Source organism: Aphelocoma coerulescens (genome assembly GCF_041296385.1).
Source record: "Aphelocoma coerulescens isolate FSJ_1873_10779 chromosome Z unlocalized genomic scaffold, UR_Acoe_1.0 ChrZ, whole genome shotgun sequence".
In the NCBI taxonomy this organism is placed as follows: Eukaryota; Metazoa; Chordata; class Aves; order Passeriformes; family Corvidae; genus Aphelocoma; species Aphelocoma coerulescens.
Genome location: NW_027184085.1, coordinates 54023529 through 54129750, shown reverse-complemented (window position 1 = coordinate 54129750; position 106222 = coordinate 54023529). Strand labels below are relative to the sequence as shown.

Sequence of the window (106222 nt, the reverse complement as noted above, 5' to 3'; positions counted from 1 at the left end):
GAACTTCTTTGCACTGAGGATGGCAGAGCATTGGAACAGGCTTCTTGGGGAAGTCATGGAGTCACCCTGTCTGGAGGCATTCAAAACCCACCTGGACCCATTCCTGTGTTACCTGCTCTGGGTCACCCTGCCTTGGCAGGGGGTTGGAGTAGATGATCTCCAGAGGTTCCTTCCAACCCTAATGAATCTGTGATTCTTCCAGGGAAGAAACCTTTGAAGTACTTCCTGAGCCTGTACCTGGTTTAGGCTTGCTCCTGGCAGAGTTCAGGGTCTGGCCACTTGTCATGTGGGGTCCAACGCCATTTAACTGGGAGTCCCACACTGGGAACTGCCCTGTGCACCCATGGCATGGAATTGTGGGGAACACTCCTCCTGCTGCTGCCCAAAGGCACAACTGATAGGTGACCTCATCAATGTCTAGAGGTATCCTACGGGAGGGTGACAAGGTTCCACCTGAACATGAAGAAGAATTTCTTTATTGTGCAGGTGACTGCACACTGGAACAGATTGCCAAAGATGTTGTGGAGTCTCCCTCACCTGACAGATTCAAGAACTGTCTGGGTGCAATCCTGTGCCATGTCCTCTGGGACGGCCCTGCTTGAGCAGGGAGGTTAGACCAGATATCCTTCCAACCTGGCCCATTCGTTGATTCTGTGTGATTCTGTGTGCACAGCTCCCTGAAATGGTGGCTTTGATAGCAGGTCTGCCACCTGTGATGTCCTCTACCCAAAGACTTCTGGTAAGGACGATTACATCTCTTCTCTGGTGTAACCAGCAGGAACATCACCTCAGTGTTTGACCTTTCCTAGAAAAGCCAGATATGAGCTTGATGCTGTAAATATTCACCACAAAAATGCTCAGCTCATGAGAGAGCATGTGCTGTTCTTAAAGCTAGAAATGAGTGTGCCTTCCATGTGGCTGGTCTTCTCTGCCTGTCTCCTTTCTGCATTAATAAATGCTTATCATTTCCTTCAGATGTGGATGGGTCCCAAATCTGCTTCCTCAAAAAAAAAAAAAAAGAACCACCTCTTTGCAGCTCATTAGAGCCCAGTCTCTCAGCATTGGAGACTGGGAGTCAACTCCTCAGATCCTGACCTTAAAAAATTGTGGTGGGTTGGGTGGCCAAGCTGCCCTATCACTTCCCCATCTCAGCTGGACAGGAGAGAGAAAATAAGATGGAAAATTACTTGTTCATTGCGATCAGGCAGTTTACTAAAGCAAGAGCAAAAATTTATGCATGCACAAGCAAAGAGGAAGAAAATAATTTTATTCTTCCCATCAGCAAGTCATGTCTGGTCACTTCCTGGGCAGTGGGATGTGTAGAGGTTGCTCTGGAATGCAAGCATTGTAAAAAACGAATGCCTCCTGTTCCTCTTCCCTCTGTCAGCTTTTATATCTGAGCTGACATCATATGCCATGGAATATTTGGTCAGTTTGGGTCAGCTGGCTTGGTTGTGACCCTTCCCTGGACCTTGCCCACTCCCAGCCCCTTGACGGAGGGAGGAATGTTGGAGAGACAGCGCTGATGCTGTGCTGGTGCTGCTGAGCAATAGCCAAAACACTGGTGTGCTATCAACTCCTTTCCAGCTATCACTGCAAAGTGCAGCAAGGTGAGGGCTGCTGTGGGGGAAATGAACTCCAGCTCAGCCAGACACATTACACAAATGAAGCAAAAATGGTGCACAGAAGCTTTTGTCACCTTTTTTTTCCTGACTCGAGAAACAAGCTAGTCCTCTGACACCTGTCACTTGGACTCACGTCTTCCCTGGGACTGGCCCTGGAGCTTTAGGGAGACGTCACCAGCTGCCCCCGTGCCACCTGCAAGAAGCAGTAAGGAAGCTGGGAACGGGCGCCAAGCTGTCTGCTTCCAGAGGTGCCCCAGGGACGCCTCGGCTGGGGCATGTTGCCAAGATGCTCCTTACAGAGATCACATGTGGCATCGCAGAGTTTGGGAGAGAGACGCAGTGTGGTGGTCTCTCTGAGCAACCCCAGAACGGCAGGCGAGGAATTCTACGGAGCAGCTTTGTCCCTTCGGGAGTTGGCTTTGGAGCAGAGGCTCGGCAGCGTCGGGGGGGGTGGGCGGGGCCGTGCCGGCGGTGGGCGGGGCCGTGCCGGCGGTGGGCGGGGCCGTGCCGGCGGTGGGCGGGGCCGTGCCGGCGGTGGGCGGGGCCGTGCCGGCGGTGGGCGGGGCCGTGCCGGCGGTGGGCGGGGCCGTGCCGGCGGTGGGCGGGGCCGTGCCGGCGGTGGGCGGGGCTCGCCGCCCTCCCCCTGCTGTCGCACCCACGGCCGCGCGGGGGCGCCCCACGCCGCTCCGTCCCTGCGCCGCCGTGCCGAGCGCGGAGCCGGCGCGGCCGCCATGGAGGTCAGCGCGGACTCCGGTCAGTGCTGCCCCCGTAAACCTCCTCCACGGGGCCCGCCGGGCGGGGCGGCGGCGGCAGCGGGGCCGGGCCGTGTACGCGACGGGGGCGGGCGGTGGGGACGGCGGCTCTCTCTAAATATAAACCGGCGGTGACTGGCGAGCGGTCGCTGCCGCTGTCGAGGGAAGCCGCAGGGAGCAGCAGGAGGAGGAGGTGGAAGAGGAGGAGAGGGAGGAGGGGGAGGAGGAGAGAGGCGGCCGCCGGCCCGGTGCCGGTGCCGGAGAGAGGTGGGAGGCGCGGAGCGTCTCTCGCCGCCTCCCCTCCCTCCCCAGCCGGCAACATGGCCGCGGCCGCCCAGGACGAGCTCAGTAAGTGCTCGCGGCTCATGGACTCGCAGCGGGGGCTGGCGGGCGGGCGAGCGGGCAGGCGAGCCGGGGTTTCCCCGCAGTGGGTCCCCTCTGCGGTGGGGCTCGGCCCCCGGCCTGGCCGGGCGGTGACGGCAGCGGGGCCGGTTCGGCCCTGGGCGGCCATCTCGGGAAGCGGAAACCAGGAGCAGCGGCGCCTCCCGCATCCCCGGCCCCTCCGCGGGCAGCGGGGCTGCGCAGTCCCCCGCCGGCTGGGTGACCTTGCGTCCTGGCCGGGACGGAGCCTGGGGTCGGCGGGACCCCCGGCGCAGGGGGAGCGGCCTCCGCCCACCGCTCCTGAGCGGGCACAAGCGGCAGCGCCTTTGCCCGTCGGTGCTCTCGCCCTGCATTGTGCGACCGCCGTGTTTGAACCACAGCAGCGGTGTGAATGCAAGGCGGGCTGGCACGTCCAGGACGGGTTCCCCGAGCCCCCTGAGGTGCTGTGCGGGCGGTGGGGACGAGAGCGCATCGCGGCCGCCCCTGCGGCGCTCGGCACATGACCGGAGGTGCCGCTGCCGCCGAGCATTCGAGACGGCGGGAGCTCGGCCCTGTCTTCTTGTCACCTCCAAAATCCTTTCTCAGAGACTCTGGGAAAGCAGACGATCAGCTGGTCTTTGGAGAAGCCTATGGAACTTCAAAAAAAGCGGGTTTCTTCCCTTGCTTTTCCTGTCCTGGAATAGAGCTGGTTCTTATCTGCGAAGAATTAATAGCAAGATAACATATGACTCAGCCAAATGAGAGGGCCTTTGGTTACCCTGAAATAGTACTTGGCAGTCGTCAGAGAAGAAGGGCAGAAGAAATACTTTGAGCATATTTGAGCACTGTTGGCTAAGGCATTTTTTGTGTAATGTTTCTTCGGTTTTTTTTGGGGTTTTTTTTGTTGATTTGTTTGGTTGTTTGTTGTTTTGTTTTTTTTGTTGTTGTTGTTGTGAGCTTCTGTATGGACAGCATCCTAATTCTGCTCTTTGTTAGATGTTACTGGAACTAGGCTGAGTGGAATAAGGTGTATTATAATGGTGGGGATGTCCCTTATGTAGCCAAGATCCCATGGTGGAGTAAAGGAGGATCTTGATCCTGTACTGATCCTAGAACTGGAGGACCCAAATTGCCAAGCTATTTTTTCCATTGACAACTGGGATAAATTGCTGTAAGGACAGTGAAAGCTCTCACTGCTGCTGTCATCTAAGAGATTCTATTGTTAGTTTTACAATGAGAACGTGATTCCCCTTGGTGAAGCCAGTCAGTGTGAGATCTCTTCCGTGTAACTCCTTGGCTTTTATCTGTGTGTAATCTAGCTTTCCAGGCTCCAAATCTGATCCTGCAAAAAATTGGTCCTCAGCCATGTGCCTGTTGCTACACAGCCCTTTCTGTTAAGCTGTGCTAAAAAGACAAATGTCCCTAGACTGAGATTCACATTAATAATTACATAATGTCATTCAAGTTATTTGACCACTGCATCCTTCAAAAATGAGGGAGTTTTATTGGTTGGGTTAGAAATCTTTTTTCTTTGGGTGGGGGGAGGAATATATTTTTGGAAATTCTTTTAATTCTTTTTTGTTTAGTTTGGTTTTTTTTCCTGGTACCTCTGTCACTGAATAGAAGGTACTGTAATCTTAAATGAAAAATAATGAAAGGTAATGGAAAAAAGATTAACCTCATGTAGAGAGGGAAACTAAGCCTCTATGTGGGCTTACTGTCTTTTGATATATTCAAATAGTTAAATTTCAGCATATTTGGAAATAAATCCTTTCTTTTATAGGATGATTGCTAGTCCTAAAATAACGAGAATAATTACGAGGTTTCCTTGCTTTATATTTACATGGCTGTAGGAAGCTTTCATCTATAGCCCCAGTCAAACACAGAAACTCTGTGTAAATGCTGTGTAAGGAATGCTGATCATTTTAGAGGACAAGTTGTTTGACGGCAGCATAAGATATGGCAGTTTAAAAATTAATGCAAAATCAGTAAATTGGCCCTAATGCCGTAAGAGTTCAGATGCAAGAGAGACAAGTTAATCTTGAGTGATAGTAGTCATCCATTCAAATGGAGAACCTGTGCCTGGCATATTCCAAATTATTTGGGTTCTGGTGTACTATTCAAGCTTTCACATAAGCTTTTCTATAAAATGAAAGGATTGGATGGGAAAAAACCATAATATATCCCTCCTCCAACAGGCCTTCCTTACCTTTTCTAGTCAGATCTTGTAAAACAGCCTGGTGAATGGCCTGTTTGTACAAATGCTCCCTTAAGATTTTTGGCTGTAGGCACACAATGGGTTACTGGTAGAGACAGGAATAGCACCAGCAAATCCTGACTCACTGTTTGCTGCTATAATCATACTAGATATATTTTCTCCCAGAGTCTAATACCATTTGAACAGGAATTTGACTCCTATTTTAGTAGTTGCACAGCAGATGAGAACTTTATTTTTTCTTCTGCATGTGGAATAATGCAGAAGCAATTGCTTAGTTCTAGAGAGACAAAAGGGTGTGTTAGAGCTTTTGCTTTAGCAGGAACCTGCCCTTAAAACTAGCCCTGCCATCCAGGAGGTGAAGTTGAAATGCTTTTGTGCCCAGGACTCTTTATTTAATGTAGAGCCCTTTGGAGAAAATGTGGGGGGATGCTTGTGCATGTAATGGTGCTACAGAGTTCAGGTAATAGAGGAGGGTTTCTGGGATTTTTGTCTGATTTACTGAAACAGTTGTAGAAATTATTTATATTGTAGTAGTTCCACCAATCTGTCAAACATATACTTCTCAGGAAAGTGAAGATTCATGCACAGAATTTTGCTGTCCCATACTCTGCTCTGTTTTGCAGGGGACTCATGCACTCTTTTTAGTTCCTCAGATGTTTTGTGGCTGTCAGTCAAACTATGAAGTACAGCTAGTTTGACATGTCTTAGTCCCAGCAGTTTCTTGACTCAGTTTTCATTAAAGGAAGGGTGTGTGTTTTACTTGATGCTCTGCTACACAAATATGCATTGCTGAGGGGTCTATGTGGAATACCTGGTGTTGCTGTGCATAACGTCTATAAATGCCAGAGGGAGCTGATTCAAAATGTAACTGTGCTTGGCTGAACTGAGAGATTTCTGTCATAAAAATACAGATGAACAGTGGCATTTTCCTTTTTTTAAAAATTAAAATAATGAGGGTAAACTCTTTGAATTCTTGGCTTTATTGTGGTAGCTGTTTCACTGTTTATCCATATTTTTATCCTTTTTGTGTCTTTTTCTCAGTTCTCTTAGATGAACTCCATGTTACTACTTACCAAATGGAAGGAAAGGGTACGTTGTGTCTGTGAGCAGGCTGTGGGGTTTTACTGTTACCCTGGGTGATTGCAAGGTCAGTTCTGAAGTAACAAAACCTAAAATAACTCTGACCCTTTTATGGATGGTGTTGCAGGATTTGAAAGTTAGTGTCTCATTGTCAGTGTGGCATTTTTGTAGAATTTGTATCCATTTTCTGTGTTTTGAAAGCGATTTCTTTCTTTTTTGTCTTTGCAAGGTTGTCACGTGCTGAAACCTGTATACCTCTTGTAGTCTTAAATGGAGATTGGAAAGAACCAGAAGTGAAACATGCATTTTCTCACAGATAGGTAGCTGCATTGCCATGGTAACTTGGGAATTGCAGGTTCCAAATACACCATGTCAGTTCGCACAGATTAGACACTGCTATTGGAAATAGGGATACAAAGATATATCTTGTTTTTCTGCCCCTTTGTTTCTTTTACAAAAGGAGATGTCGTCTTCATATGCAATGCCTGTTGTTCAGTTCTCCGTATTTATCTTTGTCTTCTTGTAAACACCTTTTTTTCCTCAACAAAGTGCCACAAAATTGGCGTTTTATGTGGAAGTACTACACAGCAGCATGAAAAGAAGTGATTGTGCCAAAATACATTAATAACTGTTTCAAATTCTGCATGGACTTAGCTGTATGTATTTTAAAAGTAAAACTAGTTACTGCTTTTTTTTTTTTTACTCATGCACCTTATTCTTTGTTGTGTGATGTTTTTCAATCCATAGTAAAATGCTAACTGTCATAGCTGTGGCATACATATGATGTTTCAAAGACTAGTTTTTGGTTGCTAAGGCTTTTTCCAAACAGTTTTTGTCCTTTCCACCCCCCTCCTACCCTCCTTGGTATGTAGTAAAGCAAGTTAGACATCTTGCTTTACTTATTTTTACTATCAGATAAGCTCCTAAAATCGCAACTGTGCAGTTTCTTAGTTGGCAGTAGGGGCTGTAAAATCAGAGAGAAGATTTTAGCTTTGTACTTAAAAACTTTGGAAATGCACGATGTGGATAAGTGGGACCAGTTGCAAGCAAACTGTCTTGTTTGATGTCTGGTGCATAGTGGTCTGCTTGCTGGCTGAGGCTGAGTGGAGGCTGTGAAGAGACAGAAAGAAGGGAAAGAAAGACACTTTCCCCATGTCAGCCAGGAGGTCTGCAGCACACAGAGACAGGACACAGCATCTGAGACCCAGATACTTCATCCACAGTTACTTTCCTGGGCCGTTGTGTGTGGTGCTTTAAATCTCCAGTGTTTATGCTTTCCTGTAATGAGTGTTGTCAGCTTGAAAAATGGTCTTAATTGTTAGTAGAATAAAAACCGTGGAGGAAATGTTTGATGTACAATACTTGGGAGGTTTTATAGCTCTTTGTTTTCCTGTCCCACTGCTATGGATACAGTCTGCATCAGCAACATGGGAGAGTGCTCTGACAAACTCCTGACCAGTTTCTTAGCTTCATTCAGATGGCCAGTATCCTTGAATTTGCTGAAGAGTCTTGTCATGATTATGGTTAAGGGAAGAATATATGATGACAGTATTAGGGCTTAACTGACTTTGCAGTGGAGGTATGAGAAAAATAACAAATTTATCTCACAGGCAACGTAAAGAAGTAGGTAGCTTTTTGTCCTCCTTATCTCTTACTGTTATTGTTGGTACTATTATTGTGTCCGCCATTCTGGTTGCTGCTGCTTGAAACAAGAGAATAATGGAGGAAGCTGGAAATGGGGCAGGCGCTTGTAATTCAGTGCATTGCTGCATTTCCTGAGTGCAGATGCAAGAGGGTTTCTCTGCCTTTCAGAAAGTGTGTGTGTAGTCTGGTGACTACCAACAAATGGCTTTAGAATTAACTTCAGTTGTGTTTCCTTACACTTGTGTCTGATCTGTTGCTGTGGGAAAGAACATGTTGAGAAGGTTCTTCAGTTGATTTCCTTGAGGATGATGGATCCGCAGTTTTCTTCTGGAGTTCTAGGTCCAAGGGGAAAGATTTGATCGGTTTTATTCACTGAGTTATTTCAACTGCTTGATGTAACTTCAGTAGTCCCTTACTGCCTGTCAAGACACCAAGGAAGTCCTGGAATGGGGGATCATTGGGATGGGAGAGGCGGGGGAAGGATGACAAGAAAAGGAAGGTGAAAAGAAATCAAATGTCATGATTTTTTTTAAAACTTGGAATATGAGGTAAGTGTCATGAAGCCATTGACTAGCTGACAACCTGAGTGGTCTGTGAAATCTGTCTGAAATGAGATTGAATTGTATCTCAGTTTACATTATAGATGCTGTAGAGTTTTGGCTTAAAGTTTCCTTGACAGTAAAATTTTGTAGTCCTCTGTCCATTCAGCTCATATTTGCTCAGCAGAAAATGAAATCTTGGAAGTATGTTTAACATATGTTTATGTTAAATCTGCTTCTGACAGAGGAGGAATGATGCTATGAATGCAGGAATAGCGCAGGTTTTTAAAATAGGACAGTAAAGGCTTCTGAAGCTAAATCATCATAGGTTTGCTGGTTAGAACTGCATTTGCATTTCAACATCCCTTTTGTTCGCTTTGGTTCTAACCATATCCATTCACCTCAGTCTTTACTGCTGCCCTATACCAGGGCCTTTTTTCTTTCTTTTTGTCCCCGACTGTGGTCCTTTACAGCCAGCTTGATGATCCTTCTCTGCTGAAGGAGGCCTCTCCTTGGTCTCCCTCTAATCTCAGCTTGCTATAGATCACTTTAGATTAGCCTTTGGAGAAATTATTTCCTCCTTGTAGGATGTCTTAAGACCTTTAGCCCTTCAAAAGCGTCAGGTCATTGCTTCCTTGCTGCATGTGGGTCTGGCCTTCATTGCTGCAGGATGAAAAACAGATGCTCCTGATCCTGTGCACAAAGTCTCTTCTCACTCCAGCCATTGGGAATGCTGCTGTTGCTGGGGAGGCTTTGCTTTGCTTCTGGTGTAGCTGTTGGGGCAGCTGCATTCTGGCACTTAAAATAAGGACTTTTAACCTTTTTTTAATTAAAAAAAATGGTCCCCAACCATCAGCTTCTGTTGACAGAATATTGTTGTGTAATTTGTTTTCTTGAAACGATTTTTTGTTTGTTCCTTTCTGGGTTTGGGGAGTAGATCAGCTGGCCAGAGGAAGGTGAATTAAAACACTCCAGCCACTTCGTAGAACAATAATAGCATCACAACAGCATGTCCTGCATTTCACGCTTGTGCTCTTACTCCTATTGATGATAGTGCCATCTTTTTGAAAACAGATCAGCTAATTATAACAAATAAGTAACTGGTTCAGCCAACATTAGTTCAGATTTTCTGGGAGACCTAAGTGCCCCAATGGACAGGTGCTGGACCGGTTAGCCTGTGTCAAGATGTTGTATGAATACTCCTGTAACCCAAACCTGTGAGTGTCAAATTTACCCTGCAACAGTAGTCTTGAGCTTCAGAAGAATTGATTTTTCACTCTAGCTTGTTTCTTGTGCTTTCGGGTGTGTGAACTGTACCTGCAAAGGCAGCCTTAATTGCTTCTGTCTTTGCTAGGAGTGGTCTCCATGTACTTGTGAAGGCTAGTACTGGAAGCCATCAGGCTGGTTTCTACCATAACCGGTTTTGTCAGAGTTAAAAATCTGTGATGAGTGCTGTTGAGATATGAGTACTCTAATAACATTGTGCAGCATTTCTTGTAAGTCCATTAGGGGATGTTCAGAAAAAGCTTTCTTGCTACAGGAATTTTGAGTTTCGGTTTCTCTTTTTCTTTTTTTTTTTTTTTTTTAATTAATTGCAGATCAACTGGAGCGTGTGTTCTTGCGTCTTGGCCATGCAGAAACAGATGAGCAGTTACAGAACATTATTTCCAAATTCCTACCCCCTGTTCTCCTCAAGCTGTCCAGCACACAGGAAGGAGTTCGCAAAAAGGTAAGGGTTCAGTTTACCATAAAGATACATTGTCCTGATCAGGGAGAAGGAGACGCCCATGATGTATCATGATTTGCTATGCTTGGATGTTCTCTGTGGAGAAAACTACTCTTTGAGGAAAAATTATTCTGACCCTAATAGAGAATTGGGTCATTACACCCATTAGAGCTTAAACAAAACAGTCAGTGCTTGTGTCAGCACAGGCTTTGCAGATGTGTGGAGGCTGCAATTGTTTCCACTTGAGGCCAGCTAGCTCTGACAGAGTTAGCCTTGGGACCAAGGCTTGCTGCCATAGGGACAGTTGCCCTTGGCTCCCAGGGCTGTTGTCCTTCCACCTGACTTAGGGCATATGTGAAGCAAGCTTGCTTCTATGCACAGAATAGCATGAAGCCTTACTGATGTCATTCACTTGGTTGATAACTGGAATGAGAGCAAGAACCAACTAATTCTGGAGTGTGATACCTATCTGAAAAAATTCAGTTCCCTGGTACAGAAGACAGCTTTATCACATCATTTATTCAGGTACCTTAATGTGTACCTGAGTGACTAAAACTCTTTGGTTTTTGCCTGTAACCAGGCATAGGAGCAAGGACCAAGCAGTTTTAGAGGTGGAATTTAATATGTAACTGGGGAATTCAGTTCCCTGCATTAGGTTTTAGGTCTGGTAATAGGAGTAAACTGGAACATTTTGGAGCAGAGTGCAGACGAAGTGTTGGGGGTTAGTGGTGGAAAAGAAACTTTTCATAAATCCATGTGTCTTGTAGAAATAGGGAAATGATCATAATGTCACTGCATTTATAAGTAGATTTCAGAGCCTGCAAGTAACCGTAACATAGATCTTTTTTTAACAAAATTCTGCCCAAAACATGGTCCTAAGAGTGATTACATTAAAGTGGATCCATAGATGTCAGGCCATTCCACTATGCTGAAGGACAGATAGATACTCCAACTCAGATGGGGTGTTCTTCTGAATACCTGCTTACCGTATGTGCTTGAAGTTGTGAAGAAAGGCATTTAATCAGCTGGTGAAATTTCTGAAGGTATTTTTGTAGGATTTTTTTTCTCTAAGCTAGAATGTGTTGCCAGTTATTTTGGAGTGTTGGAAGATTCAGGAAAGGGGGAGGACTAGTCTTTTGAAAATTAAATTTAAGAGGCCTCTTGAAATCACAGAGCATACTTAGGGTGTATTGTTGTAGTAGTAGTACGGTTAGTAGTTCTTGCATTAAAGTGAATAATGAAATAAAATGCATTTCTTCTTCCTTTCAGGTGTTTAAACTATTGATTTTCATCCACACCAGATGATAATAATATAAGGAATTATAGCACTTTCATGTACTTCTTGATATTTGTCAAACTCATTGCAGCCGTGTAGATTACCCTGAATTCTGCCCTTGCCATGTCAGTGAAGGGCATTTGACTTTTTCAGTATTCTGTTTGTTTTCGTAATAAATTCAAAATGTATCAAGAAGGCCCTGTATATGTTAAATTTTTTAAATTTGATATTTTTCACGTAGCAAAATAATTTATCAGTGAGACAGAGAGACTGTCAATTTTTTATTCTAACAGGTATCAGTGAACATTTACTGTGTAGTGTATAACCTGCAAGTAAATCTCTTCAGTGTGCCTGTTGCCCTTTTCCATTACTTACATTGGAACTGAGCTTGTCAATCTTCTTGCTCTTATACTTTGTTAATGTGGTGGGAAAACATGCTAAGAATTCTGCTGCCTTTTCAAATATCTAACTTCCCATTGCTAATTTTTGCCTAGTGGATAACTAAAAATTTGCCTGTTGTTCAACACCAGCTTAAATCACATTAAGGCAACGTAAGCAAAGTGAAAACATGTATTTTTTAACATGAGCACTCAGGTAATTGGAAAGCTGATCTAATAAAGCTAATAAATGAAATAGAATGGAAGGAGAAGGGCAAACTCTTTATTAACCCAGTGACTGTCTACAGGCAGTGAGAAAACTGACACCCCATGTCATGTCCCTCTCCTGCAGTGATTGTTGTGGTTAAAAACCCATAAACCCACCACCAACAGCAATAAAAAAAGCGTGCCAATATAATTAACCATGGTTTAAAAATTTTAATTGAATTGACAGTGTAGCTTTTGATAGTATAGACATGAGCAAACAACATTTGTTGTCAGTATACTGCTAAGTGTAGAGCATTACAGTTGTTAAAGGACTTCTTTCACCCAACTTTGGAAGCATAGTTTGGTTCACAAGTACACCAGAAGGATTGACAATGTTCTAATTTTACTTTGACTCCCCAGACTAACTTTGTCCTCAAGCTTGTACTGCTAGAATGAAAAGGGGAAATTAAATTTAATTTTTCTTCCTGTTGCCTTAATGTATTCCTTTGTTGGTTTTATTGCTGCCCTTCAATTTGTGATTATTAGGTCACTATTGCTGCAACGTTCAGTAATTTGAGCTCATTGCCCTCATACATTTTCAGATCTAGGATGTAGTCTAACTTTGGGGGTAAACTTGTAATGCCTATGCCTTCTTAATCCATTTATGCTGAAGAAGTAATCCCTTTTCAGGCCACAGTTTGACAGATGGGTTAAATTTTACTCTAGGATGTCTTCTACAAAAACAGTTATCTTAGTGGTGTCACACAAAGAACTAATCCAGGGTAAATTCAGCTCTGCTTCTTCAGATGAGCTCCAAGAAGTATTTTTACAATGGCAGCCTTTGTGCCAGACTGGATACCATTGTCACTTTAAATGCAGCCCATGTGAGGCCAGCAAAAACAAAAGAAGTCGAAAGTGCAGACGTTTGCTTGAGTCAGGTCTGAAGAGTGCTACTGATGAGATCCTTAGTGCAGATGTTTGACAGTAATGATTAGAGAAGCAGGATATGAGCTAAACCCTAACACATACCCAAATCCAGCCATGTCTTTTTTTACCAGCCAGTATTGGTAATTTGAACATGTTTCTCAAGTTCTGTCTTAGTATCTCCTGCCCTTTCTCAACAAGATCTCTGCAGACAGGGTTTTTTCCTGTCTAAAATATTATGAATTTGTAATGGTTGCAATAAATTTACAGCAGCAAAATTTGATAGCTGTCAGTGTTACTTAGTTTGTCAGTTTATCTCTGATTTCAATCACATTCTTGCAGTCAGCTATGCAGTTTCTCTGAGTTATAGCTCGACATTTTTTGTTTGATACCTCTTCAGGGAGTAGATGTAAAGATGGTGTCCAAGAGGCTGCTCATATGCAGCTCAGCATACATATGGTTCTGCAGTTTCCATTACAAACTTCAGTGACAGCAGTTTTAGCTGCTTTTTCAGCATACTCTGACCAAGGCAGTGATCCTTCAAAAACACAGGACACCCTTTCTTTTTGACTTGAATTGCTTGAAGTCAACCTGAATCTAGGACAAGCTCTGACTGGTTTTACTGGAACCGAACTGACTTCATCTAATGTCACTTCCATTGTTTTGCACCACCTTCTTTGAGAATCTGATAAAGTTTGCTAGCAAGATGCAGATGTTCAGTGTGATTTCTCAGAATGGATAGTTGTTCCAGAGTAGAGATTGTAGTTTTTCAATTTCCTCCGTTCAGTTATGATACCTCCTTCAGGGGATTTACAAATGACACTTTGCTGATGCTAAGAAACTGCTTAATGTGATTGTAGAATCATGGGATAATTCAGTTTGGAGGGGACTTTAGGAGGTCTCCAGACCAATCTCCTGTTTAAAACAGTCGGTTACAAGCTCAGTTCAGGATGAAGGTTAAGGTTTTATTGAAATGGGTCTTGAAAAACGTCGGAAGATAAAGACTGTACAAACCCTCTGGGCCCCAACTTCACTACTTGATAGTCTTCATCATGAGGGAATACCGTGGTGCACCACTCTTGCTTCAACGCACTCTGGCCCCAGTTTCACCTACTGTCTATCAGAGCCCAGGGCCATCCCGCTCGAGCAGCTGCCTGTTCCCATTGGCATTGCTGCTGGGGCTCTGCCTGCCCAGGCAGGGCTGCACATCACTTCTGCCTGACATTCACAGCACTCCTGTTGGCTTCTCCTCTTGTTTGAAGGATTTCAGTTCTGTAATGTTCTGCTCCAAATAGTTCCATGTGCTAATTTGGTAATTTTATTATGGGTGGGGATTTTTCCCTTTTTTTTTTTTTGTTCTGTTTTGTAAATTGGAGTTATTCTGCAGCTCAATACAGAGCAGCAATGCAGATTTCCACGCCAGAGTCAGTTTTGACAGGTAGTAAGCAAACTGTGGAAAGAACTGGTCATCTTCAGTAATCCTTTCTTTCTGATATTTCTGTTGATGGATGTTATTGATTGTGGGTGGTTTGGGACTTGTGTGTTTGTCTTAACAGTGACTTGAGACCTATTGGAGTGGTTTCAAGATAATACTATAAGTGATGGCTGCTGTTTTCTTATGGATTAAATAATCAGATCAGGCCTGATTTGCTTATACTAAGCCTGCCTAATGGACTGAGCTTGATGATTGGAGCCCAAAGTAGTAACGTTAATGGTGGTCCTTTCAAGTGTTTTTTCTTTTTTCTTCCTGTCAGGTCATGGAGCTGCTGGTTCATCTGAATAAGCGCATCAAAAGTCGACCAAAAATACAGCTTCCAGTAGAGACATTGCTAGTTCAGTATCAAGATCCTTCTGCAGTGTCCTTTGTCACTGTAAGTGTCTGTTCTTCTGAAACTGTTTGCTGCTTTACTTTAGCAAGCAGAATATTCTTTAAAGTCCTGTATTTAGCTCTGTCAGTTTTCCTAGCAAGTTTGTAATTGTTATGAGGTTGATGTTTTAAGAGCTTTTTTTGTACTCAATTTTATAGTCTAGCGTGGGTGAAGCTTAGTTTCATAAAGCATTTTGCTGTTCAAAGTACTGACAGTTTCTCTTGATATATCATGATTGCATGCATTGTCACTGCTTGTATTGTAAAGGGTCTGTTCACTGGTGAAAGCTGCATTTTGCAAGCAGCTATCAATCCTCGTCTTGATATCTGCAGGGTAAGAGTTTTACTTAAAACACCTTTCTCTCTTTAAACACATGAGGACCTGTATTTTCATGTGGTTTTAGGGTCAGGATCTTATCTGAGCAAGAAAAGGTGAAAAAATGTTATTTTATAGACGGTGAAACTTTCATAGATTATTTCATTTCATCTAATTTAAAAAGTGAAAGTTCTTAAGTGTATTTCTGAAACTATGGAACAGTTTATATTTCAGTTTTGGTAGATCTGTTGAAAATCATCATTATGAAACAAAAGTGATTAAATCATAGGGAAACTTTGTACTTTTTTGTTTTACTCTTTAGTCTTGTTTGTAGCTTAAATTGAAAATATAACATCTTAGAAATGTATGGAGAAACATTTAGACTTTAAACAGTGACATACATAAAAGTAATCTTAGATTGTCCTAAGCAAGTGGCATTATCTGGAATTCACTTTTTAGAAATGACCAAGACTTCTGGAGTGCCTGTGTTTTGTAGAGCAAAACAAACCATCTTGTTTAAAGACATACTTGACAAACTCTGCATTTGGCTGGACTTGGCAAAAACATATTTTCATTAGCATACCTCAGCGATGCACATTGCTTTGTGTCGTAAGGCTTCATAGCATTTTAACTAAAGTGCCGTCTACAAAGTAGTGCAGTGCACTACATCACTCCTCTTCAGCACTTCTTTCAGCCAGATTGTGGAACACAACTCTTATCTCTGCAGTTCTTGTCTGGATTTAGATGAACAGGATAACAGTTAAATAGTCCAGTGTTCAGTATTGCTGTGCTGTGCTCTCCTGTCACTGGACTCTTAACTGCATGTGCAGCTTTTAAATATGGTGATTTAGAAATATATTTTCAAGAGAAATTTTGTCTATGCTGCTATCTTGGTATCTGTTCAACATTGTTTTCTATTTTATTTCAGAAATGGGTAAGAGAGATCATTACATTTGCTTTCTTTTAAGCTGTTGCTTAGTTGCAACTGCTTTTGGTGAAATTGGCAATGACAAAGGAAAACCAGAGGTTTTTTTTCATTGGGTTTTTTTTTCCACATTTTAAAGTCTAGGCCCAGCAAGACCTACTCTGAGTAGTCCTTGCTGAGTCTCCGCTTTAATGGTTGTCAGTCTGATAAATCTTAGACTTAAGAAATTGGTCTTACAAAAGAAATTCGTCTTCTTGTATGTTGTGTTACATAATTGGGTATTGGAAACGAGATACAAGAAGAGGTTAAGGAACACATGCTTATTTTGCATTGCTGCAATACTGTGTGCTTTTTCTACTCCTTTAGAATTTTACCATAATTTATGTTAAGATGGGATACCCCCGTCTGCCTGTGGAAAAACAATGTGAATTGGCTCCAACCCTTCTCACTGCAATGGAAGGGAAACCTCAACCACAACAAGACAGGTATAACTACTTATTCTTGGAGTGAATTTTATTGGTACTGTTTTAGTAAAATAATTTGTATCAGTTGTTAAAATATTTCTTTTCCTTGGTGCTGTCTTCATACTCAGTATGTTCTTGGCATGTACACTTTGGATCAGTAATTCGGTTGTTTGGGTGGTACAAAAAATTCTTATCGTCTAATGCTGTAATAATATAGAGGATCTGCAGCAGCAGACTTCCTATATGATAAGAGGTCTGTGTTTCGAGTAAGTAGAAATTTTAGCTAAGTTGTAATAAGTAAAAAGAAGACAAATTTGGGAGCTGCTGTATACTAAGAACCTCTAGAAAACTGTTATTGATGGGCCTGGTTCTTATCTACATGGAGATGAGTTTCCACTGTGCTGGTATTGGAAAATGTCATTAAAATGATGTCTTCGTTCACTCTACATACTGTGATGGTATACAAGTATTTAAAAAATGACCCTACTGAAAGGCCTTGCAGTAAAATCTTGCTTCCATTCATGAGATTAGTGTGAAAATACTTGTAGCCCCTGGGAGCATGAGTTTTCTGTGTCAAAAAAGCAAGTACATGAGTGAAGAGAGCTTTGGAAAATTTGGCTGTACTGGTATACAACCACTGTGTTTGCCAGTGTTTCTTAAGGATGAGACAGTCCCAGATTGTATTTTGTGGCAGAATTATGACACTGTCAAAAATCTGGACCAATGCAGAGACTGTCTCTCCAAATATCTGCATGCATGCAGACAAATATGTTCCATTTTAAGGAAAAATCCTAATTTATCTTCTGGTTTCCATTTTTAAGTACATCAGATAGTAAAATAGAGGCTATTGGATTGTGAATATATTATACTTTTGTTAATATTTTCTTTTTTTGCTATTAAGGACCAGGTTTGTTGTAAAAGGTTTCTGTCTTGTATGTTATAAATAAACAAGTGTGTTTTTTTAAAATGGTTGCAGTAAATATAATTGTTTTTCAGCCTATTGCATCTTCTAATACCAACCCTTTTTCACATGAAATACCCTGCTGAACCACTGAAAGCAGCAGCTTCTCCGTTTAATCTTGCTGAAAAACCAAAGACTGTACAGTTGCTTTTGGACTTTATGTTGGATGTTCTTCTTATGCCTTATGGGTGAGTTGATACCAGTCTTCTCTAGCACTGTTGTGTTCTTTATGTGTGAAACAGTATAAACTACACCCTTGAAAACTCATTTAAAGCATGCTGTTACTTCCTGGCTCAAGTGAAGCCAGTGGAAAGGTAGAAAGGAAGTTGATAATTTTAAGAACCAGATTACCATCTTCCTTATTTTACAAAACATCTCTTTTCTACTTAATTAGGTGTTACACTATTCTGTCCTTACCTCTTTTGAGATCAAAGTGAAACAATGAGACACGTGAGCTATCTGTTAAATAGCCAGGCCTTTCAAATAGAAGCCTGACAAAGATGTGTGCTCATCTTTCTGCAGTTGAGTTTTAAGACTTATTCCTCCAAGGTCATAAGCAAGAATAATTTCTAAAAATTTATGTTTTCCAGAGCTGAACCTTTGAATAAGATTTGTCTTTTGTCTGTTTTCTGGTGAAAAATGTTCAAACTGCAGTGATGTTGTCTTAGTGTGAGCACTGTTTTTGAAAGCAAGAAGAATATATGGAGCAACTTGAATTTACTGATTACTGCTTGTTAGGAACCTCTGGTGTCTAAAATCAGTACTTTCTCAAAGTGTTTTTTCCGCTGGTTTTTGTGTCTTTGTATTGCTAAGGGAGCTTTTGCTTGGAAAGAAAATAGAAATAATTTTGATGGTAGAACACATTTCTATTTTTTCTGGCAGTAAAAGTGGATTGGTGCCAGTATGATTTTTTTGAGCTCATAATTCTTGCTCATGTGAGTGGATTAACCTAAAGGAATGAATTTGAAATAGTGAGCACATGAGCTTTCACCGTGTAGCTTTGTTCGAGGCCGTGCTCCCCATCAGATATTTTGGGGACCGCTTCCATTTTGTTTGAATATACAGAATCTTGTAGCTTTTAGTTTAGAATGCCTGTTCTGTTCATGGTTCACTCTTTTCAGCTGACCCAGGTTAATTGCTCTTAGCTTCATCTGTGGCTGTACTGTCAACAGTTGAAGTCCTTGGGCTTTTCAGTGAGTCTTCACTCCCTTCCACGCTTTAATACTCTGGCGAAGCATGAGTTTTTAAATCACAGAATCATTTAGTTTGGAAGAGACCTCTGAGAAAATACTCAGAGATGCTGCAAGTAGGAGGTGAAAGTTTTAATTTTCTTTCCAGAAGGTGCTCAGAGAATGTCTTGACCTAGCCTGTGGCTCTGGGTGTCTGTTTTTTGAAGTCTTGCTCCCCGGGGTGAGCCTTTTTGCAGTGGTTTACAGCTAATTTGTGCTCGTTAGAACTTGCTCTGTCATTGCCCGATTATGAATTAGCCTTGCCAGTTTGCTGCAGTGAAGCAACCAGAAAGCTTAACTGTAGGGCTTAAAGCTCATAATGAAGTGTTCAAAGTTTTAACTAATGAGACTCGGAATGAAATCTTGTTATTGAGATTGTTTTCCTCTTTTGGTTGCCTGTGTGCTGAATGCAGAAAGGGGGGCTGGCTGGAGCAAAAGAATTCTTTTTGGTCTCTGTGCTCCAATTTTGAGGCCATATTGTGTTGACCAGCTTCCAAGGATACATGGAGAGGTGGGGTGGCTTTTATGAAGGCATGGAGATGAGCACAGGGCATCTAGACTAGCCAGTCTTACAAAAGACCAGGCTCTGTAAACTTCATCTTTTTATTTTTGCTTTCTTTCCCTGCCCAGTACTAAAACTGCCACTTTCCAAGACAGTATCTCATCTATTATCTTTTTATATCAGGGTTTGTTTCCTGCTACTTGTGTTGCATATGCTTCATTATTTTCATTGCTGGGTTTGTGGTTTTTGTAGGAATCATACAAATGTTGTTGGAGCTTTTAGCATGAAATGTAGTACTAAATGAGTATTTATTTCTAATACAAAACAGATAATTTTTTCTAGTTTTTAACCCAATAATTCTTTCTGGAAATGCTAGTGGACCTTTCCCTTTCAAAACTGAAGTTTGTTTTCCTGTACAATGACATTGTTATGGCTCTTGCAGAATATGTTGGGATAATTGGTAGCCAAGCCTCAAATTCTGTCTTATGTTAGAGTTATGGGATTAATTAAAGAAAAATACATCAAGCTGGACATGTTATATGTCTTTCTCCATTCCAGAATCTAATTCAGCTGGTAATGTCGATTGGTAAAGGCTCTAATGAATGTCTTTCCCTGCCTGCTTAGGTTTGTATTGAATGAATCTCAAAGTCGACAAAATGTGCCCTCGGCCCAGGGATCTTCATCAAGTAGTGTCCAAGGTCCTGGAATCCCTCAACCACCTCCAGGGATGAGCTTTTACGCAGCCAAAAGGGTAATTGGAGATAGTCCATGGACACCAGAGTTGCTAGAACAGGTATTTAGAGCTGTGGGGCTGGTCCTTGGTGAACTGTGGGTGGTAACAGGGATGGTTGCAGATGGTGGAATGGAAAGCCGGGGGGAAAATATGTAACTGTTTCTGACCAGGCCTTTAGTTACCCTGAGGGAATTTATTGGGGAGTTTTGCATGATGCCTTGAGGAATTTTGCTGTGGTGGGGTGGGGAGGAAGGTGGCTCGGAATCAGTCATGACTGCAGCCTACTCGAGTTTTACTCTCAAAGGTTGCAACAGTGTCTTCTGTTTCTGAAGCATCCCTTTTTAGCAGTGGTGTAACAGAGTATCATGGTAATGCCGATACTTTGCTGCAGATGACTGCTGTGGCAGGAGGCAAGCTAGGAGAGATGGAGAGCATGTGAATTTCTCCTTGAGCGAGCAGAAGCCATGATTTCAGACAGCTGAGCTGCTACAGTTACTGTAACATCCGCTTTCTTGTCAGTAACACTGTCTTTCCGTGGTATTGAACAGTGTAAGCTGGGGATAGTGAAGTTCATTGAAGCTGAGCAAGTGCCCGAACTTGAAGCTGTTATACACCTCGTTGTAGCCTCCAGTGATACAAGACACAGTGTTGCCACTGCAGCAGACCTTGAACTAAAGAGCAAGCAAAGGTAAGGTCTGGATGGTTGAAAAAGATGGTGTTAGTATTCCTGACACAGCTAGCTGCAATGTATGTAGTGCTCCAGAGAGGCTGTGCTTGAGAGGAAGAAGGCTAAAGTCCTCTGTATACCTGTGAAGCTGCCATGTATTCCCTCTGGGCTGGGTATGGTGAGGCTTGTTGTCTTGCAACAGGAAATGTCACTTGGCTCCAGAGCTGACAGCTTTAGCTGTGCGGCTTTGATCATTTTTGGTATTGCTTTTGAGCCATTTTCATACCAAATCATGAAGAATATCAGGGGTTTCCACACTGCCCTCTGTGGATTATCAATTGTCAATAAGGCTTTAGTAAATGATTCCCAGAAAAGTATGCTTTCATTTAATTTATTAGGAGAATGAAGAGATTAATTGTGAAATGGATCATAGTCTAGAAAGTTTGGCAAACACTGTTGTTATTATTGAAACTTTTGCTCACCTGCAGTTCACCTTTCATCATCTAAAGACAATGCTTGTCTTTAACTCATCAGGAAGCCAGAGTAATGGCTGTTTGTACTCTTTACTGAGACACTGACAGTGGGAGATTTGCTGGCTCATGTAGGAGGTTGGAGCAAGACAGGCCTGTCTTTGAAATGTGTAGGTGGCTTCTGTAGGACTATTTAACTTGGAGTCAAATTTGTAATGTGAAATCTTCTGCATCTGAAGTCTGTTCATGTATCTCAGTCATGACAGTGGAGATGATGCTATTAAATGATGAAGGCTGATTAAGGAAGCTGGTCTCTCCTTTGCTGCTTGTCTTATCTTTCCTTCTGTGTTGGTATTCTTTGCCCAGAGAGAAAAATAACTGTGTGGACAAAATACATGTTAATATGTAATGCTGAATGTCTTTTATGAGAAATATATGCTAGTTCACAGATTACCATTCGGTATTCAATTGGGAGATGACTGTGGTCTGTATGTCTTGTTTCAGTGGGAGAGATGGAGCATGTAGGTTTCTCACAAATTATTTGATATGTTGTCAGAAATTGTGAAAGTGTGATCACTTCACATTCTCTATGACTATGTATTACATGTATGTGGGAAAAGTGGTTAGAAGTCAAACTGAGGACTTCTTTTCAAACTTTGGGAAGAATATTAATATGATGCAAAATGCTGTATTTTAAGAAACAGTCAAAGGTTGGAATCATAACATGTTGGTTTTCAATGTGTTTTTTTTTCTTCAGTTTAATTGACTGGAACAATCCTGCTATCATCAGCAAAATGTATAAAGTGTATCTTGGGGATATACCACTGAAAACCAAGGAGGTAAAATTTGCCTTCACAATTGTCTATCCTCTTAGCTGCTAAAGAAGTAATTTTAGTTGTCTTACTTTTTTGAAAACATATATATGTATTTCTTAAATCTATCACTTCCTTTGGTCTCTGCTTTTACTGAACATTTATGCTATTTGAATATTTTTTTCTCTGTGCCAGTGTGTTCTGATTAGCAGCAGAAAGTAATTTAGCTAACTTAAATATACTGGTGTCCAAAGATACACTATTTCATCTCTGTTTCTGCAGGGATCTGTTCTGAAACCAGAAATGAAACGAGAGTCAGTCAGCACCCGTGTTAAATTAAAGATAGTTCCTCATCTTCTGCGATCCCGGCAGGCTGCAGAAATGTTCCCAGCTAACATTCAGGTGATGCTTATTTTCCAAATCTACTCTTCCTAATCAGTTTGATGATACAGTTTCTCCAGTACTTAGCAGTGGGAAGCATTGTTATTGATGACAGTGTTTAAAGAAGAGGGGGAATGAAAATCTTGGAAAGTGGAGCCAGACACTCTCTAATCTGCTCCTTCTTCCTTTTGGTCAGGTGGTATATGATGGACTCTTCGGTGCAAACACAAATGCAAAACTGAGAAGTCTGTCACTGCAGTTTGTGCATCATATTTGTATCATGTAAGTAGTTCAGAAAGAACAATGTTTTTTAGCTATTTGCCTAGAAGCCACTCTGTTTAATAAAGATACAACTGAACTAATGAGTACTAAAACTTGGAGAATGTAGGGGATTTTTTTTACTTAATCCTGAAAGCTCAGTGTGTCTGTGCTTGCACACAATAAGTTGTAATTTCTCACCTTAACACAGTCGAAAAAAGTGATACTAGAGAAGATGCTTTTCAGGGATCCAAAAGATAATATTTTGTTGGTTTCTCTAATTGCAGTTGTCCAGAGAGTAAAATAAAGCCATTAGGTCCAATGCTTTTAAATGGACTTACAAAGCTGATCAATGAATACAAAGAGGTAAGATTAAAAATTCTTTACTATAATTCTTCGTGTGAATACAAGCAAAAGATAAATACCTTTATGATGGAAACTGATGAATTTTTTTGTGTGTTCGCTTGAGAGGCTGCCAGAGGATACATTTTAAGAATTTTTTTTTGGAAGAGAAGCAAATATTTTAAAATGCTATATAGGAAAACTGTTTTATTTATTTAGCACCTATATATATGTGCTTGGGCACCAATTGCAAAATCTCAGGAAACAATAGTTTTAGTAATATAAAGAGGGAAGGCAAAGTAGTATCTAGCTGCTCTTACTCTGGAAAACACAGGGACTTCAACTCTGGATGTTAATCCCATTGTGTTAAGCAGCTGTATAGGCCAGCTTGTAATACATTCCATCCTGTATGTCCAGGGATGGTATTACTATGGGAAGGGTGTTACCAAACAGAACTGCAATGCCAATCTTTATTTATTTCCAGTGCTGTTTCAAAAGTCAAATTCTCCATTATGCTCCTACATGTACCTTAGAAAGGGCTGATGTTGCAGATCATCTCTTCTGCAGATTTGAGCTTCTTGCTGCTTTGTTTGAGCTTTGGATGTGACCTTCTGGCCTGAGTTGGCATTTGAATGCATGGGACTCCCTGCCATTGGGAAGGGAATGAAAAAGGAAGTAAGCCCATGTGTATAAATATGCTATATTGGTCATCCAAAGGATCCATTGTGCAAACAGCTTCCTTTGTTTATGGTTGCTGTTCAGATCTAGTGGAAGGTTTCTGTCCCTCTGCTACTGTTTCATATACTCACCAAATCGCCCTATCTGTTTTTCTTGAAATAAAATGTAGTTAGCTGAGACCAGAAGAGAGATTCATGTTTTCTCTGTTTCTTGGACAAAAGATCCCTCTGTTTCTATCTAATGTTTTTATTCTCGGATAGAAATATTTTATGTTTTAGGATTCTTTTTCCATGAAGGCTGAGCACTTTCAGGACAGGCTTTAAAGTAAATGTTTATTTATAAAAGATATACCTGTATGTATTTCTGGTTTTGCTGAATTTTATTTATTGTTTTATCATTCAAGGATTCAAAACTGCTATCAATGGCATATTCAGCGGTTGGAAAGCTCTCCAGGTAAATGAAGCATCATTTGAACAATGGGACATTGGATAATTTTTCCAGAGTAATCAGTTAATTTATCAGCAGCGAGCTTTATGCCACCTGCCAATTTTGCAGTTGAGTGCATGGTGCAGAGAAAAGCACTTTTTGTGACAACTCTAGAAATGTAAAAGAAATATGTTTTTTGCTGATAGCTTCTCTAGCAGTGATTAATGGAAGCTCATGAATTTTGCACAGTATTTAAGAAATGGTTCCACATTCTGGATTGCTAGAAATATAAATTTAAGGAATGTGCAGCAAAGACCAGAGGGCGTGAAGCTAGGCACGTGGTATGTTAAGTCATGTGCTGGTGATTTAAGTGGTTGTCCATAAAATGTCTCGCTTTCCAAATTGTGTTAAGGGAGGGAGAATTTGCTGCTTTATGGTGGATATGGCTAAGATAGAGCAAACTTTCTGTGCTGGCTGTGATTGTTTGACAGTTAAAATTTGGAATGAGGGGAAGACCAATGAAATGTGAAGCATTTCAATTTAAAAAACAAAAGCTTCATGGATTAAAATATCTTGTTTCAGCCGAATGCCTCAGCTCTTTACCAAGGATATAGCACTGGTACAGCAGTTTTTCGAAGCCTTGTGCAAGGTGGGTGCTGATGGGGCTTTGGGAAATCATTAGTGTTTTCTTCTGATTTTGCTCAGTTTTTGACACTATGCACTGTAAAGTGAAACCTCTTGGTTTTGTACTGCAGGAGGATGCTGATACTAGGCTTGCCATTCAAGAGGCATTGTCCATGATGGTTGGAGCATATAGTAACCTGGAAGGAGCCCAGCGTACCCTGATGGAAGCTCTTGTAGCTTCTTACTTAATAAAGGTATTTTCAGTGGAGTAAAAATCACATGCCTTAAAAAAAGAGCTATTAATTGTCTTCCTGTTTCCTGACAGTTCCTGTTAGATACTTCCTGGAGCATGTCTTCCTTTTCTTACTGAATGTATTGGCCTGTCTAGGAGAAGGCAGGCTGTGTATGCTCAGATAAAATATTTTTAGCATGGGCTGATGACTGCAAGGCAGGTAACACTGCAGTTCTTTATTTGTGTTCTGTTTAGCAAAGAAACAAATCCATTGCAATTGCGTTGTATGTTTCTCGTAGTCTTCTCCTTAGAAAACTTCAAGAAGTAGGTGCTTCAAGGACAGTGTCTTCTGAAATGCTTTGGGACATTGAGAGTTTGGTAGAAAGGATCATTCGCTGCTAAGTGGGGTTTCACTGTGCTATGTGGTATCTGACATAAGGCACCTGTGAACTTCTCCAGGAGCTTAGTCTTGACTAAACCAGACTTGACTGATCCATACTTTGAATAGCTTGTTTGTGTTCAGAATACATCAGAAGTCTGGATTTTCCGAAAGAGTGAGTGTTTTGTATATTCTGTGTTTGCATGGGTACTCAGACTGACTGTGTAGGTGTATGTATTTCTTAAGTTTAAGAGATAATTTTCATGCTGATAACTCTTTTGCTTAAGGGATCTAAATCTCCAGGCTGTACCTTTTTGAGACTATCTGTACCTTACAGACAGAATGAGCACCCTAAGCTGATGTTTCTTTCCCACCTCTGGCTATGCTGATCCAACGTGTAACTCTGTTTTCTGTGGCTAGATGATATATGTCAGTTTCATTTCAAAACTGCCTGGATGAAGCAGTTCAGTTTTTCAAGAATTAGCATGATTCCCCAAAGTGTGCACGTGTTTAATTAAACATTTAATTGCCCACTTGTGTATATATGAGAAGTTAGATTTTCTTTGCCCTGTCTCCTGCCATATGAAGAGTAAGCATGAATAGTGTCTCAAAATGTCTAAACTTTTTGAATCATGTTGGTACCAGAGGACAAAACAAATGACTGATGATGTACAAGTGATGAGTGAAAGTCATTACTGCTGTCATTTAAAACTCAACCATACTTTTGTGTCTTTTCCCTTTAAGCCTGAAGTTCAAGTACGTCAAGTGGCTGTAAAATTTGCTAGCACAGTGTTCCCTCCAGATCATATCCCTTCCAGATACTTACTCCTGTTAGCTGCGGGAGACCCGTAAGTTGTTTTCCTTTATGAATTATTTTCTCCTATATATATATATATATATGTATGTATGTATGTATGTGTATATGTGTGTGGGTATATATATAAATATGTGTATATATATATATATGCATATTCATACACACTGTATATGCATTCAACATATATTTGGATTAAATACAAATGCATGTACATATATGTGTGTGTAAGTTTGCACATAAATAACTCAAAGAAAATAAAATATGGTATTTGGAAATTAAACTTCACATTCTTGACACTTCTGTGGAGACCTGTTACTATACTCAGTGACAGTCTTTAGATTGTTTCAGATGAACTGCTGTCACTAAAGCACTTCATATTAATGATCAGTTGCAATTGCAAAAGTAAAAATACATTAAGTGAAATCACTTTTGCAGTGTCTAGAAATTATTTTTTCCTGGCAAATTCTGTCAGTCTATTTTTAGCTTGTATTTGCAGGGAGTTAACATGCAGTTTTGAGAGTTGCCACTCTCTCCTGAGGAGTAGCTGACTTGTTAAATTACAGTAATCATTTAATTTGCAGTTTTCTGTTATGGCAGTGTAAGTGGTGGGGGTTTTTTTTCCAATTTAATTACTAAATTTTTGATGTGAGTAGCTACTGTGTAACTAAAGAAAGCTAAACAGATCAGTTGCAACAACCCGCTCTGTCATTGCAGTGTCAGCACTGTTTCAAGAGTAGTTATCTGCTATTAAGTAGACAATGATGAACCTGGTAGGTGGCAGCTGAAGCTTGACTGTAGGAAGTGATAGGGAGAAGTAGCATGTAGGAAAAAAGGATGTGGGAAGCAGGAACTGTTGGTGAGCATTAGAAGGATGTAAGAGGAACAGAACTGAGCTCATCCAGACAGTTTTGGAAGGAGAACTCAGTACTATCCCTTTTTCTTTCCCGTCTCTAAAATAAACAAATCATTAGAAGTTGTAATTAAAGATTTTTTTCTCCCTTCCTTTCAAAAAACCCTCCCAACATCTCATTTAAAAACCGGTCTCTCTCCCCCAGCTTCCTAACACTTCTTACTGCTCATTAAAGGCTGTTTGTTCTGTGTATATAATGTCTGTTTCTCATCTTTTCTTCTGAAAGGCGGGAGGAGGTACATGGAGAAGCCCAGCGGGTACTGAGAACATTTTCTGGAAAAAACGAAAAGGAGAGTTCTGGGAAGCAGATGCCGTCCTTCCCTGAAATGGTCCATTACATTCAAGACAAGGTATACAGTGCTTCTGTTACAGTAGATGACAAATAGATGCATGATGTTCAGGCATGTGGTAAGTGTGGTCTTGCCTTCCCTATGTCTGTTTCCCACAGCTGTCCCAAGGAATAAAGTCAGGGTGAGGACCACACATAGTATTTTATTGCCAAGATTACCACTTGTCATCACTTTCTGCTGTCAGTAATTGCAACAGATCCAAGTGTTAAGTAGCGAGGCAGAGCTTTTAACAAAAGGAATGTTTTACTTTCTTGCAATTTGTGCAGATGATATGTGGAACCAAGGAATTGAGTTTTCAAGGCTTATAATCCAGCATGTTTCACAAACACAGTCCCTGGAGGTTCAAGAAGACTACTTTTTATTTGGTCCAGTTAACAATAATATACATTAAAAAAAAATCCTAGGCTAGGAAAGAAGATACTAGAACAAGTGAAGAAGTCTGATTTGTTGACTTAAAGGCTTAATTTTTCATCTTCATTGCAATTCTTGGAATAATAGCCATGTAAACAGCCCTTCATGAGTTTAGTGGAAGGACATGCCAAAAACTCTGCCACTCAGTTTAGTCACATCTGTTTGCCCTGAGAGCTCATCTGGAGAAGTGTTAAAATACAGTCTGTGTATAGTAGCTATACTAGGCTTATAAGCAGTGAAGGAGATGTGGAGAGTCACTAACAGTATTTTTTCCTGTGATAGCCTGCTTTTTAAAAGATTGTCAGAAGTATGTAATGTCAAAGCACATCTGATTTTGCAAGAGATCTGTGATAACAGAGCTCTTACACCTGAGATATTTCTTGTGAAATGTGTGCTCTGATGGTGTTGTACTCTACTAATACGCTGAAGTATTTGAAGTTCTATAAGAAAACTTGCTTTTTATCAAGAATCCTGGCTATTTAAATAGATACTGAAAAATTAAGAAGCCAGGATTGAGTTTTAGATAACACTCTTAAATGCTGTCCTCTTGCAGTTAATTTTAAAATTTTCCTTAACATTTGTAATGTCACTAAATAATTATAGATCAGTGTAGTTTAGTCACTGCTGAGAAAAGTAAGAGTCCCTCAATCACGGGGGAATTAAAATTTTTTTTTCAAGCAGTTTTCAAGTCTTCTTTACATGTCCTGACGGTGTATTTAAAAATCCTGGAGGTATATTTATTTGTTTAGTTATCTCAAAGTGTGATTTTTCACATACTGTCAATAATCTGTGACTTTGGGACATGTTTGAGAAGTCTGTATGCATTGCTTGGCACAGCTGGCTGAGATGAAAAATGACTTCATGATTTAGCATGATCCTTCTCTCCTTCTGAAAGAAAAATACATGTGAAAGAGTAGGACCAATCTGCTGGGTATGGGAGGGAAACCATTCCTCAAGGGAGTCACTCTCTGTTCACTAAATCAGATTTTCTTTAATAATTCTGGATATCATTGAAATTAGTGTTGCAAAAGATCATGGTGTGTTGAGGGGAGTGAGGATCTGTTGTCTTCTGCAACTGCCTTGTGTGTTCACTCAAGTACAAGGCTGCCTGACTGAATCAAGCCCTACCACTGATGTGCATGTTGCCTGTTTGATATATACATATTACTTTTCTGCAACATTTGCAGTGGGTGTCACTTAAAACCTCCTGTTTGGATGTTTTTCTGCTGGCATATTCCTGCTTGTCAGAACTAACATTTACATGGAAAGGAGTTGCTCACTTGCTGCTGCAGCCTTCCATGTAGCAGGTAGAGATTCCCTCTGTCTCAGTCTGAGAGACTCCCCAGGCTTGGCTGACATAGCACAGGGCTCCCACCTCCCAGGACTGGGGAAGTCTGGCTGTTCTGCAACCTCTCCAGGCAGACCTGCTATTTTAAAGCTTTCTGGCTGCCTGTCGGGGGGAGCCTCAGAGTTTGGAAGTTCATGAAGTACTTTACTTTTAAATTCTAAAGTGCTTCTTTCTTCCCTGAAAGGAAGACAGAATGTTGTGCTCCTTCAGCCTCCCCTGATATTCCCTCTCATGCATTTGGAGTTCCCAATTTCTGAATTGATATGGATGTAAAATAGATCAACCTGACTGTTACCAAGTGCACTGTGCCCTTTTTGTTACAGAGCTGTTACACATTTTCAGTTGCTAAGAGGAGGATTAACACAGTCATATCAGCAAAATTTCACTGACCTTCCCAACATCTCTGCTGTTATGGGTCTGTTATGGGAATGTTCCACTCTTAATATACTCTGTTGTTTAGGCCTCTCACCGAATGAAAACCCCAGCTAAATATATGACTGGAACTGCAGCATTGCCTTTTAATCCTGCCACATTTGGGGAGGTAAGTGTCTGGTTTTCCTTCCTCAGATATGTATACCATTATTTATCTAGAGGACAGCATAAGAAGCTAACAGCTATCATAAGTCACCCTACATTCTAAAATTCTTTGAAATAGATGTTGGGATTAACTCTCCATCCTTTGTCCTTAAATGGTATTCTGAGCAGGATTTTCATCGGGGGGTTGGGAGGAATGTTCATTAGAGGGTTGCTCCACTGCTTTCTGCAGCATATCTAATGGAATAGCATTAGATATTAATAACATTAGATACTAGTCTTGTGCAGAGGTCCCATTATGTTCCCTGGGGCTCTTTTTCTAACAGAATCCCAGGCTTCAGTGATCTCTAAAGACAAACCGAGATGGGAAGTGAGATCTGTGTTAGCAATGTGTTGAGTTGCGTTTGTACACATGCCAAATTGGTATAGGGTACAGGCTGAACTGCCTGCAAGGAATTGCATCAGCTGATGATAAACCAAAAGTCTGCATATGATTTAATCTTTAGAGAGTGATGTAGGGTTGTCTACTTACACAGGCATATTGCAGAAAGTGGTCCTAAGATTTGTTATACTGTATTTGTTCCTGTCTCGATACTAACTCTTCTGTCTATATTTGATAAAAGAAAAAACTATCCAGTTTTGATTACATTGGATACAGCACATTGTCTGCTCTTTTGTCTCCTGCATGGTTTTTGACTCAGGATCATGTGTTTTTATCTTCTCTACTTAGATAGTTCTCTATCTGCGGATGTGTCTTGCTCACAGTGCTGGTGTGGTGCCAACCTCACAGAGCTTGGCAGACATGCAAGATCATGCTCCAGCCATTGGACGTTACATAAGAAACCTCATGTCTGGCAACCACATATCTTTCTCTTCCTCCTCCTCCTCCTCTTCAAAAAGTGCAGAAACCAACCCTGTACATATATATATCGGCCTTCTTCAGCAGCTCTTAGCTGGTGTTGGAGGTAAGAAGCTGTGTGCAGCAGTATCCTGAAGAATTAAGTGTCTTCTCTAACTAGAAATGAGTTGTCCTGTGCTTTGAACTTGGCTTCAGCAATTACAGAGTTGAAACATGGACTGAATACTATTTAGTTTAAACTTGCTTTCTTCTGTGCTATTTTGTAGGTGGGAGAAAGCAAGGCTTTAAAATTGCAGCATCAGTTGACATAATAGTGTAAAATTGTGAAGCCATTGTATGTAACAACTTCCTCACCAGTGATTGCTGTCTTCTCTGATAGATAGCCTATCTACCACAGGTGTAGTCTAAAACATTTGAATGCATTTAGAGCAAATTGCAGAGTGTTTCCTTTTATTAGTTTCCCTAATATGTCTGAGAAATATTATACCCTATTATTCTGTATTTGTTACTGTTAGTGAATTACAAATAAATGCCTGGAAAGCCTGATGCTTCTTTACCTCTTTTTAGCACTGAATGTTACATTGTTGTAAATGCTGGAGTTGTTTAACACCCTGGTTCTTGAATTATTGTTTAGGTTTGCCAGTCATGTATTGTCTTCTAGAAGTTGTTTCAGTGTATCCAGAAAAACTAGCCACCAGATTTGTAGACAAAATGGATTGGATTAAGGTATTTTGAAAACCCTTTAAAACCCTTTTTTTAATGTTTTTAGGGGGATGGATGGGATTTGGCATTAGCAAAGTCTGGCACATTTCCCATGGTGAAGCAGAGTATTATTTCCAAGCATGCACTTGATTTGAAATTGGTATCTCTACTCACAGTCAACACCTCATGTTCTATATATATGTACCAGGATGTTATATGTACCAGGATGGGGAAAATTATTTTTTGGTTCTTTTGTATTACTGATTTTGTTCATTGACTTACATGTTCTAGGTAGTCTGTCATCTATCCTGCTGGGTAGTCATCCTTTTTTTTTTTTTTTGCAAAAGAAAACTGAAGACAAAATTCTGCACGTGTTAAAAGAAATTCTTGAACAGCGTGAATGTTTCAGTGAGAAGATGTGAATGACTTTTTAGAAGATGAGATTAATTACGTCCCTAGTGGTTTTAGAGACCTTTCTGTGGAGATGTTTTTTTTCTATTTATTAGCCCCAGACAAAAAAACCCCATACCATTCTTGGGAATAAGCCAAAGAGAATTCTGTTTCCCTAGATTCTTTTCTCAGACAGCTCCCTGCTTTTTCATGATTTGCCTCAAACATCTATGATTTTTGTAGGTCTTGCAGGTTGCCATTGCTTTCACTGGGGCAATCTGGCAGAAACAAATACTTAGTCAAGGTTAAAAAACACTAGAATGTGTTCTAATAGTTTCTCCTGATGATATCTGTGCTACATTACCCTGTGTGCAGGTTATCACTTCTCATTGTGGTTTGTATGCAGGTATGAACCACACCAGGAGAGTACTTCAAAACATTCCTTTTTTCAGTATTCCTCATCATTTGTAGAAAACCTTTCTTTGTCTTTGGCCTAGTTCCATTTGCAGAATTAAGCTTCTAGAGGTGGTTATTGATAGTACTGAGTTTCAGAAATACTGTTGTAAATCACATTTCATGTGTTTTTGCCTTGCCAAGTGGAACTAACACGTTGAGGGGTTTGTTAGAAGTCAGATATGTGATCTGATGCAGGCTGGAGTTGAAGTTAACATTACATTTCATGAGCCTGACAGATCATTTCTTGTTTGTTTGCTTGGCTCATTTTGGTGTCTTTGTGGTGGCCCAAGGCATTAAAAGATTAGGGTGTGAATTTTTCACAGGAGTGTGTTGCATTATACATCAAATTACTGATGAAGGTAAGATTATATTGTAACAAATTACCCAAGGCTTCCAAAATTCAACTGTTTAATTATTTATTTAGACAATACAAGATCTCAAATGCAAAGTAGATAATTTTGCTTCGAGAACTGTAATTTCCTGGACATGTTTTTTTTTGTCACAGTTGGATTTAAACGGTTAACCCTCTTGAGGGTTTTTTTTCCCTTTGATTAATAAGAAGGGTATGGAAGCCTCCAGCAGCTCAGAAAAAACAGTGGTTCAGGGTGTGGGGTTTTTTAGCATAGTATGAGTGCAAAACCTGGAAGCTCTTAGCTGAAGATAAAATTTGCCCAGGACTTTGATCTGCGTGTTTTGACATAGAACTGGTGGGTGGCCCTCTTGTGGCTAGTGGTTTTCATCCTACAAAATGCAAAGTGAATGCTTTGTTGAATTGAGGGCTTTGTTTCTTACTAAGTGATAATGCTGTTTAAAGAGTGGTTTCTGAGTTAAGAATTATTTATGTATCTCCATGAGAATTGTCTTTGTATATTGAAGCTCTCTATGAACAGACTGGGTAAGAAGCTGCTTCCATATTTCATGGTTTGTTTTTTTTTAAACTCCCACAGAACCTGATGAACACTAACAAAGAGGAAATGCGTGAGCTTGCAGCCCTGTTTTATTCTGTAGTGCTGTCTACCATGTCTGGAGATGAGCTTAGGGTGTCCTTGGAGCAGCTGATCAAGATGACAAAAGACAGCCATGTAACTACCTTTCTGTGTCTGCTTCTTGTTTTTTCTCATGTCATGTATCTGATAGGATATATGAATCTCACCACGTGTCCAGGATGTATTAACCTTAATCTGGGCATAAAATTAACTGACTTCCAGTTGGATGGTGAGAAGGGATTTTTTGTTGTAGGTGAGTGCCACTGATCTTTAAATAAATAAATCGCTGAAGCTGTTGTTAAGGTCAGTAGGAGGATTTCCTGGCGGTACGTCCCAAGCAAAACACCATCATGTATTTAACCAGTTTAAACCAGCTAAATAGCCACATCCTGTTGAATGGTAAGGGATCACACTACCTACCTCACACTGTTTACCAGTCCCTTATTCTTGAGCATACATAGATACCCACAGAACTGAGAATATTTTTAACTTGTTAAGTGTTCAGCTCATCCCCTCCTGAGCCACAGTCACTTCCTGGGTCCTCAACGGCTCAAGGTCTTGTGCTGTGTGAGGGCTGTCCCTTCTTCCCTCTCACCCCACATGGGCTGCTCAGCAGACCTCCACAGCTGTCTTTACATGCTGGATTTGCCTGCCTCAACTTATCCTTATTTCTCTCTTTTGCCCCTGCTAACATGGAAAAGGAGTCCTGAAAACAAATTTGTCAGGTTTCTGTGCTGGTGTGTCTTGAATCCTGCAAGGGAGGGAAAGGAGTAGCATTTCTAGGTTCTGTTTCCCCAAAATGGTTTTGTATCACTCTCTCTGAAGGACTTAAAAGGTCACCATTTTACATTTCAGGTAACAGGCTGACAAGAGGCGCTGTTTGCCTTATGTTGTAGTTGACAAACATGATTTATTTCCAATCTGTGAAGGCTCTGCCTGTGAGCCAAAGCCATGTCATTGCTCAGTTTTGTGTAGGGCACACCTCCTGCAGACATGAAGCCAGTACAGATGAGTCCCAATCCATCACTGCTGCTTTCAGCCCCACACACCCATGTGAACTGTGAAAGGAAAAAGAGCAGGGTGTTCCCATGCCTTTGTGAGTCTGAGTCAGGAAGAGCTCTGACTTTCTGCTACTGTACAAAACAACTTGAATCTGTACAGCTAGGGGTGGTGGTGATCCTAGTGTCTCAGTAAGGACTGCAATGTGAATGGATAGCTAAAGTGGAGATAGGGGAAGGGCCCATCTTCTGCGGGCTTTGCTGCAGTGAGACCACATCAAGGAATGGTCCCTGGTGGCCAAGCTAGGTTGAGGATCCCATTCTGGCAGCACAATTGCACTGGTGCAACTTTTTTTTGTAGTGTTAAAAATCAAGAGATATGAACTAACCCAAGTTTAAGCCCCTGCACCCTTCCCTTTGTTTTGTTTTTCAGTTAGGTAGCATTTCAGTCTCACAGCCTTGTTTCTAAACAAAATCCTTTTCCTAGAATTCAGTTGTAGAAATAGCCATGGTCATTAAATAGTTCCAGCACCAAATCAGCATTGGAGAAATTGGTGGTTTTGACATTTAATTGTATTAATTAGGTTTCACCATTTGTGGCCTGCCAAGCTGTAGAGGCATTGCCTTCATTATAGGTCAGGTGTGTTCTCATTCTTAGCAATGCAAATCTAGGGCAATTCCCCTCTAGTGCTTTTTACCAAAGGGTGTGTTTTGTCCCCTTAGGAGTATGTCTGGTTATTAGAGTGTGTTTGTTTTGTTTTTTTTAAGTCTAGCTACCAAATTGTAGCTTTAGGCATGTGAGTGCTGGTGATAAATCATAATCCGTGCTCCTAAATCTCTTTTTAAGTTTTGTTAATTAATCTTAAAAGAACTCCGTTCATCAGAGAGTACTAACAATATCAAACTCTCTGTTGTTTTATTATGTGTTAGAGCTCTGCATTCTTCTGGGTGCCTTCTGATCTGGCTTGTCCATCTGTATGTGTTTTTAAATCAGTGCTTTGTGCAAAGTGTTACTTACTTCGAAAATGAGATTTTTTGCACTGTTGGTGTTGTCTGTAGAGCCCGGAGGTCCAACATGGATCCTTGTTGGCTTTGGGATTTACAGTAGGAAGGTACTTGGCCAAAGGGAAAATCAGAACAATGGAGCTACATGACATAGATCAACCAAATACTGCAGTCATGCCGGAACAAGAACAACTTATAAAGTCGACAACAGAGACAATAGGTAACTTTCTGCCTAAGACTTTGCTGCATGTAACAGTTGGTTTTTTTAAACCTACCCCAAACTAAGGATTTTTCTGAGATACTCAGCCCATAGATAGTGTAATCTTGAGTTCAATTTTTGTGATAGAATTTACAGCCTGTAAGAATGTAATCTGATTAGATGTTTGTACATTTCAACAAAACCTAGGTGGACTTTGTAACATGCAGACCAACACAATCAGGAGGAGTGTTGCCTAGATTCCTCTCAGTGTCTCCTTTCATTTTGATTTTTTTTCTAGCATAATGCTTCCTACCAGCTGTAGAGGAGATAAATGCTTTGCTACTTGCATGGGTAAAATACAAGTGCCTGCCCACTGCTAAATAATAATAATAGTAATAATACAAAACTTGAGTCATCCTGGCTTGCTTTTTCCTGTAGGTTCTTTTCTGGACAGCACCTCTCCCTTCCTTGTGGTGGGTGCTTGTACAGCTCTTGGGGAGATTGGCAGGAATGGCCCCTTGCCAATTCCCAACGAAGGAACAGGATTTACAAAGCTGCAACTTGTTGAAAACTTATTGGCCAGAATCCCTTCCAGCAAGGAAACAAATAAGGCAAGATTTTTGTAGTGTTGTTATGATTCCTGTTAATTTCTTGAATGCTCATTAGGTATATATATTATCTGCTGAACTCAGCCCTGTTTTTCAAAGGAATTAGGCTTTTTGTTGGCTTTAGTGAGTTGGTTAGGGTCAGGGTCTTTCTAATATTGCACTGATCACTTATGCTTTCTATAGTCATAAGTAGGGGCTTAAGGGATGAAAATATGAATGGTCTTAATTTTAATTCAAGAAAAATGGGAGTATCTTCTTTTACCTGCAAATAATTCTCAAAGCTAACAGGACATTTGTTCTGATCTGCTTTGGAAAAGGGGTGCACTGATTGATCTAAGCTGCTTGTATGTACTTCTGATACCTTGAGTAAAACTTCAGTAAGGATGAGAAATAGTGAATTTAAAGTGCATCTTCTGGATTTACAGAAAGGTTATAAGATGGTGTTATTTTTCATTTATATTTAAGATGAAGGAACGAGCAATACAAACACTAGGTTACTTCCCAGTGGGAGATGAAGATTTTCCCCACCAGAAGCTGCTGCTTCAGGGTTTAATGGATTCTGTGGAGGTGAGACACTATCAATGTATTATTCTTTATATTACAGTGAGTATTTCTCTTTGGATACTTTTTATGTAGTCTAGAGCCAGGTTTACAAAGGGAGTCGTCTTTTTGTAATAGTGCCTCTGGGTTTTTTAAAACTGCCTTTAAATAGAGAGCAGAAGTAGACTTTGGGCTGGTAAAATGTTTTATGCCACAGTTTAAAAACTTGCTAGTCCAGGTGTCTGCCTCAGTCTGAGACAAATACTCATTCTCCTTCAGGAGGCTTATGGATTTTTTTTTTGCACACTCTATATATAAATTCTCCAGAGCTTACATTAATGATGCCTTAGGCCTGTACTTTGGCCTTCAGAGGTACCCTGACAGTAGGTAATATAAATACACATTTATCTGAACTACATCAGCTGATATGACTCACTTGAATTAGAAGCTTGTAGGAATATATGTATCTCTTATCCATCTGTATGTATCATTGTAGTGTACTACATTCTTTCACAGTACCTCAGAGCTTCTATACATACTCCAGTATGCCAGATAACAAAATTACATAAAAGGAGCTTTTTTAGTGTTCTGCATTTACAGCTTGTTTTACCTTTCTTCCTTGCTGATACTGACATAGGATTCTGCATTGTAGAAGTGGCTGTTGAATATCAGGCATGCTTTGCTGAGTCCTCCAATCTGATGTGATCAAACAAGCAAGAACCATGGAATTATAGGATGGTTTGATTTGAAAGATCTTAAAGATGTTCTAGTTCCAACCCCTCTGCTGTGGGCAGGGACACTTCACACTAGACCAAGTCGCTCAAAGCCCCATCCAACCTGACCTTGAACACTGCCAGGGTTGGTGCATCTATGGGTGACCTCTTCCAGTGCCTCACCACCTTACAGTAAAGAATTTCTTCGTAATAGCTCATTGAAACCTACTCTCAGTTTGAAGCCATTAACCACTTGTCCTATCACTATACTTAGAATACTAAGAATACTGAGGATACTGTGTACCCAAACTTCAAAAGATGTTTCTGAGTGCAGTGTTTTTCTCCAGTAACTTCATGGGGACATTACAACCTTCTTTATAAAAGGTGTACTTGGAAAAAAAAAAATCTATCTTAGATTGCAGGATGCTAAGGGCTTAATTCACCAAGTGCCTGAGCATTTTGTGCTTCTAGAGCATAAGGAAAGCAATCTAGAAGGTACTCAGCAGTTCTTACATCATAAAATTAATCATAAATAATGGCAAAAAAGTGGTATATATCCTGTTCCTGAAGGCTCAGAGAATAGTGTAAGGAGGACAGTGAAGCAAAGCAAGTACTGTCTGAATTCTTTTAATGTGAAAAACAGATTTCTGCATCTTTTAAGAGATCAGCTTCTGGATGGAATTGCAGGAAATTCTTTCAATGCTACCTATATATTAAAGCCATAGTAATTTTCACTAATCACTATCAGCATCATTTTAACTTGGTTTTATTTTCATTCTGTTGAATTCTTTCTTTTCACCAAGTTGAACTTCTGCAGAGACTAGTAAATACTTTGTCAAAGATATCCTTTAAAAAAAGTGCAGAAGTTGTAGCTTTCATCATTCAATTCAGACAGTTTGGAATCGCCTCCTTTTCCATCAGCTTCAGTCTGAGGTGCTGCATAGTCTCAGAAGCTCACCAGAAGAGTGATCTTGGTGTAAATTGGTGCTGAACATTGGGACAGGGAAATGGACTGTGGTTTTGTGGATTACATGCCAGAAGTTTAGGTGTGTGTTTAGTTAGTACTGTCAGTGATGCTCTGATGTGTTTTTCAGGCCAAACAGATAGAACTGCAGTTCACTGTTGGTGAAGCTATTACCAGTGCTGCTGTTGGAACCAGCTCGGTGGCTGCACGGGATGCATGGACGGTCACAGAGGAGGAATATATCCCTCCTTCAGGTACACCTTCCTAATGTAGGGGCTGGGTTGGGAAATGTCTGGACTAACGCTGGGCTCCATAGCTTCATTTCTGTGGTGTTTGATTTATAACAGTACATGCAAGAGGTTTTGTGTTCGTGGTTATATACAGGTTGTTTTACCTTGTCGCATCCATCTGCTCAGAAGGCAGAAGTCTTTATTTCATGGCCTGTTTAAATAGCTTCTTATGTGATTCATTTCCACTTGACTCCGTATTTGGGTTTTTCTTTTTTGTTTGCTGTGTTGAGTTAGTTTTGAGTTTTAATACACAAATCTTTTAAAATACCATTTTGAAGCCTGAACAGGAAAATAGGGTTATAAAATCAAATTGCAAGTGTTTCCCAACAACTTCAGGTGATACAATTAAGTGAAATTTACATGCAATAAATGCAGAAATTTTATTTAAGTACTAAGATTCTGTACCCATTGAAATACAAGTGTGACAAAGTCCTAACTTCAAATCAGGCAACTGTAAATATCAGCCTCAGAACTGCAAACACATTTTAATTTTGTGAGAGTGGTCTTAGATGTCTAGTGTACACAAAGCTGAGCATGTGGTAAAAATTAAAGCTTGCCATTGCTCTAGAGATTTTGAGTCTAAACAGAAAAAGAAAAGTAGTGCCCTGAGTCTTAGGCAATGTGAATGGTACCTCTTTTTGGCCACAGGCTCTCAAACATGTTCATGAAGGTTTAGGATTCTGTACTTCTATTATTTGTTCTACTATTATTCCTTTCCCAGTGACTCCAGTGACTTCCTAGATAAGCAGAGATAAAGGTGTCACCTGAGTACTTTTGGGTTTATTAGGTTTTTCATTATTTTGACATTTAAATGGGTGTGGATGATTCTCAAAGCTCCTCCCCTGCACCTTTATTTTTTTTCATATAGATTTGAAAGTGAATGACGTGGTTCCCTGGGTCCTAGACCTTATTTTGAATAAGCACATCATCAGTCCCAACCCACACGTTAGGCAGGCAGCTTGCATCTGGCTTCTGTCATTGGTGAAGAAGCTGAGCGCCCACAAAGCAATTAAGGTAAGAAATATACCTTTTCCTAGCACTGGCTCCTTGCCCCTATTTTTTGCTTCTTACCTTGTTTCTGTTCCTTCCTTCCCCTTCACTTCTACTGCCTCTTTTCTGCCCATGCTGGTGCAGTCCTTACTTAGGTCTTTTTGAGACATGCCCTGTCTTTTGTTTCTAGAGGAACAGATTATCTGGCAGATGAGCAAGGGTGTTTGTCACCTTTGTAAACATCTGACTTGCATCCAAGTCAGAGTAAGCTCAGTGTAAATAGCTTTTATAAGATGCAGTATCAGTACATCTTCCCTTGGGAAGAAGAGATTGCTATCTGTATGGTGTTTAGGATTTATATTTGGAAAATATTTAAGAGAGGTCTAGGAGGGGAAGAAGGAGAACAATTGAACTCATTTGTTTCATGGTGTTTATCACAACTTTGGTACCTAGGAGCAGCTAGGTGCTTCAGGTACTGTGGTTTTTTGGTATGCTTCAGGAACCTTAAATTTCAAGTGCTTGTCTGTAATGAGGGAATGTGAAAAGTCCTATACAAGGACTAAATAAAACATTCTCAACCAAAATGACCTCTATCTGCACAGAGGTACTATGCACTGTGATGGCACCAAGTAACCATTTTATGCTCTCCCAGTATTGATAAAGAGCTTTGGGACAAGCTGCTTTGCGAATGTAAGCTGTTACATATAAAACATTGCCACGTACTGCACTCATCTAAACAGTGCGCCTTGTAGGAAGGTGGTAAAACTCACCAGGTCAGGGATGAAGAAAGCCCCATCTGGCTGCAAGTCAGATTTATGATGCATTGCTGCTTTGTATTAAACAAGGAAAATAAAATACGTGGTTTACTAATGGCATGGAATACGTATATGGTGGGCTGGACAATTAATTGTTCTGTGAGTGGCAGTCAGGCTTCTACTTGTGTGTCTGGAAAGAAGGGCAGTTCTTGTCATAGGTGTAGCTCAAATAGGCAACTCCATTGATACAGTAGCCTCTGTTTACCTGTTAGAAACTTGCCTGGAGACTAAACAAAGTATCCAAAATAATGTCCTTTTTTCTCATCTTACAGTCTCATCTCAAGGATATTCAGAGTGCGTTTGTTTCAATTCTGTCAGATAGTGATGGTAAGTACTATTGTATCTTAAGAATTGTGTATTTTGGTGTGTATCCATCAGACTGGAGGGAATCTTGGAACAGGAGAAAGTCAACTACACTCAGTCAGCGTTAAAAGATGACTGCAGAAACTTCCCATTTCTTACATTAATAGGAGTGATTTCTAGGCATCACGTAAGAAGCACAGCTTTTTTGTGTGTTTTGCTAAAAAGCATACTGCAGTTGCCCCTTCAGACTGTAGTAACAGAAGTGGTGTTACTTCTGCTCTGTTATGGGCAGCAGGATGAACATGAACAGAAACTGCATGTTGAGGAACTCTGAGGCCTCTTCAAGCTAGCACATTTTGGCTTACAGCACTACCCATGGCAGCTAGTGGAAAGAGTGGCGTCCAGCAGCCTATGCAAAGCTCACTGAAGCTGAAGAGAGTATTATCATGAATGATTTCAGGTGTCACCAGCGTGTCAGAATACCTGTGGCTCTTGGAACTCTTCTTGCTGTTCCAAAACTTGCAGTAACAATACTTACGTGAAGATGTAACCTAATTTGAATTGGTTTGTGCCTTCAGAACAAATGGATGCTTCAGAACACAAACTTTGTTGTCTTGACAGACTAGATCTGCACTGAAATGGAGAGCAGTGAAGTGCAGCACAGAGCTGTGTTTGCTATGTCCTGATTTTGTTTGAACCTTGCTTTTGAAATTTGTGTACTGCTAATTTATGTGCTTATCTTGAATTTTACTTGGTAAAATCTCTTGCAGAGCTTAGTCAAGATGTTGCTTCAAAAGGTCTTGGGCTGATATATGAACTAGGAAGTGAACAGGATCAGCAAGAGCTAGTCACTACGCTCGTTGATACCCTTATGACTGGGAAAAGGTACAGTGAACTGAGAACCCAGTGAGGGAGCGCTCTGAGTTGTGTGTGATGAGAATAAAAATGTGCCTTTTTTTGTGCGGAAAGAGATGTGTTGGGGCCAAGGGCAAGCCAATATCCATTCTCAGAGAGTCAAACTGAGGCATTTCTTAATTCAGTTTAGAGTATTTTGTGACTGAAGTTGTTCTGGTTTTGTTCTATTCAACAAAGCTTCAAAATAATGTGTCAGTCCTGATTCAAGCAGTTCAAATGAGTTGGGATTTGGTTAGATTTACTACTTGCTGCATTGTGTAATTGCAGAGAACAATTACCACTTGCAGCAGCTCTGCACATTGTGAATGTTGCAGAAGTGGGGACTTGCTTGTGCTGGAAAGTACCTTTCGCTAAGGAAGTGGTGTTAATGATCGCCTGTCAGCTTTAGTGTGAGAAATAGTGGTCTTACAAGACTCACGGCTAGAGATTATATTGGTCAGTGTTGGAAATGCTCTTTAATAGACTTCTGCTGTCTAACCTGGTGTGGGTTTGTCTGCTCACTGGTAAAGACCTAGGCTTGGAGTGTAGGGATTCAGTGGTGGCAAGCAGGAAGAAATACGATGAATGGAAATGATATTTTTTTGGTGTAGAGATTTGTTGTCCGTTATATGGCTCATGTGTGGGCAGAACTAAAAAGCCATCATTCTGTATTTTGTCTTTCTACCTTCTGACTGCACAGCAAAACTCTCACTTGCTATAATGTCTCCTTATTGTTAAAATGATAAAGGTTAATCACATTCCTTGCAGTGTGTATAGCTTTGCACACCTGTATGTTTTTTGTGGGATTGGAACTGAAACAACTTGTTAAGTTACTGAGTTAGTAAAGCAAAATTACCTGTTCCGTAGTGTGCAGTGTATTCAAGTGTAATGCTAATACTGGACCTCTTTTCTATCAGAGCCAAACATGAGATGACTGGAGAAACTGTGGTATTTCAGGGAGGTCTGAGTAAAACCCCGGATGGGTAAGTTTGCGTACAGTCTCAATGACAGAGACAGTTGTGCTAAAAAAGAATTCCCTTAAAAATCTGCTTCCTGAACTTTTTGTTCCTTCTTGTTCTCTAAGTTACTGTAACTATTTCCATGTGATACAAATGTGCTGCCCACCTTTCTCTGCCTGCTTTAGGGTGTGAACTGAAAATAGATTTAGGTTTTATAGCTTTTGTGTACCTAAAAGTAGTAACACTGATTTCCCTTCTGCTTTTCAAAGTCAAGGTCTTTCTACCTACAAGGAGCTTTGCTCACTGGCTAGTGACCTCAATCAGCCAGACCTGGTGTACAAATTCATGAATCTGGCCAACCATCATGCCATGTGGAATTCTCGGAAGGTAATGCTCTGCTTTCATGCGACTTCCATTCCCACAGTGAACTCTGGAAACAAAACTGCATTTCCCTATTTCTGGTTATATGATTTATGGAGAGCTGCATGTGGAGGGCATTGATGCTTTGGTATCAGTCCGAGGCAAATTTAGCAGCCTGAGGAAAAAATTTAGGATTGCTTGAAATTCTTATAACAAAACTTCAGTATCAGAGTGTTCATATAATCCTGCATTCCCCTGTGAATCAACTGATTTATTTTTTGAGTGTCCTTAGAAAGACAGTCCTTAATGTGTTCAAACAGTGACAATATTTTCAAAACTGGTTGAATTTTTGGATGCCAGAGAAAGTGATCTTTGCTATCTGAAGAGGTACAGCAAAAAGTAATCAGCAACAAGTTGCTAAAAAGCACTGTTGTCAAAAGTATCCCTTTTAAACTCAAGTTTTGATACTTTAAACCATCTGGGAACTTTAGCAAAGCCAAAATGCTATTGTATCCACTTCCAGGTAGAAAAAGGAGCATCATAAGTTTGAACATTTAAGTGTACTATTCAGAGCTTTGATGTGGGTACTCTTTTCACTGGCTTTACAAAAGCATGAAAGAACTTGTTTTGAGTCTCTGACAACACCACCTAGTGCAAAAAGCAAGTCCCAGCTTTAACTTTCATCCAGAATTTGACAATTCAGCACATCTCTCAAGACCTCCCTCTTTGTGCTGTGACTTCAAAAGTACAGGAGCATAGTGAAGTTTCTGACCCTTGTGGAATTTCTCCAGCCAGGATGAGTCAAGAAAATCCACTCAGAAGATGTGGGTTGAGCTTTGGTATTTATAGGATTTGCAGAATCTTCTAAGTTGAAGTTTAGGTGCCCTAAACCCCCAACAAGAGCTAGACAGAGCATGCTGTTCAGGGCCTTGCAGGCGATGCCTCACTTTTCCTTACACTTTCTGCAACTTCTTGCTTTTCATGGTTGTAACTGAAAATGTGTCTTGCTGTTTTCTAGATTAACCCAAACAACACATCCTGTCCTGTGAAGTCCTTAGTGGGGGCTTTTGAGTGGCAGCTTTTGACACTGAAAGTCAGAAAATATGAAGTCAGTAGAGGCAGTAGCTGCACTGCCTTCATTGAGTAATTTCTTCTTGGGCTCTCCTGCCAAATCCCATGGGACTTCACAGGCAAGCGTAATTTCCACTGTATTAGAAATGACAGTGGAACTGATGGTGTTGAAGAAAGAAAAGATCATAAAAGAATATTTAAGTTTAAAATAAATATAGACAGATGCAAAATCATATTCCCCAGAAATTTCAGGTTTCAGAAATAAGGTGGAGTTATTTTGGTTTTGGTTTTGTGATTGCTAAGTTATTCTAATTCTTCTAAATCAGCAGAGTTGTAAGGAAGCAGTGGCGTACCCTCACCAGTTTTGCCAAGAAAGAATCTCTTTTGGAAGAACATATTTAAATCTTCATAGTTTTAATTCACCAGTACTACTTCTGCAAATGAGATCAATCAATCAGTATCTTGAAATAAAGGTTGGAAGGAAGTTTTAAAGTAGTATGTTGTCTGCTGAGTGTGATTGTATGCTTGAGATCACTGTGGTGCTGTAGCAGTGAGGATGGGCTAATTCTAGTACCATTCTAGTCGTTTTGATTTGGTCTAAATCTGAACTATGTCAGTCAACTTTGCCTCTGACTGTGGTGTGCCCACTGAGCAATAACTGAGGGAGTGAGCAACGTTTTAGCAAATACTATTTTGTTGTCATTTCAGGGAGCAGCTTTTGGTTTCAATGTGATAGCTGCCAAGGCTGGAGAGCAGCTGGCTCCATTTTTGCCCCAGCTTCTTCCGCGGCTCTACCGTTACCAGTTTGACCCCAACCTGGGCATTCGACAGGCAATGACCAGCATTTGGAATGCGTTGGTCACTGACAAGTCCATGGTGAGTTACCAGCAAAGTGCAGCAAGGGGGTTTGCTGCCAGCCAGCAGTGTATCAGAGATCCTCATGGTGCAGGTGCATTTTGTGAAAGGATGGGCTGTGCAGAAAGGGGTGAGGTACTGCCCTGGAAAGCAGGTGTTGGAATCCAGGGATGAGCTGGAGCTTGTGCAAAGGTTTTGCACTGTCTCTCATATGTGAAAGGATATTCCAGACCTTGTTTGTGCAGCCAGCATTAAAATTTATTATTTACTTACAATGGGGTCTCTCCACTTTGATATTGCTTTGATACTGCCTATGAGAAGCTCATCAGGAATCCTTATGGCCTAAGATGCCTTCCTAAAGCAAGAGCATCTAAATATAGTTCCTCAGTTTTTAAAGTGGGAGGAAGCCTTCATGGATGGAGGCTATTCCATCCATTTGAGAACTCCTCCTAGGTGTATTTCAGGAATAAGTGTTTTTCATAAGATGCCCTTGCTCTGGTTCTGCAAGGCTTGGAATTGGGTTTACAATCTTTTCTCCTAGGAAAGCTGATCTTAATGTGAAGTCATTCACTCTGATCCCTCATCAAAGCACAACTGCTTCTTGAGTAAATGCATGTTTGGTGTTGCATTTTAACAGTTCAGTTGATAAAGGCCTGGGGGACTTTTCTTATTGCATCTTTTACAATGTTAAGCACTCGAGCAGTGCAGAGAATGGCAGGTCTAAAGCACAGTCAGAGAAAGTTTGCACAGCACTGGCAAGCATTAGTTCATCTGATGTGGCTGAAAGCAGGTTCTTTGTCCAAAAGGACTCCTTTTTTACAGAGTACAGGACAAGGATGCATAGCTGTGCTTGTTTCATGATTTTTCCTTTTTTTAATTATAGGTTGATAAGTACATGAAGGAAGTTCTTGAGGATTTGATCAGTAACCTAACCAGCAGTCTTTGGAGGATCAGAGAATCCAGGTATTGCTAGGAAAAATACTAGATTTGTCTTTGAACTCAATTCTTGTTCACCATAAACTTGTTAACCTGAAGAAGTTGAGGGGGAAAAGAGGACACGTCCTCTCATGGGGGTAGAGCCCAGCCTTGTAGCCTGCCCTTGGAAGTATGATATTTGAAGCTATATGCCTGATATTTTTTATTGCTTGTAGCTTTATACTAAACTAAATTCTCTGAAGAATGAGTTTTCTGGTTACTAGTTCTTGCCTGTCCTTAAATCTGAAATAATGCTTTCTCTTAGAAAACCTTGTCAATCTGACAATTATGTACTTGGCAGCAGGATGCCATTTTTAATAAACTGCTTTATGTTTTTAATGGTTTGTAGCCATGCTGTATTGAAAACCTCCATTTTAATTTCAATTCCATACTTTATACCATTTTGGTTTCTTATCCTATGCTTAAAGAAAAGAAGACTAATACAATTTTGTCACTGGAATGTTTGCAGTAGCAATTTTCACCACAGCACCCTTTTTCACTTCCTATCAGCTGTTTCAGGTTTTACCTGAATGACTGAGCATTTTTTTCTCTGCTAAAGGAGACATTCTTGTGACAGAGTAGATTTAGGGTTAGGGGAAAGTAAGGAATGTGAAACAGTTCTCATTTTTTAATGCTATTTATTTATATTTTGTATATACACCTATATCAGGTAAGGACATTGTGTGAAAGAAATAAAATTCCCTGTTTGCAGTTGTCTGGCACTAAATGACTTACTAAGAGGAAGACCTTTGGATGACATCATAGACAAGCTTCCAGAGATCTGGGAAATCCTGTTCAGAGTGCAAGATGACATTAAGGTAATGGAACTGAGAGTTGAATAGGAGTCTTCAACAAACAGTACAGTGATCAAGCTCTGAGGTATTTAAAGAGAAATTCTCTGACAAGTCAGCTTGAAGCCAATGGGAGTTTTGAGTATTAAGCAGACTAGGAATTCATGCTCCTTGCAAGTAAAATTTCCATGCCATACCTTGGAAATTCTCCGTATGTTTGAAGTGTTGGGTTTTGTTCCTGCTGTGGTTATTCTAGATGATTTGGGACTTTTCCTTGATATAAAAGAATTCCTGAGCAGTTGCTTAATTTTGAATATAGAAACATTTCTTTTGGGCTGCTTGTGTGCTGAAATGACTTGCATATATGAAGTCAGAGTCTTCCAGGTTTGAGCTCTGTTAATCTATTGATTGTACCAGATACTCAGATAGATCAAAGCAAGAATTTCTTTTAACAGTGCTGTAATACTTTCTTTTAAATATTTTAATTAGCCATGAAGATAGCCTTGTCAGTATGAGTGTTAATGCTTATCAATTAATATGAATCATTCTAGAAGAATAAAAATAGCAGAAATGATTGTTGACTTCTTTTTTAGGAGACTGTGCGAAAGGCAGCAGAACTAGCCCTAAAAACTTTAAGCAAGGTAAAAGTCTACAATTTTGTCATATGCACATGTAGACAAGACATGTATGGTTTTGATGTCAGGAGTGACCACAAACTGTATTTACCGTAGACTGTTGTCTTGAGAGGATCTCTAGTGTAAGATGCAGTTGTGGAAGACTGAACAGCCCCCTAGAAAGCAATCAAAATAAGCATCAACACATACTCCCCTGTACTTTTATTGATGCCTAGTGAAGTCCTGCTGCTTGAGGGTAATGTGATGTTAAGTTCTATACGAGCAAAGGAAGGATATAATAAACTGGGTTTTTTTCCTCTGATTTTTTTTTCCTTACTTGGGGGTGGAATTTAAGTAAACTTACTGTAACTTCAACACAAAACTGACTGATCTAGTTGACCTAGCCTGGTGGTACTTCACTTGTATGAAACAGAGTAATTGTATATGGACTTCTCTGTGATGCTGTTACTGGCAAGGTTTTTTGGGTGTAGTGCACATATATCACTTAATATTTTGTTTGGTAATCCTCTAAAAAAGTCACATTGGTGACAGTGGATCGAAAGCACTGTGTTTGAAATCACAGTCTTCATAGTGCATGACATTTTAATGCTGCAAGAGAGGATCTGGTCCCAAAATGTTGTGAAATGTTGCGATTGCAGAATCTGTTCTCATCTGGGACTTGCTGCTCTGCCGCATAGAATGATTGAGTCCCTGTGGCTGAGATAGGCTGTCCTTCAACTGAGAGGCGTTTGGTTCATCTCTTCATCCAGATTCAGGTCAAGGCCTGCTAGGCTCTGAATTTGCCTTTTCTGGAAGTTGACTGTAGTTGAAACTCTTTTAGGAGTGAGTTTTAGGGCTTTGCTACCTTGTGGAGAGAAGATGAAGGTATAACAGAGCCTGGGCTTGGCTATGAGCAGTTTGTCTAGTTGCTGTTGGCTTCTTGTGTCTGAAGGAAGTAATCTGAGGGGGAGGTTTGTACATGTTTGCAGCACTGATTCTCACCTGTCCCCAGGTCTGTGTGAAAATGTGTGATCCCGCTAAAGGAGCAGCAGGTCAGAAGACGATAGCTGTGTTGCTCCCTTGCCTCCTAGACAAAGGAATAGTAAGCACAGTTGCTGAAGTCCGATCTCTCAGGTTAGTTTTGCACCTGGGGGTCAGGTCATGATTTGCCCCAAAAACACCAAACTTGTTCACCTGAGTTGCAGAATGTTCTTTGTGTTTGAAATGACAAGTTGCTCTCCAAAAGAGCTTTCTTGCTGAGTTCTTTTTTCACATAGTTTAAACAGCAGACCTGAGAACTCTGCACATCTTTTGGGAGTTTGTGGTCTCTCTAAAAATGCACGGATTCAGTTCCCAGCAGGAAGTTCTTTCCTCCCTGTGCAAATGGCAGGCTGATCCACAAGCAGTGTGCTGTGCTAAGGCTGTCCTTTGGGACTGGTATATCTGTTCTGGTTGCAAACAAAAAGTCTCATGGTTCTTCAAACAGTCATGTCTGATTTCACAAGTGCTTGTGAGTACTGACAGTTCACATCCGAGATGTGACTGCATTTGGTCACACTGTTCAAATGCATTTTATGTCTTGTAACAGTTCAATGTCCCTTCATGTGTAGGGACTTCATATGCTTGTCAGTTTGTAACCTTGTTTATTCTTTCCTTTGACTGAAGGACAGAAAAACTGGGAAATTCAGAGTTGGAGTGTAGCTAGCTGGTCTTCACAAAAATAAGTATTAGAAAGACTAGAAGGCTTCTAACAAATTATAGTGAATATTTCTTGAACTTTCTTCATTCCTTCTGAAGATATGAAAACCGTTTGTCAAAAGGCAGCATGAGAGATGTGATCAGTTTGAAACTGACTAGCAGAGTTTGAATAGGTTACTGTAACTTGTCTTTTCTTGGGCAGAGACAGTAGACATCCCAAGGTGACTTTGCCCAGTGCTCCTTTAAAACATGAGGGTGTGTGATTTCTTCCCACATCTGTCTGCAGTACTGCCTCTTTGCTCATTACCTTTGTGATTCCGGGGCCAGAGTAAATAATCTCTGGCCAGAATATAACATAACATAACATCCCTTGGAAGCTCAGGGCTAGGGAATAATTTTGCTTAAACAAAAAAATACACATGGTTTTGTTTGAAGGAAGATTTATATTGGTATATCTGGATTACAGTAGATCAGAGAGGCTTTTCAGATCAGTCTGTGTGTACCTCTGTTGATCTTCCCTTTTAATCATTTTCCAGCATTAACACTCTGGTGAAGATCAGTAAAAGTGCTGGGTCTATGCTGAAACCTCATGCACCAAAACTTATCCCAGCCCTGTTGGAATCCTTGAGTGTGCTGGAGCCTCAAGTCCTCAATTATTTGAGTCTTTCTGCAACAGATCAAGAGAAAGTAAGTGCAGCTATAGTGGGAAAGTATCAACAGAACAGAGATAACAAATATTTAATCTTCATTCAGTGAACAGAAAAACAGCAGATTGGTAAAGAGGTGTTCAAAAAGCAAAGAAAAATAGCTAATAAGTTACTAAAAAGTTTGGTCGCACAATATGGCTGGACAAATGTGGGAGTTTTTTTGAAGGATTTGGATTATTTGTATTCCCTAAACCACTATGTATTTCCAAAAGGGAAGAGAAATCTTAGTAATCTGTTTTTAAATGCCACTGCTGTTTTTCCCAAGGGATTAACTTCAGGACTTCATATAACTTAAATTGGAAGGTGTGCCACAGCACTATGGGCTGGAGGTGGATGTTGGCAGCACTGCGTCCTTTAATTTTTGTCAAAGAACCGTATTAATCAATCACAGTCTTCTGGGAAAGTGATTGAAACCCACTGACTAGACACAAATTTAGTTAATTTCATTGTGGGAGGGAAGAGGGTCAAACTTAGCCCTTGCAAATGAAAAAGGAGTGAACAATGTGAACAGTTCAGTGTGGGATTTTATCTCTTTTGCTCCCCTTTGTTTTCCCTCCCTCTCTCCCTCCCTCTAGAACATCCATCTGCCTCTGAAAGGGAAACATTCATAGTCTGTAGGCATAATTGCTTTCTCTATGCATCTGAAATGGATTTTAGCGTGAGGTAGTGAGTACAGCTGATGTTGCCCTTTCTACTGTTTTCATGTTGTGTTTACACTTGAGTTTGTTTGGGTTTTTTTCATGTTGGTTTTTTCTTTTAGACTGCAATGGATAGTGCCAGACTTAGTGCTGTCAAGTCATCTCCCATGATGGAAACCATTAACATGGTAAGTATTTATTTCAGAAGGGTTCCAGCGTAAGGTATGTTGTAGAAGAATAAGAATTGAAATGGAAGCTTTACAAAATATCTCTTCAGGGTTCATTTTATTATCACATCTCCATGTGGCTGGCTGTCCACTTTCTTTTTCATGTACAGACTTCTCATCATGCCACCAGTGCTTGCCCCTCAGATCAGTTATGAATAACTTTGGCTCCATTTGGAGTTAGATGGATTGTTTCTTCATCTGAAGACCTGCCTGCTTTGATGAAGAGGGCATCCTTCAAGTGCTTTTCTTTGGATGTGGGCTCAGATGGTTGTGGCATATGTTAGCTAGCATTTCTCTTCATCTCTGGCCCACAGCTCCAAAATCAACTTCTCACCTGGGTGTTCAACTGATGACAGTCATTGTTTGTAAGGCACAATTGCTGTTCAACCATTGCCTTGTGGTACCTTAGATACTCCTATCTGGGCCTTGCCTGTACTTCCATGGTGGAGATATTTAGAGAAAATGCTGATATCACTGAAAGCACTGTCAGCAAGTGATGTTTGGCACCAGAGTTTCCTGCTGCTGGAGGAGGAGTTGCTAATGCCCAGATGCTGTATTGTAGGATCTGTCATGGAAGAACTCCCTGTCCTCTGTAAGAACCTGTCCCTTCCCAAAAAAGTCCCCCCTTTTTTGCTCAGGTATTGCACACAGCCAGGGGCATGTGGGCAGGTAGAGGATGTGAGGGCTGAGGAAGTTTTAGGGGAGCTATAGCCACCAGAGTAGTTTATTGTTTCCTCTACTTAAGGAAAAACAGCAACAGCAAGCCCTCCTGTACGTAACAGCGTGTGGAGTTGAGTTTTGGTGTCAGGTGAAGTGATTTCTATTTATAGAGTGTAAAGCAGTTGGGAATGAAAGGCTCCATGTAAAAGTGTACTTGCTGCAAACCTGCAGGCTGCAGCAGCTGCTGCTGTCCCTCCTCCAGGCCATGTCTCTACCCTGCCAGCCATGGGGGGACAGCTGTGGTGCCCTGATCATTGATGGGGATTTCCTAGGGTAGGGGAGAGATAGTAATGGCTTCCCTGGAGTATTGTGAAGATGTCCTGGCCTATGAGCAACCGCTTCTATATTCTGGAGCTGGCTGGGAGATTATGTGGATAATTTCCTTCACCATACCAGTGTTGGAGGGTGAAGTAACAGTTGGTCTGACTTTGGAAGCTCAGAAATAGTTACCTTCATTTAGTATGTGATCCTTGAATTTGCTAGAGAATGGATCTCCCCTCTGCAGTCTGTGTGCTGGTAACATGAGGCTTTCTGTTTCACCTAGTGGCATTTTAGGCATAGCAGATCAAAAACTATACTAATCACATCCCTCTTGTACCTTTATGTCATTTATACCATACATTTGTGTGTCCTGACCTGTTTAAAAACTGTCTTAACTGGTTTTCATTTCATTGTTTAGTTTGGATATGTTACTGCTTTCTGGTTTCAGAGAGTTGGGGAGATGTTGGGTTTTGTCCTAAGATGCACACGCCCTTTTCACCTCGTTCTCACTAGTGTGTTACTTTCAGGCTTCCTGAAAAGTTGGAGTGCAGGAGTACATCAGTTCCAGCTAATGAGTTTTAGCAAGGTCAGCTCAGCAGAGAAGTGGGACAAGAGAATCTGTATGTGGTGGAAGCCGCTTCTTGTTGGCTTTTTCTCATCATGCAGCAAACTCTTGTGATTCAGATGAGGACCAGCCAGCAGTGCTGAGGCAACCTCAGCTAGAAGTACACCAACTTAAGTCTGCCACCATTACCTTTCTTTTTTCTTGTTTTTGTTCTTTTTTCCTCTCTCTCTCTCTCTCTCTCTCTCTCTTGCCTTTCTCTAGAGCTTGCAGTATTTGGATGTGTCTGTCCTTGGAGAGCTGGTCCCTCGGCTGTGTGAACTGATCAAAAGTGGAGTTGGCCTTGGCACAAAGGTACGTCTGTGGTTTTAGTAGCTCTTTTGGAAATGAAGAAGGGAATATAGAGCAGTGTCAATGTAAATCTGGTTCTTTTGACTATGTCTTTTAAAGCAGCAGCTTGGGTTCATACATACTGGAGTCATTTGACATCTGAGTCCCACTCCATTACATCATGTTTCTGAATGTGTGCTGCCCTATGCTACTCTAGGCTACATGGCTGCTGTGCTGTGTGACACAGGAGTGCAGAAGGTTGTCCTTGATTGCTGTAAATCTTCTAGGATCATCTATCCTCAGTGTGGGTCCTTTTTCACTTTCTATTTCAATTCTTGTCATTCATGTTTTGCAAACTTTTACTGGTTCTACCTTTACTGCTCTTGGCTTATGAGAATGGAGGCTGAGTGGGTCTAGATCATGTCTTACAAGTGCAGGTAGCACCACAACAAGTATTTACAGTAATAACCAGAGGCAAATATTGCTTTATCCTACCTTTGTTTTCCCTTGCAATCTTCCAGGGGGGCTGTGCCAGTGTAATTGTGTCATTAACCACACAGTGCCCTCAAGACTTAACACCTTATTCAGGTAAGGTTTGTCTCTAATATCAGGTTTTTAAAGGTGCTTTTTGTTGCTGTGGTGTTTCTTCCCTTGGTTTTAGCACAAGAATGACCTTTACACATATATTTTAATCAGAGAGCTGTTTAAAGTTACTTTTTTGGTTTGAGATTGGCATGCTTGGAGTAGGTTCAGTACCTCAACAAGTTGGAATAGGTAGAGGAAGGAGTTGAGGGAATAGTACTGAGCAGGAATAGGCAAAAATATTTCTTTACTTTCTTGGAGCTACAATGCCTGTGTTAGTGCAGCACTGTCAATATGCACTTGTTCCTTCAACTTGAGCTATGGGGGGACCATGAACAGGGATTTTGCTTCATTGGGTCTCTTCTGATATTAGAAAGAACATCACCTTTCTGTTGCAAAGTAGAAATGAAGCTGAAAGCATGATCAGCTGGAGTGCTTGCATATAGGAACATTATCAATCAAGGTGTGCAAAACACTAGCACTAGTTTAAACATGAGGACCAGATAGACTTACAACCCCATATACATGCAGTGAGGAAAAATGCAAAAACTCAGGCAGTGTAAAGAAATGCAGGCCATTGTAATTCTTGCCATAGCAATAAAACATGATGCTTTTGATAAAATAAAGTCTCTTCCAACAGGCAAACTTATGAGTGCTTTACTTAGTGGCCTGACTGATCGCAACAGCGTGGTACAGAAGTCTTTTGCCTTTGCTATGGGGCATCTAGTCAGGGTGAGTTGGGCTTTAGGTTTTATTTTGCTTTTTTATTGGTGGTCTTCTATGAAGTGTTTGAATAATTTGAGTCTCTTCCCTGTTACAGACTTCCCGAGACAGTAGCACTGAGAAGCTGCTGCACAAACTCAGCAGCTGGTACATGGAGAAGGAAGGTATGTTGTTTTTGGGGTATTCACTTACAGAACACAGGGCAGAAAAAGTTCCTGGTGATAGCAAAAGCTAGTAAAGAAATATGTCTGTATTGTGATGCTTGGTTTCACTGTCTGAATAATTCCTATACGTTGTTATACAATAGCCTGCATTACTCTGCTTCCCAAGAGGCAGACCAAGCAGTTAAAAGGATAATCCTGCTTCCCAGTCATAATGTGCTTGTTTTGCTCCTTCAGAGCCAGTTTACAGAGCAGGGTGTGCTTTAACTGTGCATGCTGTGGGACGCTACAGCCCAGATGTACTGAAGAACCATGCCAAGCATGTGCTGCCATTGGCTTTTCTTGGAATGCATGAGGTTCCCGAAGAAGAGAAAGGAGAGAAAGAGAATTCTACTCTGTGGACTGAAGTTTGGCAGGAAAATGTACCTGGTACGTTGCGTTAAGAATAATAAAGCTTTCTGGGAAGCATGGGACAAGAAATAGCATGCTTTCTGGAATTCCATTTTGAAAATACAGAATTCTCATGGTAAGAGATTTGGGAAGCTTGTTTCCATTTTCTTCCTTGCTCTAGATTTCTTGTATGAAGGTTATCTTCTCTGGCTAATTAAAATAATTACAGGGGCATTAATCACAAGGATGGACAGGCACAATCGGAAGTATTTTGAAATTGTGAGATACTGAATGCCACTGTAATATGGCCCTGATGGTACAGATAACTAGACATCTTTGGGAATTTTGATGCCAGCCTTTAGGGGCTGCTGCACACTTCAGAGTGACAAGGGACTTTGGCCTTTGTCTTGTATTGGAGATCTCTGTGATAATACCTTTGGGTTTAGCTTCAATGAATGAATCTGTGCTATAGAAGGGCTGTTCTGTCTATAGAGGAAGATCTGGATGCATTATAGTATTGTTTTGCTGACACTTTTGGATTTCAGATCTGGTTCCTCAGTCACCAGATGACTTTTCTGGAGTCCAAGAAAGGAGCCGAAAAAGGTTTTCTAGTGACCTGTTCTTGGAAAAAAAAAAAGACATTATATTCCTTAGAAACAGGCTAACACAATGTCTAGTGTCTGCTATCTTGGAGGACTGAAATGAGCTCGGTGTCTGAACATACAACAAAGACTTTATTTGGAACCCCTAGAAAAGAACCCAGCTTCAACCAGGCTGGGAGGAATTCTTCACCCCTTTGCCTGAAGTAGGCCTTTCTGATGTGTCTCATGGCCAGAAACCTCAAAAGATCTGTAACTAGTTGTTTGTTTTTTTCTCCAAGGTGGTGTTGGGCTTGTTTGCTTGTGGTGTTTTTGTTGTGTTTTTAATTTTTTTAATAAGATCAAATTTTTGTTTGTTTTGTGGCAAATTACAGTTTTCCTCCATTTGATGTGCAGGTACTCAGGGTGGGATCAGACTGTATTTGCAGGAGTTGATATCCATCACCCAGAAGGCTCTGCAGTCCCAGTCCTGGAAAATGAAAGCTCAGGGAGCAGCTGCTATGGCATCAATTGCCAAACAGACAGGCTCCCTTGTACCACCACATCTGGGGATGGTGCTCTCTGCACTGCTGCAAGGCCTGCCAGGGAGAACCTGGACTGGGAAGGTAAAGAGGGAATTGTCACCTCGTGGTTTGCTGTGAGCTCTGCAGCGTGCTGCCCTTGAGCCAGGAAATGCAATGTTCTGTGCTGCAGAGCAGCACAATAAGAACGCTTATGTAGGGAGTCTGCCTTTTGCCCTGCATTTAGCAGATACAGAAGTGACTGGGAAGATAGGTAGGTGAAATTCAGATTCCTTTAGGAGCTGGGTTCCCACGTAAACTAATTCCACTGCACCATTTCTAGCCTTGAGGGGTACTGGCATGTGCTATGGGGTGCTGCTGCCAGTTCTGTGCAGATTGAAAGCTAAGTCCTTTGCAGCAGGAGTGGCAGGAGATAGACAAACATTACTTCTCCAAACTGGTGTCAAAGGCATGTATCCCCACTGCCTCTTGTAGGGGAATGAATACAAAGGTTTGCCCTGTGCAGCAGGACTGTGCATTTTGGCTGTGTGGCACTTTTCAGTGATGTCTCTTCTGTCATTGCAGGAGGAGCTGTTGAAGGCCATTGCCAGTGTTGTCTGTGCCTGTAGGTAAGTGCCTTGAGTGATCTGAGGATCTGAGGTCTCAAAAGGGAGGTTGTTGTACAGTGTTACTGCCTATAGGGTACTAAGGAGATTCTAGAAGGTTTGTCATCACCATCTTGATCACCTGTCAGCGTGTGAGGAGCAAGTGATGCTTCAGAGAGACCTGCAGAAGTAAATGGTTGATTCAGAGAGGAAGAGGAGGATGTTGACAGGCCACGATTGCTAAGAGGAAAGCAGAAACTGAGGGGGAAGATGGAGACCTTAAATGGGAAAAGAGAGGAAGAGGTAGAAGAGTAGTGAGGGAGCAAGTGCCTTAGAAGCATGTGAGAAAAGAAGAAAATAAAACAGGGAGAACAGAGAAAGAGTAAAGAAGAGCTCCCCAGTGTAACTTCTGTTACAATTATTGGTAGGCAAGTGAGTGCCTGGCCACAGGAATTAATACCTCTCTGGGAAAAGCGGATTTTGGGAAGAGATTAACATGGGTGTGATAGTGTCCATGTGCTTTTCATTTCAGTGCAGAGCTGCAGAAGTCAGTGCCTGGTCAGCCCACCATCACAGATATTGTCCAGGCTCTCCTGAAGGAATGTCGTAAAGAAAACCTGAAGTATAAGATGGTGGCACTGCGCTGTGCAGCTGGGGTGTTGCAGGCAACAAAGGAAGACCGGTTCCAGGAACTTGCTGATGTCATCTTTCCCATGATAAAGAAGGTGACAGTTCAACTTGTTGAGTTTTCTCTCTTTCAAAGCAGAACACCCAAGTGGTGGCAGTCCCGATGATGCTGACTGCATGCCAGGCTTCTGCCCAGAGGGCTGATGATTCCTCACACTCAGCCAGATCTTTGGTGGTGCTGAATACCAAACTGTGATGAGCCCTGGGGTGGTTGTACCTGTGCTGCCCAAATTCTGAATTAGCCCAACCGTTCTCTAGACTGAGTCCTGCCTGTGATGTCCAGCACTGCCCTGTTACCACATGGAAAGTTAATTCCTGGCTACTCTACAGGCAGCAAAAGGCTCCTGGGAAGCTGTGCAGAGTATTCTGTGTTTAGTATCAGCAGAGCCTTGCAGCTCTGCCAGTGGGACTCGTGTAGCACAGGCACGTGTTTGGGAGCCCAGCTGCAGAGCCTGCTGTGCCCCTCTGCAGGCTGCCAGCAGTGCCAGAGCTGGGCACGAGGGCGGGTGTGTGCAGGCTGCAGGGGAAGAGTGAGCTGCACTGCAGTGTGTGCCTAGCCTGCCCTCATCCTTCTGTCAATCACACCTTCCCCCATGGTCTCCACAGAACTCTCTGGAGAGCATGGGAGCGGCTTTTCCAAAGCACGATGAAGAGGATGAGGACATGAGGGAGAAGGAGGTTCAGATGGAGTCCCTGATCTGTGCCTTCGAGACCCTGGGCAAAGCCTGGCCGAGGAGCCCAGAAACACAGCGTAAGTCAGCTGATTACATGCAGAACAAACTATTTTCTCTTAAAATGGAAAGCAGAAGTAGGGAGGAACCTGGAGATCATGTGCAGAGTGGGGAGGCTTTTGAGAAGATGCAGGTTCTCACTGTGTCAGTTTGTAAGGGTCTTCAGTGAGAAAGCTGCCCCAACAGCTTTCCTGCAGAATAACTCATCCTTGGGAAAATTCCTTTACTGTTGTCTTAAATTCGCTTCACGAAAGTGTTCTGAGTTTATAGACATACAGGATGAGTGAGGTGGCTTGCCTAATGAAAAGCCTTAACTGCTGCTCATGTTTACATTTGCATCAAAGCTGGTACAAGGTGGAAGAATTGGGAATACCTGGAGACGGGTGGGAAAAGGTTTCTTTTATTAGTATGCCAGGGTGTGCAATGCAGGTGTTTCTTCTGCCAGCATTTGTAATGAGTGAGTTGATGTGAAGATTTTCAGGGTGACTTGTTATGGGATGTTGACTTGGTCATATGCAGTGATTAGCTTGATGTCACTTGTTGAGGAGCACTTCAGAGACAGACCAGTAAGTGTTTCCTTCTGCCTTGCCCTGTGGTAACACAGTGATATCCTTATTTTCCTGTAGGTTGCTATCGCCAAGAGTTTTGCAAGTTAATGTGTGACCGTCTGAAACTGAGCACGTGGAAAGTGCAGCTTGGAGTGCTACAAGCCATGAATGCCTACTTTCAAGGGTAATTCTTCTTTCTGCAGTCCACTTCAGTGATTTGTCTTCTCTTTGTTGCTTGAAACTGTTTAATGAACTTCATGACACTGAATTCTTGGAGAAGTTGAGCAGACTTCTGTGCCAGTGATGCAGGGTGCCTGACTGTTTTTGCATTTGACAGGCTAATGCTGTTTGATGAGGAGCACTCTGACCCTGTGGCTTTGACAGAAATACTGTTGGAAACCTGTTCCTCTATCACCCATTCTTTAGGTAAATGGACTTCTCCTGGTTTGTGATGGATGATGATTTGCTTGTTAATGCAGTTGCCCTGTGGAGGTTTGTGTGGTAGAGGAAATGCAGAATAAGCGTAAGCTGTCAGAGGTAACATATAGCCCTTCCTTGCACTGCAGTGTGATTATTGTGAAGTTGCACTGTTCAAGGCACTACTGTGCAGGGTGCAGTGCGCAGAGAAATGCATTCCTCTGGTCCAAGAGAGCTCTGCAAGAGGAGGCAAGGGCAGAGAGCAGACTGTGCAACCTCTCAGAACACAATCAAGCCATTCCTGATTTAATTAAACACAAGCTTTTCTCCTCCACTGTTCAGACTTTTTAGATACATATGCATTGTCTATCCAAGATTATAGTATCCATGTATCCAAAAGATACTGCAGATTTTTTCAGCCAGTACATGAAGCTCCAAGGCTTAGAGGCAGTTTGTGCTCTACCAGAGCAGGGCATCCATATATAGGGGATATAAGTGCTACCTGTGTCATGTTGACAGTCATGGGCCTCTTCATTACTTTAGTAGTGTTCCCACTTGTCCTGTGACTGTAGTACCCCCAATCTTGTACCTGCATGTGGTCTTGTTTCTGATGTGCTTAAAGACAGCACCTACTTTAGTGCTAGGTACCAATTCAGAGACCCCTTTGAAGAAAGTTTCTTTTAGGTATCAGTCCTCATGGAATGAGGACTAGCGTCCTCACCTTAATAAGATTTTAGTTTAGAGAACAAGTAACTTTTTGTGACAAGTTTGTGCTTGATGGCTGGCATAGGGTTCATGCATACCCTCACTTAAAGCTGTTAGTTAACATTTGTATGGTTTCTAGCCAGTACAACTCACCAGAACAGTCTATTATGCACAGAAGTTGTCTGCCATCACACTGCAGCTATGGCAGCATTCTTTTCCCTGTTGGAATACATAAGGAGCAGTAGCTCTGTGGTAGTGGCAGAGGAAACGCACAAGCTGAGTTGTCAGCCTCCAGTTGTTGACTTTCAAATGTGCCTAACTGAAGAGCACTGCAGACTGACAGCGCAAACAAGAGCTTAGTGAACTGTGCTACCAAAAATGGTCTGGTTTTTGTAAGGTTAGTGCATTTGGTTCTGAATGTGGTTTTGGGTTTTCTTGTCTGTTTTCTTTAAATCCCTTAGAAAACAAAAGCTACACATCTATAAGAACAGAAGCTTTGTCTGTGATACAACTGCTGCTCACCAAACTACAAGGTGAGACTTTTTACTTGCCACCTAGAAGAGCCACTGTTTGGTAAAGATGGCACCTGGCTGTATGGCCTGGAACCCTGTAGAGATGGCCTTACCTTCTGCTTACAGCACTGGGTGATTCTGGGGAAGCTGGGACTTGGAAGTAGGAGAAGGCTTGAAGTAACTGAGGCTAATCCCAAATTCTGAAATACTGTTGCATATTCCTTTGGTGAGGAAAATGTTCAGCAGGGAGGGGCCCACATGGAGCACACAAGAGCTGTCTTGTCAGATCTGTCTGTGTTATGTTCAAGCTCCATAGAGGGGGGAACTCCGCATAGTACAGAAGAGTGATTTTTACCTTTTCAGTGTCAAGTTTGGTTTCTCATTTTTATTTAGTATTCAAGCCTTGCAGGACTGACTTCACAGGGTGAGTCTTCTTAGGTCTCAGGGTCATATGTGTCTGCAGTTGTTGTGTAGCAAGTTTTTCCTTCGGGTTTCTGTTAGCATTTCATGCTTCCTTTATTCTAGTAAAAATCTTACATGCCTTTTTCATGAGCCAATTGCAAGATGGGAAACATTTGGTTCTTCAGGCCCTTGTGTTCACATGTTGCAGGCTTATACAGTGATGCCTGGTCTAGAGAGGCACAACTCCCTGTCAGGAGGCAGCACAGGCACCCAAGCACCCAGGTGAATCTGAGTTCCCCTGGAAGCACAGTATGGACTGTGTATGGACAGTATGGCAAGTGAAAGGTTGAAGCAGTCACTCTCTTAGTCTGTCTAGGGAAAGGAATGTCCTTTTGGATTTTGTTTGTTTGTTTTCTGGTGTTCATGTCCAATGTCTGTCTGTCTTTATCTGCACAGAAGCTCAACAGTGGGAAAGCCTGACACCAGAAAGCAGAGAGCACCTCATTCGTTCATTGTCTACGATGGCATCAGATAGCAGACCTGAGCTACAAGAGAGGGCGTTTGTGTTGAAGAAAACACTTGAAAATCTTGACTAAATTGTAAAACATAAATTTCAAAGTGTCATGTAAAACAAAAACAAAAAAGTGCAGTGGTCTGAAAACCAAGTGGGGAAATGAAGATTACTCTGTAGGATGCATCATTCCTGGCCAAAATAAAAAATGCCTTAAATTCTTTTCCCCATTAATATTATTTTTACTCTTAAACTGATCTTTATTTTATCAGCAAATACCTCTGTCTGCCCTAGAATGTTTGTAAGTGTGCAACATAAAAAACGCAGGGGCAAGATGCTTTTGTTTTGTTTTTTTTTTTAATCGGCAGAAGAATGTTACTCAGACCCCCTTTGTCCTTCAAAAAAATAGTTGAAAAACCACCAGCACAGAAAGTGAAAAACATATTTAGTTTTTACACATTTTTTGTATGTAGAGATCTTTTAACTGGTGTCTACTCCAGTAGTGCTGGTGTTTGTTATCTGTAGAGAACAAAATGCTTCCCTTGATGAGGCCTGTGTTAAACTCCTGTGGCTTTCCAGGGGCAGGGTTTCATCTGACACCCACCTCTGCTTCTGCTTGCTCCTCCCTTGCAGCCTGTTGTCTGTGCATTATGAAAGGCAGAGTACTGTTAACTTCACTCCTTCCTCCTCTGACCTCAGCATGGATTGACCGAGACTATGCCTTCCCCAGCTGGCAACCTCGGCCTCCCAAACTTAAAATGAGAACTTTTTCCCCCAAAGGATGCACAAGAGAGCACTTTACTAAGCTGTGTTGGGACAAAGTTGAGCCAAGTTGGTACCCAGATGGAACACTGCTCTTCTCAAAATTGTTTTGCATGGACACTCCTTAGCTCCAGGAAATTAAAAAAAAAAAAATCCAATCTTTTCTAGGTATGTTTTTGAAGAGCGTTTGAAGTTTGAAATGACACATTTTTTTAATAGTGGTAATGTTTTATTCCCTTCCTGTTCGTAAACCTCTTATTGCTTTGGAAACCTGTAACAATTTAGACTTGTCAATATTTGTAAGAAACTGAATCATCTGTCATTTATCAGAGCCCAAGTCATGCTGGTTTCTAGCAATTTGCACTTAAGAAGATTATATCTGCAGTAACATGGGAGTAAAATTGCTATATGGTGATGTGGCCCTGCTACCTGTCTCCTTTTTTTTCCCCTCCTCCGACAAAAGACAAATCTGACCACTATAGCAACAGACTTTTAATAGTGTGAAGATAGCCCTGCTCCATAATCTGACCAGTATGTGTACAGCTTTTTGGGGATAAATGCTTTGCTGACGGTGAAATAAAATCATTAGTGTGGGCAATATTATGTTCATGGCTTTCAGCACAGGAAGGCTTGCTTCTTTTCTTGCAGTCTGCAGCTCCTTTCAGATCTGCTCTGTTAGGGAGAGGATTGCTCAGATGACATCACGTTTCCTCCATGTCCATTTCTTCAGATTCAGGTATGCAGTACCTACTTTCCCCTCAGGTGCCATTCCCCCGTCAGTGTTTCCTGGTACTGTAACAATCTTGTCTGACTTGCTCTCCATAGGGAAGAATGTGATTTGTGCACATGGGGTAAGAGAATGTCAGGAAGAAATGGGCAGAGCTGTCCCACTGTGGCTCTCGTGTAGCAGAAACCTCAGCGAGCACTATTGCATTGTACACTAGAACTGGTCAGTGGGCAACTCCTTGGTGCTGGGAGCTGGTGCTATAATGTTTTGATTTACACCTTGTTGCAGGGAGCTGCCTTTGTTTACGTGTAGTTTGAACTATTGAGCACAGTGTACATTTTAAAATTTTACTGGGCAAATCATTTTGCAGTATCTTTAAAAACTTGCTTACCGTGACATGTAGTGTCATGAGTGCTCTTTTTTTTTTTGTATTAGGTGAATATTACCAGTGATGCTTTGCTGTAGCAGTTCATTGTCTGACTTGGGTTTTTTCATATGGGTGAGTGACAGTAACAGAAAAGCAAGAGCCTCCATGTCTGGTAATTTGAGTTTTCACTGTGGACTGGAGTTTTCCGAGGCAATGCCTAGTATGGTCAAATGACTGTACATAAATAACTGTAATCATTGTCAATAGCAACCTGAATTTCTCTATTGGGGATTTACACTAGAGGGAAGAGTGTATTCTAGGAACTCTATAAATCAGCTGGATTAACAACTCTGGCCAAGAGTGTTAGGAAGGTTAGAGACGGTATGACACTTTCTGAATCACAAAGCAATATGTCTTTCTCGTGATTACAGAGCAGATTCAGAGCTCCTCTCTAAAGCATGTGCCTATACACAAAACCTACCTGTACAAAAGTTAATTAAGTCAGAGGTTTGATTTCTACCCCCCTCGCATTTGTAAACTTGATAGGATTAAAAAAAAAAAAAAATCAATAGATGTGGCCTTCCTAGAGTTTCTCCTCTAAAAGTGATTGCACTATGTAAAACACACTGTACTTTGCCCAGCACGGGCATTTCTTGTGCTGCTGCAATGCTTTGTATACCTGGAGTGCAGTGCGCAGACTCGACTCTAGCACTCTCGCTCTGACTTACAAGCTGTTGCTTAAATGGATGTATATTGAGAAAAGTTTTCTAATGTTGCAAGATCTCCATCAAATTCACTGCAATCTGTACTGTCCAAATATGTGAATGGTCTGACTGAAAGAAAACCCTCCTGGCTTACCAAAAAGGTAAAACTAAATAAAATCTGCATGACCTGTTCCTTGGAGTAACTGGTAGTGTTTTTTCTCCTGCAGTGAGTGTTTTATAGCGTTGCTGTTCTCCACATTCAGTGTGCTGCTGTTGTGCTCTGCGCTGGCCCTCGGGCCCCTCGCCTCATGGAGACACAGGGTGGATCTGCAGCCCTGGAAGGAATGGTGTGTTTTTGAACCCATAGCTTGGGCTCCTGCAACCAGGCACAGTTCGGGGACATGAATCTGTATTATATAGACACATTTTTTTATATATTATACAAGACTGCATATATATGTTACATAGATGTGGTAGATGAGGCTATGAGATTGAAAACTTACTTAATATTCAAGAACTTTAATATTTCCAAATTACTCCAGACATGCACACATTTCCCCCCAGTACAACCTCAATTATACGTACTTTTCTACGTGGAATTCTGAAAGGAAGGAAAAGGCACAAATGAAGTAAGCAGAGGAGAGCACACAAACACAAACCTCACAGCTGCTGGCCAGCCACCAGGTGGCTGAAGCATCATCTGGCAAGAGAAATGCTGTCTGTACACCCACTGTACACAGACCAGGCATAGGTCCTGTGCTGTGCTGAGCAGAGACCTGCTCTGCAGTGCTGTGACAAAGCTGGGTTTCTGTGGTTCGGGTGTGAGGGTCTGTGGTTTGGGTGTGTGGGTCTGTGCCCCACAGACAATGTCATTTCTGGCCAGTGAAAGCAGCAGGATACATTCCAGTAAGTTCAAAATTGAGAAAGGGTTTAATTCTGAGTAGGCACTATTCAGTGAAAAATAACAAGACAAGCACACACGTCACCAGGTTATGTACTTATATTTAATAGCAGCAAGTCAGGAAATTGTAAATATAGCTTGGAAGTTAGTTGTTGATGATTGCTTTGCTCCTTAATAAAAAACTACATACCAACAACAATTGGTATGACAATTTTCTCTGGGATTTGACAACAGGCAAGGAAGATTGTTACTACACTTTACAACAGGTCTTCTGAATGCTGTAGAACACTGGTAGCTGAATCAGATTTTCCTCATTAATTAAAAGGCTTTAAGTTTACAAAGCTACTACCTTTATGTGTAAATGCTTATGGATGGATGACAGGAATTACAGCATGCCAAGAGGATTGAAATTGTCCAGCTTACTTAATAGAACACACTGTTTCCTATGAATTTCAGTTCTTAATAAGATGCACTATGCACTATATGAACTAATAGCTAAGACATTAAAAGATGTTTGAAAAAATTTAAAAAGCAACAGCGAACACTTAAGAAGGTGCTACTGCACATCAAGGACCACTGCTTCCCAGCAGAGGTCCTCTTCACTCCATATGTTTTTTCTCAGCTTTCTTGTGGGCAGGCTCTTTTTTTCTGTTTTGAATCTGACTGTATCTTGTAATAGTGGATATACCATCCACAAACCTGGTCTTGTAGAGGACATTTGCATTGTTGAACATTCCATCCTTCAGGGACACCACAATAAACTAAAACAAACCAGAAACACTTAAAATAAATGTTGCTACCCAAATAAAGACTTTAAACAACACTAGAAAGGGCTTCCAAAGAGAGGACTCCTTTTCCTTCATTTGCCTAATACCTCAGTAATAATTCTTAAAAAAATACTCTAAAACTAACTAAGGCCCAAGAGAATGTGCTACACGGGTCAACGTACACCCAAACGCCACACTGTTTCTGCAGCTAATGACACTTCTGTCCATATCCCATCACCTGGCCTGGGATACAATGCAGGATCCCTGTTCATGGTGGAAGGAAACACTGGGAAAAAACAGTGCCACTAAGTATGAAAGAATGCAGGATCTTACCTAGTCAAAAGACACTACTCCATTTTACAATACTGGTAACAAATGTTCCCCTTCTCACTCTCATAATTTGGAATGGTCATGTCCTATTGGTCTCCATCAAATAGAGACAGGTACTGCCTTTTTTTCATGTACAGGTCACAATGATACAGATTCTTTCCAGTAGTACCTGACTTATTTCAATAGGGGCAACATGGAATATTTTTAACCTCAGGTTAAAGAACTCTAGGAAAAAAGAATTCAGGATGTTGTCATGCCTGAAATTGAGCATATCACAGATACTCCTCCCTATTGCTCCCTTTTCACCAGTGCAGCAACAACATTTTAAGTTTCACCATTGCCATATCATCAGTCTAGCTTTCAATTGAAATAACTCAGAAATACAACACACATCCCTTGAATAAAAGAGGTAAACAGCTCAGAGTCCTCAGTGCCATGCTGCCTTTGGAAATAACAGATGGAACTCTGAGCAATCTCGTCTGGTGGAAAGTATCTCTCCCCATGGCAGGGAATTGAACTGGATGATTTTTAAGGTTTCATCCAATCCAAACCCTTTTATTACCACAATAATTTCAAGATCATACCTGGGAGTGTCTGAAATGAGTTTGAAGCATCTGCCCAATATTCTGGGTATGAGAGAGATCAAGGGCTGCATCCACTTCATCCAAGATGTAAACTGGGGCAGGCCTGAAGAGGAGCATGGCTAATATCAAGGATAAGGCCACCAATGATCTAGTATGGAGACAAGAAAGTTATGATTTACTCTCATCTGAAAGGCTTTGGCTTTTGAAAGCAATTGTTTGATAGGCAACAAAGGCGGTAAAAGGTCTGGAGCACAAGTCTGATGAGGGGCAGGTACTGGAGTTGTTTAGCCTGGACAGAAGGAGGGACCTTATTGCTCTCTACAACTAGCTGAAATGAGGGTGTAGCCCGGTAGAGGTTGGCCTCTTCTCTCAGGTAACAAGAGACAGGACAAGAGGAAATGGCCTCAAGTTATGCCAGTGTAGCTTTAGATTGGATATTAGCAAAAATTTCTTCACTGAAATGTTTATCAAGCATAGGAATGAGTTGCCCACAGAAGTGGTTGAGTCAGCACCCATGGAGGGATTTAGAAGACATGTAGATGTGGGGCTTAGCAACATGGTTTAATGGTGGACCTGGCAGTGTTAAGTTAATGGTTGGACTCAAGCTTAAGAGAGCTTTTCCAGCTTAAACAATTCTATGATTCTAAAATGCTGTCTCAAAAGCACATTAATGCTATGATTCTGAAGAAATGGAATCACAGCTTCCCATTTCAAAATGTGAAGTCTTCTGTCAGTAACAGCAGATATTACTTCTTATTGAAAGATCAAATTTGTTGGGTGATGATATTTAAAATTATGCTGTTGCTCTATTTTCAATTCTGAGTTGTGCAATGATGTTTTTCAATGGCTGGTTCTTGAAGTATTCTGTCTTTAGAAAGTTCTGTATCTCTGTCTCACCTCTTCCCAAATTCTGTTTCTGCTTTTCAGTTTGTTAAGGTTTTTTTCCTTAGAAGTTGCAAAGAAGCACACACTCTACACAGTAGATAGACACTGGAGAAGAAAACTGTTGCCATGGAACTACTTTTATACTGGGAAATACTTGTCTATATAGATTTTTGTGGTTACAACTCAAGGAGAGGATCATTTAATTCAACATTATGTCTACAGTTAAAGGTGGTTTTCTCACCAATTCATTTTTTTTGCCACTTCTGTATGGAGTAAAATCTAAGTAAAGCATTGTTCTAAGTCAGAATGCATTAATAGTGCTTCCAGTATTGAGTCCATTTGGAAGAAGGCAGAGTCCCTGACTTGACAAGGAAAAGATTAATTGTTTGCTTTTCAGAACTTTAATTAGTTAGACATATCAACTACATAAACAATGACAATGGAAAACAAATGAATTCACCAACCTTTGTCCTCCACTAAGTTCTGTTAAGTTTTCTTTCCAGGTGTTTCCTAAGGCAACTCTGAACTCCATACCAACCAAGACATTGTTAGCTTTAGAGGCTGCCAGCATAGCTCTGGCTCCAGGTAGGAGTGTTGAGAAAATGGAACCAAAGTCTTCATTCACCTAGAAGTCAGACCACAAAAGATGTATGAATGTGCTTTGGGATCAAGAGCACAAAGAGTGGAAAACTTAGTGGCGAGCAGCACGACACTCGAGACATCTTGCACAGTTCAACACCGTTGACTTCCATGTGACACACAAGGACAGTGAGAAACCAGCAGCTTTTATTTTTCTGTACTGAAGAGAGAAGCAACACCAAAGGATATATGACACCTCATACAAAGCATTTTAGAAGGATCAAATGAAAGTTGTATTGGAAGGCTTCTTTATGCCATCAGCCAGGGAAATGGTTATGCCCTCAGATTTATTAACTGGTGAATTGTGATTTCTCCTAATTAATGGACTACTAAAAGTACAAAGCACCATGTAAGAGATACACGTTGGCATCCTCCCCACTCTTTTTCTTCCCAGGTTTACTTAAGCAGTGTCCAGGTATGGGATGAGATGCAACTTTATAACTGCGAATTAAGATTTCCTAGGTTTAGGAATTTATCTGAAAACACACTTATTCCACCATGCATGATGCTTTTGAATTACAGCTCACTAATTTCTGCCAAACATGATTTTTACAATGAAAAGGTACCATTTTGTCAGTGATATCCTAAGTAAAGGCAGGATAATTAATAATTAAATGGATACTTCATTTATGTGCAATTTAATCTTTGTTAAAATTAATTTTCTCAAAGGCCAAAAAGTACAAGCTCTGCTGGTACAGCAGAAAAGAAAGTGTCAAAAGATTTCCATGTAAAAAGGGATAATTTTATATTTTTGTTACAATTCATTATATGAGACAACTGGTAAAAAGGCAGAGTGCCTAGGTAACAGAAACATAAATCAGACATTGCTCTACCCCAATATTATGTATCCTGACAATAACAGGAGCAGTACCCCAGGTCCATAGCCCTGCACTGTAGAGGGCTACACAGAACCAGAAAATTTTATCTCTGGTAAAATACTGATTTAAGAAAAAGAAAATACCAAAAATATAACCTGACTGTATTTCAAATATACCTTAACCTTCATGAAATTTTTGTGGGCACTAAAAGGGAATGGGAAAGTAGTTTTGCAGGTTTAACTGGACCTTTACAATTCTCAGAGAATTCATGTGTTATTCTCAAAAGTGGGAATATACAGGAGAGATAAAGTGGTTATTTTTAAACATAGGTCAGGGATATTAGTTCTGAAAACAGGTTTTTTTAAAATATGCAAAACAGTAATCTAAGATAAATCTGATCTTCTACTAAAACATGAAGATAAATTTCAAGTGTCATACCTTCTTCCAAGCAATATCTAAAGCTGCTTTTTTCTTCCGGTCAAGCTCTTCAATAACTGCAAGAATTTTTGTCTTGTCATTCTCTACAATTCTTTTTTTCTTCATTAAGTCATTGTACTGATGCAATGAGAAGAAAAGATTGATTTCAATGAACTTTGTGCTCAAATGCATTTTGTGCTAATCTTACAGCTTCACTGTGTCATAGTGTAGCTATGAGATAGTCATTAACCACAAGATTAAAATCCAGTGCATTCATTTAGCTGCATGAAGGATGTACAGTTTGGGATTTTTTGCTAATTAAAGTAACAGAATTTTCAAATATCAGCAAAGAGGAAGAACAACACTGCTCTGAAAGTTGCACTTCCAAGTTAATCATGTTTCATTTGCTTTTCCGTAGAAGAAAGGATGCTTCTGCAGGCTGATAGGAGAAAACAGCACTAGAACAGTTGAAGGGTAAAATCAGAGGGCAGTTTTGAGACAATACTGGAATAGCATGAAGATACAGATTAATTCAAGACAACCCTGCTACACCATCAAGCTGTCATGCTTGAAGATGAATATTATTTTGGTCTGCAACTTTTAATACAGTATATAGTTCTCAGATACTCTAATGGATGCCACAAAGCTTGCTAATGTTTCAACTTAGGATAGACTGGAGTAGGAAGGAATAAAGTAGTATTTTTCACCATCCAAAGTCAACATTATGAGTAACTTAGAAACCTGGTGTGCCAATGAAGGGTTCAAAGATGTAAGATTAGTATGAAACAACCAGCAAAAGATTTCCTGCTATCTCATGAAAGTTTAGTTTCATTTTTGGTGTACTGAGAAATAGAGCATATGAAAACATAAAGCTACATTATATATATCTGTATATATTGTATATACCATATGACCAGCTTGCCCAATCTTTATAGGTTAAAGCACAGAATGCTTACCCTCTCCTCTACGTCAGAAAGCATGTTCATAGCTCTCGTGTTCACATTCCTTTCCAACCTCTCTTTATGCTCCTGCAATTTCTGCAGCTTCTGACTTGCTTCTTTAGGATTGCTACTTTTGAAATCATAGCGTGTGTTTGGCTGGCCAAAGTGTGCTTTATCTGAAGCTATCCACTGGTATTCTTTCAGCATTTTGGCCACCTGTAAACAAAAAGATATATTGAGGCTTTTTCCTCACACTTCTCAAATGTGAACTAAAAATTAAAGAAAAAAACAAACCAGGAAAAGCCTCCCACCTACATTCTGAAATTACCACATTAATTCTTCTACCCCAATGCAGCACAGGTACATATCTTTACAATGCTTTGTGTGCTTTCCTTGACTGTGGGCAAACCAAGAATTTAAGGTAGCTTTCACATATATCTCATTTACTTACTTGAAACTCTATTTTTCTACATCTGAACTATACCAATGTCACTGCATCTTGGAATTACCTTCTTTAATTAGTTATCTAATTTGTCCATACAGTCAGAGTGTTCTTACTGATCACTTTCTCACTGTGATCTACCCTCTGTTACATACAGATAAGCTCTTTTACAATGTACAGTTTCCACTCCCTCTTCCTCAGATAAAACTTTTCACATTGAGAGCTGCAAATGTGACAGTGCTTAGGGAAAAAAGGGCTCTTTCCTTTGCCTGTGGCAAGGAAAATAACCATTCTTGGTCACAAGATACGAAGAAAAGCACACTTTTGAAATACCTTGGCAGCAGCATCAGCAGCGTCTTGTTGACATTTGGTGATGCTGTGTTCTAATTCTTTAACCTTAAGCTGTAATTCATTATTTTGTTCTCTGTATTTTACCATCTCTGCAGATTTGTCTTTAATTGCATTATCATGTAATGCAATTACTTCCTTTTGCTTGGCAAGCTCCTTCTGTGATCTCTCTACAGATTCCTGAAAAAACAAATCAGCAGACATTTATTGGCCTCCTTTACAAAGCTGGCATTAGAGCCTTATTAGAACCGACACAGCAAGGAGAAAAAATTCACATGTGAAATTTTGAAGCAAAAAAGTAACTACCTCAGCTAAATGATTGTGGTAAGCAAGTCTGATAAAAAAATACACATTATAATGTGAGGTTCAGAGGATCACACACAGTAACATCAAAAGGGATAATGAAACACAGTATTCACTTTTACCTCTGTCCTAGCCACTTCAGCCACCATAGCATCAACTTGCTCCTGGTAGGATTTGATTGCTTCCTCTGCAGCTGCTATCTGTTGTTTATAGGAGGCCTGTTCTTGTCTCAGCTCTTCAAGTTCCAGAACTAAAGCTTTGACTTCCTAGAGAGATGTTTTCCGATTTATTAGTTATATTTAAATGGAAAGAATTAAGATTCGGTTTGATGTAGTAAATGCTGTAGAAGATTAACAGTACCCGTTCTTGAGCAAGGGTGCAATCTCACAAAAACAAAGAAACAGAAAAAACCTCAGTCAGTGCCTATGGCAGTGACTATACAGTAATACATTAAGCCCAAAAACTGAGAGCATCAAAACCTCAGGAGAATCAAACTTTTTGATTTTTGCAGCCACTTTTAACACTGAGAAAACTGCCAACAGAGGTGAAGTTTTACCTGCTGCATATCTTTTATTTTTTTGCTTGAAGCATCTGCCTTTTTCTTGGCATCATTTAGCTTCTGCTCCGCATTTTTTCGTTCTTTTAGATATTCTGCTTCTGCATTTTTAATTTTATTCTCTAATTCCTTGTATTTTTCTTCTGCTTTCTTTTTGCTCTCTTCCGTTTTGTTTAATGTCTCTTCACACTCCACTGAATCAAGAAGTAGAATACTGAGATGGGGCACTGTTGTCATCTTTAAACTTACATCTTAAACACCAACTGAAATAACTCTCTCTTTGCCTCCAATTGAAAAAAAGTGGTTGAACACTCAGTAATTGCTGAAGCCAGATACTTCAATGATTATTCTAAGACAGTGTGCCATTGCTACCAATGATTGGTAGGGACCAAAGAGACAACCAGCCATTATGAAAATATGACCTTTTTTTTGACAGAGGGAAAAATATGTCAAGTCTCAGGATCAGTAAGTAATTAATCAGATGGCTACCTAACAAGATATCACCTCATCCCTAGAATACTATGCCTAGATATGTATCACTTCTGTCCATTTTTTTTTTTAGATGTTTTACTTGTTGCTGCATTTTGGGCATTTTTGTCTTTCCTTAGCTATATGAAACAACTTCTTTTCAATGCTTTCTTGTCATGAAAACTACATTACTAACCTTAAATATCTATAGAAACAGATGGCTTGAAAAAAATCAAGGATTACACAAATATGGGATTAAATCCATTTTTAAACTTCCCTGCAAAGACACTTTTTCCTTTATTATAAAGTATTAATTATTTTTAAATGGAATATAACATTTATATAGGTTATATATAACCTTTACAGTAAGAGAATGGCCAACTGTAAGTGAATCACCTCTATGCAAGTATACTATGATTCTGCATTTGTTACATGTTCCAAAATATAAAGCTAGTATTTCCAAAGTGAAAAGTATTTCTTTCTTAAATAAAGATTCTGTTACTCAAACAGCCTGATATCCATCTCATTCTCAGCAATTAGTTTTCAGTTAAAAGAGTAAGAACACATTTGTCACCAATGGTTTTCTTCAGGGCAAGCAGCTCTTCCTCTTGTTTGTGGTAAGCACTTTGATGAAGCTGCTTCTTCAACAGCTCTGCTTCCTCAGACGTCATCTCCCATTGCTGCTTCAGATACTGGTACCTTTGGAGAGAGTAGTGACACACACTGCTATATGGAAGGGTACCCAGCACCTCACTTTCAAAGCTGAAGTAAGTAGCTAAATATCTGTATTCCGTTTCTTATGTAGCTAAATATCTGTATTCCGTTTCTTATGTTAGATACAGTGATGACTGTAGGGCAAATAAGCTCAAATGAATGAAAATCTGATAGAATTGCTTTGATAATAATTGTGAAGTTTGTAGGCACGTACATTATTATATATGCAGCTCCTGCCATTTAGCCCTGATCTGCCACATTAAAAACAAATGTAACACACGGAATTTGGCAACAATTTAGAGATCACCTTCTTTTTCCCACCAGCAGTATGACAGATGTTAAGATGAAGAATTAAAGAAAAGATATCTAAAAGCAAAAGTTCCTTCCTCCTCTTGGCTATATTTCTGGAAGTCTACTGCAGCTCAAAACAACTTGAAAAAATGAATCCAGCTGGTAGATAGCCTGTTATGAAACACTACCTCCTTATGGCATTTTTGCAGAACTGACTGAACATATTTTTCTATTTCATCTTTTAATATGGTATTCAGTAATTGAGTAGCTGAAAATCAAATAAACTTAAAATTATTTAATTTAAGTCCTTACAGCAGTATCACTCAGATACTCGTTCTTATGATCTTTTTATTTTCTTGCAAGAAAAATAAGACTGACCACAAACAGGAATTCTGAACAGATGTTAAAGATATGTCTGGAACAGACCCATTCTCCAACAGACTTCATGAAACTTCAACCAATTTAAAGCAGACATCAATGTGTACCCTTTTTTTTTCCTGTATTATCCAAAACAAAGGTTTTTTTGGTGTTACCTAAAAACTGAATTTGCTTTTTGATTGAACTTACCAATCATATTGGGAGGAGAGGGAGGAAGGGAATCATTTTCTGCATATTACATTTGCAAAAGGCCCTATGGCCTCCCAAAACAACTCATATTAAATTTACTAAGTCACATTAAGAGAAATTATACACATTTTATAGTGGAAACCTTACTTTTCAGCAACAGTTTTCAAGCTTGCCAACTCCTTCTCTACAGCTGCAAGTTCAGATTCCTTCTTCTTGAGTTCTATTTCAACATCTTTCATTTCTTGGAGTTTAGACAATATTGGTGCAGCTTGTGAGGATGCACCTGTTAAATGAAAAAAAATAAAAACCCAGGCTAATTGGAATTAGACCAGTGGATTCACCATTGGTAACTGCAAATTCTAAACATTAATAATGACTTGGGTTGATGATTTATTTTAGTTGAGAAACAGATAAGGCAGGTAGGCTAAAGTCAGAGTTCTCAGTGGAGAAAGACCACCTTCTCTGTTACAGAACTTAGTTCTGCAGGCTTTGAACACTACACATGCATGTCTTGAGCAAACAATTAACTTTTCAGAATTTATGAAATTATTGCAAATCAATGATGAATTACTTCAAAAAGTGCTCAAATTCCAAGCACTTCTGCTTCCAACAGGATTATACAGTCAAATAAGATTTAAGTATTTAAAAATCTAAATTACTTTATGCAAAGTTTGTCATTAATTTTTTCTTAAACTAATTAATACTGTTTCAGCTGAAGACAATTTTAGCTCAAACATTATTCCCAGTATGTGTCTAAACAAAAAGGTCACTGTTCATTTTTATAAAAAGTATGCAAGAGCCCTAAACACATCAACAGACACACAACGTTGTTATTATTATTATACGAGTAGAACCAGCAATTGCCTCCATGCAGAGTTCCCTGGGGATCAAACACATCTCCATCAAGAGTAACACTTCTCGTCATTATCCTTTTGTCAAAAGTCACTTTCTTAGCATTATCCATATTGTTGCAGACCAGTGTTGTTCCAAAGACATATTCCATTGCTTTCTGCAGTTCAGATTCATATACAATTAGGGAAAGGGCTAAATGCAAGTTAGCACGGCCAGCCTAGAAATCAAATGAAATGCAATTATATGCCTTAAGTTATAAGAAGTTTCAAATCTTTCATATCCTTTCAATCAGTGATTTCTGTCTTTTGTTGTTAAAATCTCTTTCTAAAAGTATCATTACATTTTAAAACTATTTCAGTTATAAGTGGAATAATTAATACCCACTTAAACCTCATGTAACTGAAAGGATACAAAGGAAAACAAAATCAATATACCCTCAAACCTTGTAGAAATTCATATGAGTAAAACCATTAAGAACCCCAAGTTTTTAGTACAGAAATAAATTGAAAATGGGACAGAAGAAATATAGTGTAAAGAGTGTATTTATTTACATACCAAGCTTTGGGCCAACTTGACCGTGTCTTCTTGAACACACCTGGCTGAAATTTTGTTCAGTGGAATGATAGTGTATCGATGCTGTAGTTCACCCTTTTCTAAAAGCTTTTTGCCAGTAACCTCAAATGAAAAATAGTTACAAAGCACACCTGAGTACACAAGGGATTTTGTAAAGTGAGGCAATAGGGCATTGGAAGAAGAACACACTGCTGCCACCAACTATGCAAGACTTTCTTGCCCCAATTTAAACATGTACATGTGTCCAAACACCTCTCAAGCATTCAGGAACAAGGCACGTGCTTGCCAACCCCAAATCATACGATCACATCTCAAAATTCAGAGTTCTGTACTAAAGCAATAAACGTACCTCTGTGTCCACAATAATGTTGTAGAGTTTCCCTCCAGCCACTGCTTCCAGGGCTTTGGCATTGGATAGATCTTTCACAGTGAAAAGAGATGCAACAGGGCCTTTCACATGGTTTAGATTCCAATTTTTTTCTGGATGTCTTAAAATAAATTATGACAATAAATCATGTTTGGTTTTCTCCCACATATCTTTAAAAAAATTATATTTAAAACTCATTATGCTTATTATTCTGGTATGAGCAATTCTAAATTCTATCAGAAAGAGAACCCCATGCAAAAAATGGTTAAATTGAATATTTCACAGCAAAAGACTTGCCAATAAAGAGTCAGTTATATAGTCATTAAAATAATGTAATTCCTGATTTATTCATACAATTTTCAATTGATTTTTCCAATGGGTTCTGTTATTACCACAGCTCTAGGAGTATGTTCAGCCTATTACACAAATAGTTAAACCTGGGGGTATAGATACTTGACTGGAGTTGACCTCCAAAGAGCAAGTCTACTCGTCATAGGCAAGAAACAATGCTTACACATTTTTGCAGTTTAGACCTTTGGATTCTATGGCTTTAGCTACTGAAGTTATGACTTGAAAATGCCATCAGACAAAACTTAAATTCTAGTGACTTTGATAAGACTGTAACATTTCCCGACTTTCCCCCTCACCTTCCCCTTCACTTTGCAGCACAGGTAAGACAGTCATTATTGACTGGCACTAAAAGGAAAGCAAGAGCTAAGACATTGGTGGAATTATCTGGTAAAAGGCCCCCAAAAGCCCTTTCAAGATCATGCTGAGATCTTACTTGTATGTAAAATGTAGATGAGGAAACTTTGCCGTTAAACTTTCGCTCAATTCTCTCAGCCGACTGATATCAGAAATCAATGCCTTCTTTTTTGCTAGGAGGGCTTCTCCTTTCTCTTCTTCAGAGTTGAACAAAAGTAGCAGACATATAACCAGAGCAGAGAAATCCGTAAGCTTAAAAATTGGTATTCTACACTGTTTATCTACATATACGTAGAGAATACTTTAACTTAGACTTTCTAAAATTCTTTGTAAATTTTCAGACTAAAAAAATTAATACCCTCATGACACCAAACATGCAAAGAAAAAGTTCAAAGTGTCATATTCTTCCCTAAAGGTTACTTGGAAAATCAACAGTTTTGTGTAGTGTCTGAAACAAATGTTACCTGGCATGAGAAACAAACTCTAAGAAGTGTTTTAGGTACAGAAAACCAGTAAGCAATAGGGATGTTGGTCCCTTTTCCCATTAAATTTTACCTGGAATTTAACTGTGCCATCAAACTTCAAAACATTTGGCCCAAACAAAGTTTATAAAATCAAATTATTTTAAGCTGCTTTCTGTGGAAGTTTAAGAGTTTGTGGAGCCTAGATCAGGGAAACTTCTTTATGAGTGAAAGCAGCATACTTGATTTTTCACATCCCTCCTTCACTGGGGTCTGGGTGAGATGGAGTTAACATCCCCCACAGCAGCCCTCATAGTGCTGTTCTTTGTGTTTCTACTAGAAAGGCATAGATGCAACACAGTTTTGGCTACTGCTAAGCATGCTGGCACAGCATCAAGGCTGTCCCTCCAGCTCCTCTTCCAAAAGCCAGTAGGCTGGGGTGGGCAATAGAGTGGGAGGGGACATAGCCAGGATATGGGGTCCAAGGGATATTCCATACTATTACGAAGGTGTACTCATTAGTAAAAGCTATGGGAAAGGATGAGAGGAGGGAGCATCCATTATTAAGGCCTTTGTCTTCCAAAACAGCCTTTAGGCATATACTGAGGTCCTACTTCACAGGAAGGGGTTGAACATTGCCTCCTAATTCCTGATGGGAAGCAGAGCATAAATTTTTTTGTTTTCCTTTGCTTCTGCATCCTCCAGCCAGCTCCAAGACAGACCGGGCACTGGTCAAGGCCAAGACCATCACTGATGGTGGTGAAGCCTCTGGGATAACATATTACAGAAGGGGAAAAAAAGCCAAACCTATTTGCAGTGGCCAGAAAGATGAGTGACAATATGTGAGAGGAACAGCCCTGAAGACACCAAGGCCAGTGAAGGAGGGGCAGGAAGTGCTCCAGGCACTGGAGCTGAGATTCCCCTGCAGTCCATGGTGCAGACCATGGTGAGGTAGGTGTGCCCTGCAACCCATGGAAGTACGGAAGTACACAGTGCAGTAGATATCCACCTGCAGCCTGTGGAAGCACAGAGTGGAGCAGGGTCCTGTCAGAACCTTTAGACCCATGGACAGAGGAGCAGGTTTGCTGGCAGGATGTGTGACCCCCCCACAGGGGACCCACATTGGAGTAGCCTGTTCCTGAGGACTGCACCCCATGAGAGGGACCCATGCTGGAGCAGTTTGTGAAGAACTGCAGGCCATGAGAAGGATTCACATTGGAGAAGTCCATGAAGGACTGCTTCCCTTGGGAGGAACCCCATGGTGGAGCAGGGGAAGGGTGCAAGTCCTCCCCTGAGGAGGAAGGAGTGGCAGAGACAACATGTGAGGAACTGACTGCAGACCCCATTCCCTGTTCCCTGGCACCACTCACAGAGAGGAGGTACAGAAGATCAGGAACGAAATAGAAATTACATTAAATTGATTTCCCCAAGTTATGTCTATTTTGCCTATGGCAGTAATTGCCAAGTGATCTCTCCCTGTCCTTGTCTCAACACATGAGCTTTTGCCATGTATTGTCTCCTCTGTCTAGTTGAGAAGGGGTGTGGCAGAATGGCTTTGGTGGACACCTGGCATCCAGTCAGGGTCAACTCATGATACTTCTATACTCCTTTGTATACTGCCCCAACATTACGCATCAGAAGTCTGTACAGACCTGAATAGTTCAGCTCCTTTATTTCGTTCTCTAGGGATATTTTCATTTTTTCAACAGCTTCCAAGGCTTTTCGGTATTTATTGTAGCCTTCGTCCACCTTTTTAACTTCATCTTCTTTTGTCTTTAATTCTTTTTGTGCATAATTCAACTTCATTTGAGCCTATAAGGAGTAAGCAAATATGGAACCAGAGCTTCAAAGACAATCTTGCAGGTGCAAATTTAGAACACTTGCACTATCAAGCTGCCCATGTAATTTATAAAATTTTCCACTAGTTGCAGATATGACAAAAAGCAGCCTTGGCTTTTGAAAATAATGGCACAGGTCATTTGGGAACAAAAACATAGATCTTGTATTTAACGATGGTAACATATTAGAACATGAACAGAGTCTGAGAAGAAACAAAGTAAAATAAGGTGGGATACAGCTATCGTTTAACTTAATGGAGACGAATTTCTCCTTAAGTGAGATAAGGAAAGTGAATTTTGGAAATTTAAACTCCACTATCAGAGCCACCCCAGCAGAGGTTTTCTATCTCAAGACAAAACAAGTGTCATCTCTTTCAGTTGTGTGATGAGCATACAATTTAACTAAGGAGAAAATAGCTTCTTCTAAACTCTCCATTTCACAGTCTCAGGCATCTTTATTTTGATTCCATTAAGTTTTACTGTAGAAATCTCTTAGTTTGATTGTATATCATGGACAACAGTCTTAATTTTTTCCTATTCAGTACTACTGATCATTTGAGTACAGTGAGTCCTACTTTGTATCTCAAATGCCACTTTCTAATACTTCTCACAGCAATGCTAAAGCATTTTTCTGTGCAAGGATATTTTATTTGTATTTTATCAAAAAGTTAGCTTAATGCATATGCCAAAATGTAAAATATCTTGCACAGATATTCTGCACCTCTTTTCATTGATCTTTCAAGCATGTGTTTGTCAATTGGTTTTCAGACAATTTTCAAAAGCATAAGGCAGGTCTGAGACAGGCTGAGCTTTTCTCCTTACCTGTTTAGCCTCTGTTACTGCTTTGCCAATTTCATTTTTGCAGATCATCATCTGTCCTGAAAGAGTAGCTTCTTCACCATCCTTATTGCTGGACAGGCCAGCAGACACAGCATTAAAATGCTGTTGCGCTGCAGCTAAAGCACGTGCATCTTTTTCACATTCTTCTTCTGAAATGTTTAGTTCTTTCTCTAAATTCTTTACCTCATTCTCCTTTGACACTAATGCTTTAGAATCCTTCAGCAAAACAAAGAACAAAAAAATAAGTAAATAAACTAAAAGGGAACCTGAGTCCATTACCTTGAAATTCATTTTGTTTAGGTGAGGAGCAACAAGTACTTTCATCAACTACATTTCTATGACCCTTTGTCAGATTTTGTGATCTTGCAATATGTCTTTGCATGTTTTCAAATGTGTTACTTGCCCCTGAGTGTACTGAGTATCTACAGACAGATGGAATACAGGAAGCGGTAACAACTGCCCAAGAACTAGAAGAATTATCTCTCTCTTCCCAATAATTAAAAAGCGATCCTCTTCCATGAAAAACACCAACTGTCAAAAATATTCAAGGCAGAGATTTGTCATTTAATTTTAAGAGTAACATACGTCCAGAAAGCATAATAGTTTGAAGCTATAGGGATCTCTGCTGAGCTTAACAGAAAATTTGGAAACATGAAGAATTGCACTTTATTTGTATTTACATCATGTGTGTTTCTAAAGGGAACCTATTACCTATGCCGTACAAATTAAACAGTGCCCTTAACATTTGTCTCTGCTTTCCTGATGTAATTCTTGCCAATCATAGGATTTTTCATACCATAATAGGAAAGAAAAACCAGCTGTTCCCACAATCTGAATTAATTTAGTATGTAAAGAAAATTATATACAAGTATCTTACCTTCTGCATACGTGTTACCAGTTCATTGTACTTAACCTCTTCACTTTTTAAGTTTTGCTTCTTGAGATCAAGAGCACTTTGTGCTTTTGTATTAACTCTTTGATTTTCTGAAAGAGCAGCTTCCAGTGCACGAAGTCTACCACCCACTTCCTACAATCAGTAATAAAGGCATTTTATTTTAGCCTCTGAAATCAAACAGTATTTGTAATATTTCATCTTCTGTTCAAAGCTTTACGTAGAAGGAAATCTGACCAAGCAGGCAGTAGTCTCCAATACAAACAGGTCAGAACATCTCTTCCCTCTGTAATACAACCTAACTTGAAGGTACTGTTGAAGAACCACATCATTCCATAAGATGGGACACTGTGGATTTGGACATCCAAAGACTCTATGGGCCATCCAGTATCTAGTTAAATTTATTGCCCCCAAAATTGAAGTCAATATTGTTTACTGTCAAACAAAAGCTTGCTTACTTTTCTCTTCTTTTGAGGCATCAACAAAAAAGGGAGAAACAAGTCTCTGGCAAAACTTATCATTGAATGCACAGAGTGGAAACCTGAGGGCAAACAGTTTTTATGCTTCAGTTATTTTTCATTTGCATTTCAGGCAAAAAAAAACCCCTTTAAGTGGATGTCTTCTAGACAATGGCCAAAACCAACAATGAACAACGCATAATCTAAACAACCCACCAGAAGAAGAAAAGGGGATACTGTAAAAATAATCTGTAAAAATAATTCCCATATCTTAAAATTCTTCGTATTTAGGTATTCAGACGAGCACAATTCTGTTTTCACTTACCTTATCCTTTTCCTTTTCCATCTCTGCTATGTCTTCATTAAGTTGTTTTACCTTCTGTTCAATTTCAGCCATGGATTCCCGAAACTTCTGTACATCAGACCGCATTTCCTTTAACATGCCAACGGAGGACACCTTTGTTTCTTCAGCCACAGCAAACTGATAAGCTACACAAAAGCGGCTTACATGTTCTATTTCTCGTAGTATTTTCTGGTATTCTAGATAGGATGCTCGTTCCTGAACAGACAAAAATAAAATTAAGAAAATAAACCTCTAAAATTTGATGGAAAAACAGTGCTACATAAGACTACTATAGAAATCTTCTAAGCACCTCTAAACATCGGTATTTGAAAGTAAGAGGAAGGATCCTCCACGTTATTTAGTATACTTGGTATTAAACATTGCAGGCCTGCTCAGAAAAATCTCAGATAAAACAATACTCATATAATTGATTGCACACCAGAAATACCGCTTGACTTAGTTTTTTAAGAACTAAGACGCTTTTTAATCTATTTTTATTTTGTTCTCTTGTTTTCTTCCTTCTTCCTGCATCCCTAGAATTTCCTGGAGGTCCAAAATGTCACAGTCTCTGTACATGGAAAGATGATAAAATTTCGCTCTCTTACAAGATTCTACAGAGTTTGAAAACATGTGATTGTTTTAGCCAAAACATACTGGTTCAGGGTAGTTGAAAATATTTTTTCAGTACTTGAAGGGCCTACCTTACCACCCTTCTAATTTTTCCATACCTCTTTCAGTTTCTGTAAAGTTGGACTGATCTCCTCATTTAAGACCTGAAACACATAGCAGAACATTTATATTCTGATTTTATCGAACCCTAAACTTTAAATATGTCTATGCATGTCTAGTTCCACGTGCAGAAAAGAAACATTCTACAAGTCAAAAATCCACATTAAACTAGTTGCTCAGTTATCTTTAACAAATATGAATGAAAGTGTATTTTCCAACATGGAGTACCGTTTGAATGTTTTCCAGTTTGGATTCCTTCTTCTCTATGGTTTTCTGGACAGCTATTTTCTTGCATTCATACATCCTAGTACCAGCTGCTTCTTCAATCATAGCTAAAATCTAAAATGAAGCAATGCAAAAAACTTTGATGCTTCCTCTTATGCTAGATTGGTTCAACTCAGTTGAACATCTCATCTCCCTCCAACACCTTTATTTTTGTTGTCCCTCTCCCAACATATAAATTCTTGTCATTCAAATCAGTTCAGTAAAACTTCAGACAAAAAAACTCCCACAACTTTCTTACCTCTGGTGGCTTCATATTTAGAACTTTGGTAATTTGTCCCTGGTGACAGAAAGATAAAATAAGAACAGTGGTTGAGTACCATGCAGTAGTAAAAAGAAAAACCAAAACCCCAAACCCCCACTCACTTTTATACATTGTATTACAAGTTCAAGCACTTTTAAAATTTTTTTGCTACAAGAATAAACTAGTTTACTAAATAGTGTTGCTCTTCAAAGTTCAAATATGTCACTCTTTCAAGTAGCATGCTTGAAATGGCCCTTACATCGTATCTTAGGCTCAATCTCCACAGTACTGATTACTCCTTAAGGGAGTAATGCAAATATATATTCTAGAGTCTTACTGGGTTGCTGATGTTAAATAAGCTCCTAATCATAAACCAGCTTTTTTGGTGATGTAGCTCATATGCAATAGGGAGAAACAGAATATATACAAAACTGTCCCCATATTTGCCATCCACCTGGGACAGTTATATTTGAAACAATAAATTCTGTTCTGTTGCAAAATATGTCAGGGATTTGCCTAGTCCTTAACAGAGCCTTCTCAATTCATCAGCCTTCTTTGGATAATTGTGACTTAAGAAGGTACATATCTCAGGTTCATTCAAAATACTCTCTAACATGGAACATAAAGACTAGGAAATAAAATCTGTCATTTTAGCATAATAATAAAAGCAATACCTATCTCTTAAGCAGAAAAAAAATAGAAAATAAGATGGGCACATGTTTTAGAAAAGTTTGGTAACATGAGGGCCACACGAGGTCTTGTGCTACAAGATGTGTTTTAGAGCCAAACTATGCTGGACTGGAAATATTAACTACTTACCAGATGCCTCATTTTTATTAGGTAAGATGTTACTCTAATTAGGAAATTAAGTGTTCTTTCCACTATCTCGCCTGCCTCAAATTTAGTGCAAGTCCTATTCTTTCTGGATTTTATAAAGATGCACACAATACCTGCATAATGAGGAAGTAAGGATTATTGACATTGAGTCCAACAGAACAGAAGAGATCCTGCACACGGCTGTTGGCAGCATTAACACCATTGATAAGATACTTATTTCTACCTCCAATGATAACCTGGAGAACAAAGACAAAAAAAACCGCTTGGTGTTGTGAGACTATAAACTGTAATAAAGAATAAAAAATCTGAGCAAATCACATGTATTATATCTTTGCATACACGTGTATGTGCATACTATGAAGAACATCAGAACAGAACTTGTTTGACATTTAAAATATTTAACTAAAATATAAGAAAAATTAGTCATTGAGAACAATACTGACAAACTTTCCAAAAACTCTTCTTTAAAAAACCAACCAATTAAAAAAATCAAAAAGCAAAACCCCAACATCTTCAACAGAAAAATAAAGGCTCCTTTGGAGACCAAATTTAACACACCATTCAGATATTAAGAAGATATGAAAGCAGAAAAACCACAAGATAGAAAATTATACCTTGCTTTATGAACATTTCTAACTAGTACACTGGATCTACTCCTACAGTCTCTAACTAACTACACTATGGGGGCAATGTAGAAGCCTTGCCTCTACTGCAGAAACTCGGGGACTTCAAAAATTACCCTTTTTTCCCTTGACCACTCTGTTGAGCATGGTAAAAATGTATATATATAGGTTATTAAAAAATACAGATGTTAAAGACTCACCTGCCTAGTCACAGTGATCTCATCATTAGCTTCAAATCCCAGGGGACTTCGACTCTTGTCCGAATTATCAAAGTTAATAGATACGGTTGCCTTTGTAATTCCAGCTTGCCCATTCTTATAAACTAGGTCTTGCAAGTTGGAAGCTCGCACCTAAGTCCAGGGAACAGATATATACCTTTTAGAAAGTAATTAATTTCACATTTTCATTGTACTACTGTAGGTTTTGGAGAAATTAATGAAAAAAAATGAAGGTCTAGCTGTATATTTAAGAATCCATGTGAACTGACACATAGGAGCTTCAAGGCACTATCATTGTAAAACCACTACCAGTGTGTGCCAGTCTAGTTTTAGTTATCCAGCTAATTGTTTCTGCATGGGGCTCCTGACAAACACTGCATACGTGTTTAAAAAAAGCCAGCCACCAGTAAATTTATTTAACAGACATTTATTTTTCACAATGCAGTTCACAGGGAAATTATTTAGAAAGTGTTCCTTGAAGGTCTGCTGGCTTTGTCTACAACTGGGGGGAGGTAGGGACGGGAAAGAAAGGAAATCAAAAAATCACCTTCAGAGATTAAAACTGGTGTAAGAGCACACAGTTTTTTATGAGAATAAAGCAGATATATTATCTCTTAAATAGCAGGCATTGCATGAAAACCACTTTTTAAATTTTTTATGATGAACCAGATAGCCAGATTTCAAGACCCAATCAAGAACTGAAAACATTTATTACAAATAAGTAAATTAGTACCTTTAGATGGAAAAGATCTTTGGCTTGAAGTTACCTTTTAAGTGGTTATTTTTAGTCTATTGTTTTAAGCCACATACTTTTTATAACTGTGGTAGAGGGATGAAGTTGTAACTCAACCTTAAGGTAAGCATGAACAACAGTGACAGAGACCCAGATTTATGCAATGAAAAATCCAAATAATAAAACTGTTTGTTTCAAAGAAGCACCACTTCAGGACTTCCGTGGGAGGTTACTCACTAGAGCAACATAAAACGTTGCTGACAGAAGAAAGACCTTTCTTAAATGTCCTGTCCCTTTACCTGTGACAGATTGCTGATTCCCAGCACAAAACAAATGGAGTCCAAGACATTGGATTTGCCACTACCATTCAAGCCAGTAATGGCATTGAATAACGGGTCAAAGTCTTTAATTTCTGTCCTCTGAGCATAGGATTTAAAACCTTCAAGAACAATTGACTTGATGTACATCTTCTCACTCTTCCTAAGGGACCAGGTGAAGTATTCCTCTGAGAAGCAGTAAGAAAGATATCTGGATTGTAATCCTACATATTTCAGAGTAAAGAAAAAAGAATAAGCCAATGAATCACACTGCCAAACAAACAACTAGACGTGTGAGAAAATCGAAAGAACGTATGTCTTTTACAACAAAAAGATCATGCATTTATAAACGAAAAAAGCCCAGTAGACGACAGATCCAGGCAGCATCCCAACAATAACCTGTACTTCAGCATTTCTAAGCGACGTGCCTTTACGCAAAGCTTATCACGACACGTGGGTACAGACTCATGGAAAACCACGGTTTGTCGCAAAGCGGGCCGCCAGCGAAGGGGAAGAAAAGGCCCAGTGTTTCAGAACACCGCAGAACCTGCCTTTCCCGCTTGCGGGAATGCTATACCCGTTCGGCCACACCGCCCGTGAGGGGCAAATCCCAGGTAAGCGGCAGCCTCAGCTGAGGCACCGCGAACAAGGGCCCATCACAGCCCCACCTCCGACCCTGCCACCTTCATCGCGCTGCCCCCGCGGCCCTGCCAATGACCCTGCTCCAGCGAGCCCTCCCTACCGGCTCTGATGCCAAATCGGCCGCGGGCAGCCCCGCCTCCCTCGCCGGTGCCGGTGCCTTACTCGCTCACCCCTGTCCGGTGCCGCTCCCCGACGCCGGTGCCTCGCTCGCCCAGCCCCGGCCGGCGCCGCTCCCGCCGCCCGCCAGGATCAAATTTTGGCGCCAAGCGCCGCAGCCGTTAGGGGAGGTGCCTGAGGCGGCCGCCCCCGCGCCGCCTGCCCGGCCCGCCCTGCCCTCCCCGGCAGCAGCGGGGCGGTGCAGGGCCGCGCCTGGCGCCTCTGGGAGCGGGAGCGAACGCTGCCGGAACGCGGCCGGAGGGGACAGCGCGCACCCCCGGGCAGGCAGGCAGGCAGGAAGGAAAGGCACGGCGGGCATGGCTAGGAAAGGGCTCCGCCAGCTCTGACAGCGGCGCGACCCGGCGGAAAATGGCGGATGCCGGCCCCTTGAAGGAGGGCGGCCGGAGGCCTGTGGCGCCCGGGGGATATCGGGGGTGGACGTGGCACCTGGGCGTTCGTGTGGGGTTCTGTAGCGGGGCTGAGGAGCTTGAGTGTTAACTCCAGGCTGCGGCGGGAAGTGCTTTTGTACCGCCCTGAAATTATATTAAAATTAAGGAAGTGCGGTTCTATACTTCTAATGCTTTCCTACTATACCACCCCCCCCAAGAAAAAAAAAGGGAAAAATATGTGCCATCTGTGCCTGTTCAAATCTGTTGCTGTGATTTACATAGACATGCTTCCATTCAAGCAGAATAAGGAGAATTTGTTCAAAATGTGTGAGTACGTGCCACTGGAAGAACAGTAGCTGTCTATTTATTTCTGCACCGGTCAAAGCGGGAGAGCGAAGTCGGCTGGATGCATTTACTCATTCCTGAGCCTGCTTTAGTCGTGCTGTGTAAATGGACCAGGATTTTGCAGGTTGGCTCCAGTCTTGCACTGTCAGCTGGACAGTGTTACTGCTGAGGTCTGCTGTAAAACTTGGTGTCCTGAACTACTGGGTTTGATGTTATTTTAGTTATTTGAAATAATTCAGAGTGCAGGTCTACATTACACTAGGGAAAAAATAGAGTGTATTTGCTTGCTTCAGGAATTACATTGGATGCAGCTGTTTGAGGCATTAGTAGTGACAGAACTGCAGCTGGAACTACTGCAGCCAGAAGCATTTGATGGTGCCTTATCTGCTGCTCACTTGCTTACCTCTGGACACCATACTGGGAAAAATAGCACAATGGAGAGTTCTGAGATTTCTGCTGCCAGACTGTGGCAAGGTCAGATATTAGAACAGGTTGCCTGAACAATTTCTGAAGAGACTGTGAAATGTTTATCTTTCAAAAGTAATACAACTTCCCCCATCTGTGTGCTGATCACTGATCTGTGATTCCACTCTTAAAATTTGTTTCCTTAGACTCTCGTTAACATCTCCCTTCTTTTTTTCCTCATGTCACTTTAATTTTTAATTTATCTATCTCAGTCTCCTTAATATTACAAATAACAGATACCAGATAACAGATCAGAGGTATGTCTTGTATGTGCTAAGTGGGCTGGAGCAGCAAGTTTCCATCTTTGAGGGAGAAGTTGGTTGTGCATATTACAGGCAGGAACATAGTTCAAGGTTGAAACTACCCTTGTAATATTACAGAAATCCAGGAGGGGGCTTCAGAGATATCGGTGATGCTAGAAAGCACCAGATTGAAGTTTGTCACTTGCCTTCTTGTTGGGGAAGATGAAACAGGAAAGCCTTATAAATATGATTGCCTGACAAAAGATTTTGGGAATATGAAAACTGTAAGCGACATCGAAATGAAGGCCATCTTTGAGATATAAAGTCTTAGTTACTGAACAACTAGAAAACAATGGTATAGCCGGCTGAAGGTAATCCCCTCTTGATTGAACAATACCCTCTGCTTGCAGACAGGTCCAAGGGTCAGAGCAGACCCTACTAGCTCAGCAGAAGGGGTCCAAGGAGTAGTTTTTAGGAGTTAAAATGTAACACTCTATGGTAATGTAATAACTCTTATAGGCTCTATATAAATGCTATAGGATTTGTATCTTGTATTAGATTGGCTAGTGAGAATTAGAATATTCACTACAGAAGATGATTTATTGTATTGTAACAAGGACCTCGCCCCCTTGATTCACCTCTCTCTCTCCTACACCTTGGGCCTGCTTGGAGCTGCAGCTGGCAGCTCTAAGCAGTGCCCCTGTACCCACGCCCTTTGCAATAAACAGCGTGCACCCCAAAGACCTGCTTATAGAGATCTCTCGTCTCCATCCGTCCATCCGTCTCCGGCCGGGCCCGAACCCTCACCCTCATCATGATCAGTTTCTACACCTTCTGAGTTCACTTAGTACACTATGCTGCAAGAGATGTGCACACTGCAAGGGGGTGTTTAACCTTTGTAGAAATCTAAGCTTTTAAAAACTCAAAGGTTTTTTTTGGCAGCTGTAAAGTCAAGTAGATTAAACATTTCTCTCTGTGGTGCAGTAACAGGCCTATCTCTGCAAACCTAAGAAGTGAAACTGAGCTATGGTATGTTGTTACAGCTTTGAGGAAATTTTGCATTTACTGATGTTGCAACATGTGTTTGTCCTGTATCAGCATTTAAGTAAAGTAGAAGTACGAAAAGTGCCTGAAGGCATTTTAGGGTGCTGTGCAGTGACTGGGAAAGCACAGCTGGCCTTTCAAGAAGCTTCAACTTTGTTTGTCAGCCCATATCACCTGCCATGCCCCATAGAACCATAGAATTGCTAAAGTTGGAAAAAGACCTTTAAGATCATCAAGTCCAACCTAACACTGCCATGTTCACCAGTAGATGAATGTAATTTGTCCGTGTAGCAGACATAGCCTCAAGTGCCATATCTACATATTTTTTTGAACACTTGCAGATATGGTGATTCCACCAGTTGTCTGGGCAACATGTTCCAATGCTTTACAGCCCTTTCTGTGAAGAATATTTTCATAGCACCTATACTGAACCTCCCTTGGCTCAGCTTAAGCATATTTCCTCCCAACCTGTCGCTTGTCACTTGGAGACTAGCCCCCCACCTGGCTACAACCTCCTTTCAGAGTGTAGAGAGTGGGTATAGAGTTTTCAGTGGGTGTAGAGAGTGATATGGCCTTTATGTGCAATTTCTGAGAGATTAATGCAGCTGACCTATTTCTGTGATGGTGCTGGTTTCCGTTTTCACTTCCCCTTGTGAACTTCCTCCTTTGAACTTCGGTTGGAATTGCAACCTTGTAACAATGTGCAGGGTGGCACAGTCATTTAGCAGAGTGATAGCTAGTCACCTTCAATCTGAGCTTTTTCCAAGATTTGATATTGCATATTGCATAAGGAAGTGATTTTGCAACTTTATTGTTTCATAATGCAATGTCATGCTTGCGTGGATATTTGCAGTATGGTCTCTGCCAAAAGTAGCATGAGAGTGGTTTGCCTTTACTTTGTTCTTATCACAGGGGAAAAAAAAATACAATTGAAAAAGCATTGTAAGAACTAAGCCAGTGGGGAGGACTAATTTTTGCTAAAACTTGTAGGCACGTAGGATTTGAGGCCTACGTGGTTGGTAATCCTTGTATGTGTATAGGAAATCCTGAGGCAGCCTCTGGGTTACTACTCCCTTGGCAGGACTTGCCAAGAAGTCCTTTTATGTTTATTTGGGGGTTTTTTGTGGGTTGTTTTTCTTTTTTGAGGTATTTGTCCCTTATGCTGGTTCTTGGTACTTTGCTTTGAAATACTGCAGAATACAAATAAATTAGATCTGGCGGAAGAAAATAGATAAGATGATGATTAGCAGAAAAGCTTTGCTGTTGTGATAATAGGTGAATTTCTCCTCAGAACCAATCTACAAACTAATTATGTCTGAGATACACTTTACTCAGCTTTTAATCATACCCTTTTCTTCCAATGTGGGTGTGACCATAGGTGTAGCTGCTTCAGAATGGAGGTACAAGGAAAAGTACCACAATCATACCGCAAATTGTGACTGTCAGGAAGATGAACTGTTAAGCTAACCCAAAATTTGAATTGAACTCATATGTAACTGACAGGTTTCTAAGAGGATTTTGTCCTCACGGTTAGATGTGGGCAAGTCCAGGCTAGGAAACCATACCACACCAGTCAGGAATAATAGCTGAGGTTACTTAAACTTCTCTGGTTTGACTCATGCTCCCTTGAGAACTTTACTGCTTTTCTGCTTTAGTGTGAAGATTCACAGCTTTCAGGTATCACCACTAGCTCTTCAGCCTCCAGTCAGACTATTTCAATTTTCTCAGACTTGTCTGTCTCTTTTATTCCTGACCTTCTTTTCTAGTTGCTAGTATGTATTATGGAATTACAGTTTTCACCTCTTCCTTCTTCTCTTCCATTTTCCCCTGCATTGTGAACCTCCTTATCCATGCTGATTTTGGGTACCTGAGTTATGATTACCTGTGTGAAGGTGCTTTGCTTTCAGCTCTGCTACAGTTTGCAGCAACTGCAGTGTCTGAACACAGATGGGATCTTTGCCTTTTTATGTATATTCTTAGTGGAAAAAGCCAAGATTTCCCAATCTATTAGTTCTTTCCTTGATAGTCTTTGTTATTTGGTAACTTGATGGGCTAGACCACAGGGCAAGGAGGGTTTGAAGGACATCAGAATAAATGCTGTCTTGGACTTCACTTCAAAGGCTTTGATGGTTCTTTTGTAAGAAAATCAAGCAGAAATGCATCACCTTATTTTTAAAACAGTCTTCTTATCACTGTCATGGGTTCTTTCTCAAGTTATCATAGCAGTCTCTTTACTGTAATGATTATAATGGTCTATGAAACACTTTATACAGAAAACAAGCAAAAGCGAAACAAAGAGTTATAAATCTAACAGCAAAAAGCTGATAGACAAACATTCCTAGTAACAATTTTGAGTCAAAATTGGGAACACATCAGAAATTTATTTGCCATAAACATGTTCAAAGAAACAACTGCCCAGTTTATTGCATCATGGTATATGTGTTTTGTTTCTTTTAATTACTTCCAGAACATTTCATCCATCTTTGTTTAATGGATAACCCAAGTTTTATCCATAGCTAGACAGTGTTTTATTAAATTTACTGTCCTGGTTAGACAATTACTGCTGATTAAGTTTTATGGGGTGTACTCGACTATGAAATGGCTCCCATAACTGCACCTGCAATGTATTAATCAAGTTTTCTGGGGTGTATAGGCCTTTGACTCCTTAACTTTCTCAAGAGATCTGTCTTGTTCTATGACTTCTAATTAATCTCTAGTTAATTGATAACCATTAAGTAATTCTTTATTGAACTTTGTTCTTCAACTATTGATTAAGTTCTCTAAGGGGTATGGGTCCATGGAGCTCCTTTCTGCCTGTGCAGTGAGGTAATTTCTCAGGGTTTTCTACTGTCACTCAGCCAATACAGATCTAAATCAAAACCAGCTAAAATCACAGTCTAATATTTTTAAAATAAACATAGTTCATTACAAATTTTTTTTTAAAAATCACAGAACTCCTGGTTAACTAAGATATAACTCACAGTCAAAAGAAATGTATTATTCAAACCTACTGACATTGAAAACAAAGCAGTTTTACAGTTTACAAGAGCAGGTTACTGTTCTTGGAGCTGAGGTTGTGGCTATGGCATGCTTAGTCCAGTAAGATTTAACTGGACCCCACAAATGTTGTATCACTGCTGTTTATCCTTTGGGGTTATTTGATATGCTTAAGCAATGTAGTACTTACCACTTAGGATTTTGTATCTAAATATACAAAATAGTCTTGGTTTGTTAACTTGGAAATTACTTTGTGTATCCATTAATTACATATGTGTCTGTGTTCTGTTTTCTGTTTGCTTTGGGTCTTTTTGTTTTACAACCTACAGAAAAGTCTTCTAGTCTTGAAGTGGCTATAACAATGCAATTGCAGTAGAAAAAGAGAAATGGTAAGCAGAGAATTTGTCCTGTTTCCAAAATTAGGCCTAAATATAATAAAAAATGGTTCAGTGAAATTAGTCATTCAATATTGATTCTAGGTAGGATCATTGCTCTGCTGAAAAAATCGGTGTATTACAAAAAGTAGAGATTTTTGATAGGAAGGTGAGGTTTCCTATGAATGGGAAGTCTGAGAGTGGAAGCACCCGGGGAAATAACAGAAGAGAGCCAGAAAAGGCCCGTACTGATAGGATGTAGATTTGCAGATCGTCATGATTACAGCCCGTTTGACGGAGCCAGGTAGGGAAAACAAAGGACAGCCTGAGGCAAGTAATAAGTTCCTGTACTCAGACATGAAGACTCAAGCTATTAAGATAGGATAGTGGGAAAATAAAGAACAGGGCTGTGCCTTGGAGGCATACAGACAAAAGAGACAAAAAGCAGGGAGTCGATATTGATGATTCACAAACGTGTGACAGGATGGAAGACAAAGCATTTCTGAATCACTGATGGCTTACTCTTGCCGGGTGCAAATGGCACATCAGTGAATGGCTGCCAGCCTAGCCATCATCCCTTTGTCCCTGCTCATTCCTGGTTGGGGCACTTGGGTACCTATCCAAATGCGCGGCACACAGGTGGGACAAATCCCTCTCAACGCCTGTGAGTGTAAGCTGGTGAGTGGTATCAGTTTTGTGTTACTCTGAACACACCTTTTGCTCCTGTAAACATGTTTTCTGGCTTTGCTTTGTTGTTGCTGCAGTGTCATGGTATCTTCTAACAGCCAAACATTGTTGATACCAAAGCAAATACATATAGCTGCAGATACAAATGCTGGCTTTGGCTGCCAACTTACCGACTGTGGGAGGCTTTGACACTGATTTTGATGATACTTTTTTCGTTTTGTGAAAGGTGATTTCCCGAGCACACGCTTCTGGTGCAGGAAACCCTCACTTGTGTTGTGTTTGTCATTGAGGAACACGGAATATCTCTGTTTCATCATAGAAAGTTGTGTGAGTCGAGTGCTGATTAGTTTCTGGGTTTGGTGACTTTTATCTAAATAGTGGAGAACTTGCCCTGTTCTCCCTGATGCTTGCATGTGTGTCTTTAATAAACACGTTTTGCTTTCTTTCTTTTTTCCCCGGGTCCTTGTTACTAATTAGTACTTCTGTCGTCATGTGTTTTGTAGTTGAACACGTTGCTGTGTGTTGGTTTCTCTACACTTTTCACCCTTCATGTTGTACTTGTGCGTTTTCACAAAAAGAACAAAAGCTGAAGATGGTCGCCTGGACAAAGTTTTCCTTCATGCTACATACCTCATTGCAGCATAGTTGGGGCAAAATGCCAAAGTTTGCTATTGTTTCTTAAGGTGGCTCGCAGATGGAGACTTAGCCACACAAGCTCTCCCTGTGCTGGGAACAGTGAACATGTCAGAGCACAGACCATGAGTGGCAAACGTATGGGCCATTTGCTGTGTTAAATTATGAATTGAGCAATGAAATTGACATTAATTTTTAATTAGATATTTTTCCACAGAGGTAGAACTCTTAAGAGTTCTGGATGAGTAAAATGTGATTTGAAGAAACTCCTGTTGTGGTGGATAGTCTTGGTCTCCAGACTGCAGTATTTTTTGGGTTCTAGAACCATGCAGTGTGTGCATTTTACTTTGCATGCTTGATAACGTGCCTGTGCAACTGGCTGGGCACTGAACTGGGGGTGGTTTGGAGGACTGATCTCAAATCTTGATTCGAGGAAGGTGAATCACACTGGGTGTGCCCTATGCTATGTTTACTGAGGGTTTACATTTAATCCTGGGTAAGTGTACTGCTGACAGCAGACATTTTGCCTTTTTAAAGTGTGTGTGACCGAAGGAGTCCAGTCACTGACTGAGTCGGATTCAGAAGGTTATTGACTTGTCAGCAGAAGACCCCGTTTTCACCTGCCTGCTCTAAGTATAAGATTCTCTTTCTTTTTTCTTATTGATGCAGTTGGGTATAAGAAGGGAAAGGGACCTGTGAGGATAGAATTAATGCAAGTCATTTGTTTGTTTCTGTCTTCTATGGAAAATGTTGGTAGCAATGTGCTCCCAATTGCAAGCTCTGAGCTTCACAACTGGAGAAGCGTTTTCTTTTAATATGATGAGTGTCACAGAAAGAGGTCTTGCTTACCTTTGTTTTTCTCACTTGCACTTTGGTTCAAGCTTGTAAAAGTTTAGGTTCAGGTAAGGGGAGCAATAGACTTAAGTTTTTAACTTTTTTTCTAACAGGACTTTTTTTCTCCTAAAACTAGTACATTTCCTTCTTTAGTATCTTTAGAGTGGGAGTTGCACATTTTGTTGGGTTGACTTCCCACATGAGGACTTGCTGCCAGCAGGCAGAGAGGTCTGGCAGGTCGCAGGAAGATCTGGGTTTCTAAAGCAATGAGGCGGCTTTTCTGACATTTTCTTTATCCGATGATATTACCACAGAACCAAGCAGAGGCCTTCTTGTGTGATGGCATGTTATCGAGATAACTGTTTTGCCTCATGAAATCTAAACCAGCCCCATGAGCAGCCCGACACTGTTGGGCATTGCTTTGACCGGTGTGCTTTGTTTGTGTTTGTTGCACAGGATGGTGATTGCCAAGGCATGGGTTCTAAAGAAGCATTTTGATGGTTTTCCCAAAACCAGTGACTTTGACCTGAAAAAGATAGAGCTGCCAAATCTAAAGGATGGAGGTGAGCAGAGTGCTAAGTTATTACTTATATATTACTTATATATTATACTTATATATATACTTATATATTACTTATATATTAAATATTATTATTACTAATTTTTGTGGAGATTATCTGATAGCTGAGGTATGCCCGTGCATCTATAAAGCTGTGTATTTCTCTTTGGAATTTCAAAAATTGGTGGCTTGTCACAAGCCATGTGCCTTAAGGGAGAAGGACAATTGCTGAAGAAATACACTGATGGGGTTGGTGGTTTCAAAGACACCTTGCCTTCTGGTAATGCCCTTAGAAACAATGACTGAACTCTTGTAAGTCCAGTACACAGCAATTGCAGCACACCTTTCACAGTTTCATGTTGCCTAAGTGCACTTGCTGCCTGATGGCAAAGGCATTCGAATGTGTTTGCAAATGGAGAAAATTACCAAAGTGATGTGGCCTCAAAACCGACAAGGAAACCTCAAAGCCACAAGGAAAACAGAATTTGTTTAATGTAGAAAGAGAGAAGTGGACTGTGACACAGAACCAATGAGGTAACTGTAGTAAAACTCAACACATTTTACTAGTAGAAGGTTTTTATGTACTTTAATTTGCAAAATCATTTGGAAAAAGATGGAGAAGATGATACCCTATAGGAGTATGTTTTCAGTGGAGTTTTTCATGCTGATAGGAAAATATTGAGGATAGTGCTGAGGGAGAGCAGTGACTGCATTGGGAATGAGCCAATAGCTGAAAGATCTCAGGGCTGGAGTCAGTGAAGGCTGGTCTTTTATTTAAAGAAGCAAGATGGCAAGACTTCTGCCTGCACTCAAATTTTTTTTTTTTTTGCCAGTCCTTATCTTATTTGTTCTGTTGCAACAAGAAGAGAGGTTGAATATAAACAGGAAAAAAAAAAAAGGACAGTTTTTATTCCTGTGTTTCTCTGTTTTGGAAAGAGTAAGGAATATGATAACTTGTTACCATATCGACAGCAAGAGCTGTTGATAAAAGAATGAACTTTGATTTTTGGTTTCACATGAACATTTTTACCATATTTTCTTGAGCCTCATCTCACCACTTGTCATTTACAAAATTTGCCACACTTTAAAGGGTGTCCAGAAGGAATTGTGCAGAAGGTTATTAAAGTACCAATTATGTTTACAGAAAACTGTTTTCTCCTTACATATACAGATACACTTAAAAATTTCATGCCTGTGGGTATTAAGAACATGGAGTAATTTCTTCCTTCCTATTTTAATCCCTAAAGCAAAAAGAGGTGTAAGTTCATACTACAGTGGCACTTTTAAAGGCAGTGGCCTTCCTTGTTACGTTATGTGGCTTTCCTGCTCACTCTTGAGTAACGGGAAGGTATTTGAATACATTTCTAGCTGGTACTAGCTAGTCCACTGCAGCACAGGCAATGAAAAATATTAGTAGGTGGAGATGAATCGCTAAAAGTGCTGTGTAAATGAGAAGTATAAAACATGTTTAACAATGTATTTCCCAAGAACTAGTGTTATTAGAGATAGTAAGGTGAATTAGGCTACTTAGAAAAGATAAACTAATGCCTTCTATTTAAGGCACCAAGTAGCTCGTATTTACCTGTGCCAAGGTGTCTTATCACCCTCTTCTGGCTAAATCATGGAATGACATTTTATATGCATCAAAATTAAATTAGAGTTTTGCTTAGGAATTCTGTCTGTGTGACCCTTCTGTAGAGAGAGGAGGCATATACAAAATTGCGGTGCTGAAAATAAGATGGTTTCCTAAGGCTACACTGCAGGAAGTTTCTTTTTCAACAGAATACCAAAAACCCAAAACTAATGAATGTAGTAGCCATTTCTAGTAGGTTTTCCCTAAACAAAGATGGGATGTGGGGGCTTTGAGCTGTCAGGAGTTCATATCAATTTAGCTGGAAAACTGACTTCTGGAAACTATGCTCTACTGCACTGTTAATATCCAGGAATTTGCTTTGTTTTTCATCGCAGAGTTGCTGCTTGAGTCGGTGTTTCTCAGTGTTGACCCTTACATGAGGTATACCTTTTTGTCCTTTCTGAATTTCTGGCTAAAATGCCTCATTTGATTTGACACTTAAACCTCAAAACAACATGCACTGGCAGCACCCACTGTTGCCAGAGTCCCAATGCCTTTGTCTTCTTTTTATAAAACTCATGTTAATTACAAGACTCAAAATATAGAGCTGTGCCAGATTTAGCTAGACATTGGGGTAATGTTTCTGCTGCCCTAGACTTTTCTTGGCATCAGCTGCTGTTCCTTATCATGTCTTCAAATGGAATGCAATGTACTCAAATGAGACTGCAGACCCATAGCAGTTCCTGCTTAAGTTAACTTAGCAGACTTGTACTTAAAGATACATATTCTAAGTTGGACATTGCTGATATACCCAATAAGCAGTAGTTGATGCACAGGGAGACTGGGTAGTTTGAAGAGGCTTTGTGGACACTAAATTCAGAGATAGTTCCCTGAGTCTCGAGCTTCATGTAGAGGTAGACCATGCTGGGAAGATCAGTGCTGTCATCCCCCCAACGCTCCTGCCCAGGATGCTCAGGTAGTTGGCTCTGGAAAACATTGGTTATGCTGTTACAATGACAAGCTATTTGTGATCTGTTCAACAACACTGCTGATACTCTCTGGGTCAATCGGTTGCTACTACTTCTTGGTGTGTCTGGAACATTATTAAAGCTGCATACAGTAAGCTGTGTTTGCCTGTGTTACAGACCTTACAGTCGAAGGCTCATGAAGGAAGGGGACATAATGATAGGCACACAGGTTGCCAGGTAAGATCTTCGTTTCCTGTTACCACTGCTCATGGCAGATCTCAACAGGAATGTGCTGACACTTGAGACATCTGCAGCCTGCATTACCCATCCTTGACTTGAATCTACATACTTCTTCTACTGACCATATTCTTACCTGTAACTGGTTGGAATGTGTTTTTCCTCTAAGAACCTCTTTTACCTTTCTGGAGAGCATTTAGGCCTCTGATAAAATCTGTATGTTGTTTCTGATGATAATGTCTTCAAAGGTAATTTTTACAGATGTGAAGCACCAACCATTGTACTTGCCAGACATGTTAAACTTCACTTTATAAAACCTGATATGCTGGTAGCTGCATGTCTGCAACCATGCATGCTATCTACTTCAGCTGAGAATACCTCAGCATCACCAAAGATACAGCTCTAGCCAAAGGGTTATATAACCTTAAATCCATCCTTTTCCCAAGCTTGTGGTAATTTAGCTACACAGATGTCCCCTCTGTCTGCTTGTTCCTGCTGTGCTGCCTGTAAGTTGCTGCCTAGGAACATCTGTGGCCTTTGACTCTTGTGTTTCTCTGCAGAAGCATTGAAGGCTGGGATAAATTAACAAACAAGTCTGATGAACAGAAGGTCAATTGTTTCTAATAATTCTAAGATGCTTATCTACCCCTTTCCAACACAGTTTTCCTGTTGAGCTAAGAAGATGGAATTTTCATTTGGCATAGAGACTGCTGATATGGATATCTCCCTGATTTAAGATATTGCTTTTTATCTGGTTTCATTACCCCAGGAGGTTCCATCTTCAGGATCTTCAACTTTTAAATGAGGTGCAGGTTGTCTGAGAACAGACAGCCTAGCAGCAACTCCTTGCTGTTCCATGCTTTAATCCCAGCATCCTCCTTCTTGCATTCTAACTCACAGAAGCCTGGTCTGATCTCAAACCAAACTGGTGCTAGTCAAAGAAAGAGTTGGCATTTGTGTGGGAAAATGGGGTTTGTTTTGGGTGGGGCTGAATCTAAAATCATCTTGCCAGTATCTCCCTCATGGTAAGAGGTTGTAGACATTTCAGGAAAGGCACTTGGCACCGACAGCATCAGCAGCCGGTATGGGATAAAAATCCTGACATGAAGTATTTCTTTTCTGAGTTACAGGAAGAATGGAAGAGCCAGTATTGATTTGTTTCAGTGGTGTGTTTTTTTTTTTTTTTTTTTTTTTTTACTTTTTAAACAGGATTGTAGAAAGCAAAAATCCTGCTTTTGCAGTGGGGGCCTTTGTCGTGTGTGACAGGGGCTGGAGAACTCATTTTATCTCTGATGGGAAAGATCTACAACTCCTTCCTTCCAGTTGGCCGGAATCACTCCCCAGATCTCTAGCTCTTGGAACAGTTGGCATGCCAGGGTAAGTTTGGAGATGAAAAGGCAACTATCCCCTGGATTTTGGTGTGCAGGAGGTTTCTGCCTATCTGTATGACCTTTGTCTTGTTCTACCAGCATATTGCCTATTCACACTGGTAGAAAGGTGTGCTTCTGCATGCCCTTGCCCTGTATAGGGCATGAAGTTTGGCCTATCCTCTACATCAGAGCAGATTTACCTTGGAGATTATTGTGCCTCTCCTTGAGGAGCTGTAATAAGTAAGAAAGAGGATCCAGGAAGAGCTGGAAAGAATCTAGTTCAGTCTGTGTTAACCTCAGTGGAAAGTCTCAAACTTCACTGGCACCTGGATTAGTCTGCTTTTTCTGATTGGCTCTGTTGCTATCGCTGTGTTTCCAGAATCAATGCCAAAATGCAAAAGACAGATGCTGTATCATGTAGCAAAATAGATGTCGTTTAAATTGCACTACAGCAGACAGAACTGCTGTGCTTTGGAATCTGTATTTACTATTGGAGTCTCTCAGTCACCTGCTTGCATTTCTTACCTCATTCTCTGTAGTTTTTATGGGAGATCAGGACTTAGTCCTAATGCCTGAAAGGCTTTCAAAATTATTGTAAAGTTGTGTGTGGTGGATAACTTCTCAGATTTCATTTTAACATCAGTCAAGATGCATGTTTTTTCTAGATGTCTTATAGAGGGATTCAGTTAACCCTTTCAGATGAGACCATGTGGGAAGCTCTAAGCTTGAATTTAGAGATTAGAATAAGAGTTTTAAGGGATTCTGGGCCAGTTGATGAGCTACTTCAGTGGTTCCTACAGATTACTAGTGCACTGCTGAGACCTGAAGTACAGTTTCCAGTTTTGGGCCCCTCACTACAAGAAGGACTTTGAGGTGCTGGGGCATATCCAGAGAAGGGCAACAGAGCTGATGAAAGATCTGGAGCACAAATCTGATGAGAAGCAGCTGAGGGAGCTGGACTTGCCTAGCATGGAGTAAAACAGGCTCAAGGAGACCTTACTCTTCTCTACAACTACTGACCCCCATTTGCCTAGGTTACAGGCAAATGGGGGTCAGTCTCTTCTCCCAGGTAACAAGTGATAGGACAACAGGAAATGGCCTCAAGCTGCATGAGGGGATGTTCAGGTTGGACATCAGGAAGAATTTCTTCACAGAAGAGGTTGTCAGGCATTGGAACAGGCTGCCCTGGGAAGTGGTGGGCTCACCATCCCTGAAAGTGCTCAAGAAACAACTGGATGTGGCACTTCACACTACGGTTTAGTTGACAAGGTTGGACTCAATGATCTTGGAGGTATTTTCCAACCTTCATGATTCTGTGTTTTACCTATGTCCTGGGGTGACTGTATGATACTGTATTCCCTATCATCTGCCCTATGCTACACATGAATCCTGTGCCTTCCTGTGTCTTTAAGCAGTTTCTCAGGAGAGGGGGGAGAGAAGCAGGCGAATTTTTCAGAGCGGTTTGTGCTCGAGGACATACAGTCCTCTGCATTCCTGCTGCTACAGAGCCAAGGAAAGCACCTTCCTGCTTTTTTTCCCAGCTCTTGGCTCCTTTTCTCAGGAGACAGAGAGTTAAAACTCTTTGGTTTTTAGCTAGCCTGCTAGCTGAGCTGCTTGCCTCCTTTGGCAAGAACTTTTCTTGGGTCTTTTCTGCTCTGTTCCGGAACATCATCACCGGGAGGCCCTACACTGCGGCCCGGAGGGGCCCACTCCAAACCCCAGCTCTGGAGAGGGCAGAGCCATACCTACAAAGAATTCTGAATCTTCCTCAGTCATCTCCACAGAGAGAGGTTTTATTGTTTAATGTTATTCATTCTTTTTTCCTGTGCCTGCATGTTAAATAAATAGTTTTTTTCTGCTTTCCTCCAAGGAATTTCTTTCGGAACCGGGTGGGGGACGGGCTGTTGAAATCTGCCTTCTAACAAAGGGATGTTCATTTCAGACATTTTCCTTCAAATTTGTCTCAAACCAAGACAACCCAGTAACCACAGCTGTGCACAGTAGTCCTCAGGAGCAGTGAGCCCATTCATTCAGCAAGTTTTCCTCACCCTTTTTATCTTTTTCTGTCAGCTTTGATTTGTGATATCATTTAATCTGGTAGATACTGGCAACTGACCTCTGTCTAGCTTGGATTTACTGTTTCTTCCAGTATGTAACTGAGTTGTGACAGAGTTATCGGTGTTTTTCCTTGTGACTAGTGAGCACAATGAAAGCTGTTTTCACCTTAGAGAGATTTCTGCCTCAACATTCTCTTTCCCAGCAGTATATCTGTGGTTTTTTTCTGGCATGGCTGTGAAAAAGCCGAAGAAGGTTGGATTAGGTTTTGTGTTTCACAAAACAGGAAAACTTAATCTTGTTCTGGTGGTGATGATACTTTGGTTCAGTGTGGTCAAGTCACACTTCTGTGTCTGTTGTCTTTTTTTCCTCACTGAGCATTCTTTCCTTTTCTTTGCAGCCTCACTGCATATTTTGGTCTGCTGGAGGTCTGCAAGATGAAGCCAGGAGAGACAGTGCTGGTTAATGCTGCAGCTGGCGCTGTGGGCTCTGTGGTGGGTCAGCTCGCTAAAATTGGGGTGAGTGGCTTGAAGAGCTCATACTTGCTGCTGAGAAGACTTAGCTGTAAAACAGGGCAACAAGGCCATCAATGATCAGTAGGACAAGCATCCCTGAAGGCATGCCTGCACTAGGGTCTTGACATGGAAAAGCTCCTGAAGACACAGCAAATCTAGTTGAATGTTTCAGGAGCCCATATGCTGACAACAGCCTGACTTTAAGGGCGAGCCCTTCACCCAGCCCTCTCTGAGTGTCAGCCTGTGTTGTCAGGGGATGTTTATAAATGTTTTTCTCCTTTCCTTGCAGGGTTGCAAAGTGGTTGGCTGTGCTGGTTCAGATGACAAGGTTGCCTATCTGAAAAAATTAGGCTTTGACGAAGCCTTTAATTACAAGACTGTTAAATCTCTGGATGAAGCACTGAGTAAAGCCTCTCCTGATGGCTACGACTGTTTCTTTGACAATGTAAGTTCAGAGAGAAGGCCTTGCCTTGAGGAGCTGTCATTTTCTTTAAACTATAGCAGGAACTCAATATTGTATACATGTAACTGAAGTCTACACTGGGAACTCAATATGGAGGTCCATTTAATCAAGCAATGGTCTCTGTCTTACTGCTTTTCTGTTCCCTTCCTACACATACTTCTGCAGCTGACTTGGGCAGTAACAGAAAGAACAAGACCCAAAAGGCAAAGCTGGATTGTTGGCAGTGTTTGTGGATGGAGAGAGAGAAGTTGTACTTCATTCTCTGAAAAGCATGGCACATTTTGGGGGGTGATGGTCACAATAACATTTAACTGATCCAGTCCATTCCGGGCCCCACCTTGGACCACAGGCAGTTCTCTGCTATTGCTGGTAGGGGAGTGAATGGGGTAGCTCTGCATTATGTGGTCATGGGGGCTGCATTGGTACCCGTAAACAAAACAGTAGCAAGGCCCACTTGCAAAACTACTGGAGCAGCCCTCCCAAATATAGCTGGAATTAATGGGGACTGTATACTGTTCTTGCCAGCTATTTGAATGTGAGCATCTTGTTTTGAAGACTAAGAAAGTTTAACAGTATGGATGCAGTTAAACCATGTCAGTTCACTTTCTAGCCAGAGAACCAGCCCTGGCTCTTTTAATTTCCTAATACAGCTAACATATGCATTATACCTGATAATATAATACCTGGTCACAGGGGTATTAGCTGATATATTGGCCTTAAACTCCCTGGCTAGCTACCCGGTTTAAAAGAAGCCATTGTCACATCTAGCATTTCTTTCCTTCAGCAGTGTGTCTGCCAATCCATGGATGAAGGTCTTGAGGTTCTTCCTTTCTTGGCAATTGAAAGGAATATTTGGTGTTGGGGCAAAACGCTTGTCTCTGTGGCTGGAGCTCCTGCCACTTAGCATTAGCCTTCCAAATTTCATGTCCCGTGCTCCTAAGGTCTTAAATAGCTTTTATGGCCATGGCCATTCCCTTAATTTTCACTTCCAACTTTTGTGCAGAGCTCCCCACAGCAGTAAATTTTCTTAGATCTTCTCACCATTAAAAGCTTCTTTTCACAGCACATCCCTGTTTTGGAGATGAGAACCATTAAGTAAAAACTTTACATCACCATGATGTGAAAATGTAGAAGTGCAGACTGGTGTGTGAGAAAAGCAGAGATGGTGCTTCTTAGCACCCTTAGGAGGAGGGACCTGTGTGCTAGTCCTGCCTGATGCTTCCAAACCAAGCTTCATGAAACAGATTTGGAATTAAGACTGATTTCCTACATTCATAACTAATTTTTGGAAGAGTGAGATTGAGTCCTCACAGTACTGTGTAAATGCAAGGGTTTCTGCAGCCACTAAGTCTTGGGGTAGTGGAAGTTGCTTCCCCAGACTGAACCTGTTGGTGCAACAAAGCAATGTTGGCAGATTTTGACAGTCTATGCTAAACACTGGATTGTCTCTAATGCTGCACATGCTCTGGTTCTTGTAGGTGGGCGGAGAGTTTGCCAGTGTTGCTATCAACCAGATGAAGAAATATGGAAGGATTGCAGTCTGTGGAGCCATCTCTGAGTACAATGACTCTGTGCCTCAGAAAGGTTGGGACCTGATTTATTGTGTCTAAATTGATTTTCTCTTTGGTGATGGCAGAAAGACATAATGGGAGTCTACTGTTTACTTCCCTGTGCCATTTAAGTGTATATATGTGCGTACATTTGGATAACTAACTGCTGCTGTGGGACACTGGAACCACACTCCTTGTGTGTACATGCACTCACTGTGCACACTATCTGGTGAACATCAGCTGATTAGAAATGAAGGACTGGTTAAAATACTTAAAACAGGACTCCACAGGGCCCTAAGTAGATACAGATCAGCAGAAGACAGGTGTGGTGTCATAATGCCATATATACAGTAGTACACACTTTAAGATGAGATAATGGTTTTCCCCCAGGTTTTTAGATGATGCAGGCTTAAGGTTTTTGGGTTTTTTTTCCTCATAAGATTTCAGCTACTAATGAAATTGCTGAGAAATGTGGCTGAATGAATATTCATTTTCAATAACATCAAATTTTACAGATTTTCCTTCTAGAAGAAATGGGAGGACTGTGTTCTCCTTGGCAGCTGACCGGCTTTGGACTCTCAAATCACTTTAAAAAAATGGAACAGGCTTTTGGGAATGAGGAGACTATCACACATTTTTATGATTGAGGAAACTGTTTTCTAGAGTTTATAACTTAAATTTTGGGAGTTAGAGAGAGCATGAAACCTGGCAAGGTGTCAAACAAGGTGTTAAAACAGTATTTTTGAGATTCAGCTGAAGTTCCTCAGGTGAAGCTGAGGCCACTTTATTTCTGAATCAAACTGTTTTCAGAAATGTTTAGCCCCATAGCTTTATAAATCAGGCCTTTGTTTCCGTAGGTGGCTGTCTATCCATGAATTTTTGGTCTTTTTTGCTGGAAATTCTGTTTGGAAAAAATATCTGTTGCTTCTGGCTGAAACAAAGTGATTCAGTGGTCTTTATTGGCTAAAAGCTCACTTTATGCATTAGGATTTATTCTGAATGAAACTGATACTGCAGGTGGCTTGCTGGTTACTTTCTCTTGCAGGGCCTTATGTGCAGTGTTCAATGATCTTCAAAGAGCTTCAAATGGAAGGGTTTCTTGTGACCCGATGGAACCACCGCCGAGAGGAAGGTCTGAACGCTCTGCTAAAGTGGGTTGTGGAGGTAAGGAAGGAAGGAAGGAAGGGGCAGTTGTCTGTCAGGTGTACTCACTCTGCAGATTCCCTCTTTGCAAAATCTCTTGTCATAGCTGTTTAGATGAGGTCCCAGCATGACACTATCCTTCTCCCTGCCTTGGTCTTTGAGACTCTTGGGGACACTTAAACCATAGTAAATATGCCTGATCCCTTCCCTGTTTTGTTTATTGTGTGATATGCCTGATCCCTTCCCTGTTTCGTTTAATGTGATATTAGCTTGTAGACTCAGATATAATCCAGAATACTTGTAGGCTTTGAAGAAGCATGCTTCCAGAATAATTCAAAACACTTATCTGGTAATGAAGATTTTCATATTTAGAGTAATTAGTGTATTTCTCATTCAGTCATTTGTAGTATGGGACAGGATTTCCATTGTAGTATTGGGCCAGGATTTCCATTGTAGTATTGTGCTGAAATTACTGTCAAGAATGAATGTTTTTGTAGTATTGGGAGCTGTGCTTTAAAGGGACTTAATAGGGCATTTCTTATATTTTATTTTTCAAGGTGGAGCCTGAGTTAGCAGCCAAGTTGGTTCATGGGTGTGAGAAGTTTGTTAGCGGGAACAATAAAGGCTAAGAGGCTGTAGCTTTTACAAACGTGAGGATTTGGGATGGGTCAGGTTTTGATCATTGGATTTGCAATTCCGTAGTTCTGTATGGGTAGAGACAGGCCTGGCTTTGCAGAAATGATCCCCTACATGTCAGTTGTCTGGGGACTACGTAACAATAAATCTGTCCTGGTGTGTTTTTACAGCAGTGACTTCTTCTTCCCATTATGACTCCACATAGAAGGTTTTACAACAAAAGCAGATCTTCACAAGGGCCCACCTGGTTTTGCAGTTGTCCTGGTGCATGCCAGCTTGCATGTTTCAAATGAAACATATATGATGGAGAAAATTTTGCTGCAATTTATTTAGTTTTGGTGGATGAAAATGCAGTAATTTCCTTTCTTGCTTTTGACAGGGAAAAGTGAAGTACCATGAACAAGTCACTGAAGGATTTGAGAACATGCCAATGGCTTTTATTGGAATGCTAAAGGGAGAAAATACTGGAAAAGCTGTTGTAAAAGTGTGAAGTCAGATATTCCTGGGAGAATGACACAGAACATTAAATCCTTTTAATTCAGTTGTCAAATCATACGATCAGTATGTTTCAGTCATTTTGCTGGATGTTTGGTGATGGTAACTTCTGTTAATAATTTGGCTAATAAGACTAAGTATATTCCAATTGCTTTGCTCTTGAAGAAATCAAGAGTTGCTTCCCAGAGCTACACAAAACAAAGTACCTCAAAATTGCTGAAAATCAGAATTGTAAAAGATTTGATAGTAGCTTGAACCTTTCTATGAGCAGGCTTGTAGAAAGGAAAATCCGTTCGAAAGCTTTGCTAGCTTGTCAGCGATCTCCGACAAACGGGACGGGGAGCCCAGACAAGCTTTCCAGGAGCTTTTTATTATTTTATTTCGGCATCAGTCTCACAAGAGATGGTCTGAGACATCTAACAACTTCCTGATTGCAAAGCATTCTTAAAAGAATGAAGTGCTTTTAGCCAATCAACATGCGTCTAAAAGTTACAGACAGCTGTCTTAACCAGTTCATAAACAGCACACGTACCTCTGCTATACACAATGCTGGCCTATTATGCTTTAACAATACACAAAATCCTCATTATAAGCCTTAAACTTATCTTTCTTGCTAAGCATATTTTTTGCAACTCCAAAATCTATCTAGGCCAAACCTAGAAACCCTAACCATTGTTTTAATGTCCTTGGTGCTGCATAACTGTATCTTCTTCTAGTTTCTCACAGGCAAAGCTGAATTCTAAATCCTTTTGCTTTATTTTCTGAAGCCTGCTTTTATTTCTCACACCTAAAATCCTTTCCAGCTTTTGTGTTTCCCCACACTAGCTGATGGCACATTTGATGTTTACCCATTGATTTGGCCTAGAACTTTGCGAGGGGGGTTTTTTTAACCAATATTGAGGAGTGGAGAACAAGCTAACCTAACAACATTTGGGGATTTCAGCTTCCTCTCTAGCTGGCTTGCTTTTTTTTTTTTTTTTTTAATTAAACAATGTAGCTATCTCAATTATTTGGAGAATATGAAAAGATAAATCTCTTGATGTATACTTTGCTTGTGTTAGAGGTCTGTTTGTGGAACACTTGTCTCTTTCACTTCCTTGTGGTTAACACAAAGGAGCTAAAATATTACAAGCACTTTTTTATCCCAGTGGATCTCAGTACAGTTGATATGGATAGATCACTAATTTCCGTGAGAAACTTGTAATTGGTGTCCAGGCTTGGAGCTGACCTTGCCATAGTGTTCACCTTGGCTCTCCTGGAAGGTGAGATCAATATGATGGCCTGCATTAAATTGGTGTCCAGCACAGACAATGTGCCGAGCAAAGGAGACACACAGATTAGCAACACTAAATATCTTAGATGTTCTGAAAAAGACAGAACAAGAACCTCTTAACTACAGGATACAGACAGGTATTGAAGGTGATGGTGATCCATTTTCAATCACTGTGGAGGACTTCTTGGTTAGTTTTAAGGTCTCATTACAGATCTGTCTCGGTTTTGAAAGACAGGTGTCTGCTAAGGAAGGCAGAAGCCTCCCTTGAAGTGGCAGATATAACCCCTTTCCCTCTGAGTTGTTATAATTTTGACATCAAGGGTCTTTAGGCAAAGATGTGGGAAATAGGAATAACAGTTCTTTACTATACTATATATATATATAGATAGATAGATATAGATATATAGATATATAACCAGTCGAACAAAACAACAACTATGACAGTAACAGCAAACACAAACCCAGTCCCAGCCCTCTCGGCTGTCGGGCAGGGAAAGCAGCTTTGGGGTCCCGGTGTTGTTTCCAACAGAAAGAAGGACGCCGAAAACGGGAACCAGCAGCCTTCTCTGCAGCTTCCCTCTCCAGACGGTGAGAGCGAACTGAACTCACAACCAGGTGAAAAACAAAAGCCCTGGACAGGCCCTTTTGTCTTTCTTAAGTACGGTCATCTTCTCTTAAGTACGGTCATTTATCTCCTAGCAACATGCATATGGGAAAAATTCCTTTAACAGAAAAAAACTAGGACTAAACTAAAACCCCAACATGATCTTTGAAGAGGGATCCTAAGCACCCTTAATATCTTTTCAGAGCCAGGATT

The 106222-nt window shown here is 40.6% G+C and overlaps 3 protein-coding genes across 16 annotated transcripts; 2 read left to right on the top strand and 1 right to left on the bottom strand.

The window, feature by feature from the left end:
* The first annotated feature begins 2306 nt into the window (after positions 1-2306).
* ECPAS (Ecm29 proteasome adaptor and scaffold) lies at positions 2307-62676 on the top strand. 4 transcript variants are annotated; one of them, XM_069002395.1, is made up of 49 exons: positions 2307-2378; positions 9817-9947; positions 14483-14599; positions 16203-16321; positions 17297-17449; positions 19617-19785; positions 20274-20413; positions 21620-21701; positions 21957-22076; positions 22252-22337; positions 22601-22679; positions 23737-23786; positions 24342-24408; positions 24515-24637; positions 25739-25842; positions 26948-27071; positions 29291-29371; positions 30095-30329; positions 30858-30949; positions 32719-32853; positions 34815-34980; positions 35398-35570; positions 36033-36134; positions 37915-38038; positions 38943-39088; positions 40152-40206; positions 40953-41067; positions 41994-42059; positions 42305-42422; positions 44175-44342; positions 45205-45284; positions 46009-46114; positions 46681-46728; positions 47714-47835; positions 48936-49086; positions 49867-49932; positions 51779-51868; positions 52366-52432; positions 53067-53158; positions 53247-53313; positions 53548-53739; positions 54696-54904; positions 55385-55428; positions 55937-56129; positions 56698-56842; positions 57449-57554; positions 57708-57796; positions 58954-59025; positions 59863-62676. In XM_069002395.1, exons 1-49 carry the CDS (start codon positions 2357-2359, stop codon positions 60000-60002), a joined length of 5541 nt encoding a protein of 1846 aa, XP_068858496.1. In that variant the 5' UTR covers positions 2307-2356; the 3' UTR covers positions 60003-62676. The 4 variants fall into 4 exon arrangements, with proteins under 4 accessions (XP_068858496.1, XP_068858497.1, XP_068858495.1 ...); XM_069002394.1 differs by lacking the exon at positions 2307-2378 and adding an exon at positions 2605-2725; XM_069002396.1 differs by lacking the exons at positions 2307-2378; positions 58954-59025 and adding an exon at positions 2604-2725.
* A 353-nt stretch (positions 62677-63029) lies between these two features.
* SMC2 (structural maintenance of chromosomes 2) lies at positions 63030-84623 on the bottom strand. Of its 2 annotated transcripts, none has more exons than XM_069002162.1 (25): positions 84573-84623; positions 83743-83984; positions 82693-82842; positions 81983-82105; positions 81030-81068; positions 80735-80845; positions 80506-80550; positions 79760-79993; positions 78962-79111; positions 78067-78300; positions 77059-77218; positions 75025-75142; positions 74223-74361; positions 73856-73975; positions 73313-73517; positions 72596-72731; positions 71451-71575; positions 70409-70602; positions 69975-70118; positions 69535-69729; positions 68775-68975; positions 67840-67956; positions 66409-66569; positions 65060-65207; positions 63030-64139 (listed from the first exon to the last, which is right to left on the bottom strand). In XM_069002162.1, exons 2-25 carry the CDS (start codon positions 83908-83910, stop codon positions 63978-63980), a joined length of 3579 nt encoding a protein of 1192 aa, XP_068858263.1. In that variant the 5' UTR covers positions 83911-83984; positions 84573-84623; the 3' UTR covers positions 63030-63977. The 2 variants fall into 2 exon arrangements, with proteins under 2 accessions (XP_068858263.1, XP_068858264.1); XM_069002163.1 differs by lacking the exon at positions 84573-84623 and adding an exon at positions 84503-84547.
* A 113-nt stretch (positions 84624-84736) lies between these two features.
* Positions 84737-105178, top strand: PTGR1 (prostaglandin reductase 1). Of its 10 annotated transcripts, none has more exons than XM_069001307.1 (11): positions 84739-84847; positions 92272-92367; positions 93025-93131; positions 95096-95141; positions 95846-95905; positions 97115-97282; positions 99731-99848; positions 100135-100290; positions 101787-101892; positions 102904-103022; positions 104017-105178. In XM_069001307.1, the coding sequence occupies exons 3-11, from the start codon at positions 93026-93028 to the stop codon at positions 104125-104127; spliced, it is 990 nt and encodes a 329-aa protein (XP_068857408.1). In that variant the 5' UTR covers positions 84739-84847; positions 92272-92367; position 93025; the 3' UTR covers positions 104128-105178. The 10 variants fall into 10 exon arrangements, with proteins under 10 accessions (XP_068857410.1, XP_068857411.1, XP_068857409.1 ...); XM_069001305.1 differs by lacking the exon at positions 84739-84847 and adding an exon at positions 89908-91428; XM_069001309.1 differs by lacking the exon at positions 92272-92367 and having other exon boundaries at positions 84737-84851.
* Positions 105179-106222: the final 1044 nt, after the last annotated feature.

Excerpts from the sequence above, each read along its gene's own strand:
- ECPAS (XM_069002394.1), top strand. The coding sequence starts at position 2,698 with ATGGCCGCGGCCGCCCAGGACGAGCTCA. Across the intron at positions 16,322-17,296 it reads CCTCAACCACAACAAGACAG|CCTATTGCATCTTCTAATAC; the intron begins GTATAACTACTT and ends ATTGTTTTTCAG. Across the intron at positions 49,933-51,778 it reads TGATGGAAACCATTAACATG|AGCTTGCAGTATTTGGATGT; the intron begins GTAAGTATTTAT and ends GCCTTTCTCTAG.
- SMC2 (XM_069002162.1), bottom strand. The coding sequence starts at position 83,910 with ATGTACATCAAGTCAATTGTTCTTGAAGGTTTTAAATCCTATGCTCAG. Across the intron at positions 73,976-74,222 it reads ACATTATTGTGGACACAGAG|GTTACTGGCAAAAAGCTTTT; the intron begins GTACGTTTATTG and ends TTTTCATTTGAG. Across the intron at positions 67,957-68,774 it reads TTTCTGACGTAGAGGAGAGG|TACAATGACTTAATGAAGAA; the intron begins GTAAGCATTCTG and ends TCATTGCATCAG.
- PTGR1 (XM_069001303.1), top strand. The coding sequence starts at position 89,841 with ATGGAGCTCCTTTCTGCCTGTGCAGTGAG. Across the intron at positions 93,132-95,095 it reads GCCAAATCTAAAGGATGGAG|AGTTGCTGCTTGAGTCGGTG; the intron begins GTGAGCAGAGTG and ends TTTTCATCGCAG. Across the intron at positions 95,142-95,845 it reads AGTGTTGACCCTTACATGAG|ACCTTACAGTCGAAGGCTCA; the intron begins GTATACCTTTTT and ends CCTGTGTTACAG.